Source organism: Typopeltis vanoorti, chromosome 9, assembly GCF_054136105.1.
Source record: "Typopeltis vanoorti isolate ZY-2024b chromosome 9, IOZ_Tvanoo_1.0, whole genome shotgun sequence".
Lineage (NCBI taxonomy): Eukaryota > Metazoa > Arthropoda > Arachnida > Uropygi > Thelyphonidae > Typopeltis > Typopeltis vanoorti.
In genome coordinates this window covers 71139355-71262340 of record NC_143557.1, presented here as the reverse complement: position 1 = coordinate 71262340, position 122986 = coordinate 71139355, and the positions used below count along the sequence as shown (strand labels likewise).

The following is a 122986-nucleotide window of genomic DNA, read 5'->3' as shown; positions in this document are numbered from 1 at the left end:
ATCGAAGTAATTTATTATGTCTGTGCACAAATGTCAAGAGTACAAGGAACAAAGAGGTTCAGTTACTTGCCTTAGTTGATATTCTTTGGATTGAAATGATTACTATCAGTAAGAACTGGCTTTTAGAAGCAAAGGTGCAGACTGGTATTGAGTGCAGAAGGTACAGTATTTTTTGGAAGGATAGGCAAAATAGGAGAGAAAGGTATAATGCCAGTGGAATCGGATGATTTGACTACAATTATGGTAGAAAGTTACAAGAGCAATATTAGTAACAGTCATGTAGCAGTGCGTTTGAGACCGATTGGTATGAAGTGAAGTATAACAAGATCAAATACATGATGGGATATTGCTACAACCTAGTGGATCTTCTGTTAGTAAGAATGAAATGCATCATCATCATGTAAACCAAATGGGTACTATAAGATAAATCATCATGAGTCAATTTATTCATCCAAACAGATTGGTAGTAGTGGAATCTCATCAAAAGAATGAAGCCGATTTTATTGAGCGGTTGAGTGAAAATTTCCATAAATAACGTGGGATAGAAGGAACTCCAGATCAGAGACTATTAGACCTGATTATAGTGTGTTCGGGAGGGGTTTCAGCTAAAAACGTAACTTTTCTGCTTCCGGTTGATGACATCAATCATCCTGTACCGACGTTACAAGTAGCTGAGTGTGTGTGATGTTCCATTTAGAAAAGATTACATGCTGAAATTCAAAGTTGACCAACTGGGAAAACACTAGTTTCGATCGCATGGTATCGGTAGCTAGACGGGAAGGATATCGGCAGGGCATGGGAAGGTATATTAAAATTACATTAGAATAAACAAGGTGGGAGTGAAATGAGTGCATAATCGTACTAAGCGGGAGATTCTCAAGAAAAATGTGATGTGGAAGAAATGTCGTGTGCTTAAGGATGAAGTCAGTTATAAAAATTACGTCTCAGTCCACAAGATTACAGATATTCAACGGAAAGCTAAGTGCGAGTAAGAAAAGAAATTGTCCACACAGGTTAAAAACAGCCCAAAAGAATTCTGTCGTTATGTTGGAAGAAAAAGAAGAATGAATGTAAAAGAATAATTCTTTTCAGTGCAAATGGCAGATGAAGAAGAGATTATCAAACTAATGAGGGCCCATTTTGCTAAAAGCTGTCAAGCAGGTGTATGGAGGTATTGAGCATTTATCTCAATGTTTCCATTGAGATAAATATGAAGAGGAAGATGGGCGGGGGGGGGGGGTACTAGAACTGTGGCATAAGCGGAATATGAATTCGATAATAGAAACTGATGGAATATCACCATGCTAAAAGAGTGTTTGAGTAAATTAGCTGTTTCTTTGACCTGGTGTATAATTTTAGTTTCCACACAGGAAGATTCACACGAGTGCAATGAATGTATGGTAGCCTTATTTTACAATGGTGTGGCAAAGGGATGTGTTGAACTATCGAGCTATCATTATTTCTTGAGTGGTGGTGAAGGTTTTGGAAACGTTGGTAAGACATTGTATAGAGAAATAGTTTGACAGAGAGCAACAACTTGCAATGAACAGCATGGGTTTACTAAGGGAAGGTCATGTTTGAATAATTTGTTCACATTTATATGATGTTACGGTTGAATTAGACAAATGAATATACCACGATATTTTGCTAAAACGTTTGATACAATTCAGCATGGAAAGCTGTTACATGAGTTAGAGAATAATGGATTGAATTATAAATTACTAGATTATATAACTAGATGGCTGAGTGAAAGATATCCAAAAGTGGCGTGTGGGGAAAGGGAGTCTGCAAGATTTATGATGACCAGTGGTGAGCCCTAGGGATCAATCCTTGGTTCATTGTTAATTAATCTTTACATTAATGCTATTGTGAAGGATTTAACAGGGAACATAAGTATATATTGATGATGCAAAGATAAGTCGAGCAATATGGAATGGAACTGACATTGTATTTGCAGAATGAATTGAACTAGCTCGAATTGTGGGTATATGAAAATGGTTGTCAGTATAATGTTAGTAAATGTAAAGTTAATGTTAGTAAATGTTATTAGTTTATTTATTATTCCATGGTGTTTTTACATCAGATCATAGAGATCAAATTCATGTATTTTATACAGCACCATTTCTGGATTGTTATAAAGTTCACATTTGGAAATATTCATACAATTTAGTAAATGCGTTGGCGATGCTTCCTCGATGTTACAGATTTCGCAGATGGGGACGACTTTTATGCCATTGCTAAACTTGATTGGTCTTGTGTGGCCAGTCTTAAGGCGAGAGATCATGGTAGTGGCAAAGCGATTAAACTTGGAGTTGATGGTAGCTCCTGGTTTTTATGCTGAATAGCAGTGGTGAGTCATGTCCTGGAGAATCGTACTTTTTATGTTTTCTTTTTGAGTGGCTTTAAAAAGATCGAAATCTGTATTATTATTATTATTATTATTATTATGTGACACCACCAGGGAGTCCTAAGACTCATTGAGGGAGAGTGTGCCAACAGCATCGAACGATTGAACCCAATCCAACTACTAACCGCGCTCAAACTTGCTTAAGCTATTAGTAGCAGAGGCTCTATCAGTCGACCAACCTTTGCTGGCAAAGTATCGCAGAATTAGTATCACTTAATGTTGCAGCCATTTTTGCTACTTCACCTGCAATTTCATTTCCCTTTAATCTCACATGGGATGGAATCCATTGGAAAATTATTTCAGAATCCTTATGTAGTTTGTTTACGTTTTTTGCTATGTCTCTAAGTATTTCTTCATGGCTGGTGTAGCAGTTCTTAATAGCTTGACGGGCTGCAAAGGAATCTGTGAAAAATATAAATTCCTTTTGGTTTTTGTTTATTCAAATGTTGCAATGCCATGTTAATGGCTATTAATTCTGCACTGTATGAGTTGCATGCAATACTGTTAGTTGTTTTTAGTTCTATATTTTGAGGGCCATAGATGAGTACTCCACTCCCAGAATTGCCATTTGGATTTTTGGAGTCATCTGTGTAGATCTGTAGTGAGTCAGGTCCATATTCCGTTATTTTTGAAACAGCTAATGATCTCAAGATTTAGGGTTTTCTAGGATTTTTTCTGTTTTTTTTTTTTGTTTCCCTATTTCAAAATTGATAACTGTATTTTTCCTGTCTAGATTTCCTGTCTTGATTTGAAATGCAGGGTAGTTGGCTATTTTGTTTGGACAATCCAAGTGAATTTTATTTTCCATGATTTCATGCATTGTTGATTTTTTTCTTTATTCTGTTTGTTGGTTGCCAATTTTTAAAAAGTTAACTTGTTCTATGATGTGCAAGGCTGGTTCTTTTTTCTACAAATTTAGTAAGATTTTCTTGCCATCTAATTTTTAAAGGAACAAGAAGGTTCTATTCCAATTCTGCTATTAGTCCACATAGGATTCTAGCTGCATTTTTCTGAATTTTTATAAGCTTATCTAAACTGGTTTGTGATGTTTGCATCCAGATAGGTGAAGCATATTCCATTATGGGTCGGATAATATAGGTGTATGTGACTTTTAAGGTTTTAGCATTGGCTCCCCACTCTTTACCTGAGATACTTTTCATGATATTTAGTCTTCTTTTTGCTCTGACTGCAACATTGGTGATATGTTTATTGAAGCTTAGTGATGGATCTAGAGTAACTCCAAGGTATTTGGGGTTTTCATTAAATGTAATTAGTTGACTGTTTAGCTTAATCTCTGCCTTCCACTTTCTGAGGTGGTTATTAATGGTAAATACACAAATTTCTGATTTAGTAGGGTTAATTTGTCTAATGTGCACATCTTTAAATTAAAAAAAAATTATATTTTATGGCTGTGTATTTCTCAGTTAGGTGCTTCTTTCAAGTCAAGCGTGTTTCTTTTGTGTCGAGTATTTTTGCATTTGACATAATGGTTTGTATTTGGTATCAGATTGTATGATTAGGCATCGTTGCAGCTAAGCCTAATCTCGCTATTGTGACAGCTAAATCTTCTTTGTAGCTACGTATGTAAATCCTTGTGTTAGATATTTTTGGTTATTCATATAATGACGTGTTTGATGAAACATTTTGAGAATGATATGTTATAGTGATCGCGTTCTTGTTGTTAAGCCTAATACTGCCATTCTCTGAGCATATATACTGGATGTTAAATGAAATCTATTGATTATAAGTGTATAATACTGAGATAATTATTTCAATCAACGTATGTAAATTTTGTTAGGTATTGTTTAATGTTGTTTAATATGAGTATTTTATTTTAAACTTAGTTCAGAACTCAATATGATAACAAGATCACAGACAATTTGTTTGAAAGGGCACAATCACACACCTAATATATTATCTGTTTTTAATAAATTACTTGCTAGTGAAAGTTTGGTGGATGTAACATTATTGTGTGAAGGAATGACCCTTAAGGCTCACAAAATAGTACTATCTGCAAGCAGCACTCTTCTATACAGCTTATTTTTAGAGAACCCAAGTAGTCATCCTGTTGTGACATTAAATGACATGAAGTTCAACGACTTAAGGTTGATGATCCAATATATGTACCATGGTGAAATTAATATTTCATGGGATATGCTTCCATCATTGTTAAAATCTGCAGAGTTCCTAAAAATGAAAGATTTTTTGGAAGTTGCTAATAAGTACAATGATTCTGTGGAAGGCATACAGCAGAGCGCTTTAGATTATGATCGTCACGAAGCAGGGAAACCGATCATTGTTCACTTGGTTGCTGAGGGTCAACTGTCAGGTGAAAGTGTGCATACGGGTGTATTGTCTTGTTTAGTGTCTGATGCTACAGTTGATTCTCGCCTAACAGTCACAACCTTGGGTAGTGATGACAACAGTCCTTTCATCAATTCAGGTGAATGTATGCATAACGGTGTGTTGTCGGTTTCTGATGCTGCAGTCACGATTTTTAGCGGTGATGATGGTCCTTTCATCAATTCAGGTGAATGTGTGCATGGCAGTGTGTTGTCGGTTTCTGATGCTACGGTTGATTCTCACCTGCCAGTCACAAACTTGGGTATGTCATCTGAGTCAGCCATTTCTTCTGTGGTTGCTGGTGATGTCAATCCAGATTACTTAACATCTTGTGTTTCTATAGTATACCCTCTTGAATCTGATGTCAAAGTAGAAACGAAAGACTGTGCAGTCCATTCCACATCTTCTAATATATCAAATGTTTTGCCTGTATTAAGTGACTCGTATGATCGCAGAAGTTTTAATGTAATATATGATGATACATCTGGTTTGACTAATATCCCAAGTTTAAGTGATCATCAAGACTTCGCAGTTAGCTACCATCAGTCACATAGGGAACATACATGTTTTATACAGCCATATCTCAATGTATCGGATAGAAGCATGTGGAGTAGACTGTGTTGTGCAAGTTCTCCTGAAAAAAATGAACGGACATTTTTAAATGACTGTAATATATTTTATAATTTTGATCAGACAAATTGTATAATCTATCTTTTAGAATTCCAATATGTTCTAATATTTTTTATGGAATAGGAAGTATGGGAGGATTAAGAATGACAAAGTATGAGAATGACAGAAGTGAATATGTGCATGGAATAAATAGTGCAGAAATAGATACACACATATTGCTGAGTGATATACTAAAGAATGTGAGAGAGGTTCAGGAACAAAAACAAGCATCAGTGAGAGTAAACGATGTCAAGTTAAGAAGAAGCAAAAAAGATGTTGTGCTGTATGGGAATTCTATAATTAAGGGTGTGAAGGATGGTAGAGTAATTAAAGCGTGTTATCCAGGGTCAAAGATTAAGGATATAACTAGGGCTGTGAAATTGCAGAAAGATAGAGTGAGTGAGATAATTGCAGTTATAGGGACGAATGATCTACGTAGCGAAAGATTTTCTGTAAGACGGGATTTGAAGAATTTAACGAATGCGAAGAGTGAGAGTGGAAAGATCATGAGTGTGCTACCACGATTTGATTGTGATGAAATGAACAGAAGAGCAATTATAGTAAATGGAATGGTGTCCAGATTGTGTAAAATGTTTTGCAAAGAAATGAAACTGAATATTCATTTTATGAATGTCTGGGATGAGTTTGATAAAAGGAAGGAGTATTTTAAGAGAGATGGTTTGCACTTAAATGGATTAGGAGCTTGGCATTTAGAACATTTATTGATAAAGGACAGAGTAAAGGGTCATAAACAGGGAAATGGGATTTGCTAGGAGGGCAGGTGATAGAGTTAGCTGTAAATAGTACTAAGGTCATTAATCGTTGTGAAACTGGGATTAATTGTTCGCAGAATGTTAACAGTAGACAGAGTGGGGTTATTCGCACACAGGGATATTATGGGAGGAAGGGTGTATTGCAGTTTATGTATACCAATGCTCGAAGTATTAGGAATAAGTGTGAAGAATTTTTGTCATTACTTAGTACAACATGGCCAAAAATTATAGGAATTAGCGAAACTTGGTTAACCAAGAATGATATAGTTATTGGGATTGAATGTAAAGGGTACAGTATTTTCAGGCAGGACAGAGATGACAGAATGGGGGGAGGGGTTTTATTAATGATAGATGAAACATTAAAGCCAAAAAAGATAGAAGTACCTCACTGTGACAGGTATGTAGAGGGCAGTTCATTAGAGGCTGTTTGGTGTGATATAGAGATTAACAAGGCGAAATATGTAATTGGTTGTTGCTATAATCCAATGGGAATAAGGGAGAATGTAGATAGCATGTATTGGCAAATTAGCACGATGAGTAAAGGTCAAGTAATTATTATGGGGGATTTTAACTTTGGGGACATAGATTGGGGGAAGGAATGGTCACAAGGAACAAAGGAAATGGAGTTTATACAATTGTTAAGAGATAATTACCTGAGACAGCATGTGATGGAAGGGACAAGAAATTCTAGAGTGTTAGATCTGGTCATAACATCGGAGAACATATCAATAAGTAATTTAGTTACAATGTCTCCACTTGGGGAAAGCGATCATGTGGTCTTGACCTGGGAGATTGAAAGACGTACTGAATATTCTATTAAGAATGGGTATATGTGGAATTACAAGGCTGGTGATTATGGCAAGCTGAGAAGTCAGCTTTCAGCTGAATTATGGCATGAGAAATTCAAGGGGAGAGATGTTGATGGTGCGTGGAAGATTCTCAAGGAGTATTTGAAGAAAGCTGTATCAGACTGTATTCCCAGAGTCAGAAGGAGAAATCAAGTAGGAGTAAAATGGATGACTAATACTATTAAACAAGAGTTGCAGATAAAGAAAAGGTTGTGGAAGACATAAAGAAAAAGGTGATGAGCGTTCCAATGAGCAATATAAGGTACAGGCAAAGAGAGTAACCTGTATGGTAAGGAAAGCCAAAGCTAATTATGAGAGGAAGCTAGCTGATGAATCCAAAAGAAACCCTAAAGAGTTCTTTCGCTATGTGGCTAGTAAAAGGAAGAATATCCATGGAACGATTACTTTAAAAAGTGTTGATGGTAAGGAAATTACTGAAGCTAATCAAGTAGTTGAGTTGCTTAGTGATCATTTCGCAAAAGTGTACCATCTTCGTAGTGATAATGCAGTGTCAGATGTGCCATTGACTGATGAGAGTATAGAGATAGATGAAATTGAGGTGCTTAATATATTAAAGAACCTTAATGCTAACACTGCCATTGGGTTAGATGGCATATCGGCCCATGTGTTACGAGAATGTGCAAGAGAATTAGCAACTCCTCTAACCAGGATGTTTAATTTAAGCCTCAGTTCTGGTAAAGTGCCAATAGAGTGGAAAGAGGGGAAAATAGTTCCATTGCACAAGGAAGGCTCTAAGACTGATGTTGCAAATTATAGACCAATCAATATATCTGGAGTGGTGGTTAAGATTTTGGAGAAATTAGTTAAAATTAGAATTCAGGACTGGGTGGACAGCAATATGATACTTTATAAGGGGCAACATGGTTTTGTGAAAGGTAGGTCTTGCCTAAGTAATTTGCTTACGTTCTATAATAAAGTAACAGTGGAGTTGGATAAAGGAAATCCTTACTCAGTGATATTGCTTGACTTTGCAAAGGCTTTTGACAGGATTCCACATGGAACTCTGTTACATAAATTAGAGCAAATGGGTTTGGATCCGAAGATGGTGATTTGGATTAAAGGATGGCTGGCGGACAGATATCAAAGAGTGGTTTACGGAGAAGCTGAGTCCAGGAAAAGGCAAGTGACTAGTGGTGTACCTCAGGGCTCAGTTCTTGGTCCTCTATTGTTTAATTTGTACATCAATGATATTGGAAATACCTTGAATGGAAATATCCACTTGTTTGCTGATGATGCAAAATTGGGAAGAGCGATAATCAATTCAAATGATGTGGATATTTTACAGGATGACTTAAATAGGCTGATGCTATGGACTGAGGTAAATGGCTGTCAGTTCAACGTGGCTAAGTGTAAGGTGATGCACTTCGGGAGGATGACATCGCATGCTGTTTACTATATTAACGGAACTGAACTGCAGGAAGTTGATGAATCAAGAGACTTGGGAGTTATTGTGGACAGAGAACTTAAGTTTAAAGGGCATATTGCTAAGATTGCCAAAACATCACATCGAATTACATGGTTGTTGAGGAACGCACTAACAAGCAGGGATAGGGAAGTTATTATTCCACTCTATAAGGCATTAATAAGGCCGCATTTGGACTATTGTGCACAGATCTGGTCGCCAGGATTTCTTGGTGATGCGGAAGTGGTAGAGAGGATTCAGAGGCGGGTTACAAAGATTGTTGCAGGTCTGTGGGATGTTCCCTATGAGGATAGATTGATGATCTGTGGGCTCCAAAAACTAGCTGATAGACGTAGGAGAGGAGATATGATAGAGGTATTTAAATTGTTAAAGGGATTTTACAGGATTGATACTGATGATATTCTTAAGACCAATGCAGGATGTGAGAGAATGAGGGGCCATCCCTGGAGATTGTGTAAGAGTGTGGTTAACAAGGGTGTTAGGACTAGATTTTTTACTTGGAGGGTTGTGAATGGGTGGAATGCTTTGCCAGAACTGGTTGTGAATGCTTCAACTGTGAATGAATTTAAGGAGAGGTATGACAGGTATTGTGTAAATAATGGTTAGTGTGTCAATGTCGGGTCTCCCGCGATGAGTCTTTTGACTCCATGGAGACACCGTTAAAATAGTAATAATAATAATAATAATAATAATAATTTTGATTTTTTTGGTTTATAGAGTATGTAGATAAACTTTCAACTGCTTTGTTTAAGTGACCTTCTGCTGTTTCTAGGTTGTTGTGAGCTCAGAATAGTACCAAATCATCCGCAAACATAGCTGGCTTTGTTTCTTTATTTATATTTTTTATCTAAGTCGTTTAAGTAGAAAAAAGTCGTTTAAGATGGAAAAAAGGAGTGGACTCAAAATGCTTCCTTAAGGGAGTCCCTGTCTTATTTTCACTTTCTTGGAAAAGATATTATTTATTATAACTCAAATTGTTCTATTTCTTAGAAAGTCATAGATCCAGTTTAGAACTTTCCCTTCTATTCCAATATGGCAAAGTTTGGAAAAGAGTTTCTGCCTTCACACCTTGTCAAAGGCAAGATTTTGGTTTATTAGGTTTGGTCTGGAAGATATCTTGAATTGTCCGGGTTAAGTAGAAAAGTTGATCAGTTATTGAGTGATTTCTTCTAAAGGCAGCCTGAAAATGTGGTAGCATACTATTTTTGTTTATATAAAAATATAGTCATTCAAACGTTGGAGTATCATTTTTTCCATCAATTTTCCAGACAAATTGATGGAAAAACTATTTAGAGCCTTAGTGTACAGTATTGTGTAATAATCACCTGACGTCATTTAGTGACGACATCCTCTTCTCTTCGCGATTTGCAATGTAGGTGAAGCTCTCTTTACGCCAAGTTAGTAATGGCTGGGTGGATGGCCTCATATCGGCTAAGAAACGTATTCTTGGTTTAGTTATTTTCCTCGTTATTATCGCAAACTGTTTTACTAGATTCACTTTGCGTATCTCTCTCTCTTTATTTGCTTGGCTTTGAGATGAAAATTTGGACATCTGAACATACTTTCAAGTAGGTAATTTTGTATGGTACAAGAATTTTTAAGAGTTATATGCGTTAACTTCAAAATTATGTTTTCAGCTGATTTGTGTTATGCAGTAGCGAATTTGTTTAAACGAATTTTTGTGGTATGCTGAGCAGTAATCATGCAGGAAGATTTGGTTAAATTATTCTGCCTATAGCATCGTGAAATGTTATGAAGATAAGTACCCGTGACCTTCAGAAATAATGAAACTATGATTCGACATTGTAATGTAAGTGGAAATATGATTTGACCTTACCGTTTATAAGTGACAAAAGTTATAATAACCACTGTAAATATGTCGTATGTTAACATTTAGATAATTTTTGATTAATAATACGTTCTTATGCTTATTAAAGCTGTGGATGAATTATTTGTCATATTTAGACAAGTGTTAGGTCCACTATGCATGCTATTGCATCATGTATAGCATAGATTTTGAAAGAATCCACTCTTGTAAACCCCTAGGCCCCTCAGTATACAGTTTCATTAACATCATTAGGTTGCGATATTTCGTATAAAACGAAAGGCTCAAATTTTATGTAATTTGCGGAGATATATATATAATAAACTCCTGCTTTCATGTACTTATTCACTGCTGTTTCCATACAGTTGCAAGTTTAAACTTGATAAATAGTTAAACATAAGTGTGGAAAATACTATAATTTTTGTGTTGGATATGTTTCCTGAATTAAATGAGAAAATATTCAAACGCATATGATTTTGTAAAATAGCAACATGATTTCTCATAAGTGATTTATGTTATGCAATTTTGAATTTGTTTAAACGAATTTTTATTGTATGCTGAGCAGTAACCACACAGCAAGACTAGGTTAAATTATCCTTCTTATATTCTGTTCTTTTGGGGGGGGGGCGAACAGAAGGAATAAAAAATTTATCATCTTTTTAAAATGATTATTTATTTTTAGAAATCTATTTAGAAGATGGAGTAGCAGAAATTAAACTTATTTTAAATAATAGAATCAGTTTATGGGAGGTAGAAAATGGTTCTATACAGTTCCTTGATGTAATTTTATTATATAAACAAATTACACCATAACCAAAGTAATTAACTTGGATGTGGAAGTACAGATGTTTCTTACCGAAAATAACAGTATATCATCAGTGTGTAGAAACAAGCAAATCAAGAAATGGGAATCCAAGATACATAAATCAATCAGTTTACCATTTAAAAACAGTTGCCTTGTGCTAGAAATGATATTAATAAATTATATATAAATTATTATATTTTAATATATTAATAAATAATATTAAAACTATTTTTGATGCTTACATAAAATGAGAATCTCTCAACCTTTTTTTGGGGTGGGGTGGGGGGAGACAATCATTCCAATTCAGGTTTGGCTATGGAAAAGGGCTTCACAACTCGTCAACCAAACCTGAATTGGAACGATTATCTCTCTCCCTCCCCTCCCCTCCCCTCCCCCAAAGTTGGGAAATTCTTATTATTTATTAATATAATTTATTAATATATTAATTTCTAGCACCTGGCAATTGTTTTTAATTGGTAAACTGATTGTTGTATGTACTTCCTGTTTCTTTGATTTGTGTGTTTCTATGCACTGATGATGTACTGTTATTTTCAGTATGAAATATCTGTGCTTTAATTTCATTAACATTGATTACCGTGGTTATTGTGTAATTTGTTGTTTATAGTTATGCCACAGGTACCTTTTAAAGATTAGATTCATTTTATTCTTTCTTTATTATATTTACTTTATTTTTTTGAAAATTAAATGAAGCTATACATTAAGATTATGCATCTCATGTTTAGAATCCTAACTAGTTTGTCTATATTCGTGAAAGTAAAAATAAGAGTTTATGTGAATGTTACAATTATTCATAGAAATATGTATAATACTGGAGCAGGATAATGTTTAAATTCCTAATTTTTTTATAATGATATCTATATGTTTCTTTGTGTAGTCATCCTTGGGAAACAGTAACGCAAGCTGCATGGAGAAAATACCCAAATCCTATGAATCCTGCAGTTGTAGGCATAGATGTTGTAGAGAGAAATGTAAATAATGGTATTTTAACAACACATCGTTTAATCAGCACGAAGTGGGGCCTGCCATCTTGGGCTACTAAAGTGAGTATCTTGAAACAATTTAATAGAATATTAATTTAATTGATAAAAAAGGTCATTTCTTTATTGACAAAATTTTGGTATATGATACTTATTTCTTTTTAGTTATTATGTGTAATTCCTCTAAATCAGAGTTCATCTTGCATTTGGATAAATAAAGTTCAGTTTTAAGGTCACAATTCATTTAAAAGTATATATTTATGGTTTAAAAAAATCCTACTAGGCTAACTTAATCCTTCCTATAAATTTCATTTTTCATTACAGACATGATTAAGCTCAGTCTTTTTGCAAGGAAGTGATGTGGCATATTAAAACTGTTCTGCTACAGTAATTAACTTATAAAAATTAATTCATAACCACTTAATTTGGTTATCTTGGTAAGGGCTGTTTGTTTGCGATGGAACTTCCTTTTTCTTCAACTCCTCGAATAGCTGAATTGGTATTGATGATGCCCTTCGGAAAGACCTCATTTCATATTCCAAGATACAAAGAACCTATATATATATATATAAATTAGTTTAAGTGACTGATACCGAGAGATAAAGAGGTGACATGGTTTATTTAAAAAGATACTACTAATTTACTAGTTTCGTTGAATAGATCAACTTCTTCAGGTATCATAATCAAAGAAATATACAAAAAATAACAGACTTAAAAATTGCATTAACAGTACTAGTACAAAAGACAGTAGTACATTTTGAAAACAGTAATGAGAGCTTGAGTTCCAAATAAAAGTTGACTGTGTGCTGTCACGAGTGCGCCAGTATTGAACAGAGGCAATGTGTGCATCAGAGAGATTGAAACTTAGGCTGTTGTTGATATGGGAAGAATCTAAGGTAATTTCTCTAGATTCGACAATCTTTCTTTCAAGTTCATTATAGCCACACATGGATATTAGAAGTTTGTGTCCAGTCCATAATGTGTTGACAGCCTTCATCTGAGTTAACAGAAAAAAGAACATGGCTAGAGAGCACGCTGGCTCTAGTCCTGTTGTAGGAAATATCTCTACGGTGTTCTTCCATATTTAAAAGACTTTTATTAATAATGGTTTCTCTCCTAATAACATTGATAAATTTCTTTCTCTCTGTCACTCAAATGCTTCTGAAGATCCCTCTTTCCCCCTAGAGTCTTTATTTCTTTGCCTTACATCAGCTCTCCTTCACTGAAACTGGCCAAAATTCTCAAGAAATTTAACTTCAGAACTTGCTTCACTACACTCCACAATTTCGCTCCATACTTAGTAAACCTAAAGAGAAACATCTTCCCACTCAGTTTCCAGGCGTCTACAAAATTTTATGTGATTGTGGGAAGCCATACTATGGCCAGACTGCCGAATCCATCCTTTAACGTATGGAAGAACACCGTGGAGTATTTCCTACAACAGGACTAGAGCCAACGCTCTCTCTCTCTCTCTCTAGCCACGTTCTTTTTTCTGTTACCTCAGATGAAGGCCGCCAACACATTGTGGACTGGACACAAACTTCTTATATGTGTGCTATGATGAACTTGAAAGAAAGATTGTCGAATCTAGAGAAATTACCTTAGATCGAGGGTCGCCGAACTTCTTTGACCGTCGACCCCTTCAAGAGTTTCTTGACTTTTTATCGACTCCCTCTATTTTACTATTACGTACTTATAATAGGACAAGCAAAAAAGACGCTTATGTGAGTTTTTAGATGGTTTATTTTATAGTTACAGTATTTATTGTATGTATAATATAGTATATATTATTATATTGGCTTAACATCAAAGGGATACGTTTTTGTTTTTGATGTCCTTCTTAACATTACATATTTGATAGGAGGGATAAATAATATATAAAATATAAAATTTAATTTAGATAACAAAATAACAATAATACAATCTTCCTTACATATATGAAAATAAGACTTTTATTAACTTAGTATTCAATTTACTAACGTTGTCAATGTGCTTCGTTGCTGGGCGGGAACCAACGACATCCATTTATTGGTAAATACGTTATTTTGGCCTACTTGATTGGCTTCCGTAACTATTTTCATGACCTTTCTCCATCTTACAGGTCCTATTCATGTCACTGTTCCCATGATTCATTCTTAATTGCATTGTCATTCAGGTTGGAGGTAATCCAAGTTAACCGAATTAAATATTACCCGTAGATTGATGTCTCGTATTTTTCTATCAACCCCTAACAATGTTATATCGACCCCTGGGGGTCGATATCGACCACTTTGGCAACCACTGCCTTAGATTCTTCCCATATCAACAACAGCATAAGTTTCAATCTCTCTGATGCACACATTGCCTCTGTTCGATACTGGTGCACTCGTGACAGCACGTAGTCAACTTTTATTTGGAACTCAAGCTCACATTACTGTTTTCGAAATGTACTACTGTTTTTAATGCAATTTTTAAGTCTGTTATTTTTTGTATATTTTTTTGATTGTGATACCTGAAGAAGTTGATCCATTTAGCGAAACTGGTATCTTTTTAAATAAACCATGTCACCTCTCTATCTCTTGGTATCAGTCATTTAAACTAATTTATAATATTTTCTACCAAGTAAAAATGAACAATCGCAATATATATATATATATATATGTATATGTATATATATGTTTATATTGATCCCATACAACATGAGAGGTTGAAGGACCTATAAGCATGTCAGGTCATGTTTGGAGTGCAGGCGAGGAGTCAGAAGTTTGGTATATTTTTGAACAGCTACAGATTGTAGTTGATTGGAAATGCTTCTTGCAATAGGCTGGTCCAGAGGATGGAGGTAGATGGAATAAATAATAAGAAGAAACAGAAGGTTCTATGTTTTGCAGTTGAACAGTAAAGGGGTGCTAAAATCCTGATATACAATCTAGCATACAATCACACCCTAATATGTAATCTCCTGGTCCTGACACAGAGATTATATATTAGGGTGCCAGGACCAGGAGATTATATATTAGGGTGTGATTGTATGTTAGATTGTATATCAGAATTTTATACACTCACACAATCAGAGGCATATATTTGGGATGTGTTAGGTGTGCGGTGTACATCCATGGAATAGCAATATCACTGATATTATATTTTTTGTATTAATTCCTGTTAAAAACTCCCCTAATTGTATCCTGGTTTTGCGTGATTCCTAAAATTAAACACTATATACTTATGTTTCATAAAGAGGGCACTTTTCAACTCGTAAACATTGCATTGCATTCACATTAATAGCCTGGTGTGCAGTCACAAGTAAGTACACCTTTGAGCCCTTTGAACAGACATACAGTGGCTCAAATTCTTAGCATTCCATTGGTTTTAAACCACCCAGAAGGCAAGGCAGGATGTGCACTGAGAAACTGCACCCAGAAATCAGTGACTGTGATTAGTTGTGTCAACCAACCCAACTGAACATTGTCATTTGTCATGAGTTGCTGTTTTTGTTTTCTGAGTTTCATTTTTTTTTTGCATGTGTGAAGTCTGAACTGACTTATTTAAGAAACCGATATAGACGAGTACCATATTTTTCACCTTATAGGATGTACTTTTTTGTACCAAAAATATTTATCTGAAAATTAGGGTGCATCTTGCAGTGTGTCATCACTTGTCAGTAATGTGTCATCCAAAGAAAAAAAAAATTATTATTGTTAAAACTTCTGGTGGCAAAAAACCCACTATACTCATGCTGTATGAATAGAATATAATTGCCACTTTTTTATTTTTTTTTATTTTTTTAAAGAAAAACTTACCAAAGGAGTTTACATTCATATTCATCCAATAGGATGGATGGATGAGGAAGAGATAAAGTTATGGATATGGATAAAGAAGATGTGATGCAGACTTCCTGGCAGTTTATGTCAGAAACCTCTTTGTTAGTATGGGATCAGTTTTGATGCCATAAAATCAAAGCTGTTAAGAATGAACTTCGCAAAAATGAACACAAAAATTGCTGTAATTCCAGGAGGACTCACCTCCATGCTTCAACCATTAGATGTTTCAATAAACAAACCATTTAAAGAATTTATGAGAGAAAAATGGGTCAATTGGATGCAGTCTCCAAATTTGAGGACACATCTACACATAAGAGAAAGACGGCAACAATTTCATAGGTGTGTGAATGGGTAAAGAGCTCACAGTAAAGTGAAGCCCAAAATTATTATGAAATCTTTTCAAAAGTATGGCATTAGTAATTCTCTTGACGGTACGAAGGATGACTTATTTCAAGACAGTGATGGCTCGGTTTCTGTTGATGAATCAAATTCAGAAAATTTCATTAATAAAAAAACTTATCAAATCATTAAAAAATCTAACATGTAATTACTGAAAAAGAGCCAGCAGGCTTCACTTCGGCAAAGTAAAATTATTCAAAATTAAGTGGATATTGAATACCACATTATTTCTTAGCTGAATAAGAAACTCAAAGATAGGAAATCTAATCTAAGGGTTTCATGCTGAATATAGAAAACTATATATATGAAGTTCAGCGAGTCCAAGTGTAAGCCAACATCTCGTAGTACAATGCTAGGGCAACTTGTAAAGGTGGAGCAAGCTCCGATCACTGTTCTTAGTATTTTCCCATAATGTAAAAACACAGCTCCTAGAAGATGTATTACTGTTCTACATTATGAGAGCAGGTCACTACCCAGACTGGTTTCGACCTTTTTTGAGGTCTCATCAGTGAGTAGGTAGACCTAGATGTAATACTAAGGTTTCAATAGTTAGAGCTTATTTCTTTACAACATGTAATATATATGTTAGATTTTTTAATGATTTGATGATTTTTTTAAGAATAATTGTTTTTCTATCTAATAAACTGATAATATATGGATTAAAATTTAAAATAAAAAAATATTTACATGAAAAATGCGATGCATCTTATAAGACAAAAAATACACTAATTTTCTTTAAATAATTTATAACTTTTTTTGCCCATATTTCCCATATTTACAATTGGAAACAGTGTTGATGATCTACCAAACATCCCATTTTATGCCAGAACTTTTGTGCATTATATGATTGATTATAGTCAAAACTAACACAGGAAACTTTAGATCTGATGAAGAAAGAAGAGATATGAAAAGAGATTTGAATGTGACCAATAAAATAGAATATTCGGAAATTTGTAGAACTATTTGCAAAAGCATGAAAAATGAAATTAGATTGTATGATGCTAGGAAAATTAAAGAAACAATAGAAAAAAATAACAATGTGAAGATCCTAAGACAAACATTATCAGACGAACTTATAAAAAATAGAGAAGCAATAATCAAAAGAATCCAGGAATTTTATACTGAACTTTATGAAGACAGGGAACGAGACATCCAAGAATCAACTATGGATGAACTCAAGTGAGGAAGAATACGATGCCCCTGAGATCTTACAAGGTGAAGTGGAAATGGCATTGCAGGAAACAAAGAATGGAAAGGCCCAGTGGTGAGCTATGGAAATTTTAACAAAGGGATCGCATCGTCGAGCAAAAAAAAAAAAAAAAAAAAAAAAAGCCGTATTTCACACAAAAACTTTCATTAATACAGCTTGTGTATAAATTCCAATCAAAAAGTTTGAGAGGACAATCAACCTCTGAAGGCTATAATTTTTAAACAAATATTTCATGATCTAAACATGAAATATTTGCGCGTAATCAACTGCGTTAATTTATCTTACATAAGAAAAACATTTTTTGACTATCAAAATATAATAAGAATGAAATATTTTATAATCTTTTATAAAACGTTTGATTGGCTACTAGTTTTATCATATGATTGGCTATCAGAAGGGAGAAAGGTAAAGATAGCGCATGTACTTATTTTATTTTCAAACTTGGGTGCATTCGTTATAGAGGAGTTGAAACAATAATTCCAAATAATCTGCACGCTGCTGAATAGACTAATTTTTTGTTAGGTTATCATATGAGTTTGGCACTTAATATGTTTCAAAAAAAAATTTTTTTTTGAAAAAATAAAAAAGTAAATAAGAAGAACAATGAGTTTGCAAATTTGAGAAAAATTTAACAACGGGCTCGTGCGAGCCCCTTATAGCTCACCACTGAAAAGGCCCCAGGAGAAGATGAAATTATGGTACACTTATTAAAACATGTTTGACGGGAGGAATTCCTGTAATCAAACAGTTGACCAAACTCTTTAATAAATGCCTAAAACAAAGAAAAATTCCAAAAAATTGGAAGAGTTCACTCCCAATAATAATTTTTAAAAAAAAGGCAATGAGGAAGAAATTAAAAACTACAGACCTATAAACCTACTCCCCACTATATATAAAGTTTTCACAAAATAATAGAATGAAATCTAAATTTGAGGGAATGTAATCCTGTGAACAAGCTGGATATAGGAAGAATTACAATACTTTGAGCCATATTCACACATTAAGACAACTTATTGAAAAAATCAAATGAATGCAACAAGCCATTATGTCTAGCCTGTATAGATTATGAAAAAGCATTTGATTCAGTTAAAATATCTGCAATACTAAAGCTTTTGAAACTTGGGGAACTGAGAAACCATATATTGAAACACTAAAGCATATTTATAATAATTAACTTCTGTTATTAAATTATATAAAAACAGTGAAAAGTTTCCAATACAAAAAGGCATTCGGCTAGGTGATACCACAACTTTTTACAGCTGCATTAGAGGACGTCTTTAGAAGGAAGCTTTAATTGGGAAACAAAAGGAATAAACATAAATGGAGAATGGCTGCATCATCTGAAATTTGCAGATGATGATGTCCTAATAGCAGATAATCTTGAAGATCTGGAAGAAAGGCTAAATCAGCTGAATGAGGCCTCCAGAGTAATTGGATTAAAAATAAATAGAGAAGAAAGAAAATAATGATAAATAAATTCATAAACCAAAGAACTGTCAAAAGTTGAAAACCATGAAATAGAACAAGTTACCTGATGTGTATATTTGAGCAAGCTGATATCTTTTGAGGACTGTTAAAGAAAGGCAATTGAATGAAGAATTCACCTTGGATAGATGGATGGCTTATGGGAAAATGAGTGACATCCCTGTGAGTTCCAAAAAGGAAAGCTTTCAACTAGTGCATGCTTCCTGTCCTAACATCTGGAGGAGAAACATGGACTTTAACAGAATCCCTAAACAAAAAGCTGAGAACAACACATTGAATGGAGAGAAGTATGCTAAAAATAACATTAAGAGTTAGGAAGACAAATACCTGGATAAGATCTCAAACAGATGTCAGGGATATCATAAAATACATTAAACAGGTAAGCGGAGATGAGCTGGCCATATTGCCTGATGGAAGATGGACTAGAAAAACAACATAGTGGAGACCAGTGGATGGAGCAGGAAGAGGAAGACTGAGAAGAAGATGGAGGGATGAATTGGAACAAATTGCAGGAGTGAGATGGATAGGAGAGGCAGAAAATTGAGTGTCCTGGAAAACCATTTGGGAGACCTTTGTCCAGCAGTTGAAGAAGTAAGGTAAGTAAAATGAGTTATTTCAGTTGGTTTTCAATCTGGAAAAATAATTTCCCAAGTGATTATTTTTTCCGATTTCTGTGCGTATTATATGACGTTTTTAAAATTCATATCAAAATACAAATTATCTGTGTCTCACTGTAGTATTTGCCAGTGATAATTTAATCTCACCACAACGTGTAATTGTGCTTCTTACATAAAGCATGTGTGAAGCATAGCTGTTATTCATTTGACCTTTATGCTTTCGATATTTAAAATTATATTAACTTACAAATTGAAGTATTCTAAATTATCCTAAGAAAAGTCTCATTGACTATGTTATTGTTGATAGTGATGTTTTCTCCCTGGTGCAAGACACCAGAGTGTATAGAGAATTTTAAATTGGAAGTGATCACTATTTAGTCTTGAGCAGGATAAAATTGAATTTCATATTGAAAAGAATAACATGTAAAAAGTTTTAAAGCGAATAAAAGTTGAGCAGCTCTCAGATGTGAACTGTAGACTAAAATACACAAAGATTATTGAAGAAAAAAATCAAAGAGTTTGAGAACAGGAATCAAACCTTGGAGATTCAGTGGCAAACTCTGAAGAAAACATTGATTGATGCTGCCAGAAAGGCATGTGGTGAGGTTGTCTGCAAGGATAAAAAAATCAGAGCTCCCTGGTGGACACAAGAAGTTAAAGAGGCAGTGAAGGAAAAAAGAAAGCATATCAAAAGTTCCTGTCAAATAAGTCAGCTTGTGCTCTTAGAGAATATAGAGACAAATGCAAGAATGCTAAACACTGTGTAAAACTAGCTAAACAAAAGTCATGGGAGGACTTTGGCAAGAATATAGAAAATAAATATCAAGAAGGTGGCAAAATATTCTGGAGGTTGTTGAAGCTTAGGAATGGAGGAAAGAGTGCTGTAAAAGGAGTTAGAGATGATAAAGGTGACATGAAAACAGGAGAAAAAGATATCCTTGACGTATGGAGTAATTACTTTGAAAAACTGCTAAATGAAACAAGCAGTGATGATAGCACAGTGGTAAAAAACACGACCAAGCATGCAAGCGGGAATACATATCCATACTTGAAGTAGAAAAAGCCATCAAAGGCTTGAAATGTGGAAAGACAGCTGGAGTAGATGATATTCGACTAGAAATGCTGAAGTATGGTGGTATAAGAGTCTTACAGTGGCTGCACTGCATAGTTCAGAAAGCCTGGACAGACGGATGAATTCCCGATGATTGGAATAGAGCTCTCATAGTACCCATATATAAAAAGGGAAATAAAACTGCATGTGAGAATTACAGAGGTATTTCCCTACTGAGTGTTCCTGGCCAGATCTATGCAAGTATTATTACTATTACTATTATTACGGGCAACTCCAGGGAGTCATTAGACTCATCGAGGGAGGCCCCAAATCATATTCATCACAACTATTTGACATTCATACAGTATCTATCATACCTCGCCTTAAACTCATTCACTGTCACAGCATCCACCACAGACTCAGGGAGCGCATTCCACTCATTCACTACTCTAAAAGTAAAGAACCCAGCTCTAACACCTTTACTAACCACACTTTTGCCCAGTTTCCATGGATGTCCCCTAGTCCTCCCACAACCAGCCCTGTTCTCAAAAATATCTTCTGAATTAATTTTATAGAAACCCTTCAGTAATTTGAATGTCTCAATCATATCTCCCCTCCTCCGCCTATCAACCAATTTTTGCAACCCACAAATCCTCAACCTGTTCTCATACGGTTCATTCCACAGACCTGCTATCATCTTGGTCACTCGCCTCTGGATCCTCTCCACCTCCTCCCCATCAAGAAGAAACCTAGGTGACCAAATCTGAGCACAGTAGTCTAGATGGGGTCTTATCAAGGCTCGATAGAGAGGAACAATAACCTGCTTGTCTCTGCTTGTCAACGTATTCTTCAGCAACCAAGTGATTTGATGAGCTGTTTTGGTCACTTTTGCAATGTGTCCCCTAAATTTCAATTCCTTATCTACCAACACTCCTAAATCACGTGCCTCATCAATTTCCTGAAGCAGGGTTCCACAATGCAGTAAACTGCCGCCAATCTTTTCACCCCAAAATGCATGACCTTACATTTTGCCACATTAAACTGACATCCATTCTCCTTAGCCCAGACCTCCAATCTATCCAAATCATCCTGCAAAATTTTGACATCATCTGCATTCACTATTGCCCTACCCAACTTCGCATCATCCGCAAACAAATGAACTGTTCCTCTCAGATCATTTCCTATATCATTTATGAACAAATTAAACAGCAGTGGTCCAAGAACAGATCCTTGTGGCACACCACTAGTCACAGGCCGTCTTGTGGGCTCTACTCCCGAGTAAACCACTCTCTGATATCTCTCCGTCAACCACCCTCCTATCCATCTCACCAACCCTATGTCCATTCCCATATGCTGCAATTTACTGATTAGAATTCCATGAATTCCTGTCAAAGGCCTTGGCAAGGTCCAGTAGAATCACTGTAAACCCATTACCCTTATCCAGTTTAGCCGTCACTGTGTTATAATACGTGAGCAAGTTGCTGAGGCATGACCTACCCTTCACAAAACCATGCTGTCCCCGATACAGTATCCCATTTTCTTCTATCCAATCTTGTATTTTCCTCTTGACTATTTTCTCTAAGACCTTGACAATGATTCCTGATATGCTAATCGGTCAGTAATTTACAACAGCAGTCTTGGAACCACCTTTATGCAGTGGAACTATTTTCCCCTCTTTCCCCCCGCTCGGGACTAACCCAGACCCGAGACTCAAATTAAACAAAATGGTCAAGGGTACTGACAATTCTTTAGCTGCTTCTCGTACAACACGAGCTGGTATACCATACAATCCCACAGATGTATTGACATTGAGGTTATGCAATAGACTACTCACCTCCACTTCGTTAACCACAATTCCCGTATAATCTACTGGTTTATTCGTTTCTGCAATGTCACCACCTGGATGATATACTTTTGCAAAGTGCTCACTCAGTAACTCAACTATCTCAACTGATTCAGTTACCTCCCTACCATCGGCATTCTTTAAAATCAATCTGCCATGTACATTTTTCCTTTTACTTGCTACATATCTAAAAAACTGTTTAGGATTCTCTTTAGCCTGCATGGCCAATGTTCTTTCGTAATCCTTTTTTGCTTTTCTTACCACACTCGTCACCCTTCTGGCCTGCACTTTATACCGTTCATGTGCCTGCCGGTCACCCTTCTCCTTAAATTCCCTCCATAGTTGTTTCTTTTTTTGCAACTCAAGCTTAATGGTGTTATTCATCCATTTAACCCCTACTTGATTTATTATTCGGACTCTAGGTATACAGTCAGCCATTGCTTCATGCAAGCACTTCTTAACTACCTCCCATGCACTATCAACTTCTAGTCCTTGCAGTTGTACATGCCATGGCACTGAACCAATCAAACTCCTAAGCTTGTCATACTTTCCAGCCCGATAATTCCACATGTACCCTGTCTTAATTGAAAATTCTACACCTTTAGCCACCTCCCAAGTTAAGACCCTATGATCACTCTCACCGATTGGTGGCAATGTGGTCATATTTGTTACAGCCAAATCCTCAGATGTAATTACTAGGTCAAGCACTCTCTGACCCCTAGTATTTTCCATTACATGCTGTCGCAGATAGTTATCCCTTAATAACTGCATAAAATCCAATTCCTTCTTCCCATGTGTCCTCTCCTCACTCCAATCAATGCGACCATAGTTGAAATCTCCCATAATAATCACCCTTCTTCCACTCATTTCTTCTATTTGCTTGTGCATATTGTCACCACCATCTTTTCCATCACCTGGTCTATAGCAGCACCCAATTGTATATTTAGTTCTGCTAGCCACAATCTCACACCAAATGGCCTCAAATGTGCTCTTTTCTCTATCCTGCAATTCAACTTCTATTCTCCTTGGCTGGAGCTCATCAGCTATCATCAACAATACTCCTCCCCCCATTTTATTCTCTCTGTCATTCCTGAACTATACCCATCACATTCAATCCCACTAGTTATATCATCTACAGTCAGCCATGTTTCACTAATACCTATAACCTGTGGTCTGGAAGTGCCAACCATGGCCAAAAACTCTTCCTTCTTGTTCCTAATACTCCTAGTATTAGTGTACATGAATTTAAGACCCCCATTAGCCCCAACCCTACCTTGATGCCTTATATTAACTATCCCACTCAGATTTGTTGTCCTTATTTGCTCTGGCATATTATATTCATTCTAACATTCAACTGCCTCCATAAGGACTGTATCTCTACTCCCCCCCCCCTAACAAATCTAGTTTCCCTGAATTTGCACATCCACTACATTCAGCAACACTTTCTCAAGTCTTCTTACACCGTAACCATTCAAATGCAAGCCATCCATCTTATATAGATCCTTTCGCCCATCAAACTCACTCCACACATCCACAAATTCCACACCACTCGTCATACATAACCCACGCATAAAGTCATTTGCAATTATAGCCCTCCTTTTAAACATTTCACTGTCGTACCGTGGCAAAAGACTAATCATTCTAACTCTCTCACTCTTTTCTTTTGCTACCTCAAACAATTCATTCAGGTCTTCTATCATTTCCATTTTATCTCCTTTCAAATCATTCGTACCTGCCACAACAATCATTTCTTTCACCCTTTCCTTTTGCTCTCTAATAGACTCAGTTACGTCCTTTATGGTCGCACCAGGTTGGTACGATTTTGTCAAATCCTCTACTAACACACTTCGTACTAACGAGTCTCCATACAGCACTCTATCCTTCATTTTGTTCATGTTCACATTCATACGTCTATTTTTCCTGTCATACCTTTTATTATTGGTTGGTTCATTCAGTCTACTTTTGTTCATGCACTCTAGCTGCTGTTTTGCTCTTTCTATCGCACTATTCAACAACGCGATCTCACTCAATGCATCTATCTCATCTTTTTTGTTCTCTGAGAAACCATTTATACTATCATTCACACTTTCTACATTCACACTCTCACAATTTTCATGTACAAACTTGCCGTTTCTTGTCATATCCCTATTTCCTTCATTCTGAAGGTTGACAAAAATATCACACTCACGATCCAAAATACACTTCAATTCCGCATTCTCCCTACATTTTCTACACACATTCAATCCTTTATTATCATCTAACCACACTCCGACCGCACTCCGCAAAGCGTACATTTCACAGCTAGTACACTGACTCATTTCTTTTATGCTACCGTTCTTTGATAACGATGGCGAACCTTCATTACTGACCGCCATTTTCCTTCGCACAGGTGCCATACTTATCTGTAACGTGTTTTGTCAAATTATACGTTATAACACACCAAAAATAGACACACTAAAATACGCAAGGCAAACAAAACAAAACTACACAATATTAAGTAATTTGTATCGATAACTGAAAATGATACTTATCTTATCTGGAGCTTGCACGAACACTACTCATTACGAATTCATCTAGCGGCGACTTCCCGACATCGATTATGTTATAAAACACTTTAGTACACTAACCACGTTAATAAAGCTCCAATAATATACAAAATTAAACACTTAAGTCCATTAAATTGAATCCAAAACACCAATAAATCAACAAAAAACACAAATCTCTCAGGAGCTCTCTGATAGCACGTCCGTTCACCAGCTAGCCTCGACACCGATGAACCAATATACTTGAGAAACGGTTGAGAAGAATTGTGGAAGAAAAGTTTGGTGAAGAACAAGCTGGATTCAGGCCAAACAGAGGTTGTCAGGATCAGATCTTCACTTTACGACAAATAGTCGAGAAATCATGGGAATATAACAGAGAGCTGTATTTAAGTTTTGTCGATTTGGAAAAGGCATATGATAAGGTGCCAAGAGAGAAGCTATTCAATACGCTGCAGTTATATAGTGTCAATGGGGCATTATATCAAGCAATACTTAGTCTTTATTTGAGTTGTTAGAATTGAAGGAAGTTCTGGAAGATTGTTTAATGTTAAATCTGTTGTCAGACAAGGATGTACATTATCCCCTCTGTTATTCATTATATATATGGATCACATTATGAAGGAAAGTGGTATTAAACATGATATCAAAATTGGAGATGTTAATGTCAGTTCTTTGCTTTATGCGGATGATGTTATACTTCTAAATAAATCCGCTACAAGTCTTCAAGATTCCCTGACTAAATTGAATAGCTGTTGTAATAGATATGGCATGAAGGTCAGCAATAAAAAGACAAAGACAATGAAAATAGGCAGAATCATTGAAAATGTCAACTGTGTTGTGAATGGAGAACCTGTGGAACAAGTAAAACATTTCAGTTACTTAGGCACGATTTTTAGTGAAGATGGTAAATTAAATATAGAAATAGACAACAGAATCAACAAAGCTGGTATGGTAGGAAGTCAATTGAATAAATTCATATGGAGTAAGAGAGAAATTAGTCGGAACGCTAAATTAGCTGTATACAAGACAGTGTTCAAACCAGTTTTAACTTATGGATCTGAGAGCTGGGTCAGAAGTAAAACACTTGACCAAAGACTATAGACCGCAGATATGAGAGTCCTGAGAAAGATTATAGGTGTGAACAGATGGCATCAATGGCAATATCATATTAAAAAACGAGGATATTAGGAAAGAACTTGACATTGTCAACATCCAGGAATGTGTTAGCAGAGCTAATCTCAGGTGGTATGGTCACCTAAACAGAATGGGCGAGGAAAGATTAGCAAAACAAATGTTATCTGCCAGGTTGGCAGCAAAACGACCCAGAGGAAGACCAAGATATAGGTGGATTGATACGGTACAAAGTGCCTTAGACGATAGAAATATGAGATCTGATAATGTTGGAGTCTTGACAAGTAACAAACTGATTTGGAGGAAAATTGTAGATAGGAAGTTAGTAATGATATAATTTTTTCATGTAGTACTATCATATCCTGTACACCCCTTGTGGGTATGGCAGGAATTTTATGATGATGTTGATGATAATGATGATAAATTATCCTACAATTAATTGCACTGGACCAATCAAGATGAGTACTGATGTGCTATGCACTTTTAACTCTCATACATCAATAAAAATGCAATCGTATGGTCAATTGATATGGTGAATTTTGTAGTGCTGGTTGCATAAACCACATGACAACACACCCAACCTAAATGGGCATGCGATGCCACTGATGTGTGTGTGTGTGTAATATTATATATTATTAGGGTTATAAGGATTGTTTCATTTAAAGTTGAGTTAGCTTTTCTCACATAGAGGTGGTAGCAGAGTTTTTCATTTCATAAGACAGGCAAACTGGCCAGAAAGACACTTGCAATGTAAAGACATGATGGCTTCATAGTATCCGTGTGTTAAGGCTTAGGGTCTGGGAGGAAATCATGTTGGTGGTTTAATGGAGTATCAACAGCTAAGAAAGGATTAAAAACTAATTTTAATGCTTCCATTATTTCATCTCACTCAGTGAGACATCTTCAGGGAGTACAAATAACACTTGTAACATGCATAACGACAATATGATGCTCAGTGAAATATGTGGGTGACTCTAAAGTCTTATCTAGGTGGTGTACCTACTATGGGTGTTTGTAGGTGGCCTAGGGTATAAACTGGGATCCCTGATGATTGTTGTTTCCCAAAATGTGGGTAGTTTTATGCATCTGTATTTGTTTAAAATAGGTTGATTTTTGAGTTTCGCTGTAGATTCCAAAAAGTTTTTTTTCTGATGGAGCATTGTGGTTTTCTCCCAGAAGATCCTGTGAGTGGTATCCATTACTGATATGCAAGACCAGATTAACCATGGCCATGATTGCAGATTTCATAATCTTAGGTGCTCTGGCCATAATTCTGATCAACCTGTTCTCTAGGAGCTTGTAACAGTCATTAATTAATGGCATTTTGCTTTGATTGTGAACCAGATCTGCAGTTTTCATTTTACATGAAAATTGTATCAGATAGATGATCTATATTGCACTGTGTCATTGATATTTTGGAAAGTATAAGGTGGTAGATGATTTTCATTGTCTAGTGAGACTAGTACTGTATTTGTTGGAGGTCTGAAATTGCAGGTAAAAATGCCACGTTTGGTTTTTGGAGCAAGGATTCCCCACATTGCCTTATCTCGTATTTAAATGTGTTATAAATTGTAGAATATAAGATTTTAAGAACTTGATAAGCTGTTTTGTTATTCCAAAGACATACATAACTAAGAAGTTATTTTCTGTATATCTTCTATTAAGCGATAAATATTTTGTGCATAACGCATAACATTACTGGCTGGATGGGTGAAGCAAATATGCTTTTCGTTTTCCCCTTTGTCTGTTAAGGGACTGTTCTGAAAGGGTTGTTTAATGAGCTTTAAGCTTGCCACCTGATGGCTTTGAGTTTAGCTGTGTTTAGCTGGACGTAGGATGGACTTTGGCCTTTTGTGTTTGTCTTTCTTCTTCGTTATATTCTGAGGCTTCCATGATTAACGGGTGATTGCTTGTTGTGGCAAAGATCTCAGCAAGATCTAGGAGTGGGGAGGAGATGTAAGGGATGTTGATTTCTCTGTGGATTTGTGAAGTTTCTGATGTACCAAGGGGCATCTAAGATCATCCTCAGGCATTTGTTCTGTATTCTTTGTAGTTTTTGGATGTTTGTCTTTGTGGTATGACTCCATGCATGGGATGCGTATGTCATAACCGGGCATATTACCATTTTGTAGATGAGAAGCTTGGTTTGTGTGTCCAGTTTGCTTTTCCTGTTCATCATAGGGTAGAGCTGCGCGATAACTTTCGATGTCTTTGAGGCAGTGTGCTTTATGTGATTGCTGAAGTTGAGTTTCTTATCGAGTGTTACCCCGAGATATTTGATGTCATTCTGCCATGGGATCTTGACACCTAAGAGGTAAATGTCATCCGTGTTGTGGACTCTCTTTCTGGAAAATAGTATGGCTGAACTTTTTTCAGAGTTTACTTGGATCCTCCAGTCTGCCAGCCATTTTTCTATTATGTGAATGCTGCTTTGTAGTTTTCTAATTGCCAGATTTGGACTCATAGATCTTGCCAGTATTGCAGTGTCATCTGCGTATAATGCTGTGGTTGTTGTTCTTGGGTTCAGAGGGATGTCCGCTATGAAGATTGAGACAACACACCCAATACCTTTCATCTTGATGATAGTGTTTCATTGATTTTTATTTGCATATATCTTTCTTTTAGGTACGAGTGGATGATTTTTGTTAGCTTAACTGGCATGTTAAATTTTATGAGTTTGTACAGAAGGCCTTGATGCCAAACTTTGTCGAATGCTTTCGCTGCATCGATGAAGATGGCAGCTGTGTGTTGTTTCCAGTTGTAGCCTTTTGTGATGATCTCCACTAGCCGGTGTATTTGTTGGACAGTGCTGTGGCCCTTGCGGAAGCCGAACTGCTCGTTTGGTATAATTCCCATTTTGTCTGTTTCTGCTTGAATCCTTGGGAGTATCACTTTCTCGGTCACCTTTTCGAGGCTGGGTAACAAGCTGATTGGTCTGTAGTTTTCAGGATGTTGGGGTTCTTTCCCGGCTTCTTCAGTGGTATGATATTTGCGATCTTCCAAGCTGTGGGGAAATGCTGGTATCTGAGGATAGCATTGGTTATGTTGACGAGATGTACTATGGCCTTTCTTGGGAGTAGTTTAATTATTCGGTTAGTTATGCCATCTGGGCCTGGAGCCTTTTTGCTGTTTAGATGGGTTATGATGTTTATTATTTCTGCCGGAGTGGTGGGGGTGATGGGTTCTGAGTTATCTTTCTGCAGCTGTAAGGTTGTCTTAACCTGGCGGTGTATCTTGTATATAAGGTTGATGTTTAGGTTTGTATAAGATGGATTACACTGTGATTCCAGTTTATCTGCTAGTGCTTCAGCTTTCTCTTTATCTATGTGTGCCGTTCCTTTCTTGGTTTGTATGGGGGGGGAGGGTATGATTTGTTGTTTGGTGCGGATGGTTCTTGGAAATTTCTAGACATAGTGATCTTCAGCATTGATGTTGGTCAGCATGTCTTCCCATTTTTGATTTCTGTGTTTTTGAAGAGCCTCTCGGACCTGTCTGTTTCAGTTGTTCAGTGCTGTTTTGTCCTGTGGTGCTCTTGTGTTATAGTATCGCTTTCTGGCTTTGTTCTTTGCTTCCATTGCTTTCTGTATTTGGCTGGTTAAACTGTTTACCGCTGTGTCTATCTCTTCCTTTTTGCAGATGATTGGAACTGGACCGATATGCTCTGGGAGGACCTTTGCTAGCTTGTCCCATGGCATGAATGTGTGTGGAGGAGAGAGTGGATCTGATGATCCTAGCTGGAGCACTATGGGATTGTGGTCTGAAGAAAGTTCGTTAATTGTTTTCAGTTGGTATTGGTATTTAATATTTTTAAGAATGGCGATGTCTAGCACATCTGAGCTGGCTGTAGTGGGTGGGTGGGTGGGTTTGGTGGGACCAACCACAACCATAGATTTGAGCATTGCATAGGTGAATAGCGTGGTGCCTTTGGTGTTGTTTGATGAGCTGAACCAAGATGTGTGTGTTTTGCATTGAGATCCTCTGCTATGATAATGGAGTCCAGATCTGTTGTCAGTATAGGTATGCTTGGTGGGTTATAAGCGGCATAAATTTTTATGCTGCTGGCATTGCTGGTATGTACTTCCACTCTGGTTACTTCCAGGTTCCTGGTTTTGGGAATGGGTATTGTGTTGTGATTTAGGTAGCTTTTGATGCATATAGCAGTGCCGCCTCCTCCTCTTGCACCAAGTCTGTCATTTCTGTATCTAGTGTAGCCACGTAATCTTGGGTTGTTTGCTGGCCTTAAGTGGGTTTCTCCAATTAAGATGATATCAGGACTGTGTCTGGTCGCAAATTCTTGCAGCTCCAGGACTTTGTTTGTCAATCCGTTTGCATTCCATGCAACTATCTTGAGTGACTTTGGTTTGAATTTTTTGTTCATCGTGAATGGCTATTATGGTGGTTTGGGTTCCTTGTGGGGGTATCTTTCTGGAAGGTAGTGAGATTCTGGATGATTGTTTTGCTAAGTTCTTGCATCATGTTGTGCAGTGAAGCTGTTAAGGCTGCCATCAAATCTGGGCTTGCTTGCTCTTGGGTAGTGGGGATGCGATTTCTTGCAGCCTCTGCATAAGTTTTGATCTTGGTTGCGGGTCTCATGCCTTCCTGTGTTGATGTGTTTCGGACTGAAGGATGACCTGTTTCATTGCTTTTGGCGTAATTGCGAATGGGAGCTGGGTTGATTCTTGCCGATTCTTGATTTTTTGGGTGGTAGAGGCATCCTTTGTAATTGGCAGGGTGAGGTCCTCCACAGTTTGCACATCGTGCAGGAGTTATGCATGGTTTAGTACAGATGTTGGTCTGGTGTCCCTTGCCACATTTCAGACATCTGTATGCTGCTCTGCACAGTTTTTGTGCATGTTTGAACTTTTGGCATCTGTGGCATTGCCCTGCCGATGCCTTTTTCCTTAGCGGCTCAGTTGTTATTTTGAGCCTGCAGATATCTGTAATTTCATAAATCCTTTTTTGGGTATTGCTTATTTCTACTAGCACAAGTGGAATTGGTTTTTTGTCAGATCTTATCATTCTGCTTACTTTGACTGGTGTCAGGCCTTGATTGATTAGGTCAGCAGTGATCTCGTTGATTGTGATGCCCTCAGCAACCCCTCTGAGGACCACTTTAAGGTTTTTCTCACTTGGCAGTGAGAAGGTGTTAAAGGGCAGCTTAGCGTTGTCCAACATCTTGGTCATTTTGCAATAATCGGTGACTGTATCTGGCTGAATTTTTACACCGTCGTCTGTGTTTCTGGCAGTCGAGAATTTTATGTTTTGTTCGCCTAATGATTTTGAGACTAAGGTCCACTTCTCTTTATACTGGAGGATGACTGGTGGTACCTTTTCAGTTTTAACTTCTGTGTTCTGTGGTGTTATGTCTTCTTCCATGTGTTCTTGTTCTGTCTTCCATCTCTTGGGTGCCTGTTCATCTTGGGAGTCTGTCTATCGGTTGTGGGTGATGATATGTTTGTGAGTTTGCCCTCTTTTTCCTCTTCATCTCCCTCTTGATCGTCGACATGTGTATAAATGTTTAGGTATCCTGGGAATTCTGTGTTGAAACTTTTTAGAATTTTCTTGAAAAGGTCAAGTAGCTGATCTTTGCTGAAGGCTTGAACAAGCTCATCGGTGACGTCCATTCGTGTCCACTTATAGTGCGTGTGTGTGTGTGGGGGGGGATATTTACTGGTCAATTACAAAGTCTAACTTACTAAGTATATTAGTAGCAAGACCTTACCTTTCGCTGAACGATTTTTAATCCAAATCCATTCCTCGGTATCGAGTTGGTTCATCCATCACTATATCGCCTCAATCATTCAAATATTTTGTGATGGAGTGTAATTTGGAAAATCTGAACAGTTTTTCAGTTTTACACCTCAAGAAAGTTCTTGTCCTTTTTTCATAAATTGAACATTTGGTTGCTTTGTAATTGGTGATAAGGTCAAAGCTCAATTTGTTTCCGTTATTTTCAGTTTAATGACAAATTCCATGCTCTTTCAACCCTTGCTTTCATCTGAATTGTACAATTAAGTCACTGTAGCAAGGCTTGTAGAGACAGAAAGTTTTTATAACTATTTATTTTTTATTTACTTTCCCCAGGATATGGCATACATACGGTATTATACTTTAAAACTTTTTTTCACATGAATCACATTCATTACATCTTCGGACATAGCATCCAATCATTAAATATAATTTTGATCACAGTTTATTAACGAATGCAACCAAACATTTTAGTAAGAACTAGTCTGTATGGAAGGATATCTTCCCTCCCTGCCCAAAAGCAATTATACTATAAAACTTTTTCTCATGACTCGCAAATTAAATTTTCAAACTTGGCATTTAAGCATTAAATGATTATGATCAGGTTTCGTCAAAGTATACAACAAAATATTTTTGAAAGTAAAGGCCTATATGGGGGAGTTGTATTTTAAGAGAAACTTGTGCCATAGTTCTATATAATATATGCATGAAAACACAAGGTAAAAGTATTATGTATTAAATATACTACCATATATTTCAGTCTGAAATTAACAGACCATTGTCAGTGGCTTAAAAACAGTTTTTACAAAGTAGAATGCAAACAATTGATTTATTCAAAATAGAATGAGCCATGTGATGTTAAATCACCACTGTGTTATGCTTTCACTGAAGAAAAGGTTAATCATAAAAGTAAAAAAAAATGCTTTTACCTTGTGTTTTCATGTATATATTGTATGGGGGAGTTGTCTTTCTTCTCTCCCTGCCCAAAAGCAATATTACACAATATTTGTGATATTAATGCTATAGCTCAATTTTCTACCCCTTTATCTCACTCATGGTATTATAACTATAGGTTTACAATCTATTGTGGCTAGATTCACATAAAAAATTATGTTCGTTAATAAAAAAGTTATTATTGCTGTAGTCTAAAACCATTAATTGTCAATTAATCAGTATTATTGTTTTGACATATTGAGGATTAAAAAAAAAGGGATGCTGTTATATATTCTGATTGCTGCGAAAAACTGATTATGCCATTTTGAATCAGAAGAATTCTACTTTTTCAGACATTTGGGGTGCTCATGGGTCAAAGCTGTATAACTGGAAGGAAACTTCCATGCAGCTTTTAAGAAATACAGAGAACTGACCAGAGCTTTTGTTCTAATGTCCAATCCTCACCTTGTGGTGTGCCACGTAAAATGATTTTTTTTTTTTTTTTATAATGAAACCTGTGGTGCGATCATAATTAAAAGAAACGCGTATTAACCACAGTGAAAATTATTTAATTGTAAATATTTCATCATAAGTATCTTAGGACATCATCAGTAAGTAGTTTAACAAAAATAATAGGAATAACATACAGTTAGGGCGCATGATTACAACAGGATCTCATTAAACGTGCATAACGTGTTACAGAAGTAAAAATAAAATAAATAAAAAACAAAAATAAAAAAATAAAAATTAATTATTTAACAGAATTTTGTATGACAATTTCCCATACTTTAGGAATAGTAAGAACATCGTTGCGGTTTAAGTTTAGTCTGTGTAGTAGGGCTTCAGAACTTTCTTTGTATAAACGTTCATGTTTATATAAAGATCTATGTAAAAGTTTAGACTTTTCCCAATGGATCCTATGGTTTGGATTTTCAATTCCGTGTTGAGAGAGGCAAGATTTCTGCGGTTTAAAAAGACGAATGTGGTCTTGATGTTCCAGATTCCTTTCTGAACAGACATACCTGTCTGTCCAAAGTAAGACAATTTGCATGAGCATGGAATTTCATAAACGCCAGGCAACATCAAAGGTGAGATTTTGTCCTTAGGAGAAGGTAACAAGTTGTAAATTTGGTTGATAGGTTTGTAAGTAGTGGCAAAATTATATTTCTTCATAATTTTAGAAAGACGTTCGGAGATGCCCTTGACGTGAGGTATAGGAATCCTATGGACTTCTTCCTGTCTGTTGTGATGTGTGGAGAAGTGACTGATGATTTTTTGGGTTGTTTTAGGATTATATCCATTTAGGATGGCTGTATTTTTGATTACTTCTAATTCCTGGTTTAAAGATTCTTCAGAACAGCAGAATTTGTGTGCTCTGGAAACTAGTGATTTAATAATGCCATATTTCTGAGATGGATGATGAGCAGAAGAATTGTGAATGTAGCAACTTGGGAATGTAGGCTTACGAAAGACAGACGTGGCGATGGAACTGTCTTCTTTTCTTTGGATGTGTAAATCCAAAAAGGAGATACCCTGTGGAGACATATCTTAACCAAAAATTTGGTTAATATATGTCGACGACGTATTTGCAGTCTGGGATCATCCCGAACATGAATTACAACTGTTTATAGAGATTCATAATCATTTTCATAATTACGAAAATGATCATCATCAAATGATGGTGATCATTTTACATGGTAATCATTTTCATCAGGGAACCCGGGCAAACAGTGAAAACTCAGCTACTGGAACAAACCCCAGCTGAACATTGACAGAGCTCAAAATTGGTACTATGAATGTAAGAAGCGTCATTAGAAAAGAAATGGAACTGGCAGAAGAATTGGATAAGTACAGATCGAGATAATAGGAGTGATAGAAATCTTTCTAAGCAACGAGTACAAAATGTTATATTCAGGAAATAACAATCAGGAAAAGAAACAGTAGCTATAATATTAAACACTAAATATGAGGATAATCTTGAATGGCAGACAGTATCAAGTAGAGTGATGTGGGCTAATATCAGAATGGGGAACTGGACAATGAGACTTATTTGTGCTTATGGTCCCACAGAATGTTCTACTAAGGAAGAAGTGGAGGAATATTTTGAAGCATTAGAGAAGGCAGCTGACACAACCAAAAAGGAAAAGTTGTTCCTTGTTGGATATAGATATCCAACTGCTGTTTAGAAACAGCAGAATAGGAAATTATTACCAGACATAAGAATGTTTCGGGAAATTTTGGAGAAAAGAGCAATGCTAATAATAATGGTGAATGCCTGCTGGATTCCTGTTCATGGCCATGGATTAGTTATTACTAACACCATGTTCCAACATAAAAATGTGCACAAATTCACATGGAGAGAAGATGCAAGGAATAAGAGAAGTCTCTTTGACTATGTTATTATTGACAGTGATGTTTTCCTACTCGTTCAGGACATGGGTATATAGAGAATTTGAAATAGAAAGTGATCATCGTTTAGTGTTGAGTGGTTTAAAATTGAACTTCATATTGAAAAGAAGGGTGAGTAAGAAAGTTTTGAAATGAATCAAACTTTGAACAGCTATCAGATGTGAACTGTAGACTTAAATACACAAACATTCAAGAAAAGCTGAGAGGTTGAAAACAAGAACCAAACCTTGGAGATTCAGTTGCAAATCCTGAAGAAAACATTGATTGATTCAGCCAGAGCATCTTGTGGTGAGGTAATCTGCAAGCATAGAAAAACCAGAACGCTATGGTGGATTTGGGAAGTTAAAGAAGCAGTCAAGAAAAAGAAGAAAGCATATGGAATATTCCTGGCAAGTAAGTCAGTTTGGGCTATTAGGGATACAAAGAAAAATGTAAGAAAGCAAAACATTGTGTAAAACTAGCTAAACAAAGTCATGAGAAGACGTACATAAAAACATAGAAAATAAATATGAAGAAGGTGGCAAAATATTCTTGAGGCTATTGAAAAAACTTAGAAATGGAGAAAAAGTATTGTAAAAGGAATCAGAGATGATAAATCTTATATGAAAACTGTAGATAAAGATATTCTAGATGTTTTGAGCCATTACTTTGAAAGAGTTAATGAAACACGCAGTGTCATGCTGACACTGCTTGTTTCATTGAGGTGGTAAAAAAACTTCCAACAGCAATGCATTCAGGAACACATCTATACTTGAGATAAAAAGTCATCAAAAACTTGAAATACATACAAACAGCTGTAGTAGATGAAATTCTACCAGAAATGCTCAAATATGGAGGTATAAAAGTTTTACAGTGGCTGCATTGCATAATTCAGAAGACCTGGTCAGAGGATTGTGTTCCAGATAATTTGAGTAGAGTGCTTATGTTACCCATCTATAAAAAAGGGAATAAAGCTGAATGTGAGAATTACAGAGCAATTTCTCTAAGTGTTCCCGGTCAGATTTTTGCAAGTATTTTTCAGAAACGGTTAAGAAAAATTGTGGAAGAGAAGCTTGGAAAAGAACAAGCTAGATTCAGGCCAAACAGGTTGTCAGGATCAGATTTTTACTTTAAGAGAAATAGTTGATACATTATGGGAATATAACAAGGATTTGTATTTAACTTTTGTTGATCTGGAAAAGGCATAACTGTAGCATCTCTTCAAAATGCTACAATTATATGTTGTAAATAGGACATTATATCAAGCAATACATAGTCTCTATTTAAGCTGTAAGTCAGCAGCTAGACTTCAAAGTGGTACAGGAAGGTGGTTTGAGGTAAAATCAGGGGTGCACATTATCACCACTGTTATTCATTATCTGTATGGATCATATTATGAAGTAAAATGATATTAATTCTGATATATTATTCTGATAATAATAGACAGAAATATAAGATCTGATAATGTTGGGGGTCTGGACAGATAATAGGCTAATCTGGAAGAAAATTGTTGATGGAGGAATTCTACTCTCCAAAATTAGATTTTGCAAAAACATTAAAAAAAATATATAACGTGCAATTTTTTCCCCAAAATGAAGTTAAAAAATAGTGGTCCGAGATATATAGGAGTGTGGTCTGAAAAGTTCTCAACCATAGATTGCGACCCTATCTGCAAGATTTTTTTTTATCCAAGTTGGTACATCTGTCATAAGCATCCATGTTAAATTGCAAGTCATTCTATCCAGTAGTTTGTTTTATACAGGCTGTCTGAAGCCAAAGTGTTGTCTGTATCTCTTGAAATGGATAAAATTGAGTATTGTGCGATTATAAAATTCTTTGTGAAAGAAGGTTTAATGCAAAAAGAAATTCATCCGAAGTTCATAAAAGTTTATGGGCACTCTTCTTCATTTTCGACAATTAAGAAACGGGCTGCCGTGTTTAAACGTGGCCATACTAGCCTTGAAGATGATCCACGTGAAGGACATCCAAAAAGTGTAACAACACTAGAAATCATTGATCAAGTGCATGATATGGTATTTGATGACCGGCGAGTCAAAGTGCATGAAATTGCTGAGACTATAGGCATTCAGAAGAATGTGTAGGGTATATTTTGCATGAAGAATTGCAAATGAAAACGCTTTGCACAAGATGGGTGCTGCACTTGCTCACAGCAGATCAAAAAACTCACTCGCATGAAAATCTCTGAACAGTGCTTGGAGAGTTTTAACAAGAATAAAACTGATTTTTGTGCATCGATGTATTACTATGGATGAGACTTGGATTCACCATTACACTGCCGAGTTTAAACGTGGCCATACTAGCCTTGAAGATGATCCACGTGAAGGACATCCAAAAAGTGTAACAACACTAGAAATCATTGATCAAGTGCATGAAATTGCTGAGACTGTAGGCATTCAGAAGAACGTGTAAGATATATTTTGCATGAAGAATTGCAAATGAAAATGCTTTGCGCAAGATGGGTGCTGCACTTGCTCACAGTAGATCAAAAAACTCACTCGCATGAAAATCTCTGAACAGTGCTTGGAGAGTTTTAACAAGAATAAAACTGATTTTTGTGCATCGGTGTATTACTATGGATGAGACTTGGATTCACCATTACACACCAGATTCCAAATAGAAGTCAAAACAGTGGACAGAAGCTGGTTGTTCAGTGCCAAAGAAGACAAAGTCAGTTCCATCAGCAGGAAAGGTCATGGCATAGCATCGGTTTTTTGGGATGCTTAAAGGCATTTTGTTTATTAATTATCTTGAAAAGGTAAAACGATAACCAGGGAATATTATTACGATCTTTTAGCCAGACTAGATAAAAAATTTGTGAGAAAAGACCCAGTTTGCAGAAGAAAAATATCATCTTTCATCAGGACAATGCACCTGCCCACAAAGGTGTTTTGGCAATGGGAAAATTAAGGGATCTGCACTATGAATTATTGGAACATCCACTCTACTCCCCAGATTTTGCTCCCTCTGACTTCTGTCTCATCCCAAAACTAAAACTCTTTCTCGCTGGTCAGCTTTTTTTTTTTAATCAAGAGGTGATTACAGCTGTAGAGGGGTGTATTGCATATCTTACTGAGAACCACTACAGGGACGGATAATGGCGCTGGAGCATAGCTGGAATAAATGTATTAGTCTTAAGGGAAAATTTTAAAATAGGAAAAGTATTAATCTTTTGAAAAATAAAAATAATTTTGAAATTATAAATTCGTTTTTTCATTTTTCATTGTTAGGCCAAGAACTTTTCAGACCACCTTCATATATGGGGATTTTCAGAAAAAACTAAATTGACGTTTATGATTAAATCCTCAGTATTCGTTAGAATTTATAACTGCTTGCATTATTAATAAAATGAATATTTAAATTTTAATTAATGTTCTTTACGCAATCGGCTACACACCTTCATCATGCAATATAGTTGAATCTTTAGTGACAATGCTTCTGTAATTAAATTAAAACAAACAGTTTCATTATTGCTTGTCCTTTTATCATTTTGGAATCAAATCTGTTTATGTCGATATTGTACATCAAACTCTGTCACTGTAAACTCATGCCCTGCTGTTTGATTGCCATGTTTTTCTGCAAAATCAATAACTTTGATTTTAAAACTAGTACTGTAACTTGAACGTTTCTCCGTATTTCAACTAAAAAATTACCAGTAATTTTTGCTTGAATAACTAATGAGAAGTGAAAGCAATCATGAAATGGACAGCAATGATTGGCCATTAAAGGTTGCACAGCTATGAAGATGTGTATATGATTGGTGTGATATTGGTATGATAACAAAACAGTGAGCGACTCAACAACAAAGGCAAACCGATTAGTTGATTTGAAATGCTGATTCTCTTCAACTGAATGCCAAAACAACTTGGAGTATTTATTTCTTGACGTTTTAAACTATTTTCATGTGCGAGGTATATGCAAAAAGTTTTTAATTTCATTTTTTCGTAAAATGAAATAAGGGGTGTGAGATATATGTGAGGGCAAGTTATATTCGAGTAAATATGGTAATTAAGCAAGTTACAGAATAAGTGAAGAGATCTGTCGTATTGAAATTAATTTTTGTCTTCAGTCCTGAGGGTCGTCAAGTGAACCATATACCTGATAATGGAGCAGAATAGACTCAAGAAATCATTGCATGCCATAGATAACAATGCACTGACAAGAAGTCAAATATGGTCATCATTTAGGAAATACAATACAGTAACTGAGCACAATTAGATATTATTTACAATTACTCTATTGCTGGTAAAGCACTAGGAAATTCTTTTTCAAATTTGAGTACAGATATTAAATTTTTCAAATTTGAGTCCAATGATTACATGGTATCATGGTACCAAGGAAACTTTGACCATGTATGTGGAAAAGAATGATCATCAGTTGAAAACTATTTTGATTTTAAATAACATGACAATTTCTGTTATTCTTTGTACTATAATTTTCCATTCTGAGAATAAAAACATAGAAAGCCATTGTCAATATTTTAATTGTAGGATGATACTACGTGTCAAAGTGGTCCTTAAGAAATTTTAAGTAATTTACAATTTTTGCCACAGCCAGAAGAGCACATGCAGTTTGTAGATAATGCAGATAGGAATAACTGCCCTGTCATAAGCAGTAAGTGGTTTCTAAGTAGAGGCTGTACATGTTATTGATTCTATCATGAAAAAAGGAAGATGGGATAAGGTGGAATAAAAATTACAGAATTTTAGAATGTGATCAAACAAAATTGCAATTCATGTTACTATTAAAAATTAATAATTTTTTTATCCTTTTTGATTAAAACTCATAATTATTTTTTAATGCGACTTCTAACCATGAAAGCTTGGAAACTTTTGATACCTTGGGTGAGCTAAGGATTTTTTCTTATTTTTCTTATTAGTTATTATTTGTTATTGTATATTTATTCTTATTGAAATACTTTCTTTAGTTATTAGGCTCAGATAAAACTTGTTTTGTAAGTGAACTTTCAGAAGTTAATCCAAAAGGCAAGACAATGACCCTACAATCCAGGAATGTGAGTATATTGTCAATTGGTTTTACATGGCAAAGATAATTTTCATATATTGCCAGATAAGTTTTTATTATGTGTAAAATAATCTAATTGATAATATATATAAATTAATCAGATATCTACTATTTTGGTTAATTTATAGCATTGTTCTGTTAACACTGCATATTTCTTATATATATACTTCTCAAAACAATTAGGGATATTCTTGTTAAAATTATTTCATGCTAAAATGCATAATTTGTTAAATTTGTAATCAATATCGATTATTTAAACAGTATCTCATCAATTACACCTTATCCGTAAGTAAGAAATATTTATGTATAAAGTACCTAATAGTTATAATTATTTGCAGAAATTTATAATTATCCGACAGAAACTAAAATATCCCTCCAATTGTTTTGAGCAGTGTATATATATCTGCCCTATATACAGGGGTGGCTCAGCTATAGGGGCTGGGCCCCACCTATATTTGTATAAGTAGCCCAATAATTGTAGTTTTAAAAAATGTTTCTTGTAATTATTATTTTTTGATCTATTTCCAACACGTTTTATTGATTAATAAAAAAAAAAATACTGTAGTATTTTGTGGCAATATTGTATAATGAGACTTACTATGGTCTCTGGGGCCAACCACGGTTGGCCCTATTTTATACATGTAGAACACAGAAATGCATGTATGAGCACGTACACTAGCGATTGTATTTGTTTACCGTGCGCAACGCTTATCTTGGGGCCAGTTTAGTCTGGCCCAGTCACTGTTTACTGGGCACAACGCTTATTTTGGGACCCATTTATTCTGGCCCAATCACTGCATTTGTACATAAATAGTGCGCAATTCTTTCATTGTCGTATTATTTATTCTCGTTATTGATCGTTTTATTTAATAAAAAAATAGTTTTGTGGCAATATTGTATAATGCGACTTAGTACGGTCTCTGGGGCCAGCCATGGCTGGCCCTATTTTATACGTGTAGAACACAGGGCATGTATGAGGTACGTGCAGTAGCAATCATGTTTGTTTACCAGGTGCAACGCTTATCTTGGGGCCCGTTTAGTCTGGCCCAATCACTGCGTTTGTGCGTAAATATAGCGCGATTCTTTTATTGTCTTATGATTATTCTCGTTGTTCTGTTGTATTGTTTTTAGTGTGTTTAATTATTGTTGTCGTTTTTTGTTATAATTTATTTTAAAGTTTAAATTTTTATTACGTCCATAAACAATATATTTTAACTATGAACAAAATCGATAGTTTATTGGAAAAACATTTCTCGTTTTTCCAATTTTAAAAAAAATTAATAACTGAATCAGTGGAGTCTGACTAAACATTATTGTAATAGAAATAATAACTATAAATCGATAATAGAACCACTATATAAATATAAAAAAAAAAAATGGCCTACCAGTCCAGAATGTGGGGGTTGGGCGCCGTAGGTGCCGGGGGGGAAATCCCCCCTTTCTAGTCATCGGAATTCAAGGAGAACCGGCCTACCAGTCCAGAACTCGAGGGGGGACCCCTTTCGAGTCTTCGAAATTCAAGAAATTTGAGTCATCAGAAACTGGCCTACTGGTCCGGAACTTTGGGGGGACCCCTTTCGAGTTTTCAAAATTCGAGTCATCAGAATTCAAGAACTGCCCTACCGGTCCGGAACTCAGGGTGGTTAGGCAACAGGTGGGGGGGGGGCAGAACCCCCTTCTGAGTCTTTGAAATTCGAGTCATCAGAATTCAAGGAGAACTGCCTACCAGTCCAGAACTCGGGGGGGTTAGGCGTCAAGGGGGGGGAACCCCCCCTTTCGAGTCTTTGAAATTCGAGTAATCAGAATTCAAGGAGAACTGGCCTACCAGTCTGGAACACCAGGGGGATGCAAGGGGGAAAAGCCCTCTAGTGTGTGTGTGTGTGTGTGTGTGTGTGTGTGTGTGTGTGTGTGTGTGTGTGTGTGTGTGTGTGTGTGTGTGTGTACACGCACAAAAAAAAAAATGCTAGTCCATCTGTATAGGATTCCACTTTGTAGGCCTGGTTGGCTGAGTGGGATTCAAAACCACAACAAGTCGTGGTTTTGAATCCCACTGTGGACATGGATGTTTGTGATCGTCTTTAAATAGAGGATGGATTTCATCTCCTGGTGTGAGACCACTGCCCCGCTTATTGGCCTGAAGTGGCTGAAAAAGTTCCATGGTCTTTAGAGTAGGGTTTCCAGACTATGTAAAAATAAAATGGCTAATTTAAAAATAAAAATAATTTTAAAAAAATATATAAAATTGATAAAAATGGGGGGGGTGGATCGTTAGCCTACTAGCAGTATAAATGTACTAATGTTTGTAATAACATTAGTACATGTACAATAATGCTACAGATGTACAAATGTTTGTAATAACTTTTCATGGGTAGTAACTAACCACATAAAAAAAAAAAAAAAACTTGTTGCAATCAGCCATAGCTCTATTGACATTTCCCTAATGTAAATAAACATGGCTCTCTCACACTGTGAGAAATCCAGTTGACCAGGTTTCCCAAACTGTGTTCCGTGGAAGGTTAATAAGTGTTCAGCAAGAAGTTCTCCTGGAATTTGTTATTTTAGTTTTCTAAGCATTTTTCATGAATAAATATTTTATAGTGGAAATATTCTGAGGGGAATAATATTTGTGAATATGTCGAAAAGCTCAGACCCAGAACGCCTAATGACATCTGTGTAGCAAATGTTAGTGACCAAGCCGTGTATTTTTAAACGTGGAAGTATTCATGAATTATCATTAATTTTTACACATCGAAACCATTCAACATTTGGGAAAGGGAATACCATTGCTTATGACCAGTCAAAAATTGCCTGCAAGTGGATTATAACAATGGGCAACGCATCTTCTGTTCTCAAAACTGAAGGAAATGACTTCTGTGTAGCAAATGCCAATGACCAAGTGGCATATTTTTAAACATGGAAATATTTGTGAATTATCGTTTATTTTCACTTGTTGAAATCTTTCAACGATCGGGAAAGAGAATACTGCTGTTTATGACCGATCATAAAAATTGCCTATAAGCTGATTATAACAATGGGCGCCGTATCCTCTGTTCTCAAAACTGAAAGAAATAACATCTGTGTTGCAAATGTTAGTGACCAATCAGCAAGGAAGTATAAAGAAAATTTTTCCACTAAAATTGAAGATCAAGGTAGTCTGTATCCGGTTCTCAAATCTAGTAATACTGAATACTTTTTTTGCAAGTTCGTATTGTAGGATGAAAGTTTTGAAACCATAGTGCCGTGACTTTTTAAAAGTAATAGGCCTGCAGATTTTAATTTTAATATGAATAAGAGACAAGGGACTTTGTTTAATTTTGGTATTAAGAAATCTCTTATTGAAGGTGTTTGTGACGCAGCAAATAGTGAGTCATCCACCTTCAGCCTACAAAGCGATCTCCAGGATGTACAGAAGGAGGGGACAAACTACCAGCACACAGGAGAAAAAGTCTGCATTCACTCGTAAGTACTTATAATATTATAAATTTTTGGTGATCAGAATGAGATAAGTCAATGAAAATCAGCATAAATTAATTTAATGATGTTTATGCTTAATCGATATTTAATTAATTATTAATGAATACATTATTAAATAACCAAGGTGTTCTGTGAAAATTTCAGGGTTCGTGAAGTGTTCTGTTGTAGGAAAAGTTTGGGAAACGCTGCAGTAGACTATTATACATGAGCAGTGGTCAGGAGCAAAGTAATCTGTTAATATTCTTCTTGAACTGCTGGAGGTTGTAGTCATCTGAAAATGCTTTGTGGGGGAAGGCTGTTCCACAGAATTGAGGTGAATTGAAAGATGACTAGAAATAGCAGGTTTGGTGAATATTCAGTTCACTGTGATTGGATGTTGAGTAGTAGCTGCTCCAGTTCCTGTAGATCTCATAGAAATAAGAGGCACAATGAATGCTAGATCTGCTGAACAGTGGCCATGGAAATATCTGTAGAAGAGAGAGACAATGCAGGAACTAATATTCCATGGGGAAAATGGCTGACGAGAGTCTGTAAGAGATGTCATTAATCAACCGAACTACCCTTTTCTGAACAGCATCAAGAATTTTTAGAGAGATCTTTGGTGCACCACCTAAAACATCAGAGTAGTATTCCATGTTGGATTTGGGATGTATACAGAGTAGGTAACTATTCAGTAGGGAAGTGCCATCTTCAGCAGAAAAGTATGCCGAGTTTTTTGGAAGATGATGCTAAAGTGAATATGATTTTGCCAGGAAAGGTTTGGAGTAAGAGCCAGTCCAAGAACAGAGAATTGGTCTTGACTGCTGAACTGAGCATTGTCAAAAGTAAGTGGAGAAGTTCTGAGCTCATTTTTATGAGAAAACAAACAAAACTGAAGTTCCTTTAAGATATCACTATTTCTTTTGAAGTCAAGTCTATTATATCCCACTGTTTTGCACGTGATTCTCATTTCTGAGTTTATCAGTCGTTTTCTGTTTGCTTGGATTATGGTCCAGACTTCTGATCCATATGTTAGTATAGGTCTTACTACTGAGTTATTGATTCTTATTCTTGTTTTCTTGCTTATTAAATTTGGTAAATTTAGATTGAATATATGATTAATCGTTTTTGTTGTTTCTATGTAATTGATTATTTTATGTTGCATGTCTTTCTCGCTTTCATAAGATAAGTGGTAGTCTAGATATTTGAAAGTATTAACCTGTTATATAATATCCATTGTTGATGCAAATTTTGTTTCTATTTGGGTCTCGGCCTTTAAATGCAGGCTTTGGTTTTGGAAGGGGAGATTTCCATATTGTATGTTTTTTTTCATTTAATGAAAAGACTGCTCTCTTCATTATCTTCAATTAGAACCTGATCATCAGCAAATAAAATTGTATCGATGTTGGTAGAGTCATTTATTTGAATACCAAAACTGGTTGTTTCACTCCACTCTTATAATATTAATATAAATGAAGTGGTGATAAACTACATCCTTGTTGGATGCCTGCATCTGTTTTGTGATTCAGATTTTTGTGTGGCTATGTTTATTTTAATTTGGCTATTGTTATATATATATATTGAAAATTGCTTTAACTGGTTAGGAATGTTGTCATCTCTTAAAATTTCCAGTAGCTTATTACGATTGACTTTATCAAAAACCTTTTTATAATCACTGAATAATATAAGAGTCTGTAGATTGAATTCTCGTCTTTTTTTTTTTTTTTTTTTTTATCAGAAGCTTGAGAGTGAAAAGGGGGTTGATGCAGGATCTGCCTTTACAGAAACCATTTTGTTACTCTCCAAAAAATATCTTCATAATATGTGTTTTTATCCATTATTTATTATTATTATTATTATTATGTAACACCTCCAGGGAGTCCAAAGACTCATCGAGGAAGGGCACCTACTCTACAACTCTCTATCTCCACCACTCCATCAACTGCAACTACCTTCATCTACACCAACACCATCTACCGCCAACCACCACCACTTGTATTTTACAGACAATCACAAATGTCCATGCCCATGGTTGGATTCGAACCTGCAGCCTTTTGGCTGAAGAGCGAATACACTAACTCACTCGACCAACCAATTCGGCTAATGCCTGATAATTTAAAAGGTTTTCTGGTGGTAGTTGGCCATTTGGGATCTTATTTATGAATTCTAGTAATTCATGAATAAGAATAGTAAAGGAAGACCCCCCCCCTCCCAGAGAGATACGGAGATATTGACCTCAAGGTAGAAAGAATAGAGGACAGCCTTTGAAAAGATGGAAAGAGACTGTAACAGGCTACTAGGATTATTACTGGAAAGAAAGAAGAATACAAAGAAAACTGTTTTGGTAGCATTGAAGTTGACTAGGTTACTTTCACCCCAATCAAGGATACTGTGGAGATCAGCATTCATAGCACTAATTACAAATGATCGTGAAGCTTGAGATGTTTGGGCACTTGGGCACAGATCTTTGGTAGCATTGAAGTTGACTAGGTTACTTTCACCCCAATCAAGGATGCTGTGGAGATCAGCATTCATAGCACTTATTACAAATGATCATGAAGCTTCAGATGTTTCAGCACTGCAAGGCTTGTCATATGAGTAGGACAAGTGGAGGATGCTGTCATCAGCAAAACTACGAATAGGGTTTGTAGGTGATGAGAACAGGTAATTTATATAAATTAGGAAGATGGTGGGTGAAACAACACAGCGTTAACAGGAAAAATCTGAAGAGACAACGCCATTACACATTGATCGATCTGAGAGAAAACTGGCAATCCAGTTCCGAGAAAGATTATGGAGAGAACAAGTGGCGCCAATGGTGGAATCATATTAAAGATGAGAGTTATTAGTTAGTTATTATTAGTTATGAGAATTATTAGTATTCTGTGTGTGCAGAGCTAATCTCAGTAGTATTGTCAAAAGAGAATGGAAGAGGAAAGGTTAGCAAAACAAGTTTTTTTTTTTTTGCCAGAATGTTGAGAAAAAGACCCAGAAGATGACCAAGATCTATGTGGATTGATGCAGTAAGAAGTGCCTTAGAAAATCATAATATAAGAACTGACAAATATTGAAGTTCAGCAACAAATAGCAGATTAATTTTGATGAAAATTGCCTAATAGGAAGTTAGTAATGATGTAATGTAACTTTTTAATGTAGTACTATCATGATATTCTGTAACCCCTATGAGTACATATCAGGAATTTAATGATGACAGTTGATAAAAAATATTTGTACATAATACCAAGAAGAAAGTTGGGTGGGGGTGAAAAAGAAATGCAACCAGTATAAATTATCTTTATTATGAGTCAACACAAAGGGAATAAACATATAAAAAAAAAATTAAGAAAAAAAAGTATGACCTGGCAGGAAAGAAAGAGTCTTAGGATTTGAAAAAAAAGTTTGTCCCTCACTTTTTCTTTGGTATTACATGCAAATATTACTCTGAAATATTTGGTATTTTTGCCAGTCAATTTTTGTAAATTTGACAAAAATCAGTGAATGAATTGTTAAGAAATTATGTTCTTGTTTAATCCTCTACCCAAGTGTAAACAAAGTTTGTGTGTGAAGTATCTTCATGACTAGGCTACTTGTGTATAGACTGACTTCACATTAGTTGCCTCAGGAACCAATAATGCAAAACACACTTCCTTTTGGAAATGTAGATTGCTTTACATTATGGGAATACAGGTCACTGCCCGAACCAATTTCAATCTCTATTCTGGGCTTGGCTCCCACGAATGAGGCTAAGGAGAATTAATGTAGAAATTATATATTATCCATATGCACTACACAGACCAGTAAACTGATCTAGGTACTAGCCATTCCCATAATGCATAGCAACATTCAATATCCCATAATGCAATGTGTGCTTTTCATTCTGGGGTACTGAAGCAATTGAAGTCAACAGCCTTTATTTACAAGTAGCCTAACTGTGATGATACTTCACATACAAACTTCGTTTGCTTACATTTGGGTAAAGGATTAAACAAGAATATAATTTCTTCACTAGTATGACAAATATTTCTTGACAAGTGTGCTATGATGGTAGATAGTTCCCTATCCTCTTACCATCCAACTAATCCTGGTGTTTCACAAGGTTCTCTTCTTTCACCAACCTTCTTCCTTCTGTATATCAATGACTTACTTCAGTTGACCTCCAAACCCAATACACAGTTTTGCCGATGGCAGCACATTGCACTCCTCACTTTCATTTGACAAACCTTACTCTACACAACTCACTTCAATCTACAGAACATCAACCACCACTGCCCTCAATTCTGACCTCCACTTCATCCTTCAATGGGACTCAGATAACCTCATCAACTTCAATGCTAATAAACCCAGTTCTGTCTTATTTCTCACAAAAAAAGAACCATTTTCTCCAAATATTATTTTTAATAACACTCAAATTTCCAGACAAGATGAGATTTCTCTTCTTGAATTACCCTGACATCAGGCCTCTCCTGGCATAAATACATCACAACCATTGCATTCTCAGTTTCCAAAAAAAAAAAAGGATTTCTCTTTTGCTCAAGATATTACTTCACCTCTAAACAGCCATTGACCTTATACAAGTCACAAATCTTCTCAGTTATCGAATACTGCTCTCACATTTGGAGTGGAGCTCCTAAAAGCTCTCTCAAAATGCTTGACTCAATACAGAGGAGAGCAATTAGATTGATAAATGACCCATCTCTTACCAACTCACCCTCTTCACTTTCGCATAGTATCAATAATTCCCTCCACTCAGTACTAAGCCCATTGGAACATGTATGGCTGCCACCCAACATCCGTTCACAGTACACCTTGAAACCCACAGAACAAGTTTCTTTTCCTCCTCCTTCATCCTGCTACTGCTGTAATGTGAAACAGTCTTCCCCCTGATGTATTTCCCAAGGAATACAATATACTGACATTTTAAATCAAATGTAAACAATTATGATTTGTATTTATTAATTCTCTTGTTTAAACTTTAAGTTATACTATTTACCCCCGACAATGTAAATCCTATGATTTACGAAACTTGTCGGGAACTATTATTTCAGTATTTTGTATAACTGAATAATAATAAAAAAAAATGTGGTATAATCACCGAAATATATCTTTTGAACCAATTAGCCACAGAAGTCTATGCCTGCAAATGTAAAGAAGTTTTTCCTTTCCCAACCCATATACGGTACTAATGTACTATAGGCTGATCAACCAACCTCTCATGTATGGACTCGACATAAAAAAAAAAAAAAAAAAAAAAAAAAAAAAAAAAAAAAAAGTATAATTTACTTTGTAATCAAGTGAAAAAAATTTTAGAATCATCAAGTATAAACAAAGTTTATGTGTGAAGTATCTTCATGAGTAGACTACTTGTATATAGACTGTTGGCTGTTCATTTCTACAATCAGAACCTTTCTCCTTTATTTATTTATTTTTATTTTTTATTTTTTTTTTCAATTGCACAAATAGTTGCCAGTGATTGCCATTTATGTACTCTGGGGGGTGAGGGAATTTTCCACTTCATAGTGCAAATTTTAGTTTGTTGTTACTTCACCTAAATGCAAGAAGATGTGAGCAGTGATTTTTGCATCAGTTTTCTTTGTATTTGCATGTTCATTTGATATAAGAATACCATATTAATTTTAAGAAGCTAATATTTCACATTCCACACAAAAATAGAGAAAAGTATAGTTCAGGCATCTTTCTTTTTTTTGTTGATTATTTTATTTATTTTATTTTTCCTATGCATTATGTAGGCCGGCCTGGTTGGCTGAGTGGTTAGCGTATCTGCTCCTCAGCCAAAAGGCTGTGGGTTCGAATCCCGCCGTGGCAATGGATGTTTGCAATTACCCGTGAAAATACTGGTGGTGGTGGTGGACGGTAGATGGTGTTTGTGGTTCGTTGTAGTTGGTGGAGACATAGAGCTGTAGAGTAGGTGCCATCCCTCGATGAGTCCTTGGACTCCCTGGAGGCGTCATATAATAATAATAATTATAAATTAATAGTTTTTAATGAAATTTATGGCAATATCAAGAGCAGTGGTATTGTGATAACGAAATTCACATATCTGGCACATAATCACACCATTTTAGCTCATGCTATACATTGCGTGGAAGCAGAATTCTAGGAGCCTATAGTATGCAGAAAATCCACGTTCAAAATGACACTTTTCCAACGTATTTAGATGACAAAGTTTACTATTTTTGTCAACCTTTTTTTTTCTTTTTTTTTTAATAACTTTGCTGCATTGATAATCAAAAATATTCACTTTTGTTTTCTGTGTAATTTTTTGCTAAGTCTCAGCCATCGTCATTGCTACATGCTAGATTAGCGATGGAATACAAGTCAAGTAAATTAGACTGTTTAAAGGTGAAACTTTTAAACATTCTGTTTAATGCCTGTTAGACTCGAATGGTAATTCGGACCAAGTTCTTCACATGCAACAAGATCATTTCATGTTGTTGTATGGTCTTACTGTTAAATACTGTTTTACTTTGCTTATTTGTACCTCAGTAACCTTATAACACTGAAATGGCCATGAATTAGATGGCATTTCTGTGAATAACAAGTCTGTGTTGAACATAGATGTAGTATCAGTTCAAAGACTTTAACTTACATATAATTATAATTAGTAAAATTGCACTAGGCATGAAATTTTCTTGTTTTAATTTTTTTTTACCAAGGTATGAGCAAACAAAGTTTGTGAATGAAATTTCTTCATGACTAGGCTCATTATATCTGGAGGCAGATAACATCACATCATATTTCATAATGCACAGAATGCTTTCTTTCAGATGTCTGTATTGCCTTTTATTATGGGAATTTATCCAAGCCAGTGTTCACATTTATTGAAGTCTCATCAGTGGTAGCTAGACCCATAAAGATACTAAGAACTAAATCAACGCAGAAGTTATGTTTTTCATGCGAGACTAACAAAATGGTCCATCGCCATATTATTACAGTACTTTGGATTAGAGATGGGTTACAAAGCAAATTATATTTGAAAGAAATTTTTGTTTTAATCCTTTACTCAATTGTAAGTAAACAAAATCTGTGCGAAGTATCTTCACAACTAGGCTACATATAATTATATTTCTAATTATGAATTTTACTTGCAGTAATATGCATATTTTGTGTTTGATTTGCATTTTTTTTTTTTTTTTTTAGTTAACATTCTGCAATGAAGTATCTATTGTTGAAAAACTAACATACAGCCAGCATCCAAGTAAAAATGACTGGTAAGTACTGTTCTTAATTGCATCATTTGCTTTCATAGATAGTTCAAAGAACAACTGGGAAACTTATTTCTTTGAAATATTTTTTCTATAACAAGATCTTTTTTTTTTTTCAGTATATACAGTAAAACCCCGAAGTTACGCAGTAGGTGGCACCAAAAAAAAAAAAAAAAAGGCGCTTAAATCGAATTTGCTTAACTCAGGGGTATAATTTTGCATGTAATTTATATATACAAACATACAATTGGGACCAAAGGTTTACAAAAACACCTATATTTTTTAAGAAATATAATCATAATTGTAGTTTTTCGTGCATAAAAAAAAAAAGTTATTTCGATGTCGATGGTTTCATAAAGTCTAATAGATTCGTCTGATGGCATAATGTCTTTTTCTTGTCACGCAAAATTTCTTCATAGCAAGCTAATAATTTTTTTATTCCTTGCCTTGTAGCTACAATTCGTTCCTCGTTAGAATCTATGTCCTCCAAAATCTGTAAACCTTTCTTTTATGATTGTTCTTACTGTGGATTCCTGTAGATCGAACTTCTTTGCTAGCTCAAATTTTCATTCCGCCTTCATAATCGTTAATAATGTTGAGTTTTATTACCAAAGTCAATGTTTTTCTTTTCTTGCTAGCTGTAGAAGAATCGGACTTGCTTCTTTTGGATGACATTATTTTTTATGCAATAAAATTTTTATCAAGAACATAACATTAAACAATCGCAAGGTTTGTAGACTATAAAAATTGTGTATGAATGGAGATCGCACGAAACATCAGTGCTTGTTCACAGCATGTGCGACACTGGCGAATGTGGCCGGCGCCTGAAAGATACGACTAGTGGTAAAGTGGGACGGGAATATGTACATATAAGAAACCGTGTAACTCTGGATTCGCATAAGTCGAAGTGTGACTGTATACAGAACTTGACAAATGCAAAACCCTATTTACCATGCAAAAAAAAGATCAATGAACTAAGGTAAGGTACAGGCATCTGCTCCATGTCAGGTGCCGCCTGTGAATAAGTTAGGTTAAACTTGTGCTCCCACATTTCATCGTAATTACAAGTGTTTTTTGTGCAAAATAAGCAGTAAATGGGAAAACTAACAGAAGGTAGTACTAAGGAGCTGATTATTTCAGTACAACTCGTAAGTACCCTCAGTTCATTAAACCAGCTATTTTTTCAATTAAAAAACAGCCACGTGAAAGCGCTATGCCTACCTTGTGAAGTAAAGATGGTAGCAACAAAGGCCAACAACGGAAGATTACCTCTAATCCCATCAGTGTAGCATCGCTGATCGGCAAAAACCAAATGACATCACGAAGTGCCGCAGCTGTGAAACCGAAGTTAAAGAAAGAAATAAAGTATATTGTGCTATTTCTGTTGCAACTGGCTGCATACTTCCTGCACAAAAATAGATGAATCGGCAAAAATGCTTTTCACCGATCTCAACCAGCCCTACTTCTGTACGATGTGCCTCCCTTCCATAAAACAGCTACTAAGCCTAGGCAGGAGAGTTGAAAACCTCGAACAATAGCTTAATACTATGATAGATACTTTCTCTTCCAAAATCAGAAAGTTGGAAATTAAACTCGAGATACTTGACGACAGCGCCCGATCGCAAATGCACCTGTACCAGCTAATGAACTTCGTGAACTAATCACATTTACGGTACACGAGTCGCTCGGGGCCGAAAATAGGAGACTCAACGCCGTTATCCTGAACTTTCCGACGGAAAACGATGAATCCTTAAAAGAAGACGTCAAACTAGCAGGAAAATGTGATTTCAATCCCAAAAATATCGTTAAATGCCATCGTTTCAGACCCATAAACAAAAGAAAGGACAACGAACTTTCCACGTCTTGTGAAAGTGACCTGCGACACACCAACAAACACATCTAAATTTATAATGGCAATAAACAACAAGCTAAAGAACATTTTTCCCCAGTCATGCATACGTTCTCGACATGATTTAACCTTTGCTCAGAGAGAATAAAGACGCCAACTCCGAACACAACTAGAAGAAAAACACCAAAATGGAGACAACAGTTGGATGATACAAACCAAACTAGTGCAAAAACCAAGTGACTCCACTAGTAGCCACCAAGGAGACCAGTATGCAGGCACTACATAGGAAACATGCAAGACCCTTGCGGTCAAATCCATGCCTCACAGAACCTTGCATATCCACTTCATCAACATTCGTGGCCTCAATTCCAACCTTAATAGCGTCCGCTACCATCTGTAGTCTTCCAAACCCAGCTACTCTTTTTAACAGAAACTCAAATCTCACCTTCCCCCAGCATTATCCATCTCAACCTCCCTAACTATATACTATTTAGCTCCTTTCGACCCAAGGGTGGTGTCTGTGCTTATATCCGCTGTGACATACCCTGCCAGACAGCACCTAACCTAGAATCTCCCAACTTTGACCTTCTTTGGCTGAAGCTACCCCCCCCCCCACTCAGTCAAATTCATCTGCTGTCTCTGTTGCTCTCCTATACCACCAATCATTCTGCTGAACTCTTTCATTTCCTCTGCCTAAAAGTCCCATCTCCTAACAGTGAAATCATCCTCCTAGGAGATTTTAATGTCTACAACACCAACTGGCTTTCCTCTTCCAGTTGTACAGATCCTGCAGGCAGAGATGCTGAAACATTTGCCATCACTAATTACACAAATTATTAATTTGTGTAATTTATTATTTATTAAACACAAAATTTATTAAATAAATATATTAAACAAAATTTATTAAACAAATTACACTAATTACACAAATTAAGACCTTACACAAATTATTCAAAAGCTGACCAGAATACCAGATACCCCAAACCACTCCCCAAATATCCTAGATCTCTTCCTTACTAATGATCCCTCCAAATATGTAGTGAGCCCCCTGGGTAATTCTGACCACAACCTAGTGCTCATTTCCTCCCCATGCAACAACGCTTACACAGTCACTCCGACACAAGAGTAGTTTGGCATTATAACAGTGCCAAATGGGACAGTCTCCGAGAATATTATGCTACATTCCCATGGTTGGATTGTTGTTTCCGCTCTTCTAAGTTTAGGACATTAGGTCAGAAGCCAAGGGCTTCTGACCTAATGTCCAATCCTCACCTTCTCGTGGTGCACCCTGTTGGGTATCTACTTTGATACTGAACGAACGAGGATGGGCTGGCAATTTGGGATTTAGCCAACCAAATTGTATTCTTATTGGTTAAACCAAAATAAAAAATGATGGTACAACATGACAAAATTTCATGCCGGCTGGGGCGTCGCCCGGTTAAACAAGGCCCCCGTTGTTTTCGCCAGGGAACCAGGGCGAACAGCGAAAAGTCAGCTACTGGAACAAATCTGAAAACAAACCCCAACTCAACATCACCAGAGTTAAAGATCGGTACTATCAACGTAAGAAGCCTGAATGGCAAAGAAATGGAGCTAGCTGAGGAATTAGATAAGTACCAGATCGACATAATAGGGGTGACTGAAACAAAAAAGACCAAAACTGGTGAGATCTTTCTGAGCAATAAATACAAAATGTTATATTCAGGCAATAACAATCAAGGAAAAGAAGGAGTAGCCATAGTATTCAACACAAAATACGAGGCTAATCTTCTTGAATGGCAGTCAGTCTCAAGTAGAGTAATGTGGGCAAATATGAGAATGGGGAACTGGACAATGAGACTTATTTGTGCCTATGGTCCCACAGAAGGTTCTACTAAGGTAGAAGTGGAGGAATTTTTTGAGGCTTTAGAAAAAGCAACTGACACAATGAAAAAGGAAAAGTTGGTCCTTGTTGGGGATCTAAATAGTAGAGTAGGAAATGATTGTGAGACATACAAAAATATTTTGGGAAAATTTGGAGAAAAGAGCAAAGCTAATAATAATGGCAAATATCTGTTGGATTTCTGCTCAGGACATGGACTGGTTATTACTAACACCATGTTCCAACATAAAAATGTGCACAAATTCACATGGAGAGAAGAGGCTAGGAATAAGAAAAGTCTCATTGACTATGTTATTGTTGATAGTGATGTTTTCTCCCTGGTGCAGGACACCAGAGTGTACAGAGGATTTGAAATTGGAAGTGATCACTATTTAGTCTTGAGCAGGATAAAATTGAATTTCATATTGAAAAGAATAACATGTAAGAAAGTTTTAAAGCGAATAAAAGTTGAGCAGCTCTCAGATGTAAACTGTAGACTAAAATACAGAAATATTATTGAAAAGAAAATGAAAGAGTTTGAGAACAGGAATCAAACCTTGGAGATTCAGTGGCAAACTCTGAAGGAAACATTGATTGATTCTGCCAGAGAGGCATGTGGTGAGGTTGTGTGCAAAGATAAAAAAATCAGAACTCCCTGGTGGACACAGAAAGTTAAGGAGGCAGTGAAGGAAAAGAAGAAAGCATATCAAAAGTTCCTGGCAAATAAGTCTGCTTTTACTCTTACAGAATACAGAGACAAATGTAAGAAAGCTAAACAGTGTGTAAAACTAGCTAAACAAAAGTCATGGGAGGACTTTGGCAAGAATATAGAAAATAAATATCAAGAAGGTGGCAAAATATTCTGGAGGTTGTTGAAGAAGCTTAGGAATGGAGGAAAGAGTGCTGTGAAAGGAATTAGAGATGATAAAGGTGAAATGAAAACAGGAGAAAAAGATATCCTTGAAGTATGGAGTAATTACTTTGAAAAACTGCTAAATGAAACAAGCAGTGATGACAGCACAGTGATAAAAAACACTGACCAGGCATGCAGTCAGGAATACATATCTATACTTGAAGTAGAAAAAGCCATCAAAGGCTTGAAATGTGGAAAGGCAGCAGGAGTAGATGATATTCGACCAGAAATGCTGAAGTATGGTGGTATAAGAGTCTTACAGTGGTTGCACTGCATAGTTCAGAAAGCCTGGACAGAGGGACGAATTCCCAATGATTGGAGTAGAGCTCTCATAGTACCCATATATAAAAAGGGAAATAAAACTGAATGTGAGAATTACAGAGGTATTTCCCTACTGAGTGTTCCTGGCAAGATCTATGCAAGTATACTTGAGAAACGGTTGAGAAGAATTGTGGAAGAAAAGCTTGGTGAAGAACAAGCTGGATTCAGGCCAAATAGAGGCTGTCAGGATCAGATCTTCACTTTACGACAAATAGTCGAGAAAGCATGGGAATATAACAAAGATCTGTATTTAAGTTTTGTCGATTTGGAAAAGGCATATGACAAGGTGCCAAGAGAGAATCTATTCAATACGCTGCAGTTATATGGTGTCAATGGGGCATTATATCAAGCAATACTTAGTCTTTATTTGAGTTGTGAGTCAGCAGTTAGAATTGAAGGAAGTACAGGAAGATGGTTTAATGTTAAATCTGGTGTGAGACAAGGATGTACATTATCCCCTCTGTTATTCATTATCTATATGGATCACATTATGAAGGAATGTGGTATTAAACCTGATATCAAAATTGGAGATGTTAATGTCAGCTCTTTGCTTTATGCGGATGATGTTATACTTCTAAATAAATCCGCTACAAGTCTGCAAGATTCTCTGACTAAATTGAATAGCTGTTGTAATAGATATGGTATGAAGGTCAGCAATAAAAAGACAAAGACAATGAAAATAGGCAGAATCATTGAAAATGTCAACTGTGTTGTGAATGGAGAACCTGTGGAACAAGTAAAACATTTCAGCTACTTAGGCACAATTTTTACTGAAGATGGTAAACTAAATATAGAAATAGACAACAGAATCAGCAAAGCTGGTATCGTGGGAAGTCAATTGAATAAATTCATATGGAATAAGAAAGAAATTAGTCGGAACACTAAATTAGCTGTATACAAGACTGTGTTCAAACCAATTTTAACTTATGGATATGAGAGCTGGGTCAGAAGTAAAACACTTGACCAAAGACTAGAGACCGCAGATATGAGAGTCCTGAGAAAGATTAGAGGCGTGAACAGATGGCATCAATGGCAATATCATATTAAAAATGAGGATATTAGGAAAGAACTTGACATTGTCAGCATCCAGGAATGTGTTAGCAGAGCTAATCTCAGATGGTATGGTCACTTAAATAGAATGGGAGAGGAAAGATTAGCAAAACAAGTGTTCTCTGCCAGGTTGGCAGGAAAACGACCCAGAGGAAGACCAAGATATAGGTGGATTGATACGGTACAAAGTGCCTTAGATGATAGAAATATAAGATCTGATAATGTTGGAGTCTTGACAAGTAACAGACTGATTTGGAGGAAAATTGTAGATAGGAAGTTAGTAATGATGTAAATTTTTCATATAGTACTATCATATCCTGTACACCCCTTGGGGGTACATGGCAGGAATTTGATGATGATGATGATGATAAAAATGAATGAACACAGCCAAACAAGAATATCAGGAATTACATGAATATCCTCCAGTTCAATATTGAGGGATTCACTAGATCAGAATCAGAGGTATTAAATAATATTCTTACTAGGCACAAAGTAGACTTGTTGCCATACAAGAAACTCACCACACTCCACACAGAAATATTACCATTCCTGGCTACATTCTTCTCAATGATAAACCTGATGAAAGACATGGCCTGGCCGTCTATGCCAAACCATGTCATTTATCAGGAAGATGGAGTTCAGAGACAACCCCTGACCTCTGTTTTACCACCATTTATATAGAGAGAATCTATCTCATTTCAACCTATTAAGTACTGCCTCCTTCCCCACAGCCAGCGCAGACCCTGTCTAATTAGTATAGGACTTATAATCCCCAGAATAAACAGCTTCCCAATAGACTGATGGAATCTCAGGAAAGTAAAGTGGCCAAAATTTACTGAATTAGTTGAAAATAATATCAACATAAGTCCACCTACTGTTGATAACTATGAAAGATTCACTAAACTTCTCACATCTGGCAAGAAACACATCCTGAGAGAATTCAGAAAAATCTTCACACCATGCTGGCTAACAGAAAATAGTATTCTTTTGACAAAGTACGAACAGCAAAACTATCCAGACACTGCTTCTGCTCTCTTAAGATCCTTGGATGATGGTAGAAGAGCTTTCTCGCATGAAGAAATGACAACCTCAACTGTACCAGATTAAGTCACAAGGCTTGGTCACTGCCCCATCAACTGGGAGGCACCAACTCCAAACAGGACTAAAGGAGAGGTAAACCCAAAAGTCAACTGTGATGACCCTAGTTACCTCCTGTGTCATTACAGCCTTTCAAAGGATTCCACATTACTCATGAATTGAAGGTGGAAAAAACTATCCTGGGAAATCAGTAGCTAAAATGATTGGAAAATGCCCATGGTATAGATATTATGAAAACATTCATTGATAAAATTTCAACTGAAATAGAAACAAATAGTTGCACATCGGTACTAAGCAATTCTTTCACCACTGGTAACAGAATTAAACAAATGTAACACTACAAGACTTGCTCAAAATGGAGCATATAAAACCAAACTGAAACCAAATGGATTTTAAAATTATCTAAATCCTTTCCAGTTGGGGGGGAAAAAGTGTTCAACAACTCCTGAACATATAATGAAATGTATAGGGACAATCTAATTTCATTGAGAACAAGAAAACTCCTTTAAAATTTTATATAGGCCCAACTTCTATAACCTTGTTTTAATCATCAAAGTTTTCCAAGAATAATAATAATCATTCAGTTGAGTATACGGAATACAGAATGTATGCGCTGTAGGATGATTTTTAATCATCATAGTGCACAAGCACATACAAGGACTCAACGAATGTGCTTGCTCACTTGCTGTTAGAATATAAGTTGAGATTTTTTGGATTTATTTTTTATTTATAAGAATTAGTAATTCTAAAGTGCTGATGAAGAGTGCTTAGAATAGAAATCCATATTCCTGTGGAATATCCCCCCCCAAGATGCTGCAGTGCCATTTTAATAGCCGTGATCTGACTTGAAAGAGAAACAATCTCTTGTGATTTGCTTTTTTTTAGTTTCTTTTCCATTTTCATTTTGTTATTTGAAACAGAATGGAAATGTCATTGGTAGATTTTTACTTACTTCAATCCAAAGACTTAGTAGTCCAGAATTTTCAAAGTCATTTTTATCTTATTTGCTTAATCAAGTCAATCATATAGTTATTTTATGATTTTCTTTTAGAGGTCAGAAGGGGTTTCTGATTATATATAATGGTTTGTATAATGGTATCTTGTTAGCAGCTGCTTGAAGAGTTGACTGTTCTTTCTTTCTTTCAATTTTTGTAGGATCTCCTTTGTTGTGTGTTAAGCATCATTTGCACAAACTGCTGTTACTTTGTTGGAATGAAGAATAAGAATAGTAGACTGTCTACTATGTCTTGATGTCTTTTCATTTAATATGAAGTAATCTAATATTGATTTCCATCCTCTTGCTGCCCAAGTATATTTATGTATGTCTTTGTTTATAGAAGGAATTCATTATTTTTAGGTTATTATAAACTACAAAGTCAATCAATTTTTTACCATTTCTGTTTAGAGTGTGTTCTCCATGTATTCCTATATTATTATTAATTTTCGTGTTTCCAATTCTTGCATTTAAGTCATCATCATCATCAAATTCCTGCCATGTACCCTCAAGGGGTGTACAGGATATGACAGTACTACATGAAAAAATTACATCATTATTAACTTCCTATCTACAATTTTCCTCCAAATCAGTCTGTTACTTGTCAAGACTCCAACATTATCAGATCTTATATTTCTATCGTCTAAGGCACTTTGTACCCTATCAATCCACCTATATCTTGGTCTTCCTCTGGGTCGTTTTCCTGCCAACCTGGCAGAGAACACTTGTTTTGCTAATCTTTCCTCTCCCATGCATTTAAGTCTCCTGCTAAAATTATATAATCATTTTTATTTATTTTATTATATATGTTTTGTAGCTGATTATAAAAATCAATATTATCCTATTCTCTTCCTTCTTCTGGGGCATATAAACCAATTATTGTTAAATAGCCTCTATCTATTTTTATTCCAGCTTCTATTATTCTTTCATTCCATAATTTATAATGTTTTAACTGTTTTGAAAGGGAGTTATGAATCCAAATCATGACTCCTGCTTGTGCTCTTTGGTCTCTGTCGACTCCACTGTATATCACATTAAAATTTTCAGTTCTCATAGTTCCTTTTAATTTCTTTTTTGTTTCAGTGATTACTGCTATTTTAAAGTTTCTTTCATTTAATAACTGGAATAATTCTATTTCTTTATATGCTATTCCTCTTATATTCCAGTTTGCTATGTGTATTATATTTTGTCGTTTCGATTTTTGTTTTATCTTTTCCATTCCAGGGTCATTTCCCATAGATTCAATCCGATTATCTTTTTCTGTCAGCTTACAAGTAGGATTATGTTCTCCATGTCAGGGGACTAGCCTGACGATGGAATAGTTCAGTGGTAGGGCTGCTACCTTATGGCTTCTGAACTGGCCTTCTTCCAAATTTAAACCTATAAGAGGAATAGGTATATTGAAGGGGAAAGAGTAGATTATAGAAGAATTATAGTAAGGTTTATAGAGAGGGCATAGTTGTAAGGCCAGAAATGAAAAGACCCCATGTCCCTCGAGTACTCTAATAGCATAAGGGTCATAAAATAAGAAGAGTTGGCTGATAAGGCCTTATAGGAAAGATTAAATTAAGTGGATCTTCCTCAAATAGAAGAAGGAGAGGATAGATCCAGCTAGGGGTCCATGGGAGTGCCACTTCCTTTACAATCAAGATGATTGCCCCTTATGGCCCTGTTGGTCCACGAGTCAGTATTCAGTATATTTGGACCACCCCACCATACACACACACACACACACATGGTGGGCTTCCCTATCTGCCACCCAGGGGACGCGCTCTAGGGGTTACAGGGTCCCCTGAGCAATAATTAGAAAATGTATGCAGCAGAAATTGAAGAGCACTGGGCTGTCACAGATTGGACTATCCTTTAGTTAATTTGTGCCATTAATAACTAGAATCACTTAAGAGTTTAAATATTTTTTTTTTAATATCAACCCACTGTTGAGAGGTCTCAAGCCTATAATATAAATGCTGTGTGTGTGGGCAAGTGATGTGATTAGAGAGAGAGATGTGAATCTGTTAATGCATTTCTTGAAGAGTTGTGGTTGCTCATTGGGGAAAATGATATGGGTAAGACTGTTCCAAAGCAGAATCTGAAAATATTTTTTAGAAGCTAATCATTAATATGAGGTTCATGTTTATTTCTTTCAGCACACTTATGAAACAAGAAGCTGTTGTAACAATCAAAGGTGTACCATTAAGTAGCTATATAGAAGCCTTCATTACCAATATGATTTCATCAAATGCCAACAAAGTGAGTATACGTGTTTGTGTGTCTATTACATTTGTGACTATATTTGAAATGAATATATTGAACTGAAATACAAAATTTTTTAACTTGCTTAAACAAAAAAAAAGATATGTTTTATCAGAAGTTTTTTGCCATGTAAATAAAGGCATATATTGAGGAAATGTTTTCTTTTATTTTTCTCAGGCTGCTTATCATCATCAAATTCCTGCCATGTACCCTCAAGGGGTGTACAGGATATGATAGTACCACATGAAAAAATTACATCGTTACTAACTTCCTATCTACAATTTTCCTTCAAATCAGTCTGTTACTTGTCAAGACTCCAACATTATCAGATCTTATATTTCTATAGTCTAAGGCACTTTGTACCGTATCAATCTATCTATATCTTGGTCATCCTCTGAGTCGTTTTCCTGCCAACCTGGCAGAGAACACTTGTTTTGCTGATCTTTCCTCGCCCATTCTGTTTAAGTAACTAAACCACCTGAGATTAGCTCTGCTGACGCATTCCTGGATGCTGACAATGTCAAGTTCTTTCCTGATATCCTAGTTTTTAATATGATATTGCCATTGATGCCATCTGTTCACACCTATAATCTTTCTCAGGACTCTCATATCTGTGGTCTCTAGTCTTTGGTCAAGTGTTTTATTTTTTACCCAGCTCTCAGATCCATAAGTTAAAACTGGTTTGAACATTGTCTTGTATACAGCTAATTTAGTGTTCCGACTAATTTCTCTCTTATTCCATATGGATTTATTCAATTGACTTCCCACGATACCAGCTTTGCTGATTCTGTTGTCTATTTCTATATTTAATTTACCATCTTTAGTAAAAATCGTGCCTAAGTAGCTGAAATGTTTTACTTGTTCCACAGATTCTCCATTCACAACACAGTTGACATTTTCAATGATTTGGCCTATTTTCATTGTCTTTGTCTTTTTATTGCTGACCTTCATGCCATATCTATTACAACAGCTATTCAGGTTAGTCAGAGAATCTTGCAGACTTGTAGCAGATTTATTTAGAAGTATAACATCATCTGCATAAAGCAAAGAGCTGACATTAACATCTCCAATTTTGATATCATGTTTAATACCACTTTCCTTCATAATGTGATCCATATAGATAATGAATAACAGAGGGGATAATGTGCATCCTTGTCTCACACCAGATTTAACATTAAACAATCTTCCTGTACTTCCTTGAATTCTAACTGCTGACTTACAACTCAATTAAAGACTAAGTATTGCTTGATATAATGCCCCATTGACACCATATAACTGTAGCGTATTGAATAGCTTCTCTCTTGGCACCTTGTCATATGCCTTTTCTAAATCGACAAAACTTAAATACAGCTCTCTGTTATATTCCCATGCTCTCTCGACTATTTGTTGTAAAGTGAAGATCTGATCCTGACAGCCTCTATTTGGCCTGAATCCAGCTTGTTCTTCACCAAGCTTGTCTTCCACAATAGGGTTACTAAATAATCCATAGCAGCTGTGACTATTTTCTTATGCTTATTCATATCTCATTTGCAACTCTCATTTCCCAGGGAATAAAAACAAATACTATAGGACATGGTCACAGATATAAATTTACTGGAAGATAACAAAGTAGACCCTGTTTATTTTGTTACTCAGAATATTTTTTAAAATGAATGAAAGACATTAAGTGTGCCAAAGTGCTTTGAACATTTTATTATTTGGGCCTGCCACTCTGAGATAATAACTACTGCTAACTTACAAATATTATTTTGTAACATGTGGCTGTATAAATTTTCTGGCCAAGATGGAATTTATTTTAGGGAGATTGCATGTTCAAAACCAAGATCTGGTAAGATCTATTTTGAATACATTCCTATTTGAGGTAAATTATAATCAGTTTTTGCTGCATAGTTTCCAGAAGAATGAGAGTGATGATTTTCCACCTTATTGAAAATGCATAAAAAGGATGGGCATGTTCATGAATTGCTATGAGTCTGTTACTCCTTTCATCCAAAGATATGGTTCTTATTGACTTAAGCACACCATATCTATTCCAGTTCCTCTTCATTAGCAGAAGTATTTTGACCAAGTCTTCATTTTTATTACTTGTTTCATAGTTACAAATTTCAAAAAATATCTGTTCAAACTATACAGAAAAGAAGCCAATTATGTTACAATCTTGATTATAATAGGTTCAAATGTGTTAACATATATTATCAGCAATGATGAGGTATGTTAATGCATTTGGACTTTTACTCTTCCATTTTGTTTAAATGACCATACCACTTAGATTAGCTCTGCTAATCTAAGTGGTATGGTCATATAGTGTGTGTTCTTGAATGCTAAATGATGCTAAGTTCCTTTCTGCTACTTTCAGTTTCAAATGGTTCTGTTTGATACTATCCATTCAATCTAATTATTGTTAGGACTTTCATGTGTTGTCTCTGTCCCTTAATTGTTTTATTTCTGACATAACTCTCAGATCCATAGCTGAAAACTGGCTTGAACACTTTCTTGTATACTGCTAGAGTTTATTGTTTTGGGTAATCTCTCTCATTCCCTCAAAATTTATTTAGCTTGTGCATTAACATACTAGCTTTGCTTATGATTTTATCTATTTTCATATTTATTTTGTCATCTTTATTAAAACGTGTACTTAAATAGCTTGTTATTATATCTACTTTAGCCTTCCACTGGGGAACATAAGTCCATCTAAGTGGCATGAACTCCATGAATTACCCAGTCATATTAATACCTGAATATAAATTTAGCTACTGCCGAATGTGTTCAAGGCCAGCTTTATGTTTGTGAAGAGAAAACAGCTCCAATCTAAGACAGTTTCACTGTTAGGGTAAAAAAAATTATAATTAAAAAAAAAATACACACACACACACACACACACATACATATATAGGGGTGCTTAAGGGTCAAAGCTGTATAACTGAGAGGAGGCCTCCACATAGCCTTTAAAGGAATGTGGAGAATCGACCAGGGCTTCTGACCTAATGTCCAACCCCCACCTTTTCTTTTGTGCACCCTGTTGGGTATATACCTGGATACTGAACGAACGAGGATAGGCTGGCAATTTGGAATTTAGCCGACCAAATTGTATTCTTATTGGTTAAATCAAAATGCAAAATGATGGTACAACATGACAAAATTTCATGCCGGCTGAGGCGTCGCCCGGTTAAACAAGGCACCCGTTGTTTTTGCCAGGGAACCAGGGCGAACAGTGAAAAGCCAGCTACTGGAACAAATCTGAAAACACACCCCAACTCAACATCATCAGAGTTAAAGATCGGTACTATCAACATAAGAAGCCTGAATGGCAAAGAAATAGAGCTAGCTGAGGAATTAGATAAGTACCAGATAGACATAATAGGGGTGATTGAAACAAAAAAGACAAACTGATGAGATCTTTCTGAGCAATAAATACAAAATGTTATATCAGTCAATGACAATCAAGGAAAAGAAGGAGCAGCCATAGTATTCAACACAAAATACGAGGCTAATCTTCTTGAATGGCAGGCAGTCTCAAGTAGCGTAATGTGGGCAAATATGAGAATGGGATACTGGACAAAGACACTTATTTGTGCCTATGGTCCCACAGAAGGTTCTACTAAGGTAGAAGTGGAGGAATTTTTTGAGGCTTTAGAAAAAGAAACTGACACAATGAAAAAGGAAAAGTTGGTCCTTGTTGGGGATCTAAATAGCAGAGTAGGAAATGATTGTGAGACATACAAAAATATTTTGGGAAAATTTGGAGAAAAGAGCAAAGCTAATAATAATACAAATATCTGTTGCATTTCTCTTCAGGACATGGCAGGTTATTACTAACACCATGTTCCAACATAAAAATGTGCACAAATTCACATGGAGAGAAGAGGCTAGGAATAAGAAAAGTCTCATTGACTATGTTATTGTTCATAGTGATGATTTCTCCCTGGTGCAGGACACCAGAGTGTACAGAGGATTTGAAATTGGAAATGATCACTATTTTGTCTTGAGCAGGATAAACTTGAATTTCATATCGAAAAGAATAACATGTAAAAAGTTTTAAAGCAAATAAAAGTTGAGCAACTCTCAGATGTGAACTGTAGACTAAAATACACAAAGATTATTGAAGAAAAAAAATGAAAGAGTTTGAGAACAGGAACCAAACCTTGGAGATTCAGTGGCAAGCCTTGAAGAAAACCTTGATTGATTCAGCCAGAGAGGCATGTGGTGAAGTTGTCTGCAAGGATAGAAAAATCAGAACTCCCTGGTGGACACAGGAAGTTAAAGAGGCAGTGAAGGAAAAGAAGAAAGCATATCAAAAGTTCTTGACAAATAAGTCAGCTTGTGCTCTTAGAGAATACAGAGACAAATGTAAGAAAGCTGAACAGTGTGTAAAACTAGCTAAACAAAAGTCATGGAAGGACTTTGGCAAGAACATAGAAAATAAATATCAAGAAAGTGGCAAAATATTCTGGAAGTTGTTGAAGAAGCTTAGGAATGGAGGAAAGAGTGCTGTGAAAGGAGTTAGAGATAATAAAGGTGACATGAAAACGAGAGAAAAAGATATCCTTGAAGTATGGAGTAATTACTTTGAAAAACTGCTAAATGAAACAAGGAGTGATGACAGCACAGTGGTAAAAAACACTGACCAGGCATGCAGCCAGGAATACATATCCATACTTGAAGTAGAAAAAGCCATCAAAGGCTTGAAATGTGGAAAGGCAGCAGGAGTAGATGATATTCGACCAGAAATGCTGAAGTATGGTGGTATAAAAGTCTTACAGCGGCTGCATTGCATAGTTCAGAATACCTAGACAGAGGGATGAATTCCCGATGATTGGAGTAGAGCTCTCGTAATACCCATATATAAAAAGGGAAATAAAACTGAATGTGAGAATTACAGAGGTATTTCCCTACTGAGTGTGCCTGGTAAGATATATGCAAGTATACTTGAGAAACGGTTGAGAAGAATTGGTGAAGAACAAGCTGGATTCAGGTCAAATAGATTCTGTTAGGATCAGATCTTCAGTTTACAACAGATAGCTGAAATGAAAATGAAAAATCATGGGAATATAACAAAGATCTGTATTTAAGTTTTGTCGATTTGGAAAAGGCATATGACAAGGTGCCAAGAGAGAAGCTATTCAATATGTTAGTTATATGGTGTCAATGGGGCATTATATCAAGCAATAATTAGTCTTTATTTGAATTGTAAGTCTGCAGTTAGAATTGAAGGAAGTACAGGAAGATGGTTTAATGTTAAATCTGGTGTGAGACAAGGATGTGCATTATCCCCTCTGTTATTCATTATCTATATGGATCACATTATGATGGAAAGTGGTATTAAACACGATATCAAAATTGGAGATGTTAATGTCAGCTCTTTGCTTTATGCAGATGATGTTATACTTCTAAATAAATCCGCTACAAGTCTGCAAGATTCTCTGACTAAATTGAATAGGTTTTGTAATACATATTTTATGGTCAGCAATAAAAAGACAAAGATAATGAAAATAGGCAGAATCATTGAAAATGTCAACTTTGTTGTGAATGTAGAATCTGTGGAACAAGTAAAACATTTCAGCTACTTAGGCTTGATTTTTAGTGTAGATGGTAAATTAAATATAGAAATAGACAACAGAATCAACAGAGCTGGTATGGTATGAAAATTGAATAAATTCATATGGAATATGAATTTATTCAATTTCTAAGTCAGCAGTTTTAACTTATGGATCTGTGAGCTGGGTTAGAAGTAAAACACTTGACTAGAGACCGCTGATATGAGAATCCTGAGAAAGATTAGAGGCATGAACAGATGGCATTAATGGCAATATCATATTAAAAACTAGGATATCAGGAAAGAACTTGACATTGTCAGCATCCAGGAATGCGTCAGCAGAGCTAATCTCAGGTGGTTTAGTTACTTAAACAGAATGGGCGAGGAAAGATCAGCAAAACAAGTGTTCTCTGCCAGGTTGGCAGGAAAACGACTCAGAGGATGACCAAGATATAGATAGATTGATACGGTACAAAGTGCCTTAGACTATAGAAATATAAGATCTGAGAATATTGGAGTCTTGACAAGTAACAGACTGATTTGGAGGAAAATTATAGATAGGAAGTTTGTAATGATGTAAATTTTTCGTGTAGTACTATCATATCCTGTATGCCTCTTGAGGGTACATGGAAGGAATTTGATGATGATGACATATATATATATATACAGGGGGATACATCGTTTTGACTTTACGGCAGTAATCCCATAAATAATTTTTAAAAAAATTTTGACTTGAAGCAGCGCAATGTAAAATTCAAACGTCGTGGTTGAACTTGTTTGTGAGCACGGCGGAAGAATACGGCATTATGGGGCGTTTGTTTGGGAGAGCTGGCGTCGCTTTGGTCCCAGTATATACTCTTTGGGTACCGTGTGCTTTGTTTACATTCACTCTCTTACTTTTGTGTTTGTGTTTTTTTTGTGACTTTTTACCCTTCAATATGGCCCCCAAACGTAAGGTAGACTCTTCCGATGGCAGTGTGTCGAAGAAAAGGAAAGCCATTACATTAGAAGTGAAATTAGACATTATTCAAAGGGCAAAAAAGGGATAAACGGCAACAAACATTGGCCGCGCATTGAACTTAAGTAATACCTCAGTCAGAAATATTATTAAGGATAATGTTTGCATTCTTGAACACGTGAAAGGATTGATGCCCATGAAATCGACTGTGATTACGAAAGAATGTAGTAGGCTCATGATTGAGATGGAAAGCCTTCTTGTTCTTTTGCTGGAAGACCCCCCCCCAGTGCTATTAGAGCAACTCAAGGGCGAGGGGGTGACTCTTTCCTCTCAGAACTGTAGTTTCCACTATCTACTAAAAAAGTGACTGAATTCAGGTGAAGGAGTGGTAGTTGACACGATGAAAACTTAACCATTGAAACCGAATGAACTCTAACGAACCTAAAGATACATGCAGGCTCAACTGTCGCCAGGGTCGCGTCTACTATTGGGGAACCAAGATAGTGAAGGCGAAAAATATGCTATAGGAACCAGACATCACCTAATAGACAGGAAAAACATAACAAGCATAGGAACATGGAATGTAAGAACTCTTCACCAGGAAGGAGCATTGGAAATAATTACACCATGGACAGTACAAAATCTTAACTTCAGGTAGGGAGGACAACAAACACCAAGGAGTAGCACTTATATTAAAACCACAGGCTCAAAACTCTCTATTGTCCTACAATCCTATCCCACCTAGGATAATTAAAGCAAGATTTAAAACATCAATCGAATCACTAACTATTATTCAAGTATACTCACCAACTTTGACATCATCAGAAGAAGATGAGTTCTATATAGATTTGCAAAAAGCAGTACAGCAGACATCAAGTCACTATCTCCTAATTGTAATGAGGGACTTAAATGCAAAAGTAGGCAAAGACTGGGATACCTGGCCAAGGGTAATCGGAAAGTTCGGGTATCGAGAAAGCAGTGAATGTGGCGAAAGACTGCTAAACTTCTGCTCAAATAATAGACTAACAATAACCAACACTCTCTTTAAACATTCAAAACTCCAAAGAAAATGGACATGGATATCACCAGACAGACAAACCAAGAATATGATAGACTATATTATTGTAAACCAAAGATGGAAATCAAGTATCCTTCTCTGCAGATTGTGGATCAGACCATAAGCTAGTACACCTAAACCTCTTTTTATGCGATAGATACATTCCTAAAAATTACATATAAATAGAATTCGCATAAAAAGAACTACTGACTCCATAGAAAAAGTGAAGATTGGTTCCAAACCTGAAATATAAGCAAAATAATGAAAAAAACAAACATTAAATTCATTAGGATCATAAGATTTTTATTTACATTTCATGGAGAACACACATACATATAAAGAATTTTAATAACTTTAAAAAAACATATTTCAATTGTTTGCTAACGATTCTATAAAAAATTATGTTATTCGCTATCAGTTTCTGACAAACGCGAAAGCTTTCATTTTCGTGAGACTGTAATTTCACTAGAACTACTAGATATGGTATTATCGTCATTGACTTCCATCTCAACTTGTGGAATTCTTCCTGTCATGTGTTGAACAAAAGTACCACTGGTTGTTTCAGTAGTTTTAGGCATGAACTCAGTTATTAATCGTGTTGATGCTTTAGATAAGTCGCAATATAATTCTCTGTCTGAAGATGCTAACAACTTAAGCTCATGTGAAAACTTCCCAGCACGTTCTTCATTTGGATCATGTCGGGGAAAATAATTGCCTAAATTACTGCCCAGTTTAAGACCTCCTTTAATAATATCAGCAGTAAAAGTAGGATTAACTTGATCATTATCATTAACTTCTTCGCTTTCAGGAGTCTCAGAAACAATCTCCACTATTTCGTCTTTGCTAAGAGGTTTATCAATTAACAATTCTTCGATATCTGCCGAAGTAAGATCATTGAATCCTTCTCCGCCAATTTCACATGCCAAACTTATTATATTGGGGAATTCTGCAGTATGATTGAAGGGTACAGGAGCATTCTCTTTAACGCATGTGGGCCAAATAGCTTTCCAGCATGTATTCATAATCGTAGTTTCTAGTCTCAATTCAGATAATGATAATTGAACCTGATCAATACAATCCATAATTGAAAATTTTTTCCACACATCCATAACTGACAGTGTTTCATCATCATTTAGCTTGTTCAAAACGTACTGAAATGTTCGTCTGACATAATATGTTTTAAAAGTCGCAATTATACCCTGATCTAGAGGTTGTAGCAATGATGTGGTATTGGGCGGCAGAAAAAAAAATTGCACATTTGGGTGTTCTATGGCAGGATGACCGGGTGCATTATCAAGAATCAAAAGCACTTTAAATTCGAGACCCTTGTCATTCAAATAGTGTCTAACCTCTAGCACAAAATATTTGTGGAACCACTTAGTGAAAATATCAATGGTCACCCAAGCTTTTTTTGTTGGCCATCCAATGAACTGGCAATTTTTGAAAATCTACGCCTTTCATTGGCCTTGGTCTTAATGATTGATTTATGAGCAGTGGTTTTTTTAACATCCGATCTCCTAAAGCGTTCGAACAAAATAGGAGTGTTATGCGATCCTTTGCTGCTTTGAACCCACCAACAGTTTTTTGCATTTTTGATATGTAAGTTCTGTTTGGCACTTTTTTCTAGCAAAGGACGGTTTCATCCATATTCCAAACTTGTTCACAAGTGTAACCTCCATCTTCAATTATTTTAGCAAGTTTTTGTGGAAATGCTTTAGCAGCTGTTTCATCAGCAAAAGCCGTTTCACCTTTAATTTTTATATTATGAAGAGCATGTCTTTTAATAAACTTAGCCAGCCAACCATTGCTTGCATGAAATTCCTATTTTTTCCTCGATTGAGATGAAGTATCTGGCTGCAGTTTTTTAATCTGTTCATAAAATCTCAATGCTGATTGCTTGATGGAATTTCCGTCAACTGGCATTCTTTTTTGTACATTATCTTCTATCCACATCACTAAAACTTTTTTGGCCTTTTCTAGAACAACATCTCTTGTGTATGATGATAATTTCGCACTCGATTTTGTACCCAGAACATACCGCATTTCTAATAGACTCTTCATTTTTCTTTATAGATCTGACAGTTGATTCACGGACTCCAAAATGCTTACCCACAGCTGTAGTACCTTCCCCAGTTTGAAAACTATCTAAAATTTGAATTTTTATATCCAAGGAAACGGCTTTCCTTTTTGTTATCCTCAACATCATGTGAGGGCTGGATTAAAATCTTCGGTTAATGAAATTAAAGTTTGAAAATTACATATAGCTTACCATTTATTATTTCTTTACAAAATTATTAATTTTATAACGCGATTTTTATTTTGATTTCACTTAAAAATGCAGTAGCTGTGTTGTCTACTCAAACACCAAATTCAAACTGCTAAGAACTGCATTTTTATGTGCAGTCAGTTATGTAATTCGGGGAATTCCCAATAAATGAAATTCGTAAGAATTTAGAATTTTCTTAATTGAAACGAGAATGCAAAAAAAAAAAAAAAAAAAAATTCAGAATTTTCTAGAATTTAGAATTTTCTTAATTGAAATGAGAATGCAATTCTACAAAATTCTCAGAATTTTCTTGAATTCTGGATTTTTTCCTAACTTAGACTTTAAGTTGGATGCGTAAAAGTGAATAAAAATCGCGTAAAAAAAATTATTTTTGACATCCCAATTCGCATAAAAAGAGGTTTAGGTGTATTAGCAAACCTAAGAATAAAGTTAAAATCTGGAAGCACTTTTAGAGTCAAAAGGAGACTGAATGTAAAAAAACTACAAGACAACAATATTTTAAGAAAATATCAAGTAGAACCAGATAAAAACCTGAAGAAACTACCAAAACAGAATATAAACATCGAAGAACGTTGGTGCAAATTAAAGGAAATAATATTAAATTCGGCAGAATAAACAATAGGTTACACAGAAAGAGAAAGTAAAAATGACTGGATCTCGAATGAAGTAAAAAGGTTAAGTGATCAAAGTAAAGCATGAAACTAAAACAGAACTATAACAGAAATGAATATAATAGATTAACCAGAGAAATTAGAAAACTAGTTAAGAGATGAGAATAACTGGTTAGAAGAAAAATGCAAAATGGCAGGAAAGCTATCAAAAGAAAATAACCTTCATGGATTATATAAACAAATAGACCAAATTAGTAAGCCATGGACAACAAAAATTATAATGATCAAAAACAAAGAGGGACAACTAATTGAAAGTAAAACAAAAAGAATGGACAGATGGGAAGAATACTTCAAAGATTTATATAATAAAAACAGCTCCCAGGATATTACGATTCCAGCCACTGATATGGAAGAGGAAACAAATATCTTTACCAGAGAAATAATAGCACACAGCATAGAAAAACTCAAAACAAGGAAAGCACCTGGCATTGATCAAATACATGCAGAATTCTTAAAATCAGGAATGGAACAACTTTTGGAACTGTTAAAAACATTATTAGAAAGGATTTACAAGAACGAAGCAGTGCCTACTGATTAGACCAAATCAGTCATAACTCCTATATACAAAAAAGGAGATAAAACAGACTGCAATAATTACAGAGGCATTAGCTTCCTCAGTATTCCAAGTAAGGTTTTTACGAAACTACTCCAAAAACAAATTAAGCTATATATAGAACTGGCACTAAGAGAAGAACAAGCCGGTTTCAGACCAGGGCGAAGCACAATTGATCAACTATTCACCTTAAGACAACTAATAGAAAAGACACTAGAGTGCAACCAAAGTTGCTACATAAATTTCATAGACTTTCATCAGGCATTTGATTCATTCCGTAGAAGAGAACTATGGAAGAATTTGGAATTCCCAACAAAACCATGAGAATAATAAAGAATCTATGTGAGAAATCTGAAAGTGCAGTACGAATGGAGGACACCTTGACCAACTGGTTCCACACAGAGAGCTGAATAAGACATGCAATCTGTCACCACACCTGTTCAATCTTACACTGGAAGAAGCAACCAAAAAGGCCTTAAACAACGAAGACTCCAGAATCAAAATATATGGGAATAATGTGACAAATTTAAAATTTGCAGATGACATTGCATTACTTGAAAGCACAGAAGAAAATCTACAGCAAATTTCTGATAAAATAAAGTAGGAGTGTATAAAATCTGGATTAAACCTAGATTAAACATAAATATAGACAAAACAAAAATTATGCAAATAGGAAAAAGAAGCACCAAATCTGGAAATTGATAGTAAGAATCTAGAGCAGGTAAAAAACTTGACCTACCTTGGAGGAGTTATTGAGTACAATGGTGAAATTATAAAAGATATAAACAGACGAATCAATCAAGCATCCCAAACTTTTGGATGACTTAATGAAATATGGAAGTCAAGAGACATCAAACAAGTAACAAAAGTAAGAATCTATGAAACAATGGTCCTCCCAAATACTTCTCTATGGAAGTGAATGCTGGAATCTCAAAAAGGCTGATAGAGAAAAAATTATCAGTTACTGAAATGGGTTGGCTAAGAAGATTACTTCGAGTATCTCTGCTGGATCGACTAGGAAACGATTAAAACAAGAAATAACAATAATAGACAAAATCCAAGAAAGAAGACTGCGATGGTTTGGCCATGTGACCAAAATGGGAACAGAAAGACTACCATCTAAAGCCCTGATGTAAACGGCCCAGAATTAGATGGATAGACAAAATAAAAGAGGACCTGAAATCCAAATCACAACAAGCGACACCAAATTGGACAGAATTGTTCGGACTCTTCCGGGACAGACAGAAGTGGAAAGAGTTCATTCGGCCTCATCATCATCCACATAGATGACGTTTCATCGGAAGGCCAATTTCTTCAGGCGTGAGAACATTGAAAGCAAAATAAAAAACACCACAAAGAAGCATTGTACCACTACAAAACGACTATAAACCTTAGTTAAGTTTGAACTGTAGCTACAGTCCGGGCTAAAGTTCTATTGTTAGGCATCTGCGAGCGTGTGACTTCACAAGTGCACAGTATCTGATAGCAGAGCTAAATGAGTCTAGTAAATTGTAACAAAGGTTACTGTTTATGTGATGAGAGTCCAGGACAATTTCTTTAGACTCGACTATGGAGCGTTCTACCTCGTCGTGGCATATATGAAGGTTTTACCTTCATATATGCCAACAACGAGATAAACTGATAATCATGTTGGCGGCTTTCACTATTTGTGTTCACTGAGAACAGGACATGGCTTGAGAGGGCGCTTGCTCTGGTTCTGCTATAAGCAGTGTCTCTTTGATGTTCCTTGAGATGTAAGAGGATGGACTTCTTAGTTTGGCCATATGGTTTCCTGCAGTCACATGATTTTATACACCCCTGGAAACTGAAGATGGTTGTGAGCCTGTTGGGTTAGCTTAGAATTGATCTGGGTTTAGGAAGAGTAGTAAAGCACGTTTTTATGTTAAATTTTTTTCAAAATTCTTCTTAGTTTCTGGGAGAGCGAATTCTAAAGTTACATGAATTCACCACTTTGATTAAATTCAGTGTTTTTGAACCTGTTAATGAAAGCCATTCCACATAATTTTACACTAATTAAAATATTCCCCTTATGGCTATCAAAGATCACAAAATGTTATCATCCTGTAAAGGATGATAACATTTTGTGATCATCCTGTAAAGAACAATCATCATCATCTGACCAGTTGGCTACTCTGTCCAACTTTACATCATTAGCAGAGAAAGTTTGCTCTTGATATTTGAATCTGAATCAAATACATTAAACAACAAGGTTCCTAACACTGAATTCTGGTACTAAGCTCCTAAGAGCCTATCTCTTTGACTGTACTTTCCTCAAACTACCTCCTGTCTTAAATGAATTTCTTTTCCCATTTCACTAAGTGATCAGCGGCTCTTTATGTGGAATGCTATGAAAGGTTTTGCTAAAATTTAAATCACATCATAGGCATTTTTTTATGCCTTCATCTTAAGTAGTTTTTTCATAAGTTATCTCTTAACAGAACCTTACTGTGCCTTGATACTTGATGGGCAAGTATCAAGAAAATATCCTAGATAGAATTCCTTATCAAATTTTCCATTACTTTTGTCTTGACACTAAGGAGACTTATGGTGTTTAATTAACCAGCCTTATAATTCTTGAAAACTTCCAGTCAGAAAGAACTACTCCCAATCTCAACAAGTCAGTGAAAACAAAGTGGATACATCTCTATACTACTACAGGAAAGATATTATCTCTACAGTCTGTAGAGTTGTGTTAAACACATAGAACAAAAATGATATTAAAGTAACTGATATAATTGCAAGACAGAATATATTTTAAAACCCTTTAACTTCCCTGTTTCATCAAATTGTAATAATTTTTTTTTTTCTTCTTTTAGGATATATAAGAAGACATAAAATTAATTAATTTTTGTTCTAGATGTTTATTGGAACTTTACAGGCTCACCCCTGTATTTCCAACCTTAATAATTGTCTAATGATTTAAGATATCAAAATTTTTTTCTTCTTCCTATATTATTATTAGGGAAGGCTTTGTCACTCATACAAGATTTTTTCTTTTGACTAAAGTATTTACACACACTTCCAGAATACTTAGTAATTCTGGTACATTGTTGGATCGTTCAAAATTGTTCTGGATGAACTGGTTATGTTTAATTTGTTTTTATTTTCCTTTTTTTTACATATCTATAAAAGCATTTCATATTAATCATAACATTTCTTAGATAGTTTGTCATTCAAATTTTGTTTTAATTAACTGGTTTGTTTAGATAACTGTTAATCTTTAAATTGTTAGTTGTCACTTCAGTTGTCCATCTGTTATATTTAATAACTGATTTATCAGATTGATGATATCCTTCAAATAGTATTTTTTATAGTAAAGTTGTTAAAGAACTGTGCTATAAGATATAGTTGATTATTTCTCTACTTGGCTCCAGTTTATCATGAAATTTACTTTTAACAATGAACATTACATTATACAAGATGTCCCTTACTACTGTCCATTTTGCATTAATATCTCTTCCATTAAATAATGTTTCTCAGTGAACACTTCTTGATGATACCCTTGATTAAGATAACATACTATTAAAGTTAGTTTTTTATTAATATGTCTATCACTAAATTTATACTGTATATACTTATTACATATCTATTGTATATGATCATAATACATCTTTGTATGTTAATTTACTAAGAAATATAAATATCTGGCATTATGAAACAGTAGTTATATTTATGAATTGGGGGCACCAAAAACCTTAAAAAATCCCTTCATGTTGTCCAGAAAATGATGGTATGGTAGCTAATTGATAAACCTTTTCATGGTTATTCTCTCATGAACACAGATTCTTTCTGTATTTTGTGTTACCAGTACTGCACAGAACAGAGTTGCCTAGCATTAATTTTACCATTAACCAACTTTGCATTATGCCTTTTGTTTAGGCACTTCCATAGGGACTATTCATCCCAAATGGCATTTATAAATCCCCCCCCCACACACACACACACATTCTGAACTTGGGAAAAAGATAGATGGTAATTATTTAGCTGCCATGTACAGTCAAACTTCTTTAAACTGATGGAATTGGCTTTCCTTCTTGTTTTATTTATTTGTTGTTATTATTTTTATTTTATTTTTTTGTCCTTTCTGCTTTTTTGAAATGGTATTCTCGTTTTAACCATGCTACCGGCCAAGACATCTATAGACATTAAGGTTATCATGGATGCGAGTGCATATTAAAATTGTAATACTATATATTACATTGAAGTGTATGATGGATACGGAATGTATGAGGATGCGTATTTGATCCATAATGGCCGGTAAGGTGGTTAATTGCAACCTACAGCTGTTTATGAAAAATGCCAAGATATAATTTAACTTGCAATGCGTGCACAACACACAGCTTATATACTGCAGTTTTTCTAGCTCTGTGTGGGATGGAAATTTTTTTATGAAATAATTAAGCATACCTATGCGCATTTAGATGTACATTTGCAATTTAATATTTTTGCTAGTGTATTATACACCATGTGTGTGCGTGCACACACGTGGGTATTCACATATACAAAACCCGTTGTTTAGGCAACTTCTGCAAGTGATTAATGATATGTTTTACTTTTTTTTTTTTTTTTTTAGGGTAGGCAGGCCATGGAATGGGTCATTGGTAAAATCAATACTGAAGTACAAGAATTAACAACAAAAACAGTGAAAAGCATGGATGAATTTGCCATGAGTGCTAAACAAGGAATGGGAGATCTCTTTGAGAAATGACAAATGTTTTATCTTAGGTAAATTCAGTAGAACTGTGTTTCACTCTTCACTTTGCCAATCAATGCAAATAGTTGAAGGCAGAGATTAAAGTTCTTTGTTAAAGACAGCATTGTTCATAGAGACATCTAATTTAATTAACATGAACTAAACTATAATGAAAGGTGCCATTAATTATTTAAAATTGGCTCATATGAGTAATTTGTGCTAAAATCTGTGTGGTTTTAATGGGACCATTCAGGCTTGGTGAGTTGTTTTCCAGAAGCAATCTATTTTTTTAATAGAACGTTCAAAGCAGTGGATCTGGTGCTGTTAAAAAAGTGTAATCTGTTTATAAAATCTTTTTTATATAGAAAAACGTATGCACACATTTTTAAACTGTTATTTTTGAAAGACTTTTTTTTTTACTTCATCCCTTAATTTTGTTCTGCTAATCCACATGTACTGTGATAAACTTAAGTACTCTGCTGTGTCAAAGTTTAAGATATTGAGAATAAAGTATGGCATTGATCGGTCCATTATATACATGTTATACATGTGTAATATAATAGCACTCAGCATTTTACATTCATCATTGCACCTTAATTGAGCAATAAAATATTTCGTTTAGATTCTTTCTATTTAAGAATCTATTCTAAATAAATACTAATACAGTATGCCAGATGATGTACCAGAAAGCATTTGAGAACAGCAAAATGTATCATATATTTGTTTGGACTTGAATAGATTTTATTTAACTTTTTTGAAAAAAATTATCTTTTGTCCATTTATGCAGCATTCCAAAATTGGTAGCTCAATTTTATATGCATTAATTTATTATTTTCTTTGAATATTAAAAAGAAATTATTAGGAGGCAATCTACTTCAAAAATTATAAAAATTAGATGGCTTATTAAATATTTTTTTAATTTTAGGATATTTATTATTTTTTTAATAGATGTTTTTAATTCTTAGGTATTTTAACCATCTTTCTACCCTATATTAAAGCAGTTTTAAATGTGCACATGATATTAAATATTACATTGTAATTACACATTATTACAATTAATTTTCATATTTTAAATTGTGAGCTGTTTGTAAATATGGAAAACCTTCGAGTATAATTCACTGGTTCTGTTATTTGTTCTCACGACATCCAAGAAGAAACTAGCCTTTCTAGTTGGATTTGCAGCATGATGTTGTATAAGAAAACAGTGGCTAGTTCTGCTCTTTACCTTAATTTCTCTAGCTTTTGCTGTGATCAGTAGAAATACATTTCTTGCTATACAGAAATATACAGAATCCACTATTTGTTCATATCTAGTTTGGGTGTCACCTTTATTGTCAAATGTTGATGAGGAGGAAAAAATATGAAGTTAACTAATTTCTGAAATGATTTGTACAAATATATTTGTGTCGTATTTGAAATTGAACCATAAAATGATAGTAGGTAACTTCACTGTAAATAACCTATTAGTTTCATCCAATATTTATTAAAATCTTGGCGTTTAGAATGAATTTTCTTAATTATATTGCTTTTACACTCTACTACTATTATAAATTCTGACATTATGACTTCAGCAACTTATGGCTGCAGCAGTACAAAAGTGAATAATAGTTTAATTAATGATATGGTGGTGAAAATATATTACATTTTGAATTTTCTAGGTTTTTTTAAAATATTGTTGTCATTAAGGTGTGCACATATAACTTCTTTTAGGTAGTTGAAGATTCTGGTTTATAAACACCTAATGTTGTACATATATATATGATGAAGAATACATGCTTTTTTTTTTTTTAATTAGGAGCTAATAATTTTCTTGTATGTTAAAATATTCAAATACTCTTATACTGTTTTATTTTGGAAAACAGTAAAAAAAAATTTTATTTTGTGTTGAGTTTTTTTTCCTTTGTCCCATTTCTACACATTTCGGTAACTATACCTCATTTCCATTAGGTACGAATCATGAGAATAGCTCAATTTAGCCATCATGGAAATAGATTACTTTTCATGCTGATATTATTTGTTGATATCCCATGATTTAATGGCAAATTGTATGCTAACATTAGATGTCATTGTTAATATAAGAAGATGCAAATATACAAAATTCATAAATGGACAAAATAAGTTAATTGAATACTTTTTCAACACAGTAATGTACTTTGCGGCAATTTTGTCTTTGGTTTTCGCCAGATGTGCCACATATCATGATGGTTCTTTTATCGTAACCAAATCTGCATGTGTGTAGGGGGAGAAACATCCTTTTTTTTTTAAGGATATATTAGAAAACAATATTAAAGGAGAATACTGTATTTGGGATGCTTAGGGGTCAAGGCTGGATAACTGGAAGGAGGACCTCCACATGGTCTTTTTGGGAAATGCAGAGCCAGGACTTCTGACCTGATGTATATATGTACAGCAAGAACTAATGTAGTGATCAGGTGATGTCTCTAGGTATGGCAGGAATATGTGTGGGTTGATGGAGCAGCAAATCATCTTGTAAAATTTGTTGTGCTTGTTTTCCTAAGAATTTTCGTGATTTACAATCATCGTCTGAATTATCCACCCCTTCGTGAGTCCAACATTCATTCACATAATTTTTTTTTTCTTTTTGTTAGCAACTCATTTGTCATATCAGTAATAGATATCTTATATATTGTAGTATTTTGTTGAAGATCAATGGATGCAGTACACTTCTAATGTATAAAAGTACTAATTTTTTCAACAATAGGTGAATTTTTACTTACTATTTCTGTTTTAGAAAACTGGAAACATTCCCACCCCAACAGCCACTATACTACAAAAGCAAGAAAAACAGTAGTTGATTGCATCACTAATTACAATGCAGAGCATTTACAGTCTACTATATTTTACAACAATTTGTGTAATTAAAGACAACTGGAATGACCCATCATAATGAAAAACATGTCTCCTCCCATAAATGTTATACTACATGCATGCCAGAAAGTTTTATTGTAATGCCTAACACTAAGATTTGTCTTAACATTCGCTTTCAAAATTTCAGTTATAGATGATGTGTCCCCGCTATTTATATTACAGTCAGTTGAGTATAGAAAGCACACAGTTTATGTAAACCAAACAAAGATGCATATGCCTGTATGTATGTGTATATACACACACACAACTTGAAATCAGTTCGAATTGCATTTGAGACCTTTCACGGATGCTAATTTCACAAATAAAATTTTCCTGAAAATGTCACAACTAACATGCTATATGAGCGCTAATAAAATGCAACCACCTAATGCTGAGTAGCATACATATTATAAAGCTAGTTCCCACTAGTATACTTGTGGATGCTGCCTGGCACAAACATTAAATTTCTGAAACCATAAGTGTAACAAAAATAACCTAAATAAAAATTGGAAACAAGTTAGTTATTTGTCCCAAATTAAAGATATTAAAATGAACATTAGAAGTCACACAGGAAGAGCTAGAGAAGTATAAGGTAGTAACGAGTTGTGAAATGCCAAGTTTGCCATAGGGAGCCCTACATAAAAGAATCTGCTATTTTCAGACTGAAAAAAAGACATCAGTCAATGTTGAATGTATGATTTACAGCATTTTTACTTCAGGTAGGAAATGGGCTGTAAATAATTGCTTCAGTTTTCTTTTTGATGTAATAAATGTTATTTTATTATGATTGGTCATTATAACAAAAACAAATACATTTTATATGCTGTTCTTATTTTATAAATTAAAATTTGCCTGCTTGAAAGCTCAGCTAGTAAAAGCCACTGTTTACTGCTGTGAGCAAAAATAACAGTTTAAGTTTTTAAGGCTTGTCTTTGCTGTTTTTCCAGTTAAAAAAAAAATCATATGCAGCTTCAGTAAATCACACTTCGCTAGAAGTTTTGCCAATTTTTAATTAATATAATAGAAATGTTGCTCTATACTTTCAGACAAAAATTGGCACAGAACACATTTTAGCTTTAATTGGTGCACCACAGCAGATTTGATGCTACTGAAAAATCACTGGCTTATATCTTAACTTTTTAAACCTGTTGGCATTACAATATCTGGGTTGGAATTACAACCAATTCCAACCCATCTCAGTGTACAATGACATGTATTTACTGTCAGTAATGAGCATATATGGTCAAAATCCAATGACCTTGTATGCTCAGCTTATGTGAATTGCATACTAGTTTGTGTTTATTATTTCAGAAATAATTAGAACGGATTAAACTCAATTTATAAATTAAATATTCTAAATATTTTGCTGTCTTTCATTGGGTGACAGCATCTTCAGGAAGATTTACCAGGAACATACAAAAGATGTAAACACTTCAAAGATCTATTATTTTACAAACTGAAAATTATGATCAAGCATCAAGACATGCCACAACTTATGCCAGTGTTTTTTCTTTTTCAATCACTAGCAAGAAACAAAAACTATTTTTTTCATGTTTTCTTTAATAATAAATGTCTCTACCGGATCGCTAGCATTTACATCTACTGCTGCATGAAAAGGGAGCGAAACTTCACAGAGCAGAGCATAATATTCTTGGGGTTTGTAAGGAATGTACAATTTGGTAACATATATTTTGTATAAACCTTTTTTTTTTTATTACATAAAAGTTCAACTTTGGAGTGAACTGAACAGTTGGCAAGAATGGTAAGAATTTTGCAATCTTCCACTAAGCCTACAGATGTGCACTTTGCACTAGCTTCATGTTTTCTGAACCATTCTAACATAATCTCTGTTCTAATCCAGCCAGTTTTGCTTGCATTGGTGTACTGGAGTAAATTTTAATGACTCAAAACTAAGACAACAAAAGACCCTTGGGCATTTAGTTTTTTGTCACCATCAAATTACATTGCTAAGTATTTGCTACTTTTGAGCACCCTATTCTGTTGACCTTTCTTGCCTCTTATGATGTCCTTCAAGCCAGTATAATGTAGTTTCATCAGAATTACACATTTGCCTATCTGATGTGTGCTTGTCAGCTACATGTTTAGTAAATTCATCCACATACTTAGCAACTCCATCATTTGTACACCGTTTTTCACTACCAACTTTATAGATAGATGCTTCTTAAACCTTTGAAGCCATCCTTCATAATAATCACTCACATTAAGTCAGCATTCACTTAATTTACTGTTTTAAGGATACTTGTGACATATTTCTTGTAATACCACTGAGGATGGTCTGCTATTTCCAGACCGAAATATTTGGTTAATTAAATATCTTTCTTGTATTTACGTGCATATATCATTCAGCATTCACTTAAGTGCATCTGTGGCAGCCCATTGAAGTAGTCAGGTGGTTAAAGGAATTTCAAGTGGCCCTTTAAGTTTGTCCGAACTATCCGTTGCTGAAAATCGGCGGTGTACCGTCTTGTGTATGTATGTGAAGGTGTGAAAAGTTCTCGGATTCGAACCATAAATGGCAACACTATCGGCAAGGTTTTTTTTCCTAAGTTGGTACATCCATGTGAAATTGCATGTCAATCTATCAAGTAGTTTGTTTTATACAGCTGTCTTAAGCAAAAGTGTTGTTTGTATCCCTTGAAATGGATAAAATTCTTTGTAAAAGAAGGTTTAACGCCAAAAAAGAAATTCATTCGAAGTTCGTTAAAATTTATGGGCACTCTTTTCCTTCGTTTTCGACAATTAAGAAATGGACTGTTTAAACGTGGCCGTACCAGCCTTGAAGATGATCCACATGAAGGACTCTAACGTTATCTGTCTGTTGGTTATATTGTGATATCTTTTCTATTCTTTATATTACTAATTATCAGTGTGCGTTTTTCCTCTTGTGACCTTTCTCACTTATTCTTTCATAACCCTTTTCACTTACTCTAATGCGCACAATGTTTTTCCACTTTCCGTATTTACTAGTCGAATGCCTAAGAACACTGAAAAATTTATTTATTGAGACTGTGCCATCAGTGTATCAATTATTTGGAATAAGACTAAATAAAAGTTCCAGTTGATCCCCCCTCTCTCTTACTAGCGAAATTTCCTTTAACAAAGTTTACATTAACAGTAGTGGTTCGTAAGTAACTAAGCTGCGCTTTTATTGCCTTAATTGTTTCCTGCCCACAAGTACCGATTATTTTTAGAAATAGTGCAGTTGTATAATAAAGAATAAGGCCGCACTCTTTTAGCAAATACTTAAAACACATTTATTTACATATACATGAATTAAACAATGGGGAGATTGCTTTCTCTATCCATTTATAAAATCTTGAGCATAAAATTAGAACCCTTTTTCTTCAACACTTAATAATCTCTAACTGAAACTTATTTACTCTGCTTACAATTTCAACCTATCAAACTTCTAGTATACTCGCAAAGAGGTTCGCTAACTCTCTGTTAAGTTATTTTTACAAATTTGATATCAATTTCCAACATGCCAATTGATTCTCTTAAAGACTTGTTATTACTATTAAACAAATTCTTAATAGTCCATCTATAACATACTATAAGAGGAATTGTACAAAAGGATGTAACTTACAAAGGCTCTGTAGCACACATTCAGTCAAAAGTCTTAAAAGTTTCTATGGCATTTCATTCTCAGATCTCAAGCTTCCTTCAGGAATTCTGGCATCAGTATCTTCGTCGGGAAGATAGTGTGCTGTGGACTGCGACCTGCGGTACTAGTACAGCTCCAGCAAAAGGTTCTCCCATGGCGAAAAAAAAAAAACTTCCGAGCGAAGCTGCTTCGGAAAATTTACATCGGCTTTTCTCTAGCTTGGACTCGCCGAAATGCCTGGACAACTGGCTCTTCTATCTGCCGTCTCCAAAATCTGAAACTGCTGCCAACTCTGTCTTGACTGACAACCGGGATCCCTCTCTTCTCAACGATGACTGGAAGCCCTTCCAAAAACTGAAACTGCCGCCAACTCTCTGCTTTGGGAATTTACATCGGATTTTCTCCTCTGGCTTGGGATCGCCGAAATCCCTGGACGATTTGAAGCTCTCTGTCGACTAGAAGCCTTCTGGTGGCGACTGAAAGCCCCATATGCTCGGCTCTGTCCCTTCTCTCATACCTTGCACGAAGGATCGTAACCCTCTAAGAATTCGCAATGACTTTTAAGTTCAACCCGCTCATTGTTCTCGTCCGTGTACCCTTTTGATCGTAAGTTGTTGGCCAGCGGAAAGTTGTTTGAACCTTTCAAACTGACTTTGGAGGTGTTTATGCACAGAGCTTGTAAGCACTTTTTCATACACACAAAAATTGTAAACTTTCTTATGCCCTCAAAGAGCGCTATTACACAACGTTCTGGTGGCAAAACATTGCCTTTGTTTTTGACATTCTAAAATATAAAATATTCTTGTTAAAGGAGTATTTACAGTTAATTTCCAAAGGGTTATTTACAATATCTAGCACAAAATATGGAGACAAGGTTAATTTTACAGTATTCTCATGGAATTTGACCTATGTAAAAATCGATGTAAAGCACTAGTATTTTCAAGCTACATCGAGTTTTCACAGGACGTTCAAAATGTGTAACAACACCAGAAAGCATTGATCAAGTGCACGATATGATATTGCATGAGTCAAAGTGGGTGAAATGGCCGAGACTAGGCATCTCAAAGGAATGTGTAGGATAGGATATATTTTGCATGAAGAATTGCAAATGAAAAAGCTTGCACACAGCATATCAAAAACGCACTCACGTGAAAATCTCTGAACAGTGCTTGGAGCGTTTTAACAAGAATAAAACTGATTTTGTGCGTCGATTTATTGCTATAGATGAGACTGGAATTCAAACAGCAGTCAAAACGGTGAACAGTTGTTCTGAACAAGAGAAGTCGGTTGTTTAGTGCCAAAGAAGACAAAAGTCGGTTCCATCAGCAGGAAAGGTCATGACATTGGTGTTTTGGGATGCTAAAGGCATTTTGTTTATTCATTATATCTTGAAAAGGGTAAAACAATAACCGGGGAATATTCTGATCTTTTAACCAGATGATGAAAAAATTCGTGAGAAAAGACCTGGTTTGCTGAAGAAAAAAAATTATCTTTCATCAGGACAGTACAACTGCCCACAAAGGTGTTTTGGCAATGGTAAAATTAAGGGACTTGTACTATAAATTGTTGGAACATCTACCCTATTCGCCAGACATGGCTTCCTCTGACTGCTGTCTCTTCCTTGCTTGTCAGCGTTTTTCTTCGAATCAAGAGGTGATTGCAGCTGTAGAGGGGTATTTTGCAGATCTTACTGAAAACCACTGCAGGGACGGGATAATGGCGCTGAAATAAGTGTATTTATTAGTCTTAAGGGAGATTATCTTGAAAAATAAAAATAATTTTAAAATTATAAATTAGTTTTTTCGTTGTTAGGCAGAGAATTTTCAGACCACCCTCGCATACATACACCCTTTGTCAAAAAAGAAACCGAACTTTTCGAAAATAGAAGAAACTCGTGGCGCCACCTGTTTTATCTTTTTGTTGTCGAAAGCTGCAACCTTTATTAGTGTTGTGTCAACTGTTTGACATTTGTTTCATTAGAAGCCGTGTTATAGTGCTAAGAGTGTGTGTTGACGAAGGGTCGGTCGTCACTATATTCGTGCCGTACGCGACGAATTCTCGCTATCAATCACTTCAAAACTTCGAGATAAAACTTAACTCACCATTGACCGTTTGGCCAGGTGGAACGAATTCTTTGTGGATAATCTCTACTTTTGACTTCTCCAAGTGACTTTTTTTTCGGATGCTCTTCTGGTGGTTTCCACGCAGCACTCTGGCGCTTTGTTTTGGGCTTATACTCAAAACACCATGTTTTGTCACCAGTAACGATCGTTTCAAGAAAGTTCGAGTCCTTACCAGCGGTTATAATGAGGTCCTTTGCAGTGTTCAATTCGTTACATTTTTTGGTCGTCGGTCAACTTGTGGGGAATAAATCGCGAATTGAATTTACGAAGCACAAGCTCTAGGTCAAAAATTCACAAAATCACTTGATTTTGAAATCCCCAATTCATCTTCGATCTCACGGACGATTTCGTTTTTTTTTTTTTGATGAAATCACGCAAGTCTTGGATGTTAACATGGCTCAGTCCAGTTTTTGGACGGCTTGGCTTTTCGTCATCCTCAAGCGTCTCACGACCACTTAAACCACTCGTAACTTGAGTACGGGATAGGCATTCATCACTATGCTTTTTGAAGCATTTGATGCGTTTCGATAAATTACCGAAACGCATCAAATTACTTTTACTTTTACGAAAATTACTTTTACCAATGAAATGTAACACAAAAGTCAATCACAGCTCCTGCTTGAAATTCATTTTCCGACCGTTTTAACAAACGGTCGGAAAATGAGTTTAAGCAGAAAATGAGAAGATATCATCTGAAAAGTCACAATACTGTTAGAACTGGTTATTTTACAAAGAGACATTGGACATTTTAAAGCAACACGTTACTGTTTTAAAATTTAAAATTTTAAAATTTGTATAAAAAAGGAATCATAGTGTGCAGATAAAATCAAGTGAATCAACATGCATATATCAAATAATACTCGTCATTGGAAAAGAAATTGTAAAAAAACATTAACGACCTTAATAGCCAGACCCGTTCTTCATTTAAATGATACCAAATGATGAAAGCATATTTGCATTAATTTCAAAACTTCAAAAAAGTTGATGAATTTCTTGTTGCCCGTGATCATAAATATTTATTTGAGGGTAAATATTTTCTTTCTGAGCTAATTTTCATTTGAAATAAGAATAAATAATTATTTATTTGTATTGGAGAGAATATCTAATATAATAATTGTGTTAATATATATATATTTATATCCCTACTATGAAATAAATGTCGGACTGAGAGGGCAACAGTTTTACGGAAATGAGTTTTACATAACTGAACTATGTAAAAATAGTTTAACTTGTTTTAAAATGTCACATGGAGAAAATTGATGTGAATTATACATAAGCACCAGTGGGAAATCATACACTATGTACATAAACTGCAAATGTGAAATCAGCAGAATAATAAGAAACAAAATACTGTCTTTTTCACTTTATTTATTTTCTGTATGTTAGATTCAGTAAATACAGTTTGTTAATAATATTATAGTCAAATAAAAGGTAAAGTAGAAATGAACAAAGTATATATATTACAGAGCTAATGTTCATTTGAAATAAATTCCGTTTCCTAGCTACACAAAATGTAAACAAACAAGCCATCTATTTGAAAACAATAACTGCATAAAATCCTTAATCAGGAATGAATAATTTTAGGATATGTGTCATCACAATCATCTGAATGCTAATCACTTAGTCATATGTAAGTGTTTGAGAAACATCCATGGGAAAATGATACCTTTTGAGCAATACCATAACTCATATATTATAGAATGAATACATGAGTTATGGTATTATTTGATATATGCTGTAGTTTAGTCTGTTTGATTAATACAAAGAGACTAAACTAGAGATTAATACCAGAAATAAATGAGATTATCAGAAAGACTAGCATTGAGTTTACTTTTCTTCCACGATGTCGGTAATCAGAGAAGCTCCAGATGCGTAGGGAAAAAAAAAGTGGGAAATTATACTTTATGAACGTCATCTAATACAGGATGTGATTAGTTGTATTCAAAATGAGTAACTATAGTTCCATAGTCTGAAAAGAGAACCAAAAACTAAGACCGGAAATTAATGAGTCATCTCCAAGAAAACGAACAGAAACAAAAACGGGTGGTAATCTAAACGATGTGTCAACTATATTTTCTGGTTATTTCCAGAAATATTTTTCAACTCCTATGTTTTGTGTGTTTTTGTGGTGTGAATATATATTAGCCCCAGCAACATATAATGAAAAAGTCAACTGCATTTTCAGAGTTGTGTTTGTGTTCTGTGTTGTGAATATATGTTAAAAATCAACAATTTGGAATATTCAGAACCTAGATAGTACCAAGATGTTCCCCTTCTGGAAAGAAATGTAAGTTAATTTTTTTTTAACTTAAACGTAACAATTGGTAATTGTAATTTCAATAATCACTGATTGTATGTTTTGGTAAGCGTAATTTTAATAGTGAATAGTTTTTTCATAAGAATAATCATAGGATACGTATTAGAGTATACATGGATACTTTAGCGACTTTTCATGTCTAATGTGTGTGTGTGAGGGACATCAGCATATAATTAAATTATTCAGAAAAGCCTAATCACTGCCGCCATCACGACTCTACTCTAAGAATTCCCACCCTTTAACAGGAAAGGAATACCCCAAAATGTATTGCAAAATTAGTACAGCCATCTATAGACAACCAAAGGCAAAACATGACAATGACGGAAGTGTGTCACCCTGGGAAAATTCCAAGATATCTTATCTCAAAAACATTGCCCACAATTCCATAGGCAAGCCAAAACACCATGTGATATCACAGAGAGACATATGTTCCCCAGAATTTTCCAAATACATAACGTCACGGTTCTTATCTCTAAATACACCCACAATACTCCACGCGAACCCAACACACCACGTGATCCCTGACAGAAGGGGGGGCCCCAGCAAAATTCCAAACATTCCAAAATTTATCTTATCACTGTCCATCACCCATAATGCCATATGGAAACCATTTACTTATCTTCAACTCATAACAATACACATCCAAGAACTGACGTCAGTTCTCCCCATTCATTCTACCCCTATTTTGTTCATAGTATCCCACCAATCACAACACGAATCTTATCCACTAATATATCTCCCTTTTCCATTCAAAACAAAAACGTCACTTATTTACAGTAACAATTGCGTCACTTATTTACAACTTAAAAATACCGTCACTTGTCTTCATCTGAAAACAACACACATACACATCACGATTCCTTTTCTTATCTTGATTTTGATCCCACCAATCACGACATGATTCCTTATCCATTAATATATCTTCCTTTCCAATGAAAACAATAACGTCACTTATTTACAACTAACAAATTACGTGACTTCTCTGCATCTCATAATAACACCCACCCACGTCACGGTTCCTTATTTTATCTTGATCTTGTCAGAAGTGTCCCACCAATCACGACACGATTCCTTATCCACTAATATATCTTCCATTCAAAACAATAATGTCACTTATTTACAACTAACAAAGTATGTCACTTATTTACAACTAACAAAGTATGTCACTTATTTACAACTAACAAAGTATGTCACTTATTTACAACTAACAAAGTATGTCACTTATTTACAACTAACAAAGTATGTCACTTATCTACATCTCATAACAACACACATCCATGAGGATTCCTTATCTTAACTTGATCTTCATCTTGTCAGAAGTGCACCACCAATCACGACACGAATCCTTATCTCTAATCATCACCCATAATTCCATACGGGAACAAAACAAATACCGTGACGCGTCACACACACACACACACAGATGCTCCCCAGAAAAATTCGTAACTTTCCAAACTAATGACGTCACACACAGTGATGCCATCATCTCAACAACCTATCACGATTCCTTATCTTATCTTGATCTTGTCAGAAGTGACTGGACTACTACACAAGGCAAACTGCAGTGGAGTTTTTGCATCGCCATGAAGCAAATCTTTAGTATTGAGATCTTGTAGGGGGAAAAAAACCTCAGCATTTGACCCAGGATTTTCAACACGGTTGAGTATGGTCTGAACAGTTGCTTTGATATTGGCAGCGCACTGCTGGACATTTGTGCGCTATTCATTCCGTTTACCACTACGGCAGTTTCAACTTCGTCAACTCGTTGAGGAATAATTCGTTTACACCCTCGTCCTGACCTCACTGCTAAATAAATATCGGCTATTTTGAAATCATAAAATCATTTTTCTAAGATTTGTTATTGTCATTGGACGTTCCTTGCTATTCTTCAAACGCCGGATGTCTCGAAGCGCGACATTAGCGTTCGCATTGTTGATAATAAAGATTGATTAGCAACGCATGTTCCGGTGTGATGAGATCCATAGCACTTCAGTCTTATATATATATATATATATATATATATATATATTTATTTATTTGATTGATTTACTCGGTTGTTATACATTTTTATAAAAATAAGTTAAGTAGATGAGTACAGATATAAAGCACCAGCTGAAAAAAAAAAATTCTGCAAGCAAGAAGGATGACTAGTATGGTAAGAAAGGCCAAAACTTATTATGAGAGAAAATTAGCAAAGACGAGTGACCAAGCTGGTGAGTTGAAGGTGCATGGGCTGCAACTTAGTTATAAAATAGAAATAAAATAATAAGCTTCTATTCCTTTTATTCTCTTATAGGGAAAAGAGGGGATATAATAGAGGGGATTTTATAAGATTGACACAAAGAAAATCTTTTCAATACGTGAGAAATAGAACTAGGAGAGTCATAGTGGAAGTTGTGTAAGAGTGTGGTTAGTAAGGGTGTGGGGACTAGATTTTGTGTGTGAGAGTAGTGAATGAGTGGAACGGATCGACGTAATTAGTTGTGAGTGCACTTTCTGAATGAGTTTAAGGAGAGGTATGATAGATTTTTGGTGTGTAAAAGTTAGTGTTGTCTCCCACGATGAGTTTCAGGACTCCATGAAGATTCCTGTATAATAATATTGTTATATTACTTTCATCTATCAACAACAGCTAGGAATTGTATTAACCTTGTATTAACAACGATTGAGAGAACTGCACAGATTTTCAAAAAAAAAAAAAAAAAACGGTTAAAGAGAATATGTTTTTATATAAAAAACTATAAATATTAGAAATTCATAGAGATTTTAAAGCCTCTTAAAAGTGAAATACTTTTGTGTCTTGTGTGTGCTGAGCATTCTTCTTGTAGTACCGTAAGCTGACAAGAGAGTTACATATTAGAGAATAAATAGCAACTGAAGTCTCTGGGGTTAAAGGCTACATATTATTGGGTTTACAATTCTTGAACTACGCTGAATGATTTGTGTCTGGTGATATAGCACAGTATTCTGTAGGAAGCGCTGATTAGGTCCTGTATTAGAGGATCTAACGAGTGCCAAGCAAACACTCGATACACCAAAAATGATGGGTATGATAAGATATCGATTCTTGTTATTAGTGCTATTCTCTGGCCTGGCATCCATAATGCCAATCTCTAATGCTTAATTTTGTTTAGTAAGATGTGGGTTTCTCATCTGTGATAGGATCTGCACACTTAAGATGTTCTGATATATTGCTTTGTTAACCAGCTGCACTTTGCTTCCATTTACAGACTTCCACATGTCCGTTATACTGCGGAATTCTTGTATTCCTCAGTTGACCTCTCGCTTCAACAAACTTCTTGTCAGAGGATGGCCATTAACTAAATATGTTGTTGAACCGTTCTTAATATACTAGGTACTTTTGTGCATAAATAGGAATATTACAAGGAAGTTCCGCCAGGCAGGGTTGCAGTTGTTTATAATACTCGCTTTAGGATGTCTAAAGACAACTATCATAACTTCCACATTATAATGAACTAAGAGGTCCCACACACGATCAGATTTCCTCTCTTAGCTAACCATATGTAGGTTGAAATCTGATGTCAAATGGAACAGAAAATCTGATTCGATATTGGTAGCGAAATTAGACTGATTATCCAAAGATAGCCAAGAAATCTGACAGTAGACGATATCGAATAAGCATCAGATAGCTGATGGGACTACAAATTTTGCGAGTTTGTTCTTCATCGAGGTCAGTCTGGTTCACTTTGTTGTTCCTATACTGTTTTTTTTTTTTTTTTTTTTTGAAATGGGCAAACGAGAGAGAGAAGCAGTTTATCAAAGAATTCAAGGGGGGAGGGTAAAGAAAAAAATAAAAACAGGCCCTGCCTTAACAAATGTGGGTCCTAATTTAAGATATTAAATATTTGAAATTTATGTGCTTAAACAATATTAAAATTAAATAATATATTAATTGATTAGCCTTTTACAAAAAATCTTGCTTTGGGGCCCAATTGGCTTAAGGCTATTTTATATAAGGAATAAAAAAAACGTCTCAAAGAGAGCGCTGAAATATGAAAAAATGTGAAAATTTTGAGAAAGAACTTGAAACTCTTTTTAGTAAACACTTTAAGAAAGTTAAAGAATAACAAAGTGGTCTGCCGAAAGCAGTTTTTGTTCGTCAGTGCCTTTTTTTTTTTTTTTTTTTTTGACAGTTCATATTGCTGCACAATCTTCTCAATCTGTTCACCTGATTTATATGACAAAAATCCTAAGATGAAACAGTGGATTCTATCAAGAGTTTGCACTTGATGCCGTTGCTGGGGGAAAAAACTCTTCATATTCACTAAAGTCCTTTTGTGACTTTTTCTTTTTTTGTAAGTTAAGGTGATCTTGAAAGACAAAATATTAGACGATGCGGCAATAGATGTTTTACATTAGAAAAACTGTAAAGTGCTTTTGAATGATAAGTATGTAATCAGGCCGACATCAGGACTTGCCTGTGTCTATTTTATACCTCTAGGTCACACACACACACACACGAAATCTTATACTAGCTCGAGCCGTAATTTCAACTCCTCATGGAATGCTGTTCAGTGATATTACTGGATTTCAAAAGCGCCAGTTTTATGAAAGAAAATATTTAAATTACTGTTATGTCTGATGTTTTATGGTTTTTTTAACTGCTACTTTCATATGCATTTTAAGTAGAACCTCTTTACAAAATGAATGAACTCAACGTGAGACATTCAAGTACTTATTGTACCGCACTAAAATTAGATTCAAAATGTAATGTGGAATATTTTATAAGTGCACGCTTTTTTTACCATTATTATTATTATTATTGGTTATTTTAAGCTTACGAGATTTGATTCCTACAGCGAAAGTGAAATTAAATAGCGGCATGCCATGTAATCATCCTATGAAAGACGTTTGAACATAAAAGAGCATGGTCTATCCTCTTTATATATCATAGAAGGTAAATAAAACAGGTTTTTATCGTTAATGTTACTGCTTGAAAGTCACTGTCTGCCAAAAATATATAAAAAAATCCATTCTATTTTACGAGCCGTTTAGTGCATTTTTAGGACAAGGACATGCTTTATTTTGGGAAACTACCTATGCACAGTTAGAGTGAGCTGCATAAAAACAATTTTTACTCGAAGCCCACACGACACCAGGTGGTGCTAATTCTTTATACTAGCAAAAGTAATGAACATTATGGGCTTGACGTCATTAAATGCAAACGATGTAAAAAGTGATAATTGATTTCAATAAGTAAATATTATGCTGTTATCTCTAAATATTTAATATAAAGCATTATATTCATATTATTATTATTATTATTATTATTATTATTATGTGAAATATATTTTATTATATTATATATTTTATTAATTAATTCATGTACAGTATGATTAGTAGTAGCAGTATTTTGTGCATAACGTGATTAACGACTAGGTGGGCTGTTTATATATAATAAGCGATAGATTATTTATGCAACAGTTGGTTTGGAATACAAAGTCGTTGGTGGCTAATCCAAAATATAAGTGTTACAGCTTTTAAAATAGACCGCTTGAACGAGCGAAAACAAAACAAAAAATCGGTTGATTGATTGAGGTAGATATTTTCAAACTACGTAGCTCCACCACTATCTTTACATTTTCACTGTTTATTTCTCTGTTCACTTTCAGTTACATAATTGCCACAGAGTAATAAGGTTTTAGTAATTTACAAATGGCATTATAAGAAGTTTACTTCTCTAAATTAATGCATTTTAGGACTAAAGTTTTAAAAGCAGATGCGCATTTAAAATTCAATTTTAATGTCATTATTTTGTTCTTTTTATTCTTGTAAATTCATTATGAAGTATGAATGCATAACACTTGTATAATGTCAAGTACGGTAAATAAATATATATCATTTATGACTCACAATTCACCCACCCAAGGTACTATGTAGGATAGACAGGTCTACATTTCGTGCGTGGGATTCAGATAAAAAAAAAAAAATAAAAGAAAATAAAAAAACGAATAAATAAGCGTCATGCAGGTGTTATACTGATCACCATAGCAGCGGTGATTGGTAGGAGATGCTCACATTTGTAGCTCATCTCACCCCTGGCATTAGTATCATTTTATAATGTACAAAGACACAAAGGAGAGTTGACTAATTGATTAAGATAGTTCAGCTGTTGTTGAGTAATATCGGTATGAAGGGTTGCTGTATTTTAAACTGATATATCAGAAACTTCGAGAATATTTAACTTGGAATTTTTCGTTATGATATCATCGAAGTTTCCTTGATTTTAGCAGTTTGGGAGTACATGGTTCACAGGTGTTTCATCATATTTATATATCTGTTTAACCTACACTTCTACCATTGTGCTGATAACATGGGAAGGTTACTACGATTTACGATAAATTGTGTAATATCGAGAAACTAAAGTTATTTGAAAGAATTATCACACGAAATCGCTTCTTTTTTTTCCCCCCTACACGGAGGCGCTCAGTTATCGCTAGATTTTATTTATTGAAATCAAATCCAAATATGGCCCTTGCTGTTTGCCTCTATCCGATTAGCAACACTCAATAGTTGACAAACTCTTCTGTACTGTGTCAATTTTTAAACGGATAAATGGTGATCGGCATGTCAAAAAATTTAACGTAACATTAAAAAAAAAGACTCATACATTTTATTTTTTTATTTTTAGAAAGTGTAATCATTTTAAGATTTTATAAATAATGGAAACGTACCATGAAATCATTGTAATTGATATTTTGGAGTATGATTTTGTTTTCATTGAGAGAAAAAATAGCTTTTCATAAGATACAACTTATAAAGATGATTGGATTTTTGTCCAATCTTGTACAATAATAACAAAAACAATGAAAACTAACTTTCGACACGCTGGATTTTCATAATATTACATTCTGCCCACATGGATGTTTAAATAACCTTGACTCACTTGTGGATGCCAACTATGATTCCAATACCCCGAATAGTATTTAACTAAACTGTCGAATGCGCCAGGCCGGCTGGAGAGCCGGCCTGGTATCCGCTCTCCAGTCAAAAGGCTGCGGGTTCGAATCCCTCTGTGGGCATGGATGTTTGTGATGGTCTGTGAAAATGCCAGTGGTGGTTGGCGGTAGATGGCGTTGGTGTAGTTGCGGTCAGTTGGTGATTGAGTGGTGGAGAAGGAGTTGTAAAGCAGGTGCCCTCCCTCACTGAGTCCTTGGACTCCCTGGAGGTGTCAAATAATAATAAAACCAAACTGATTTCTGCAGTTCTGAAAATGCTGTATAATACCAAATACTGAATTTAATCCAAGCTGGAAAACAAAAGAGGTAAAACATAGAGGAGGATTTCGTAATATACAGTGGTGCACTCAGAGAGCCAAGGGGCCCTGGCACCCCCGAAATTTTTTATAATTTAAATTTTATAATCCCAGATGAAATAAATATCCATAATCACGTTAATTCTTTAATCTGTTATTATAAATAAGCCGAACCACGGGAAAATTATACTTCACATGTGTTATACTTTTTTTTTTTTTTTTTGCTATTATAGCAGGAGTTGCGTAGTTTACTCGATAATAATGATATCTTTTGATTAAAAAGACTTATAATTTTTTTTCCTACTGAAGAATGAATTATCTGGTCTTACAGAGGAGCGGAAGCTCTTTTGGCCGCCAACAAAGCGGCCCAAAGGGCATACGCATTTAAAACATAAATACTCTACCGTTTTACCTCATTTACAATTCCAAATAATGTTTACGAGCAGAAAAAAATATATGAATAAAAATATAAAAGATACAGTTTTATTCCGTACACAGGGAGCAATTTAATGTAGCATGTCCCTTATTTTGGCATTATTGCTATCAGAATGGAATTAAGACAATTTTTTTTTGCCCGAAGCGATGTTTGCTTAGGCACAGAATGTATACTTGTCACTGTAGATGTCAATAGATGGCAGCACGTATCAGAAGTTTTATAATGATTGGAATCTTTACGTTTTATATTTGATTGGCAAAATGTTTTGAATTTTATGTTTGAATATTCTTGGTCTGAGGGAACCTCCGTTGCGCATTCAGTAATAAACAATTCCCTCTGGTTGGAAAGACATGTGTTTGAATTCCGTCTCTAAGATGAAGAAACTTCTTTATAAGGAACCTTTACAACAGAAATAAGTTTGCCTGTGACATACTGGAGTGGTAGGTTTTCTCCGTCGTTTTTATTTATTTAGTTGTCCCATTAACAAATCTGCCAGAGAAGAATACATGAAATTCACAGACATACAGACTTTGCAGATAGAATTCACTACCGTATCGTGGTATCAGTTAGGTTTCTAAGAAGTTACTTGGCCCTGACAGACCATCAGGGAGAAGATTAAATGAGGTGAGGTGGTCTTTGTCAGGACTTGCACACTTTATTTGATGTGTTCTACTTAGTTCCTTTATACAAATACGCATTTGTTCGTACTAAAGAAGCTTAACACTAAGTTTTTTATAGCAACTTACTGGACTAGCTTTTAATAACTAATATTTTATTATCTTTGAATCTTTTATCAAAAGATTCAAAGGACGGCCCAGAATTAGATGGATAGACAACATAAAAGAGAACCTGGAAGCCAAATCACAACAAGCGACACCAAACTCGACAGAATTATTCGGACTCTCCCGGGACAGACGGAAGTGGAAAGGGTTCATTCGGCCTCATCATCATCCACATAGTTGATGGAAGAGAGAAGAAGAAGAAGATTTTATTATCTTAATTAACATTTGAGTTGGTTTAATTAATGACGTAGCAAAACAAAGTTAAGGAAAGGTACTTCATTATGAGTCAATCTGGGTTTGTTCTTAGCTCTGTATTCATCTTTGCGAGTAGTTGCTTACATAGTTAGGTACTTCCATAGTACCTAACTAAAGGGTGTCCCAAAATTCACGCCAGATTTAAATTTAGCGCCATTTGTGCGGTAAAGTGTTGCCAACGAGAAAAAAAAGACAGCGTGACAGCTGACAGTTCAGGGTTATTAAAAATGGAGCGCTACACGAAAGAACAACGCATTTTCATTGTTGAGCAATATTTTAAAAATAATGAAGGTTTGGCAGCTACAGTTCGCAATTTTCGTACAAAATATGGTCGGAATAGTGATTTAACTTAATCAACTGTGAAAAGATTAATTAAAAAATTCAAGGAAACTGGATCAATTAGTGATCTTATACACTCTGGCCGTCCTTCAACAAGTCGTTCAACAGAAAACATCGAAGCAGTTCGTGAGAGTGTTGCTGAGAGTCCAGGAACATCAATTCGGCACCGTGGTCTTGAATTGGGCATTTCGAGAAGCTCTCTACAGCGTATTCTCACGAAAGATTTGCATCTTTATGCTTATAGAGTTCAATTGACTCAAGAACTGAAGCCTACTGACCACACACACACAGCGAAGAGAGTTCGTTGAATGGATTATGGAACAACAACAAGTGGATGCTTATTTTTCGAAAACAAAATCATCTTCAGCGATGAGGCTCATTTTCATCTTGATGGCTTCGTTAATCGACAAAATTGTCGCATTTGGGGTTCAGAAAATCCATGAGTGATTGTTGAGAAACAAATGCATCCACAACGTGTCACTGTTTGGTGCGGATTTTGGGCTGAAGGCATCATCGGTCCATTCTTGTTCGAAAATGCGGCTGGTAAGGCAATAACAGTTAATGGTGCTCGCTATCGCGACATGATAATCCAGTTTTTTGTGCCTAAATTGCAAGATATGGATGTGGACGACATGTGGTTTCAACAAGACGGTGCCACATGCCATACAGCCCGAGAAACAATTCAATTACTGCATGAGTCATTTCCTAGTCGTGTAATTTCCCGTTTTGGTGATCAGAATTGGCCGCCCAGATCATGTGACTTAACGCCGTTGGACTTTTTTCTTTGGGGTTTTTTGAAGTCTAAGATTTATGCCAACAAGCCCACGACCACCCACGCCTTGAAGGAGGAAATTGAGCGCTGTATCAACGAAATTCAGCCACATTTATGCAAAACGGTCATGGAAAATTTCGACAAAAGAGTGCGTATGTGCCAGCAAAGCCGTGGAGGCCATTTACCCGATATGCTATTCCATGCATAACCCTATACTGTATACTTTATGAATCAATAAGAAATTACAATTTTTAATTAAAAACCTGTGTTTTCTATCAAAATTACTTCTTGCGTGAATTTTGGGACACCCTGTATATAAGTTGTGGTTGCAGGTTGGAAATGTTAATTTTCGATAAAACTTTTTAATCGATCTAAGATTTGTTTTCTATTTTGAGGCATTTTATTGACCGTTATTGACACACTTAATTCCTAATTTCTCCAATTTTTGAGTAAGGATAACATGTCCCCCCCCCACCCCTTGATCACACTTCTAGAAATAGTGGTTAAATATGTCACAGTTCAATGTATGCTATGTTATTTAATCATTTCATTTTTATTTACTGATTACTGAATAGAATTAAGTTCAATAAGACCCACTAAAAATAACACTTTAAACAATGCCGATATATGCGAACGTAACATTGATACGAATGTCAATAAGCACAGTTATGAATCTGCTGCAACGGTGGACTACGCTTTGGATCGGGCATTTTAAATGTGTCTAGGAACGGCATTAGAGATAAAGTGGTTGAGTTTATTACTTTGGTAAATACGTTGTATCCTAAAATTGTCGGCATTAGTGAAATCTAGCTCTCCAAATCGGATGTAGTAATTGGAATCGAGTGTAAAGGATATAGTGCATTTTAGGAATGACAGAAAAGATCGGAGATCCGGGGGGTGGGATAGTACGAGTATTAATGATATCATAACTTGAGTTCAGTTAGAGTAGAAAACTCATGAAAGCAGTGATGGTAAGATCGTTTCGTTTAGCAATGAGTCTGAAGCCATCTGGTGTGAAGTAACAGGATGAAATATATAACGGTGTTGCTACTGATCTGATGATTCATTTGTTGAGGACGAAGAAATGCATCGCAAGTTACCCTGGTGGATTCTAAACGAGTAATTATCACGAGTGAATTAAATTATCCGAACTTAGGGTAGCAGAGAAAGCTCATGATAATAATGAAGGAGAATTTATTGAGCTGTTGCAAGACAACTTTCTCAAGCAGCATGTGAAGGAAACGGCTCGAGGCCAAAGAGTGTTAAATTTGATCACGGCGTCAGAAGCTGTCGCAGTTAAGGATGCGACTGTTTTTCCACCGATTAGTGATAGTGATCATGCCGCACCGATCTGGGAAATACCCAACTATATGGATGTTCCGATTAGGACAGGTTACATTCTACACTACAAAGTTGGAAATTATGACAAACTCGGGAGAATACTATCCTTGGTCCCATGGCGTGAATTTCTGAACGGAGAAGATATCAGCAATGCATGGGAAGCTTTAAAAAGGTGCCTAAATATTAGACAGTATCTGAATGTGTTGTGGAAGGAATAGCATAAGAATAAGAGGTGAGAAGAGTTATGAAATATATAAAGTGCAGAACAGAAAATTTACGAGTATTGCATGGAAAGCTAAGTTGGAATATGAAAAGAAATTGGCGGTGCAGGCTGAAAATAACCCAAAATAATTTTATAGTTATGTTGAAAGTACATTTATATAAAAAAAAATGAATGCGGAAGCATAACTTTGAATGCAGACGGTATGTGTCAGAAGTAGATGCAAATATTCAAATAATCACTTCGTTAAAATCTATTAACCTGATGTATGTAATATAATGCACAGCTTTACTACTACTACATTAGATGAATAGATAGAGGAGAGGTGCACGAGAAGGGGGTTCTAGACCTGTTGCATAGCTCGAATAAGAATTCGGTAATAGGGTCTCTAGACCTATCAGTATATATTTGGAATGACTGTGAAGATTTTAGAGACGTTAGTGAGAACTTGCATACAAACAAGTTATACTTTGCAAGGAACAGCTTGGGTCTACTAAAGAGTGGTTATGCCTAAATAATACAGTCTCTTATTTTATAATAATGTTACGGCTGACTTTGATAAAGAGAATGGAAACACTGTGATACTGTTGGACTTCGCCAAGGCATTTGATAGGATGCCACATGAATGGCTGTTACACAAACTGGAGAATATGGGATTAGAATATAAACTGTTGGTTTGGATAAGTTGGTGGCTGACGGACATGTATCAGGAGGTGTTATATGGGGGGGGGGGGATCTGCCAGATTTAAGGTGACAAGTGGTGTGCCCAGGGATTCGTGCTTGGACCATTATTGTTTAATATATACAATATTAATGATACTGGAAAGGGCCTGATAGGAGATCTTCAGTTTTTGCTGATGATGCAGAGATAGGCAGGGCAGTTAGAGATGCTACCGATATATAGCATTTACAGGGTAATTTAAATCGGTTGGAAATGTGAAGAAACGATAATGACTGTCAGTTTAATGTTAGTAAGTGTAAAGGTATGCATTTTGGCTTGATGAGATATCCAACGCCATAATATCTTGGAGTTATCGTGGATAGGAAGTTGAAGGCGAAGTGTCACGTAACAAATAACTCAGAGGATATTTGCCATATTGAAACGAACATTGACATATAAGGACATGAAAGTCATTCCCCTCTTTACAAGGCTTTGAAGCGATCGCACCTGGACTACGTCGCAGATTTGGTCTTCTGCGTTCGTAGGGAGCAAACAAGCTGTGGAAAGGCTGGAAAAAAGAGTTACAAAGATGATATTGGAATTATTGGATTTAGATTACGAAGATAGATTGATATCATGTGGACTGCAGAGAGTAGTAGATAGAAGAAAGAGGGGATGATATGACAGAGGTCTATAAGTTTCTGAGAGGGCGTTATAGGATATCAGATGATAAGATTTTTCATCATATGGAGAGTCGGAAGAGGATGGAAGTGGACATCTGTGGAAGTTAAGTTCGTGTGCAGCTATGAATGGGGAAGAGCTAGATTTTTCTGAGAGAAAAATCTAGCTGATTGGAGTTTTGTACTGATGTGAATTTTATGGTTTCGCAAACCAACACAAACATATACATCTTTTTCTCTTTCTCTCTCTTTCATTCTTTCTCTCGATATATATCTGTCATTATAACAAAGCTGTATTAGAAAATAACATCACAAAAGGGTACTCTAAGAATACCAGCGACACGCGAAACACCTTCGTGGTGCGGCTCGTGCATCATTTCCTGTGAGTCAAGCGACATTTTTGAAGGTACTCTGTTTCCCCACTACTCCAAAGAAGGCAAAGAGGAAGTAGAACATTTTTTTCTTTTTATTTCTTTCTTCCTTCTTCAATCTTCCATAACGTCGATTTCCCATCACCCTCCCTTCGTCTCTTCCCGTCTTTTATGTGAGAATCGCACCTCGTAGAAGAAGTCCACAACAGGTTCGAATGAACTTCCTGCGATCATGCATTTTATCCCAAGGGACTGTGACCTTGTACTGTCGAGAATAGTTTCTTTGTGGTGAAGGTCTCCATATTGAAAATTTCGATATCTCTGAAAAACTTCCCGGTTTTCTGTATCTGTAGGGCTTAGCTGATTTGATTTGATAAAATTTTTAATTATAATATACATAATATGCGATTTGTTCTGCCATCTAATGGCTCTGGTGCCAATATTAATCTCAAGGCATGTTGGAAAGTAAGGGATGATCCAAACTATTTTTTGTGTGTGTGTGTTGGGGGGGGGGGATATATACAAATATTTATTAGTTTTTTTTAATTTAACATTTCATGTTTTATTAATAATTTATTTTTTATTAATTCCCTTTTAATAATCATTAAAATTTTTAATTTGTGTTAAATTTTAAAAAGTACAATTCTAGAGCAAAGATGGACAGTAGACAGTTTTTTTCACTTGGTTACGAAGTAAATTGTATTTGCCAAGAAATTATATTATTGTTTAATCCTTTATTCAAGTGTAAGCAAAGTTTGCACGTGAAGTATCGACTAGGCTACTTGCATATAAAGGCTAATAACTTCACATCAGTTTTAATATCCCATAATGCAACGCACACTTCCTTTCAGATGTGCATTATGCTATACATTAAGGGGGGAATTCACTATCTACACCAGTTTCGACCTTTATTGAGGTATGATTAGTGGGAGCCAGACCAAGGAAGATACCAAGGTTAAATTAATGCATTATTCACATATTTCCGAACAGCCTTGTTATTTTCCTCGGTCTGACTACCACTGATGAGACCTCAGTAAAGTTCAGAAGCGATCTGGGAGTGACCCAATCTTAATGCGTAGCAGCCCACTCAATTTTTTTAAAAAAAATCGTACCTTGAGTGGGCTGTTTTTTTTTTTTTTTTTTTTTTTTTTTCTATTTTTAAATTCATTTCTGCAATTTTTTTTTTGTATTTCTTTTTACATAGTCCGGAAACCCTATTCTAGAGACCAAACATGGAACTTTTTTCAAGCCACTTCAGGCTTCCAAATAAGCAGAGTGGTCTCACACCGGGCGATGAAATTCATTTCCCATCTAGATTGATATGAAGTCATTAGCTTCTATATAAAAGTAGCCTAGTGTCAATAGGTCGTGAAGATACTTCACGCGCAAACTTTGTCTGCTTACACTCGGATAAAGAAATAAACAAGAATATAATTTCTGATCTAATAAAAATGGACCGCTTTTTCTCGAATATAATAATTTTGTAAATCGGTTAATTCACAGTCATTCAATGTCATGTACATCTGTGCGTGTTTGGTAAATTATATTTGATGTTTTCCCCGTTTTAAAACAAAATTGATACAAAAATATTGCTCTGCACTTGAAGATCGTAAATATCGGCACACAGGTACGATTAGCTATATTAACTCACCAAAGCATACATTGATGATTGAGATTGGTGACCTCTGGCTTAGCTTTGACTGAACTTGCACTGGATCTACATTATTATGCCAGTGCAGGTTGCTCGGTTGACATCGAAATAATCTAGATATTTTTAAAACGGATAAGTAACCACAAGCATTTCTTTCCATTCTATTAAATTCTATGCACCTTGGTTATTTATACTTGAAAGCAATTTGGTAAAGGTCGTTGTTCCATTTCGTTATTAGTCAAAAATATTTATTTTTATTAATTTTCTAGCATTCATTTGCATCGAAATCCCACTATATTGTATATCATTTTATCTTAGATTGCTAATTCACCTCAGTTTTATTATTTTGTTGTGTGACGTTTAATATTGTTTAGTTCTGTAAGGAGAAACTCACTTTAAAGAGGAGGGGAAAGGAAATTCATGACCGCCACCGTACTTAGCTGTCGTAGTATTGAAGCACCGACAACAGACTCGAGAAAGGTGGACTGGTCAGTGTTCAGGGCAGGTGGCTAACTTACAACCCCTCGAAGCTCGCACGAGCCCGGCGTCACGGTTCACTCTTGAGTGCCCACCTACCGTGAGCAAAGCGCGCGCGTGCTCGCAATTTTGTTTCACCAACCCACTACTCGCGTCGGACCCCAGGGGCAGGTAGTGGGGTTCGCAGGTGTTTTCTTTGGAGGGGGGGGGGGAACTTTACCGGCGAAACATGGCCACAGTTGACCCCTGTTGCTAGACATACAGCTGCCTCTTCCGCCGCCGGAGACGATGATGACCGAAGTGAGGGGAACCCGACATTTTCTGGTGTTTGTACACAGATAAGAAAGGCGTCTTGGACCATATTATTGGAATTTGGTGTTAAGTTCTGTCCAGTGAGCAGACGAATCCCGTAAATATCCACGTTAATTCGTATATCGATTCAGAAACAAATTTCTTTAGAATTTCTTCTGAGAGAGAGCCGAACTTTTACTCTGTTCCCTATTTTTCTTGTTTAATATTATACCAGGTCGTAACACCTTTCATATATTCCCAGTTTGTACATGGTATGGAGATAATGCTTTCTTAGATATCACAACTCGGTTGTTTAAGAGCGCCTGAGATAACTGATATTGAAGTACGGATCGAAAAGCAGTTCTCTGTTTTGTCACTCGATTTCCCATTTGGATCGCGCTCAATAATAAAACTTTACAGTAGCTCCTTTATGGAGCGATCTCATCTTCTTTGTTTTATGTTCAGTTACTTTAAATTGTCCGAAGCTTTCTTGATCTCATACGGTAGTCAAGAGTTTTCTCCCCTTCCCGAAACACTCCGATTTTTCTACACAAAGCAGACAAATCGGCCACAATTTGTCTGTTTTGTGCCGAACAACAAAAAAGAAAACGAAGTTTATAGACATAATGCACTTGTTTCTCAGTGTTAGTTGTTTCGGCTGTAATTCCAATCTAATATTCATTAATTAATTTATTTATTTATTTATTTCATACATAAGTGAATCGTTTTTGGCTTCTGTCCAGTAGACGTAATTTTGTGTTGCCTAAATTGGTCGGATGGAAACTGAAATTGAAGTACCAAATTTCATTCAATTCAGTCAGGGAGGATTTATTATCTTTTAAATCAGTTTACCAATTCTAGTTATACCGGAAAAAATCATTTGCCAACAATCTTGAACCTTCGAAGGAAAATTTAGCGAGTAAGAAAAAAAAAAAAACTAGTATGAACTTCTTGTGAGAGCTAAAACGGAAATTAATACTTTGCGCCAATATACGCATGTGACTAAATACATTTGTTAGCTACTCGGATTGTACTTACAGTATAGTTTGATATTATTCATAGGTGAATTCTAATGGTGGTATTCATGTAAAAACCCGCATCAGAAATTAAAACGTGTTTTATCCTTTTTTTCTTTGGTAAGGATTCCAAATTTCGATAATATTCCGTACTCAACACTAACATGAAACACGTTAGTATTAAGTATTTTTGTGTATTTTCACACTTTAATAAGTGTTGAATATGGAAATAACGCAAGTTCAGGAATAACTTGAGTACCTCTATACTGACGAACGACATTAACCTAGTATAGTCTGACCACAGAAGCGAAAGCTGTCGTTGGTAGACTGCCAAGAAGAGCCCATTCATGTTGAAGTGGAGAAAGAAATAAGGCGATGTACGAATCAGTCACCAACACGCTAAATCACGTACTTTATACGTAAAAGTTTCCAACTGTTATACAGGCAAAATTGTTACCACTTTAAAAACTGCAATGATCATAAAAGAGAAGTTAATTTTCCGATGTATAATAATAAACAACTCATCCCACAATACGGATTGATTACCCTATTATCGGAATGGATTCTCTTTCTTTTGACATGCGCAGACGTGTCGAAGGGTCTCGTATCTGTGGACGTACTATAGGTGCTTACTCATTTTGCGAAACGCCTACCGCTCCATTAAAATCCTCACACGAGCAGTAAACTCAACCCTTTCTTTTGCTGGTTGTTTAACTGACCGGTATAACAACTTCCTCGTTTTGATTTAGAATCCTTCAAGGGAAATTATGCAGATTAGGAATTAACTTATATAGTCATACGTTATCCTTGGGATCTTTAACATACATTAAAGCCTGAGTGGTGTATGATTCAGTATTGTCCATCGGAGACATTGCATACGTTTGCATTCTTATGTTTCTTTTTGTTATTTAGGCTGTGCAAGCAATGATTAAAAGTATTAACCTTGGGTAACTTTAGGGTAATTGAGTTTAAAAGGTTGAGAATATTTTGTTCTTAATAGTCTGAGAACAGTCTCTGTATCTCGGTTGGTATAGACAAGCGCTTTGGTTGGAAAGACCAGGGTTCGAATTCGAATCTGGGAACCTGGAAAGACGAGATGGTAAGTTAACCGGTTTCATACGGAGGTGGAGGGTTTCTCTCATAAACTCGGATTTTTCGTTCCTCGAAACAGTCAAACCGCCCCGTGAACACATATATCTACGAACATATGATGCTAACTGCGAGACAGAAGAGATTAGAGTCTCACTAACTTATCTTTCTGCTGCACATGATGAATCTCAGGTAGAAATTCATGATAGTTTTATTCTCAGACCTGTCATAGTAGTACACATGACAGGTCTGCGAACAAAACGATAAATGCATTCGTTTTCCTATATGGGCAGAATCCACTGTCCTCATTAATGAATGATTCCGAAGGACTGTAGCCTGAATAATGGCTTCAGATATCTTTCAGGGACTAGTGAAATTTATCCATGACAAAGTGAAGTTATTATTGAGACATGTGAAAGTCCAATACTATACTCAAATACGATTTCTGCCGTATTTTTCTCTCTAAGCTAAGTTGAAATCACTGATTTTTTCTGAAAACGCCTTTATCATTCAAAACCCAGTGGCCTTTGATGTATAGATTAATCAAATACATTGAATGAATGAGTAGTTTATATTTTCTAACTCGACTCTCAAATGAAAACTATTGCTAATGGTTTTTATTTTTAGTGGACCTAATTAGAAACGAACTGATAACTCATTAGAGCAATGAATTGAAACGAAAAGAAATTAACCTTATTATTATTATTATTCATTTCCCTTTCCATTATTGTAATATACGAGAATGCGCTTGTATCGATTTTTTTTAGGATTTTTTCATCCGGGCATACATCCCTAAATTTGTCTCTCAAGGCTAGTTTCAGCAATCGTTGATTATAAAATACCACACGTTTCTCTCTCTCTCTCTCTCTCATTTTTTCCCTCTTTGTTGATTGTTTATCTTCCTGCCTGCATTTTAATTACACTCTTCTTAAAATATTGAGAACACTGATCGCACTCTAATTCTTTCGAACTTTTTTTTTCTTTGTTGTTTCAAATTTAAACATCTTATTGATCACAATACCAATGAGTATAGGAATTTCTAAGATTATTACTCCTCAAAGGGATGATTTATGATGAGTTAAAGAGATCATTTGAGCTTATTCTCCATTATTCACATTCCTTCATCTTTTATCGTCAAAACTGCAATCGTACTCATTAGCTATTCGATAACCTGGCATAGCCGGATATCCAGGAGTCTACACCTGGTGCACACTTATGGAGCAGGCCTTGATTGGCTCCGCAACGAAAGGAGAAGTGCACGCTTTCCCCCGAAAGAGAGAGAGAGAGAGAGAGAGCAGATGGTGCGAATAGAACTACGAAGTGGTAAGCTACGGCTAAACATGTAAATGGGAAAAAAGAGGGTGGATGCGGAGGGGGAAGGGGGTGTAAAGGGAGTTACCGAGTATGGCCTAAGTACCGTTGAAACCCGCACGCGCAAACACATCGTTTTTAGGCTCGTGCGAGCGAATGTCCCCTAATGAATGTTACGACAGGTGGTGCAGGGAAGTATTAGTCAATAGCACGACGGTTAGACCGACTGATAGAGCGAATTTGAAGTAAGCGAGAAATGACAAAGCCTTGCGATCGGACACCGGTTTCCGCTCTATGCACCAGAGGTCGACACCTGTTCTTGGTGGCGCGAAATTAGAAACCAGTAAAGGCCAGTGAAGTTGTCTAGCTGTGATTTATAAACCTAGCAGATAACTATTGATTATTCACGGAATTTAGCATCCCCTCCCCCGATTCTATATCGGCCCACTTCGATACCCGTAGGTTCTAACTGGAGGTCGCTTTTGTCTTTCGCACGGGTAGGAGGGTAAGGTAATGTTTCACTGTCTATTGGGAGATGCACAGTTTGACCAGGGAACCTATCAGATTTCCATCGATGTTCTCTATTATTAGTCAGCCGGAGATGATGAAACATTGGACGGGAGATGAACTGCCCGCATGCTTGCTCTCACGCACTCTGGGACGATGAGAAATTGCACGAAGAAACATATGCTTTTGCGTGTCCTCTCACGAACAAATGATATGTTAAAGCCTCGAGTTCTTTTTTTTGTACTGTGTGAGTTTTGTGGGAAAGGTATTAAGAGATTCCTACCGAGATGGAATTACAGAGATTATTAAAAGATAAGAATTATTTCACAAATTAGGAACCGAAATTATTAATAGTTTATTGTAAAAAAAAAAAGAGAGAGAGAAATAGTGGAGTGACTCCATATTGAGATTCGTAATAATAACTGACTGAAGCAGCACCAGGAGAATAGTAATAATAATTAACTACGAGACGAGAACTTAACTGAATAAGATAAAATACGTAATCTATCGAAACGTCAGAATTATTTAGATGACTCAGAAGTAGCTTCAGTCCACAAGGCAAGTTTATTGTTTGTCAATTTCTGGCTTTCACTAGTCGAACTAATCTGTTTTATAGGAGAAAAAAACGGAGTTCCTGAAGGGAAAGTAAGACCGAAGAAAATTTCAGAAACATGAAAAAGTTCCTGGCCTTCTTAATGGAACTAGAATCTCGGTCTTTTTATCTTTCCAACCAAAAAAGAGAGAAGAGAAAGTAAGACTCTTGTCATTGTTCTCTAGAGATGTCATATTTCTAAATAATTCCGACTTTTGATATATCTTATTTAATAGGTGTTTACCATTAACTCATCGTTAATTTTTTTAACTCTTTCTAGTAAACTTAAAATTTCAAAATAACTAAAATTTAATTAATACTCAAATTTGATTTCTGTTAGAAAGACGGCCTTGAGTGGCAGTCTTAGATAACTCTTTTGTTACGTGCATTTTGCAAAACTCATACGCACCTATTAGATTCGTTTTTGTTCCTAAATTGTGTTCATAATCATGTTATTCTTCAGCCCGTGGCTTGGCTGACTTTACGAAATTTTATATTCGACAACCTTAGCTATATATACATTATTTAACTAGCAACGTAATCAATATTTAGTTGTATGCTCTTTACTGTTGATTACCAGATATCTGTGATAGCTTAAAGCAGTGTTACTTCGATTTATCGCAACCTAAGGTAATGATCTCATTGAGTGGGTTACGAATTAGTTAAGCAGAGAACAACTTTCACTATGGAACTAGATGGATATTTTCCCATTCACTCCAGTCCTGTGTGAAGGAGTGTCCAAAGCGTGGTCTGCCAGTCCTGACTCGCTTAATGATTGTAGCGAATGTATTTCTTTTATTCTCAGAAACACCCTTTCACATAAGATTAGATGGAAGAAAGCGAATGTGCTATATGTAAGTCGTTAGAGACCAGAGAGGTTATTTGTAGAGTCAGCAGTGGACAAGCATGACTGCATTAATCTACCAAAATTCTGGGATACAGTCATGTTACGTTCATCTTCAACACAACTCCAATAACTTCTATACAACTTTAGAGGGCGCTAAATTAGGAATTTTTCTCTTTTGTCCGTTGCAATTTGAATTGTTGCACTTGCTCGCTAATTGCATGTAGACCTAACCTAGTAGTTGTGCTCTGAGTATGCTGGTTTGAAATCCAGAGAAATATAAGCTCGTTAATAAATATATTTTAAAAAAAAATTATGATTTGTTTTATAATGTAAAATAAAAGAAGAATAACGCCCAATAACTAAGCATGTATACACGATATGCGTGAAATTTGTATTTCGTAATAGTTGAAACCTTCATCGAAATTACAAATAAAAGAAGAAACGAAGGCCCCCGCCTTGCATAGGGCATGTCTTTTAGTAGTGTAATTCCAATGCAACTTCAGTGTCGAAGGTGGTGCTCTCATAAGCTCTTGATCAATTTTGAAACTTTTTAAATTTCAAATTCAGTTATGTTTTGGCTATAAAACAATGATGGGTTTTTAATATCCTCTGTAACTTTGAATATAATTTTATGCAAAGTTAACTTTTGTTTATATTAGCTATATTATAGCTTTATATATCGTGATTTTTGGAACATTCAAATTGGCAGAAATTCACAAGGATGCAGATGAAATATAATGAAATATCAAGAGAGAGAAAGAGAGAATCAGTAAGAGTAGGCCTTATTCCACCCCCCCCCCCCGCCATCCTTTCAGTGAGAGATCGTATACGTCTGAAGGGTGCGTTGTGGCGAACAGCTGAAAGGAAAAACCCCCACAAATCCTCTTTATCCTCTGCCCTTTGCTAGTCTCAACCAAACAGAACTTAACTAAACCTGTGCAGTCCGCACGTGCGCGTGGGACGTGTGCCGACACGAGAGCACGTCGGAGTTCTTTGTTTTCCTCCCCTCTGCCACATCTTTTCCCATCTTTCAGTAGACAGCTGGGATAAACCAACGGCTCCCACAGACGACAACTAAAGGCATTCTTTGGCGTCGCGTGCCCATCTGGTTTTGAAGCATGCTCTGCAATCGTGCACTATTGTTTGCACGTTCGGGACGCGTGCGACCGTCCACCGGCACCCGAGACACACAGAACGACAGAGAGAACCGTAGGCATTGTTGATTTTAGCTAGTTGCACGTGTGCTTTAGACGCTTTTTAGCAACGCCAGCGAAGCGTCGCTTTCAGAGACTGCGTGTGTACTTTTTAAACAATGATTTTGCCCGAAGACGGGTAAACTATCCCCATCCTTCATAAAACTGGGGGGGGGGGGAGGTTATACCCTGGTTTTTCGACCTTTGAAGCCTAGGTCTTGATCAGCAGGTGATAATATCTCCTCCCCTCCTTTTTCAAACTCCCAGATAACCCTGTTAGGAAAACAGACTCGGATCGATGCAAAAAAAAACAAACTCCACAAACGCTTTTCAGGAGGAGAGTATCTGACGTCATGAAAATCAAGTAACGCACACAGTAGTAATACCTGCTTGACACTTTCACTGTTCGGTAGTGATGGTCAGTGTAGTTTCGCTGTGGGATGCCCAGTGGCGGTTTACCTAGCTCTGAATACTGACGTCATCTATTGGCAAGTGAATTTCTTTTGTAGCTCTCATGCTGTTCTGCCCTTCGTTGGTTGATTGCTTAATAGAAGTTATTCCGGGATCACGTCTCGTCTGAGGGTGATTTCTTCCTGTTTTGATAAACATAGTGGCCATGTGCTATTTTATTTCAAGGCTATTCTATTTATTCTCCAAATCTGTTATTTATTTTAAAATTTTTACGAACAAAAATTCATCATAATTCAAACGTTGATTGCCTTATAGGTATCTACGTTGTCACTTTCGCTGCAGGCTACATGCGGATGATTTTAATCCATTGGTTACATCTTTCGCTGTTGCAATAATTTAAAAAAGTACATTTTATCACTCTCAAAAACATTACAGAATTACCGAAGAGACAAGGAAGAGGATTTGAAGCTTTTGTTTTTATTTATTTATTTGTAAATTTCACCCAAACAACTGAAAAATAAATCAATGTATGACGCATAACTATTTTGAGTTGCAGTCATCACACTTATTAGAAAATCAGCAATGAAATGTTCTACGCGACAATGATCTGCACACCACTGGCAGTAGTTTTAATCAGTTTAAAAGCACTTTAGTTCAGTTACAATTATTCATTTGGAACTTCGCGTTTTCAATACATGAGAATTGAATTGATATTTCCCTCCAAAACGTATATGAAAACCAGAAACCATTCATCACACTTGTTAGAAAATCAGCAATGAAATGTTCTACGCGACAATGATCTGCACACCACTGGCAGTAGTTTTAATCAGTTTAAAAGCCCTTTAATTCAGTTACAATTATTCATTTGGAACTTCGCGTTTTCAATACATGAGAATTGAATTGATATTTCCCTCCAAAACGTATATGAAAACCAGAAGAAATATGTTGGGACAGTAATTAAACAACAATAAACGAGAACTATCCCAATATATTAAACCGTCCTAAGTTCGATTCTGGTATCCTGATTGAGGAATTTTTTGCCGCCTGGTTGGCCCAGTAGTTAGTATCCGGTCTCCAGTCAAAAGGCTACGGAATCGAATCCCGTCGTGGGCATGGATGTCTGTGAAATACTAGTAGTGGTGGGCAGTAGATGGCGTTGGTATAGTTACGATTCGTTGTAGTTGATGGATGGAGTGATAGAGACAGAGTTGTAGAGTAGGTGCCCTCCCTCGATGAGTCTTTGGACTCCCTGGAGGGGTCGTAATAATAATAATATTTCTTCTGCTTTTCATATACGTTTTGGAAACTGCATATGGATCTATATTAGAATCATTTTGTCTCTATCCACTCGTTTAGTATTTCCCATTTCTGACTAAATGAAGTTTTTTTTGAAATTTGTTATTTGGGATTATTTTTCGCCTAATTTTAATTTTAGACTGTTTCAGTGTCAACATTAGTCAAAACGATGCGAAAATACATGGTCTTCATATATAAACCAAAAGTATCTTCTGAAGGTTCAGTTACTGTAATAATGACGTGACTGTACAAAAATGTTACTGCAAAAATCCTTTCCATACTTTTTTTTTAAGGTTTAGTAATATCAGCATATATTAATGTGCGCTGTGAACATTGGTTATTTTATTTTCATTCGCGTAAAAATTCCCTTTATATTAATTAAAATAAGGCACATTGATGAGAAAGCAGAAGTTAAAGACAGTTGCTTGTAGCCTCCACTGGAGCACTCACGGGTAATAAGTTTCGAATCGACTTTTCAGTTTCTATTTTCTTGATAAGTGAATAATTGTATAATAAAATAGTAAAATAAGGTTAACAAATTTTCCAGGAATTTAGTAATGATCCTTCCATAATGTGTGTTATATTTAGGTGATTTTCATTGCTCACTATTAACTGCCCTGCTTATTATTAACGAAAATATTAAAGCACAATAAATATAGATCACGTAGGAGAACAGAAATAACAGTGGAAATCTCATATTATCATACACTGCATGTGCAGTAACAAGATTACTGGCGTTACAGTAATTCTTTATGAAACTTGCATTTGAAATTACGATAAAATGTGTGATTTAAATAATAATAATTGCATATTTAATATAAAGAAATTTTGGAATAAATACCATCATCTATATTGGGAAGCCATCGTAATCATAACGATGATATCATCCTAGTGAACAAAAAACACACGCACACAAAGAGGATATATTTTCTGTTTATTTTTCTGTTTATTATTATTATCCGTCATATTAGTAATAGACGAAGGTATTTTGCGATTATTAAAAACCCATAGACTGGAACGAAGTTATAAAACTGGATTAAAGATTGTGTCATAGTTATCCACTGAAAATTTTCTCTGACGAAGAGGACGTAGTTTTATGCTTGATTAAATTCACATCGCGTAAATGCATGTGAACTTAACTGCATCATCATTGTCCCTGTAGAAACGGTAATGTGTATTACAGTAGAGTATTGCAGAGAAGTTACCCATCGACCGACCTTAGCCATTTGATGATGGATAGACCCCCCCCCCCCCCACACACACCTCTTTTGTCTCGTTAAAAAAGGAAAACGAATAAATTCAATAACGTTATGAATATAATATACACACACACACACATGCACACATACACGTACACGTGTGGATGTGCGCGCACTCATAAATAATTCAAATATGATAAAATTCGAAATAAACTACTATAAGGGGCGTAAATTACATCGAATAGTATTTCTATTTGAAACCAAAGAATATAGTTTAACTGTCGAGGTTTTGGTGGTTGATATCCAGTGGCTGCAGCACATCTATCTAAGGTCCTTTTAACCATGATCTGACTAATAAAAGCTCTAACCTGAATTGCTCTCGTTTCTAAACTGGTGGTTTTTTGAATATGTTTCCAAACTTTTAAATGAAAGATTACTTTCCAATAAAGACAGTTGTCGGTTTAAAATAATCCGCTAAAGTTTCCAATAAAGTATGCAAAAGATCTTTTAAATTATCACTGCAAGAAAATGAAATATTAAACGAGCTATTGCCTCTTCTTCTATCATTCATTGATATTCTGTTTTATATCTGGTGTTTCTTTAGATGAAGAAATGTCAGCATTTGGTATGAGTAAATATATCTTAGGTCGCAAAAGTTATCATAAAAATAGTAATGTTTGAGTACTCTCATAGCGGATAATGGATGAATCAAAACAAATCTGAGTTTACCCACTTTAATGGTCTAGTGAAATAAAAGATAAAGAAAGTGTTGCCATCTTTCATGCTAGCTATGTAGTGTGTATTTTTCCTTTACTCATGCGTCTTCTTAAAGAGTAACTTTAATTTTTTCGTTTTTTTATCTTGTGTATCTTATTTGTTTTATTTCTCTGTTTTTTGCATGTTATTAAGTCTGTAATTGAGCCAAAAGTGTAGAGAATTAGAGTAGTGCATTTGCATTGAAGTATAACTATTCTGAAGTAAGAGAGAGAGAGAGAGTGTTAACTGAAAAAACATCGAGGTCATTATTAATACTGGTCGTAGGATCAAGAGAGAAAGCAAAAAAAAACCAAAATGTTTTTTTTTCTTGCTCTTGTCCGTTTATCGTTAATTTTCAACTCTCCTCATAAACCAAAAAAAAAAAAAACAGAAAACATATATAAAATATTTCTTTTGTATTTCTCGGGTTTTCTGTGTTTATTCTTTTCTTTGAACACTGGCCATGTCTAATTGTTCCCACGAGAAAATATCAGATCTTTAGTGCATGTTAAAGAATGTGCAGAACACATAACACATCCTCTATTATCAATTCATGGAATCGCTGACCCTCTCATAAATAACCGAAACGCTTGCCAAACAGCAAGTTATACCTGGAGATTAATATTCCTTAAATGTCAACATAGACAATATTTTATTAATGTTTTTTTTTCTAAATTTCACTTATTAATAACTTACGTTTTGCTCTAAAAATCATTAATTGTGTGTATAAACCAAGACTTGTAATTGCTATGCTTCAGTTTATAAATCTGCTTATTTTTGCATTTTTTTATTTATTAAATCCATTCATATTTCATTTCTAGATTCATATTGATGTGCTGAATAAATTTAAACATTTAATTTATTCAATGAATATAAACTGTTTTATATAATTTTATATAAACTTTTATTTTTCTACTTTTACACTGTGGAGTTAATGTAGAGATAATTTATACGACTATATCTAATATTTCATTTCATTAGTTAAATGAATGCAATAAAGAATTTCTACATTCAATTATTATCAAGGATAGAAGGATTTGTGAAACTTGATTACCAGCAATATACACAGAGACGTTCAACAGGAATAAAAAAATAATAATAAAAATATTTTAAAAAAATGCGGCGGACATTTCGTGAACTTCCTTGTTTCCATGGTAGCTAGATTGTACTTGCGAACAATAGGAGGCACAGCTGTAATATATGCTCAATACTTCTATTGATTCTAAACGTTTTGCGCATAAATTTGAAACTATCAATATGCAGATGGCACTTTTATAAGAATGAAATAGTCCATATTTTAGCACGTGCGTATCCAAACTCAAGTTTAGTTCTAACTGTTTATGTTTACAAGTCATAAATATTATATTTATATTAACTATTAATAATTTTCGTTTATATATTATACACTGACTTAACTATTCTTTTACCCATACTCATCTGTTTATTGGTGGCATTATTATAAGAGGCATATTCAGTGAAATGACTACAGGTAATTAAAACAGCTTCAGTAATTTTCAACACAGTGATTTTACAGTATAGTGTTTTTCAAAATATTTAATTAAAGTTTGACAATTTTAATCAATTTTTTTTGGTTTCGAAAGAATGAAAAATGTTTATCCCTAGACTGGATAGAAGATTCTCATGCTAGACTTCTGTCCAATAATGTCAACCATCTTAACTCTTCAAACGACTAATGCTATTCTATAATAACAGTAAGTACTAAGCACCCAATCTGTTCTAGGATTACTGCACCTTGAAACATTGGAATTTATCGTTAGATGGCGCTACACATAGCGTGATATGTTTCTATTAACGGTGTTTTTGATATCTGTTGAAATATGCGCAGAATAAATATTACTTTTTTTTTCAAGGAATAAATATATTTCCTTGAACTTTTCACATAATAAGAAACCATTTGTATTGGTAAGATCTGCATATGCTTTCTTCCTTCAAAGAGTGATAATTAGTTCCACATGCATGATGTTCACCATTTGTTGTTCACAATTACCCCTTGGAACCCAGACCTACTTCCGAACTGGGTGTTTCCCTTCCTGTCAACAGAAGTGTTGTGTGTGTATGTGCACGGAGTCCTTTGTTCGCTCAACCCAACAGACACAGAGGAGCCATATCACACTTCCTTCTCGTCCCAACGCACACCAAAAGTGGCACAAGATTTTTACGACTTGACCTCTTCCCGTTTTAAAAGGCATCCCCATTTCCGTGTAAGCTTCATTTAGCTTCCTTTTTTTTTATTCCTCCCTCTGTGGGTCCGAGAAACAGGGATCGTCTCCGATCTTTCCTGTTCTTTGTATACTGTGCACTATTTTAGTGAACCCGTCGCTACACACAAGAAGCCGGACACAGTTCCCCTTATCACACCTGTTTCTATAGCGACCAACGTTAAAAAGAACAATATGGATCTTTTTTCTAGTGTGGTGCACACTCCTTATAGGGGGCAAGCGGTCATTTCAGGGCAACACGTGTGCACATCATGGCTTTATCATTCCCTTTAGATTCCCAAAACTGATTGAGAATTACTTTACCACTCAGATAATGCATGGATATACCACCAGGGGGAGACTCTAAACAACCTGCGGCTTTTGTTATCTAACAAGCAACTGGTCTTAATGATTAATATCAATAATTACACAATGAAACTTAATTATAGTTAATATATTTTACCCCCTAGGTGTAATTTTGTGCAACAGGTTGGCAGGTATTTTTTAAATATATTTTCTCTTCAGAAAATTGAGTGGTTTTATATTTAGCCTTTGTATTTAGCCCACCTTTTAAATAGTTTTCTTTTGTTTTTCTGTTGTTTAGTATTTAGATAACAGTACGTCGTAGATGTTAAACTGATTAGGATAGTCGAATATTCTGATTTTTCTTTCATTAATAGCAATTAATGTCAGTAACAATTAAAGCCAACTGGCAATGACTGAGTCATACAGCTGTCTTGTCTCATGATGATCAAGTGATGTTCTGAGAATTTCAGTAAGTATTTATTTACTGATTAATAACATAATTATAGAATTATAAGGAGAAAATAATAAGTCTATTCTCTTATTCTGTCACGCAGTTAGTTATTAAAATCTTACCAAAACTAGCCGAAGGGTACGAAAAAAACCTCAAATTTGGGGAACCTCAAGTTCGACTTGTTTAATTAATGTCTAAATGACGCTCTCAAATAAAACCAGGAAAAATATTAGCCAATGAAAGAGATTTATAAGAGATTTTTATAAAATTATAAAATCATGCCTTAGGTAGCTGTCTGTTAAAATTCTTGGAATGCCTTTGATACAACGGAAAAACCCTAATGAACTCGTGATCAGTTATTTCAAAATGATAGGGAGAAATGGTCAATTAATTACGTTGCATAGAAGAAATTTATCACTGTATTCAAAATGGAATGCGTGTTTGGTCATATGCGTACTTTTCAGTGCAGTGATTTTCAGTCGTAGGTTGAAGACTCGTGATGAACAAGCAATCGGAAAGAACAATACGACATGTTCTGTTCTGGTTGGAAAGATCTGAATCCCAACTAAGACAAAAAAAAATGAAAGGAAAGGATATGAACCATTTATAAAGGTTTTTTATTTTTGATTAAAAGTGAATAAAATCTGCTACCTCGGTATAAAACAGGCTGACTATTTTATAGCTTCTGTAGAATCCCATGGATCATGGCATTGAGCTCCATGGGAGCATGAGCCATGGGATTCATGTCTAGGGCAGGAGAATTAATTCAGAATTTTTTCACAAGCTTAGGGACTTTTTTAAGAGACATTTCTATATCTGCAGATATCCAATTTTTTTAAAATTATGACACACCTTTTTTTTTTCAATTAGGTTCATTGAAATTAGAAAAAAAAATGATGTGTCCCAAATTGGAATACACCAAATTTAAATTATTATCTTTTTTTTATTTTTAACATCCTGCTTGATATTATAAAAATGTTCATCTCTTACGCATTTGTTTTTACGTAAATGATATCGTTCATTTTTTATAGGATTTTAACAGTGGCGAATTCTCCATGCTTGCTATCTCTTCCATTCTGTCCTGAATATATTCAAAGTGGATTTCTTCTATCGAATTCTTCGTATAATTACTGTTTTCTCCTGCAAATGACGTAGAGGTTTATTCTGGTTTTTCATTTTTTCTTTTATTTGTGCCACAGAAATTTCATGATACACGAATCGTAGCCGAAATAATCTTATAGTCTAAATTAAAACTAGCCCATTTCAGAACTTGATAATTTTTATATATAATGAGAGAAGTAATAAACATTTCTTGCATTGTTTTGTTTCGTTTATCGTTGTACTTTAAATTTTTTTAACCAATAATACCAAGTATCGCTTACACATAGGAAAGTTAAAGTTAAAAAAAATTCTTAACGTATTTATTCTCATTATGAAAGCCTCTGTAGCTTCTCTTTGGTAGGAAAGACCTGGGTTCGATTCCCATCCATGATGTGAGGAACCTTTATCTGGTCTCTTTCGACTAAAGGTGAGTTAACCGGTCTCATACGGAGGTGGAGGGTTTTTTCTCCCAGCAACTCGGGTTTTTCAACTCTCAAAACAGGCAAACCGGTCCCATGAACACACACACACACGCACACACATCTACAGACATAAATACACCCCCCCCCTCACCCAACGTCAGGCTCTGCGACAAGCCGGTTGGAATTGTTTAAAGTCGTATCATGTAAAATAGCGGACCCTAGATCAAGCGGAATATAATGTGAGAAAGAAGATTTATTTTCATTATGCTCGATCTAATCACTCTACAGTGGAGCCACGGCAGATAATGCATTACAGTCCTATCAGTTACATCGTTTTGAGGTCTCCATTTATTCCAAATGCATTTTATATTATGTTAAGTTTCTGTTATATTCTGATACGCGCTTGCACTGTATTTAACTATCATATGATTACAAGCTTATCCCAGCTATTTCGTAGCATTTTTCCGAATCAGCATCAAACCAAATGTTGATCCATTTTCACAAATAAAATTTCTTTCTCACATTTCACATTTTAGAAAAACAAGTTTGAATTCTAAAAATAAAAGGCAATTATAAATCTGCTAGCACTAATATATAATGTTTACAATCTAGTGATGTAATAATTTCATAAAATAAATAATTTCTTCGCAAATAGGGAGGATGTGTTTCAACTTCTAGCTCGGTAATGGAACCTTTCAAAAACAGACATTCTCTGCCACCTGACGAAACGTTCTTCATTTTCCTCAATCCTCTTTTCCCTCTCCCGACTCCCCCACCCCCATGAGCACGTAGCGCGTGCAGATGGTTCAAGAATGCTCACTTCCGCCCATAAACTAATGGTCAGAGGCCCATTAAGACATTCACCTCCGTGTTCACACGAACCAATGCCGACGGGGTCAGTGAAATATGACTGCCTGCTGCGCGAGATTTGGAAACGAACGGGAAGCTTTAGGCGGATCTGGCGGTAACGTTCGAGTTAAGTTGAAGGTAAACTTAACGGAGGTTTAGCAAGCGATTCTTTTCGCTCCCTCCTTCCTCTCCTCCCCGCAAGCCACCCCTCCTTACATGTTCCTCTTTTCTGTTTTTCGCCTCTTGCAATTTTTTTTTTCTCAGCTGTTCTTGTCGATTTCGTAACGTTTCTCATTTTTTCTACGTGTTTACGAAGACTCATGAGTGTGCTCTGGATATCGAATAGCATGTGGAGGAATTTACTGAGTCTACCCAAACAGTTTCTGGCCAACAATCAACTTCTTGTCGCACTATCCACAGATGTTTCGTTTTTACTTGTAGAATAATGTGAGCCGACTTAGGATTAGGCAAGTGAAATATTTACTCCAAACGCTAAAATTAAAAGACCAGTCGTATAAAGGCTTAATTAAAAATAATCCCACTAAATTGTTATTTTTTTCGCTATGTGTCAGAAAACTTGTGTTCTTCAGCGTTAGCCCAGATAATAACTATAACAGAATTCACTATTAGTTCAATGAAATGTTTTCCCAAGTTCAAACCCCTTCTTAACCTGTCTGTTTTCTCCACATGCCTTAATAGATCTTACATGGCCACTTTGCAATATAAATAACACAGAATATTAATATTGATAAGTATATTAAGGTTCCATATTTACGCTATTAGAGAATAGTATTTCCACTTAGGTTGATCAATGCTCCTCCCCATCGCTCTCTCTCTCTCTCTCTCTCTTTCGAACGCTCACGAAAATGACGCGATGTTTGCTGTCCAAGACCTGGTTTCGAATCTCATCTATCACGCGAATAATCTTTTTAAGGAAAACTGGCTGGACAACACACTAAGAGTCAAGGCCAACACACTTTGTTGGCCTTGACTCTTAAACCCACAGGCTGAGGATTCGAATTTCACTGTGGAATGGACGCTTTTGTTAATGTCTTTAGTAATAGACGTTCACCACCAATGCGAAACTGCCACCTTGTTTATTGGAGGACTGAAGTGGCTGGGGAAAAAAAGTACCATGTTTGGGCTCTGATGCAGGGTTTCTGCACCTGTTAACTATCTTGAACTAAACTTTTAAACGCATTCATGATGTTCAAGTCAATTAGTATTAAAATGTTTTTCTGTTTTAAATATTTAGGTAACATTTTACATTTTACTCACATCCTTTTTTATGACTCCCAGCTACGAAAGGTTGTAAATTTATATTAGCACCGTGGGTATGCTAAGGATTTTACAAACCAAATATGGAATTTTTTCAAATCACATCACTTCAGACCTCCAGTAAGCTGAACGGTGGTCTCTATGAAAATTCATCTCTCGCCTAAAGACAATCACAAACATCCAGGCCCAGGACGAAATTCGAACCCGCAGTGCGTAGGGTGGAGAACGGATACAAAACCACTCGGCAAATTAGAGTGTCTGCCAACTTCGTATGGGTTATATTTGCATCATTTACAGATAAAACGGAAGGATTTTTCCATTTTGAATCCTGAAAAATGTAATCGAAAATCGAGCAAATGTTTACAGGACGACTGTAATGCCCAATGATCAAGCTTTTTTTCCCCAATTCCTAAAGAAGTTTCTGAGTCACATCTAATCGCCATAAAGCTTATCCTAGCTGGATTGAGAACCATTTATTAATTTTGGACTCTGTCAGGTATTCAGCACTGTCTAGTTTAGAATAATAAGAATTTGATACGCGCTATCAAATCCTTGTTATAACTGAGTGATAACTCGAGCTCCCTAATATCCGAGTGCGGTCACGACATTTACTTTCCGTTGATTCGATTCCTGTCTATGATTCTAGGAACTATTCTTATTCGATAGTGGAAGGGAGGGAGAGAGAGAGAGAGAGATCTTCTGAAAGTTCTAGTTTTTCAACCGCTCAACAGACAAACTGTACTCAGAAAACTCAAGAAACTCATTAAAATGGCCACAGAATTTAAATATCTAATCTTACTGTTCTTCATTTCTCTAACGTGGTATAGAATTTGATGTTAATGTTAACATTCTCAATAATTCCAACGCTGTCATATGCAATTACAATGATCTATATATTTCTCTTGACTTTAGTAGAGAACTTCCAAAAAGAAAGTTAATATTACAATTAATGGCTAATGCGAGATTCGCCACGTTCAAGTCCTTACCAAGCAGACTGATCAGTGCAAATTCCAATACAAAAGGTCACTTTAATCAAATTCATGACATGACACATTTGACATAAAAGAAATCTGCAACTTTAAGATTAGCATATCTAAAAACCATTTTTTTAAAAGATCTGACACTAACAGCTGCTATTGTACACTTGTTTCCTTCTACTGAATAATCTGTAGAGGGAGTAGTAGGAGTAGAAGCAAAATGCATGGTATTTGGCCTAATGAATCTTGTTAACTCCGTCTAGTTTTGTCGCTAGCAATCTCTCCTGGAGTTTTTTTGCGATTCCCTTCGTTTCATGTAATACGGGTAATTAATTAATAGTTTCATTTATTTCATTAATTATAAATAAATTTAATTTATTTAATGGTTTAATTTTTGCACTTGATTGAGTTACAAACGTATAGTTTTATGGATAAAGAGGCTTCAGAAGAAGCCTCTTTATTGAGGCTTTATTTTCGCTGTAAATCCCACAAAAAATCCTACTGTATTTTTTATCTCCAAAAAGTGGCAAGCGATTACTTCGATTATTATTATTATTATTATTATTATTATTATATGTATGTATGATGATAAGTAAAAAAATTATTATTTAAAAATATGTAAGTTTACGTATCTGTTATGCATGATGTTTGTGTAATTTATTATAAATGTTATGTATAAATAATAAAGTTTGATTGAAAAAAAAATTATTATTAAGAGAGACCTCCAGGGAGTCAGGGGCTCATCGAGAGAGACTACATACTACACGCACCAGCGTAGAATATAATATTATTCTTATTATAATAACATCATACTTATTCTTGAATTCATTCACACTGCTTGCACTCCCAACATCCAATGGCAATCCATTCCAATCACGCACCGCCCTATGAGAGAAACATTTAGCCCTCAGACCCTTCTTGGCGGCCTTCATTCTCAGCTTCCAAGGATGCTCTCTTGTCCTTTCCCCAGCCTCTATAAACTGAAAAATTCCATCAACTGAAATGCTGTTCCCACTTATCAATTTCTGTTCCCACAATTTTTCCGTTCCTTTTATTATTATGATTATTTATTTTTATTTTTTTAAATCCTTTTAAGTTTAGGTATAGCTATCGTACAATCAGTAGTGGCTCTTTTCCAAGAGGAAGTGGAAATAGTGATGGAAACAAAGTAAAGCAAATAGAACGCATAATATACAACACGTGTAAAAATATAATTTTCTTAAAATATATGTTATTTTTCCACAAAATAACTATATATGCACAAAAGAGGATGTAAATAATTAAACTTAAGAAAATAAATAATTCTGGTTAGTTTTAAAGCGCGTGAAGATTTTTTAAAACTTTTTGGCGTAAGGTATGCTTTTATTAGTAGCAAGATTCATAACCAAATACTATATACCTCTGTTCATTTATGCCATGCAAATTTAGTATGATTTAGAAATGGGTTGTTATAAAAGACACTGCAGCTAAGATAAAATCCGAGAGTAGATTGCCTTGCAATTGCCTGTATATTCTTCAGCCGGTTTGTCTTCTGAGGGAGGATAAAAAGGAAACCCAACTTTTTTGAACTTTCCGGAAAAAAAAAAAAAA

The 122986-nt window shown here is 35.4% G+C and overlaps 1 protein-coding gene across 1 annotated transcript; it reads left to right on the top strand.

The window, feature by feature from the left end:
• The first annotated feature begins 9863 nt into the window (after positions 1-9863).
• On the top strand, positions 9864-78595 carry slmo (PRELI domain containing slowmo). The gene is made up of 6 exons (XM_090397391.1): positions 9864-10052; positions 12010-12175; positions 40206-40292; positions 50915-50985; positions 61213-61315; positions 76972-78595. The coding sequence occupies exons 1-6, from the start codon at positions 10021-10023 to the stop codon at positions 77104-77106; spliced, it is 594 nt and encodes a 197-aa protein (XP_090253517.1). The 5' UTR covers positions 9864-10020; the 3' UTR covers positions 77107-78595.
• Positions 78596-122986: the final 44391 nt, after the last annotated feature.

Coding starts and splice junctions, on each gene's coding strand:
- slmo (XM_090397391.1), top strand. CDS start 10,021: ATGAAAATTTGGACATCTGAACATACTTTCAA. Junction 10,053..12,009: donor ACATCTGAACATACTTTCAA/GTAGGTAATTTT, acceptor TTCTTTGTGTAG/TCATCCTTGGGAAACAGTAA. Junction 40,293..50,914: donor TGACCCTACAATCCAGGAAT/GTGAGTATATTG, acceptor TTTTTTTTTTAG/TTAACATTCTGCAATGAAGT.